Source organism: Arvicola amphibius, chromosome X (assembly GCF_903992535.2).
Source record: "Arvicola amphibius chromosome X, mArvAmp1.2, whole genome shotgun sequence".
Classification (NCBI taxonomy): Eukaryota; Metazoa; Chordata; class Mammalia; order Rodentia; family Cricetidae; genus Arvicola; species Arvicola amphibius.
The window spans coordinates 21,365,611-21,487,506 of NC_052065.1; the positions used below are offsets into that span (position 1 = coordinate 21,365,611).

General features: G+C 37.0%; 1 protein-coding gene and 1 non-coding gene across 4 annotated transcripts; both read left to right on the forward strand.

Annotated features, from left to right (window-relative positions):
• Positions 1 to 2,015: 2,015 nt before the first annotated feature.
• Positions 2,016 to 119,938, forward strand: Wnk3 (WNK lysine deficient protein kinase 3). 3 transcript variants are annotated; one of them, XM_038316652.1, is made up of 23 exons: positions 2,016 to 2,670; positions 20,204 to 20,376; positions 22,145 to 22,365; positions 23,722 to 23,879; positions 32,706 to 32,794; positions 37,287 to 37,506; positions 42,023 to 42,317; positions 43,071 to 43,474; positions 80,630 to 80,694; positions 84,997 to 85,144; positions 86,395 to 86,511; positions 88,542 to 88,697; positions 88,778 to 88,829; positions 90,583 to 90,720; positions 91,073 to 92,001; positions 97,974 to 98,205; positions 98,598 to 98,728; positions 99,486 to 100,099; positions 104,662 to 104,863; positions 105,869 to 105,896; positions 110,147 to 110,158; positions 112,764 to 112,966; positions 117,993 to 119,938. In XM_038316652.1, the coding sequence occupies exons 1-23, from the start codon at positions 2,134 to 2,136 to the stop codon at positions 118,320 to 118,322; spliced, it is 5,454 nt and encodes a 1,817-aa protein (XP_038172580.1). In that variant the 5' UTR covers positions 2,016 to 2,133; the 3' UTR covers positions 118,323 to 119,938. The 3 variants fall into 3 exon arrangements, with proteins under 3 accessions (XP_038172580.1, XP_038172581.1, XP_038172582.1); XM_038316653.1 differs by lacking the exons at positions 105,869 to 105,896; positions 110,147 to 110,158 and having other exon boundaries at positions 43,071 to 43,174; positions 43,334 to 43,474; positions 104,662 to 104,870; XM_038316654.1 differs by lacking the exons at positions 105,869 to 105,896; positions 110,147 to 110,158 and having other exon boundaries at positions 43,071 to 43,171; positions 43,325 to 43,474; positions 97,974 to 98,064; positions 104,662 to 104,870.
• LOC119805686 lies at positions 34,114 to 34,220 on the forward strand. Its single transcript, XR_005283984.1, has one exon. It is a non-coding gene; the product is annotated as a U6 spliceosomal RNA (small nuclear RNA).
• Positions 119,939 to 121,896: the final 1,958 nt, after the last annotated feature.

Sequence of the window (121,896 nt, forward strand, 5' to 3'; positions counted from 1 at the left end):
TCTCAGAAGATGGAGATGTGGTAAGTTTGAGGCTAGCCTGGTCTACATAGTTTTACATAGGCAGACAGGGCTAAATAGTAAGATCCTGTCTCAGAAAAAGTGATGAATAAGTAAAGAAGGAAAATAGACATCAATTTCTATTTTTCACATGCACATGCACATGAATACTCACAGGTATGTTTCATTTGTTTAGCCATTTGAAAGTAAGTGATATACATTATTTTTAACTTTGTGTCATTCAAGGCATATAACTTAGTAGCATACTCCCAATGCATTATGTAGTAAGGAGTGATGAAGTCTGCTCCTCCCTTCCTCCCTTATTTATTTTAGACAATCTCACTATGCAGCCCAGACCAGCCTCAAACTTTAGGTACTCTATCCTAAGTACTGATATTACAAGTATACACCACTATACCTTGTATAGAGTAAACTGACTTTGATTTTTTTATATACCAGAATCTTTATAGTTGGATCATATGGTAGTTCTATTTTTAATTTTTTGAGGAACCATTGTATTAAGTTCCATAGTGGCTGGACTAATTTAAATTCCTCCATCTTCATAATTTGTTCTGTATTTTCTTTTTAACAATATATTTATTTTGTTTGGTGTGTGTGTGTGCACTACATGGGTGCAGGAGTCCAGAGAAGTCAGAGGAGATTTTGGGACCCCTGGAACTGGAATTACAGATAGTTGTGAGCTTCCATGTGGGTTCTGGGAATTGAACTGGATCCTCTGCAAGAGCAGTAAATGCTCTTAAACATTGAGCCATCTCTTCAGACTTCTGTTTCATTTTGTGTATGATAGCCACTTTTGCTTGGGTGGGATGGAATTTTGATGTTAATTTTCCTGGTGACTAGAGATAATTGAATATTTTTTCATGCATTTATTAGCCAATCTTAAAAAGAAATGAACACATTATGCCAAGTGAAATAAAACAGACATAAATACTGTATGTGTCCACTTACATGAATTATCTAGAATAAGTAAATTCAGAAATAGAGAGTAGAATGTGGATTGGGGGATAGATGTGGATAAGATTTATTTTTTGGTAGTTCTGGCAATCAAACATAGAATTTTGTAGGTGCGAAGCATACATCTGCTAGTGAGCCACATTCTCAGTCCCCTAGAAACTGCTTTTCTTCTGTTTTAGAAATTAGTTTTGCTGTTTGTCCGTGCCAGCTTGGAACTCCCAGGTTTGGGTGATTCTCCATTCTCAGCTTCCTAAGTAACTAAGACTGTAGGTGCATTCCATAGCACTCAGTTGGATAGGGCACTTTTATAATGTGTATAGATTTTTGGTTTAAGATGACGAATCATTTTGGGAATGAACTGAAGTGATAATAGGACAAGCAAGATGGCTCAGTGTATAAAGTGCTTACCATGCAGACAGCTTGAGTTTGGTTTCTAGAACTCACATGAAGGTAGAAGGAGAGAACCAACTCACACAAATGATAAAAGTTTCAACAAGTGACGATAGCACAACATTGTGACCACACACTTAAAATGGTTAAAATAGGAAATTTGATTCTACATATGTGTATGTGTATATATATATATATATATATATATATATATATATGTGTGTGGGTGTGTGTGTGTGTGTGTGTGTGTATAAAACATATATATATTACTACAATTAAAGAAACTACTATTAGATGGTTTCTAGAAGCTTACACAAAAGTCTTATAGAAATCATGTACTTTTACTTACTATGTATAGCTAAGTGAGTTCAGGATTTGGACACCTCTATTGAATTTGGTAGATTGAGCTGAGCTGAGAACTAGGTTTCTGCATGTGAGTCTTACTGAACTATATGCCAAGTGCTATATTAGTCACTGTAGCTATATTAAATAAGATAAGACATAGTCCCTGGAGTCTTAGTTGCTAAGTGGTACAGAAACAAGAATAAACTTATTAAGAAAGAAGCAATTAAAAATCAGGTCCTTGTTTTTCCCTTAATGATTTCTGTTGTAGGGTGACATTAAATTATCTTTTTTTTTCCTCCCTTAGATTGCTATGGGAATATATGACCACAAAAAAGGAAGTGTATTCTGATAATTCTGATACCTGAGATGTAAGTGGACTGACTGAAGAGTGAAACAGGAAAAAGTTCAGTGCCAACCTTAGTTATAATGGCTACTGATTCTGGGGAGCCAGCTAGCACAGAAGATTCTGAGAAACCTGATGGGGTTTCCTTTGAAAACAGGGTTGCTCAGATTGCTGCACCTCTGATTGTCGAAGCTAGAATGAAGGAAAAAACAAGCACCTTCTCTGCCACCGGGGAAACCATTGAAAGAAAGAGATTTTTCCGAAAGAGCGTTGAGATGACTGAAGATGACAAAGTTGCCGAATCTTCCCCTAGAGATGAAAGAATAAAGGCTGCAACAAACATTTCAAGAGTAGATAAGCTTCCTACCAATGTGCTAAGAGGTGGACAAGACGTTAAATATGAGCAGTGTTCAAAGGCAACCTCAGAATCCTCAAAAGATTGCATCAAGGACAAAAATGAAAAGGAAATGGAAGAAGAAGCAGAAATGAAGGCTGTAGCAACTTCCCCTAGCGGCAGATTCCTGAAATTTGATATAGAGCTGGGAAGAGGAGCATTTAAGACAGTATATAAAGGACTGGACACTGAAACGTGGGTTGAAGTTGCTTGGTGTGAACTACAGGTGGGTTTATAATTTTCTTGGCTTTATGAATTCCATGTTTAGCTGCCTTGACCGCCAGAGTAATCCATGTTGAAGAAAGTGAAGAGCCCTTCTACCGTTGTCTAGAATTTATATTCCTTTCTAATCTGTTTGGAGCCATGGCAAGCTTTTTAAAAATTATCTTTCCCTGTTTTTCCTTTTTTTTGTTGGCAATGCTGAGGATGGAATCTAGAGCCTTTTTACATCTTAGGCAAGTATTCTACCAGTGAGATATATTTCCAGTCAGTTACTTTTTTTTTCAAAGATTCATTATGTAAAGTGTTTTGCCTGCTTGTATGCCTGCAGGCCAGAAGAGGGCACTAAATCTCATTGTAGATGGTTGTGAGCCACGATGTGGTTGCTGGGAATTGAACTCAGGTCCTTTGGAAGAGCAGTCAGTGCTCTTAACTTCTGAACCATCTATCCAGCCCCAGTTACTTTTATCTTAATTTTTGCAGTGTTGGGAATAAACTCAGAGCCTTATACAAGTATTCTATTGTTGAATTATACTCTGCTTCTCTCTATCCAATTCATTCATTTGCTTATTTAGATTATGATGCTTGAACCAAATTTTGGGCCTTGTACATCCTAGGCAAATGCTCTACCTCTGAGCTATAAAAAATGCCCAGCCTTTGGAAATACAACTAATTTTCACTCTATATTTACCATTTTTCATTTGCCATTTTGAGACAAAGTCTTCGATGTAGCCCAAGCTTGCCCTAAATTCTGTATGTAGCCTAGGCTGGGCTCAAACTGATGTTCTTCCTGTCTCAACCTCTCTAGTGCTAGGATCGTAGGCATATGTCCATCATGCTTGCTTTTCTTTCCTGTTTTGAAAAAGAAAAAGTCTATGTTGTGACATTCTTTGGGAAATTTTTTTTTATTAGTTTCAGGAAATTCCCCAAATTCTCATTCATATCTCATTTTAAGAACTGAGTGTATATGTCTCATTGGTTGGTTGTTGCACTACATAATTAAGTGTATGATAGAAGTGTATTGAGTATAGTATCTACCTTTATCTTTTTCTTACAAAAAACATGAAATTCATATATTTTCCAAATAGTAAAGATTTTCTTTACTCTTTGAAAACTTCTGTTGATATTCTGTCCTCGTGCCTTTGAAATTTACAGCAATGTGAAATCACCAGAAGCTATAGAGATTAATTAGCTGAAGTTTGTTTAGTGAGGAAAAATTAAAGAAAAAATGGGGAGAACAACTAAATTACCAGATATTTTGTTCTATAATAGATTTTTTTATGTAGTACTACTGACAAATGAGGGAGAAAGCATAGAAGGTATTAAAATGAGAATAGTTTCAGGCAGATGTAGGTGAAATATAAGGAGAACAAGCCTTGGTAACCTCAGTCAACTCATGAAAAAGTTCAGTGTTCATATGGGATGCTTAAAATTAAGATTGGGACTAGGATTATGGCTCAGTTTAGTACACAGTGCTTGCCCTAACATGCATGAGCAAAGCTTTGAATTCAATCTCAGCACCACATATACCACATGCCTGTAATCCTGGTGGGGGCAGGAGGATTAGAAGTTCACAGACATCCTTGACTACATGAGACCCTTCCGCAAAACAACAGCAACAAAACCAACAATAGAAACAGAAAACAAATTACAAAATTAAGATTGAATAAAAACAGTCACTAAGTATAGGTTGCTATTGTTTAAATTCTAATGGTATCTTTGAGTGTGGGTGTCTATAAAATATTCAGATTCTACACATTATAAAGTATTATTGGTTGTCATTTGCATAGACTGGAACCTAATCTAAGTGCCTGGGGTAGGAAGTTTATTATGTTTTATTTGTGACATGGTCTGATATATTTCAGGATAACCCCAATTTCACTGTGTATCTGAGAATGATCTCAAACTTCTGAGCTTCCTGCCTCCACTTCCCAAGTGCTGAGCTTACAGGCATGTACCACCATGCCCAGTTTATTTGATTTTGGGGGACTGAACTTCTCTGCCAGCTGAGCTACATCTCTCTAGACCAGGCCTCCTTGAAATAGAACCTAGATATCTAGCAACTCCAGGTAGAGTCTGAACTAAAGATGTGACTGAAAATCAAAACAGTAAAACCACCAACAAGAAAAATAGGACCAATAGTCTATAGCAGGTTACCATGTTGAGTGAACATTCTATGTACTTTTTATTATAGTAGTGATTATAGCCAAGGTAATGTTAGAAGTAGAAGAAATACCTGAAAATCCATGTTTAAGGGTTAAGCATGATGCAAATACCTGTATTTCCATCATTTGGGAAATTGAGGCAGAAAAATACTGAGTTAAGATGCCAGATCTTGTTTCTGAAAAAAAAATTTTTGAAATATTCACTGTAGGGCTCTTAATTTTGCTCCTAAAATAGTTTTATTGTCCTTTCAGAAATGTTTCTAGATTCTGTTTGAGCCACACAAGAAAACGAATACGCTTAATTCCTATAAAGTCTCCCCAATACACACAGTGTTGTTTAGTTCTATTTCCTTTTGTTTTCATCATTCCAGCCATAGATGTTAACTGTAGACCCGGAAGCAAAGAGCTTATCTTGAATCTAGGGATGACGAGTCTTGCTTAAATATATGTTTTAGTCTCTTTGTTTAACAAATCATATAACATGATTAAATCTAAACCAAAGACAAATGCTTTGCAAAATGGCAAAGGATGATGGTGGAAGAAGACAACTCTGGTCTTGGAAATATTATTTGTTTTTAAATAGTTTTGTGAATTACTTTTAGTTATTTGTTGCATAGGCTTTTTATAAAAAGAAAAAGAAATTGGTATGTGTAGTAGGTTGAATAATGACATCTCAAAGATGTCCATGTCTTCATCCTTAGAACTTTACATTGTTAAAAGTACCTTTGTAGATGAGACTATTAGAAATGGAAATGGGGAAATTATTTTGGTTCATCTAATCACCAGTGTTTGTAAGGAGACAGGTAAGTTGGCAATCTTTTGAGGAAGATCTAAGAATCGAAGCAGAGTTTGAAGTGATGCTGTTACAGGACTTGGGTCACCAAGTCAAAGGATGCAGATAGTCTAGAAAGCTGGAAAAGGCAAGGAATTAAACAGTTGCCTAGGGTCCCCAGAAGAAACAGTGCTCTTGTCTGAATTCTAATCTAGTGTGATACACTATAGATTTCTGATTCTCATTTTCTCAAGATAATATGTCTGTGTTTTGATCCACTAAGTTTATGCTAATTTGTTAGTATAGTGATAAATTAATACAACCTAATACAATTGTCAATATTTTTTGGTTTCTCAACAAATAAACACTCCTTGCAGTGTGCCAGACTTATACTATGTGCTCTAGACACAAAAAGGGAGACTAAGCAGACACAGCCGGATTTCATAAAGCTTATAGTAGGAGTTTATAGTCAGTATATGAAGAAGCCTTGGAGATTGGAGTTAGCAAAAGATGAAAGGGTTGTTAAATATGGGTTTGTTTAAAGGAAATGAGAGGTTAGAAGTAGAAAAAAAACAGAGGTACTAGTCTTTTACTACCTCATTTTTCAAGTTACAAAGATATATTATAAACTAAAATATTGAACTTAACCAGACTATCTCAGTTTCCCCACAAAAACTCCTCTTTTCAGTTTTGTGATCATATTCACGTTTCTACACTGTGTTTACTTGCATGTTCTCCCTCCTCTTTAAGTTATTCCTTGAAAGGGTACTAACAGTTTCTCCCTTCCCCTCTTCTCTTTTTCTTTCAGAGATGAGGTCTCACTATATAGTCTTCAAAGACCAAGAACTCATTAAGTAAACCATATTAACCACAATTATAAAATCCTTTTGCTTACTAAATGCTAATATTAACAATATGCATTACCGTGGTTGGCTAGCTAAACTCTACATTTTTGGCAAGATTACCACAAAAGTGATAACTCGGTCTGTGATAGCACGGGATACATGGTGTTGCTACATATTAATGGTAGTGTAATTTTGACCTCTTGACTACAGTATTATCTGTCAGATTATTACTATAAAGTTATTCTTTGTTTTCTTTTTAGATTAGTATGTATCTTAGGAGTATGTACTTTGACACTGTAAAATACCCTCAGAACTTAAATCACTAATTTTTGGTGCTCTCTGGTGTTTACATAGGTAATCTACACTGTAATTATGGCATTCTAGGTTTTTTTTTTGTGAGATTGATCTGGAACTTGCTGGCCCAAGGTGGCCTTGAACTTTTGATCTTCCTGCCTCAAATAGCAACTTTCTATTTCCTATTTTTCTTCTATGTTTATCAATTGCTACTATCTCTTAGCTTTGTGTGGTCTTTCCTCACTATGCTGTTAAGTTTCTGAAAATTTAACAATAGAGGAATTTGTAGTTGAGGTGTTTTAGTATAGTTAGTAACAATGGGATTATATGCTTTGCATTTATCATAAAATTAAAATTTAATTGAACACTTATATAAATTCTTACTATTTTAGGAGAGATGGCTCTTGTTAAGAGCACTGGCTGTTCTTCCAGAAGTCCTGTAAAAAAGAAAAACATTCTTACTATTTTATTTAATTTTGGCAACAGTTATATGAGGTAAAGATTATTATTTCCAGATAGCAGATCTGAGGTTTAGGCACATTAAGTAACCTGGTCAAAGAGGGTATTCCATCATTTATAGTTTTATGTGCATGTGTCAAAATTATGATATTTGGGCAGTGGTGGTGCAAGCCTTTAATCTCAGCACTTGGGAGGGAGAGGCAGGAGGATCTCTTTGAATTCAAGGCCAGCCTGGTCTACAGAGGGAGTTCAGTGCTACATAAAGAAACCCTGTCTTGAAAAAAACAAAAGAAATGTAATTATATATTTTCCCCTTCCTCCAACCCCCCCATTTCCTTCCTCCCTTTCAAATTCATACCCTCTTATTTTTATTACTACACATATAAATATATTAATGTAATCTTCTAAATCCATTTGTATTGTTTATATGCGTATATATTATTATCTTTAAACTTAGCATGCCAAGTGGTGTTACCATTGTTCAGGTCTTGTTTAAGAATCCATATTGTTGAGATTTCATGGGTATAGCCTCCCTGTCATATATAGAAGACAAAATATTGTATCACCTTTCTAGTTCTCTGGCTTTTACAATCTTTTTCTGCCCCTCCGTGGTGTTCTCTGAGCCTTCAATGTAAATGTTATGTTATAGATGTAGTAACTGGGCTGGGCACCCCAAAGTCAGTTGTTCTCTGTATTTTGTAAGTTCCTCCTTTCTGTAATCATCTCCATCTGATGCAAAAATAAGTTATTTGTACTGGGCAGTGGTGGTGTACACCTTTAATCCCAGCACTCAGGAGGCAGAGGCAGGCAGATCTCTGTGAGTTCGAGGCCAGCCTGGTCTACAGAGCAAGTTCCAGAACAGCTAGGGCTATTACACAGAGAAAGCCTGCATCGAAAAACAAACAAACAAAAAGCTTATTTGATGAAGAATAAGAGCTACTCCCACTCTTAAGAAGGGCTTAGGGGTCTGAATCTCTGCCTCCTCTCTCTTACTTTTAGGTGATTTCTCACAAAATTGCCTAGGCTAGCCTCAAATTCCTGGGCTCAAGTGACTCCTATGCTATCATTCTAAGTAAATGAAACTTTAAGACCACAAGTGCTCACCACCTTATCAGGCTTCCCAGCCCTCTTTTATGTTAAGTACTTTTTTGCATGTTTTTTTCCTCTTGTTTTAAAAATTCTTTTATTGATATTTATCGAGCTCTACATTTTTCTCTGCTCCCCTCCCTGCTTCTCCCCTCCCCCTTCAATCCTCCCCCAATGTCCCCATGCTCCCAATTTACTCAAGAGATCTTGTCTTTTTCTACTTTCTACTTCCCATGTAGATTAGATCTATGTGAGTCTCTCTTAGTGTCCTCATTGTTGTCTAAATTCCCTGGAATTGTTTGTAGGCTGATTTTCTTTGCTTTATGTTTAAAACCCACCTATAAGTGAGTACATGTGATAATTGTCTTTCTGTGTCTGGGTTACCTCACTCAAAATAATGTTTTCTAGCTCCACTCATTTTCCTGCAAAATTCAAGCTATCATTTTTTTTCTGCTGTGCAGTACTCCACTGTGTAAATAGACCACATTTTCCTTATTCATTCTTCATTCGAGGGCATTTACATTGTTTCCAGGTTCTGGCTACAAACAAAGCTGCTATGAACATAGTTGAGCACATGTCCTTGTGGCACGATTGAGCATCCTTTGGATATATACCCAAAAGTGGTATTACTGGGTCTTGAGGAAGATTGTTTCCTAATTTTCTGAGAAATCACCACACTGACATCCAAAGGGATTCTACCAGCTTGCAGAAGTGTTCCCTTTACCCCACAACCTCTCCAGCATAAGTTGTCATCAGTGTTTTTGATCTTGGCCATTCTTACAGTTGTAAGATGAAATCTCAGAGTTGTTTTGATTTGCTTTTCTCTCATGACTAAGGATGTTGAACATTTCCTTAAGTGTCTTTCAGCCACTTTAGATTCCACTGTTGAGAGTTCTCTGTTTAGGCCTGTACTTCATTTTTTATTTGATTATGTGATCTTTTGGTGTCCAATTTCTTGTGTTCTTTGTATATTTTGGGGATCAGACTTCTGTCTGATGTGGAATTAGTGAAGATCTTTTCCCATTCTGTAGGCTGTCATTTTGTCTTGTTGACCATGTCCTTTGCTTTACAGAAGCCTTTCAGTTTCAGGAGGTCCCATTTATTGATTGTTTCTCTCAGTGTCTGCTGCTGGGGTTCTATTTAGGAAGTGGTCTCCTGTGCCAATGCGTTCAAGTGTACTTCCCGCTTTCTCTTCTATAAGGTTCAGTTTGATCCATTTGGACTTGAGTTTTGTGCATGGTAATAGATATGGGTCTGTTATCATTCTTCTACATGTTGATATCCAGTTATGCCAGCACCGCTTGTTAAATATGATTTCTTTTTTCCCTGTGATATTTTTTGATTCTTTGTCAAAGATCAGGTGTTTGAAGATGTGTAGATTGGTATCTGGGTCTTCTATTCAGTTTCATTGTTCTTCCTGTCTGTTCTTGTGCCAATACCAGGCTGTTTTCAGTACTGTAGCTCTGTAGTAGAGTTTGAAGTCAGGGATTGTGATGCCTCCAGAAGTTCTTTTATTGTACAGGATTGTTTTGGTCATCCTGTTTTTTTTGCTTTTCCACATGAAGTTGAGTACCATTCTTTCGATGTCTGTGAAGAATTTTCCTGGGCATTGCATTGAATCTGTTAAAAAAAACTTTTCTATTAAAGAAAAATGCAAATAATATTTTGGATGTATAAAAAATAAATATGAGGGTTTTGAGTGTAGCTCTGAGTATGGTAGTCGAGGACTTGCCTCATATATTCAAGTTTTTGGGTTTAATTTTCAACATTAAAAGGAAAAAGAAGATAAAATAGCAACACGATAGAAAATGAGGGTCTACTACTCATCTTAAATGAAACACAGAAATAATGCTTGTAAAGCTTAGGACATGCTTGAGCATAATAAGCAATAGTGGTAAAATGCTGAAGAAGTTCTTGTTCAGGAACATTCATTGAGCTGGACATAGTAGTAGTGCCTTTAATCTCATCACTTAGGAAGTCGAGACTACATAAAAGGTTTGCACAAAAACTAAAAAAAGAGCCGGGCGGTGGTGGCGCACGCCTTTAATCCCAGCACTCGGGAGGCAGAGGCAGGCGGATCTCTGTGAGTTCGAGACCAGCCTGGTCTACAAGAGCTAGTTCCAGGACAGGCTCCAAAGCCACAGAGAAACCCTGTCTCGAAAAACCAAAAAAAAAAAAAAAAAAAAAAAAGTCAACTAAAAAAAGAAATGATAGGAGATTTTGTAGATGGGTAGTATTTTGAAACCTTTGTACTATATATTCTTACCTGAATAAGTTATTTTATATAACTTTAATATCATTGTTATTTCTTTCACATCTGTAGAAATAGATCCATGTAGCCTGATCTAGTTTTGAAGATCATTGTTGATATTTACATTAAGACAGTGAGATTATAAGATCATAGTTTACCTTTCAGAAAAAAAAAAAATGTTCCTAATTTTGGATGTGACTCATGGCATATATAGTTCACTGGGATGAGGAAGGCATGGCTCTGGGTCCAGCTCTTGATTGATGCTGGAAGGCAGCTTGGGAAGCAGAGAACAGAGGAATGACTGATCCTCAGCTGGCTTTCTCTTTTTCCTCTTTTATCTGGTCTGCACTCCAGCCAATTGAATAATGTATCCACATCCAGGTTAGGTGTTAACCTGCTCAGCTAATTTTCTTTATTATTACCCTTACAGGCATATACAGAGGTGTGTTTATTGATACTAGTGTGTGTTTAATCTGATCAACCTTAAAATCAAAATTAACCATTGTAATTCCTCTCTTGTCATTTTGATACCCAAACATGTCACTTTTAAACCACAATACTTCAAATATCTCATATTTAATAATGTAAAATATGTTTAGTCCCTTGCTAAGAGTCACCAAAATCTTGACAGTTCTAATATTGTCAAAAAAAGCCCCAAAGTAGCCAGGCAATGGTGGCATATAACTTTATCCCAGCACTTGGGAGGCAGAGACAGGCAGATCTCTGAGTTCGAGCCTAGCCTGGTCTACAAAGAGAGTTCTAGGACAGGCTCCAAAGCTACAGAGAAACCGTGTCTTGAAAAGCCTCCCACAAAACAAAACAAATAAACAAAAAAACCCCAACAAAACAAACAAGCAAACCCAATGGATATAGTCTCTTTTGAGACTCAAATCAGTCTCTTAACTATGATCTGCAAAGTAAAAAAATACAAATTATATAGTTCCAGCATACAGTGTCACATGTCAAACATTCCAGTTTCTAAAAAGAATTCTGATTCTCAAAGGAATATAACAAAGAAAGATCAGACCAATGCAAGACCCAAACCTAGTAAGGCAAACACCAAACCCTGTAATTCTCTATCTGATATCCAGGGCTCATGGCTGCTTCATCTGGGTTCTAACAAGCTTGGGTAGCTCTGACTTAACTCAGTAGCTTGTAGCATTCATAGCCTGTTAGTCGGCCCTGGCATCTCCAGTCCTTATTGAAACATAGGCTTCACCTTCACAACTTCATGAACAGCCTGATCAGGAGTTTCAGGCAGAACACCTGACACTGCTATGAGTTTCCTGGCATCAGCAGCTTTCTGGAGCCAAGGCCTCCCCAACATTTCAATTTTTGTATGCCTACACAGCCAACACCGTGTAGATAATGCCAAGATCCTATTGGGACAATAGCTCCAGTAAACTCTGTGTGCCTTCAGGCTGCACCTGGGAAAGCACTTCCCTAGGTAGCTAGCTCTGCTAGAGCAGGGTGCCCTGGAGGCAGTCTTTGTTCAGTCACTCCCTCTTAAAAATATATTCCTTATGTTGAATACAATACTTATGGTGATTTATCATGTTGCTGTTAGTCTAGATCTCAGAAAAGGTTTTGTGTATATTTTTACTATTCTACATGTTAAAATTGATTAAATATTTAGCTAACATTTATAAAAAGATTATATTTCTTTTTAATGTACTGTGGAGTAGTTGAATTTTGTTTGATTTGAATTTTACATCTATTTACTATCCATATAAATTAGCAAGTATGACACTAAAACTTTATGCTTATTGTCTTTCTATGATCTAACTTTGGAACAGCAGTATTTATGGCTCATTTCCATAGACTAGATTATTTTTTAAGATAGAATCTCCCCATTACCCTCAGCTGACCTCAGAATTTAGTGTTCTTTTGCCCAAGCCTTCTCAGCACTGGGATTACTGGCATGTAGCACCATAACGAGCCTTTAGATTAGCATTTTAATGGCTTTGTGCTCTGTTAGCTATTACTACTCTCTAGTTTGCTTTTCTTGCACCAAAAACTCTTGTTATTAATGATGGGTGGTAATTATTCCATCAAATCATTACCTAGTGTCTGTGTGTCTCTGTATGATCAAAGGAGGATTACAGTAGTAGCTGAAATCTCTACTAAAGTACTTCCCTTTGAGTTTGGCGCTAGTTTACCACATTTTCTTTCCCCTGAATCAGAAGTAGAAATTTAAAGGTACTGACCCTGCCTTTTTTAGTGGACTTTTTCCTCTAGCAGTATGTCTGAGGAAGCAGCTATAAAGTTTTATAAAGTTGTTTACTCCTAGTTGTGATTACTTTTGATATTTAGAGGTGAATTATTAAGTAGAGTAATTGAGTTTGTCACAAGAAATGCTTATGTTCTACAAATTTAATCAGAAGGCTTAAAATATATTAATTGTTCTTTAGTGTGATCTGATCTTCCAGGTATGGATGCTAGCTAATTGCAGAACCATTTAGGACATATTAATCATATTAGGAAAGATAGGATAACCTAGTATCTTACTTGTTTTTGTTATTTTCTATGCTTAGCATTCCTTGCTTTTGTTAAGTCCCTTAACGGTTTTTTGATTTTTTTTTGAGGTTGGGTTTTATGTAGCCCAGGTTGGCCTTGAACTCCTGATTAACCTGTTCAGCCTCCCTGCCTCCATGATAGGTTTGCACCACCATACACAGGGTTTTTTGAACACTTTTTAAAAATTCTTTCAATTTTTTTAAATCATTATTTGTGTGTGTATGAGGGAGAGAGAGGAATTAACATACACCATAGCATGCATATGGAGGTCAGAGGACAACTTTTGGGAACTGATTCTCCTGCCATGTGTTCTAGAGATCAAAAGGTCATCAGGCTTGCACAACAAGCTCTTTTTTACACACTGAGCTGTTTCACCAACCCTGAATATTTTTATTATAGCGTAGTATGCATAAAATTCAATTTTAATTTTTTAATTTAGTGACATCAAGTATAGTCAAACTAATTTATAATTACTTACACTATCCATCTCTAGAAATTTTTTATCATCTCAGATATGAACTTTGTACCTATTAAATGATTATTCTCTATTTCTCACCCTCCCTAACTCTTGATAAACAGTTTTACTTACTGGTAGCCCTTGCTGGCCTGGAACTCACACCTATACCAAACTGGGCTCAAACTCAGATCCATTTGCCTCTGCTTCCCCTAAGTCCTGTGATTAAAAGTGTGGGCCACCACACCTTGCTTTACTATCTGTTTTGAATTTGCCCTTTTTAGGGATTTCCTAGAAGTAAAATTAGCAGTGTTTGTTCTTTTGTGTCTAGTTGTTTTTCACTTAGCATAATATTTTCAGGATTGATGTTGTCACACATACCCCGGACGAGCAATATGGTTCAAGAATGTAGAAGTTTTTGCTTTGCAAGCCTGATAAGTTATTCAATCTCCAAAGCCCACATGGAGGAAGGAGAGAACTGACCCCCTCAAAGTCGTCAGGGGAAACAGACATTTAATCTGCAATTTATAGGGAGAACTACTGGCCACTTTGCTTAGTTCTGACCCCTCAAAAATATGAGGGGAACTGCAAAACTGGTAGGCTGCTTGAGTTTTAGACTACAGATTGTTTAGATCTTTAGGTTTTGCAGTTTAGGAGCACAGGGAATAAAGATTCTTCCTTGATATCTAATAACATCTTAGTATAGAGCTAGCTCTTGGGGAAAGACTTCTTTCTGTCCTTCCATCATTCATAATATTGTCACTAGATGTTAAAGGCATCCAGTGTTCTTCTTAATAAATTAAGGATCCATAAGAGGGCAATTGAATATGAGGAGAGGTGGTCACTTTTTGACATGGATGATCAAGTAGAACTAGTACCCTAAATAGACATCTAAGGAAACGAATGTAGTGATTCTGGCAGATAACTAGATATACAAGCAAAAAGAATCATAACTGCACATGGCTTATTTTCAGTGCTAGAACCTAAAAAATTAAGACAAGGAGAAAACCCCCAAATCTCCAACCAGTCTAGATATCATGTGTCTGTAAAGGTAAAACATAATTATGTACTTACAAAGACCATAGTGTAATTATGCAATGGTTAAAAGAAGATTGATCTAGATAACCAACACATGTAGACATTGGGTGAATAAAATATCATCAAAAGTTTTAAAAGGGCTCAGTAGTTTACACAAGGCTCTGGTTTCTATCCCCAGCACTACAGGAAATACTAAGTGACGACTGTGTAGCTAAAAGGGAATAAATTTGGAGGGCAACTTAACAATGCATTACTTCTAGTTCTAGACCACTTTAATAAAGCTTAAGCGGTGAATAGTGTGGGGTTGATGTGTCTCATGAATACCTTTAATTATTTACTCTAGTGACTGGGGGCTTAGAGACATTAGGGGGAACAAATTGCTATTTTACTTTCTGTTATACAGTGTTGTCTGCCTGTATGCCTGCAGGCAAGAAGAGGGAGCAGATCTCATTACAGATTGTTGTGAACCACCACATGGTTGCTGGGAATTGAATTCAGAACCTTTGGAAGAGCAGCCTATGCTCTTAACTGCTGAGCCATCCCTTCAGCCCCCTTTTTGTTTCTTTTTAAAAGATATATTTATTTTCATTTTATGTATATGGATGTTTTGCCTGCATGTATGTCTGTGCTTGGTGTCCATGGAAACCAGAAGAGGGTGTTAGATCCACTGGAACTGAAGTTAAAAATGGTTGTTTGCTGCCTTGTGAGTGCTGGGAATTGAACCCAAGTCCAGGAAAAGTATCCGCTGAGCCACCTCTTCAACCATATATCTTACTTAAAGAGAAATATGTTTGATTTTGGGTGTCAAGAAAGTAAAATGTAAAAAATGCAGTATGTTCCCATTTATTGATGGGATGAAAAAAACTAAGTAAAAATATAGAGGTCATAAAATAAAAGAAGTAAAATTAAGTACATTATTTGCCTTATCAAATGTGGGCTGCTATTTATATATTTCCATATTCAACTGGGCATAGTCTCTCATGTCTTTAATCCCTGTACTTGGATACAGGGGCAGGTGGGTTTATGTGAGTTTGAGACCATATCTAGGGCTACATAATGAAACCAAATCTCAAAAACAAAACATAATAACACACACACACACACACACACACAGAGAGAGAGAGAGAGAGAGAGAGAGAGAGAGAGAGAGAGAGAGAGAGAGAGAGAGAGAGATTCAGTACTGTTAGAGGATGTTAAAAGAGAAAACCCGCATTTATTGCTTATTCAAAACGTAAAATAGTGATACAAAAAATTAAGAAAGCAACAAGAAAAGAGAAGTAAGAGTAGAAATGTTTGCTAAAGAAAGGAAATTAAGATTAAAATATTGGATATATTGTGAAATTATACTTAATAGTTTATAAAGATAAATTAAAAGCCCATAACTATGTTTCAGTTACACTCAGGAGGCTGAGGCAAGAGAATCATGAGTTTGAGGCTAGCCTGTGCTATATAGTAGGATCCTGCCTGAAACAATGTCAATAACAGCAACAAGAAAAGTTTTGAAATGTTAACATTGATAAGCTGTTATTGAAGATTCAGTGGTAGAGAATACCTCTTAGTTTTGGGCTCAATTCCAACAACAAAGCATTATGAATCCATGCAATTTTTAAATATTTAAAAACCTTCATGAACCAAGATAGTGCTTATTTCTGGGAAAAGGAAGAAAGTGGTAGGGTAAAGGAAGAATAATAAAAATCTTCAACTATATGAAGTTTCAATCATTTAGGAAGTATAAGGATATATAGTAAGATGTTAAGGTTCAACAAAGATGATTATTAGTACTTTATTCATTTGTTTTAAAAATGATCTCACTGTATCTCAGGCTTTCCTATGGCTCATTATTGCAGTTGAGGATGTCCTCGAACTTGTAATTTTCATACCTCACCCTCCCATGTGCTTGTATTACAGAAGTGAGCCTGGCTGTACATTAGTTTTCTAAGTTTAGTTTTTGTTCTTTTAAATAATGAAATGAGGGCTGGAGAGATGGCTCAGTGGTTAAGAACATTGCCTGCTCTTCCAAAGGTCCTGAGTTCAATTCCTGGCAACCACGTGGTGGCTCACAACCATCTGTAATGAGGTCTGGTGCCCTCTTCTGGCCTGCAGGCATACACACAGACAGAATATTGTATACATAATAAATAAATAAATAAATAAATAAATATATATTTAAATTATGAAATGATAAATTGCAGTCATATTTATAGAGTACAAAGTGGTCTTATGGTTGATCAGTGTAATATGCAATAATTAAAAAATAGTGCACAGTAATTAAATGAAGCAAAACATATCTTCAAATATTTGTAGCGATGATAATATTTGAAATTTACTTATGTCAAATTTAAGATGTGCAATATATTATTATTTTCTGTATTTACCATACTGTACATAGAAAGCCTTAACTACTCCTATCCTTTGAATACAAAATCACGAATCTTGCTCATTGTAATAGTTTTTAAAAAAATTTTAAAAACTTGTAATAGTTTTAAAAATAGTTTTAAAAAATAGTTTTAAAAAGGAAAAAAGATTCGAGGCCAGCCTGGTCTACAAGAGCTAGTTCCAGGACAGGCTCTAGAAACTACAGGGAAACCCTGTCTCAAAAAAAAAAAACAAAAAAAAAAAACAAAAAAAAAATAAAAAGGAAAAAAGAAAACTCAAACATTACACCAGGGGCTTATAGCTTCAAAGCTTTAATTCATAGTAAAATTCAGATGACAAGAAATTTCGGTGTTAAACTGGTATATCCCATTCATGAAGCCTGAGCTGGATGTGGTGGTAGGTGGCACATACCATATAATCACACCACTTGGGAAGCAGAGGTAGGGGAATTATGAGTTTCAATCCAAGTTGGACTGAATAGAAAGACTCTGTCTCAAAAAAACCAATAATGATTATAATTTCAGAGCCCCATGTACTCTTATTACTAAATCCTTATATTGTACAAGACACAGAAAAATGTAACTTAATATCATGTATGAATAAAGTTGCTAAATTCTTTAATAAAATTTTAACAAGTAGAATTCACCAGTGAATTTTAAAACAAGATGGGGAGTATAGCTTAGTGAGTATACTAGCTAAGCATGTTTGAGGCCCTAGGTTTAATATCTCCAACAATAGAAGAACAGGAGAAAAAAGGAATTTAGGAAATTTACCAATAAAACATATTGTATTAGTAGGTACTGAGAAGATATTAGGTACTCTTAATTAAAAAGCAAAACTAATGTGTGTGTATGGAAATCATTGAATTTTAAACAATTTCTTTAAAACAAAATAATTTTTTAAGCTCTAAGATGATAAAGCTGTTTTTTATGAATATCTAGTGGAAGATAGTCATAACTGTTAGTACCTTTTCTCAATATTGCTACTATTTTAGCAAAATCAATAAGGTTAGAAAATAGAGTAATACAAATATAAGAAAAAGATTAACTTACCATTTCCTGTTGAAAATAAAATATCTTCCTGAGAAATTTGAGTCTCTGATACTTCTATTAATAGAATGTCTAGAGGCATAATCCTTCCCTATACTGAGTTTTCCATAGCATTGTTTGTCTCAAGACAGCAGAGCAAAAAGCACATCAGAGTCCAACTTGTGATGCTAAAAGCAGATTAAGATTTTATGAGAAAACTATTGGCACTGGAGAGATGACTCAAGGGGTAAAGGCACTTGTTGCCAAGCCTGATGACCTGAGTTTGATCCCCAGGACCCATATAGTAGAAGGAAAGATCAGACTTCAGAGGGTTGTCCTCTGATCTCTGTGGCATGAATTCTATGGCATCCCTCACACATACAGTCAAACATAAGTAAATATATGTAAAAAGAATTTTAACACTGCCCACAAATATAGATGAAAAAATGTCCAATGTAATATTAGAATAGTAAACCTTCTGACCTCTGCATACACTGTGACTCACGCAAGTATGTACATACAAATTAAACATAGTTAAAAATGAAGATTGTTATTTGCAAAAAAACCAAAAATACCTCTAAGTAAATTTGCAGTAGGAGACCTCAACAAAGAAGGTATCTATTTAAAAATAAACCTGTGAAGCATTGGTGCATAGGCTGTAATCTTAGCTACTTGAAGACTGAGGTAGTAGGATCATGAATTTGAGGCCAACTTGGGCAAGAGAGCAAGAACCCCATTTCAAAGGGTAAAAAACAAAGCACAGATCGTGATACATGCTTGTAATCTTAGCATGGAGGTAGGAAGCTCAGTTGTTCAGTGTCATCCTGGCTACATGAGAGAGACCTTGTCTTATTACAAACAAGCAAACAAACAATACACCTCTTTTCAACGGTGATAAGCCTAAGGGTGATATCATAGGATGTTTCCAGATACTGTAGTGAATACCTTTAATCCCAGTACTCAGAGGCTGAGACAGGCAGATTTCTATGAGTTCCAGGCCAGCCTGGCTCATGTAATGAGAACATGTCCACCAAAACAAACAAACAAAACCAACCAACCAAGTTGACCCATATATATAAGTTACTTGGTGAGACATGTTCAGTTCTTTTTGTCAATGATGGGAATCACACCAAGGGCCCCATTTCATTTTTTCTATAATACCTGAGTTTTATCCCCTGAATCTCTCTTTAAATCTTTATTTTAATTGGGTTGTTGATTATTAATTAAAATTAAAGCCATAATCTGATGTCTTCAATGTACCTACTATGATAGCTAAGAATACCCACTGTGTCTGACTTGAGTTTATACAGTTTATACAGTTGTGCATGCTGTCACAGCTGCTGTGAGTTCATATATGCAGCTTCCCTGTTATCCTAGAAACACTCTTGTTGTAGTCATCCTCAACGTCTTACAATCTTTCTGGCCATCTTCTGCAATGACCCTCTTTCTTTCTTTCTTTCTTTCTTTCTTTCTTTCTTTCTTTCTTTCTTTCTTTCTTTCTTTCTTTCTTTCCTTCCTTCCTTCCTTCCTTCCTTCCTTCCTTCCTTCCTTCCTTCCTTCCTTCCTTCCTTCCTTTCTTTCTTTCTTTCTTTCAATTTTTTTGTTGTTTTTGAGACAGGGTTTCTCTGTAGCTTGGAGTCTGTCCTGGAACTCCCTCTGTAGACCAGGTTGGCCTCAAACTCACAGAGATCTGCCTGTCTCTGTCTCCTAAGTGCTGGGATTAAAGGCATGGGCCACCACCACCTGGTTTGATCCCTGATCTTTAAGAGGAGCAGGGTGTGATATAGATGTCCCATTTGAGATTTAACACTTTGTAATCTCTTGTCTGCATGTTGTTCAGTTGTAGGTGTCTGTGTTAATCACCATCTACTACTAAAAGAAATTCTTTGATGACTATTGAGATATACTAATCTATGGGTATAACAGTCACTAGAAGCTGATTTCATATTACGTTCATTTTGCATGTTCTCTTCTAGAATCTGTGAGCTGTTTAGTCACAGGTTTTTGGCTCCAGTAAGAGTTTGACCTTTTTGTTGTTGTTGGTTTTTTGTTTGTTCTTTTGAGACAGGGTTTCTCTGTGTAACAGCCCAGCTGTCTTAGAATTTGCTCTGTAGACTAGGCTGGCTACAGAGAAACCCTGTCAAAAAAAAAAAAAATCAAAAAAAAAAAGGAAAGAGAAAAGGAAAAAAAGAGAAAAGATAAACGTGCATGGAAATTTCTGTGTTATTAATTTGGAACTTGTTCTTCCACTTTAGGACCGCAAATTAACTAAAGCTGAGCAGCAACGGTTCAAAGAAGAAGCAGAGATGTTGAAAGGCCTCCAGCATCCCAATATAGTTCGATTTTATGATTCCTGGGAATCTATATTAAAAGGAAAGAAATGTATTGTGTTGGTGACTGAACTAATGACATCAGGAACCTTAAAGACGTAAGTTGACTCTGATAGTACCTGTTGAGATGGAAATCATTGTAAGAAGTCATAAAAATTATTTATAAGCTTTCTAACTTAAGTATTTGTAGAGGGGCTGGGGCTATAGTTCAGTGAAATAGCATTTACTTAGTATGTACAAGGGCTTGGTTCCATCCCTAGTAACTATAACAATAAAAAAGAACTTGTAGAATCTATTTCAGATTGATTGAAAAATCAAGATATTAATGAAGTTTGTTAGACTATGCAGTGCTGAAAAGTTAATGTTTGGGGACCTGGAGATGAAGTTCAATTGATTAAGTGCTTGCCTAGTATGCATTAAACCATGGATTCAGTCCCCTGCACCACATACAACTAGGAACATTGGCACCACCTTTAATCTTAACACTGTGTAGTGTGGTAGAGATAGGAGGATCAGGAGTTGATGGTTTTCCTGGCTGCATGATGAATTCATGACCAGCTTGAGCTACATGAGACCATGCCTCAAAAACCCAAAAAGTGGGGTAGAGAGATGTCTCATAAGTTAAGAACTCTTGTTGCTCTTGCAGAGCCTCCTAGCATCAGTGTGATGGCTTACAACCAGGGAATCTAGTGACCTCTTCTGACATCAGTGAGTGCCTGGTACACACTTAGAAAACATACATGCATGCAGGCAAGCCCTCATACACATAAAATAAATAAATCTTAAAAAACCCTTCAAAAGTTAATGTTTTAGATATAAATTTGAGTTAAAATTATTATAAATTATGATTGCATTTTAAAAGATAATGACTTGCTAAGGGTTTGGCCCAATTTATACATCTTGCAAGGAATAACTACTGCTTTTTTGTTTGTAACCAACTTTTCATTTGGTATGAACTTATTGTATAACCAGTTGTATATTTACAACTTTATTATTTAAAGTTACAATTTGATTATTATTAAATGTGAAGTATACATTTTTTTTGCTTTTTTGAGACAGGGTTTCTCTGTGGCTTTGGAGCCTCTCCTGGAATTAGCTCTTGCAGACCAGGCTGGCCTTGAACTCAAAGAGATCCAAGTGCTGGGATTAAAGGCTTGTACCACCACCGCTCAGCCATTTTTCCTAACATTTTACAGTAAAATTTTATGTAGCCATGCCCTCCAGTGAATGTATAAGCAAGTATTTACACATAAAGAAGGGTTTTCTTTTTACAATGGTGTTTTCATCCCACAACCTCATTCTAGTATGGTTCTTATTTTGAATTAAAAGTATTAGACTTTGTAGAGTATCTTTTGGCATAAGTCATACCATTTTTTTTAATGTAATGTGAGGTGAGGTGGGATGGTAAACTTAAGAAACTTAAGTGACCTGTAAAGTGACTGTAGGTCAAGTCACGGAAAGATGAGAACGAGGGTTTAAGTAGGTTTGTTTTTTTTGTTTTTTTTTTTTTTTTTTGCTACAGCAAACAATAGAATTATTCAGAGGCTGGAGAGATGGCTTATTGGTTAAGTGTACCTGCTGCTCTTACGAAGGTCAAAGTTCAGGTCCTGGTCTCCACATTGGGCAACTCAAAATTGTCTAACTTTAGGTCCTAGGTGGGCCAGTGCTCTATTCTGACCCTTACAGGCATGTACGCTTATGTGCACATTAACAAATACATAAGTAAAAACAAAAAAAAATCAACCTTAAAAATTATTCAAGGTAATGTTCATAGTAAGTAAATAAGCAGAGCAGCATACTTATCGTGATACTTATAGACTAATCTGGGAATGTTTGTTTACACATGATCTTTGTTTCTTTGAATAGGTACTTAAAACGATTTAAAGTCATGAAGCCAAAGGTCTTAAGAAGTTGGTGCAGACAAATTTTAAAAGGATTGCAGTTCTTGCACACAAGGACCCCTCCTATTATTCACCGGGATCTGAAATGTGACAACATTTTTATCACGGGACCCACTGGATCTGTGAAGATTGGTGATCTGGGACTTGCAACCTTAATGCGCACATCATTTGCTAAGAGTGTCATTGGTGACTAGTATTTTACAGTTTACTGCTGGGTGTTAGATTTGTCAGTTGTATAGGACTGGAATAAAGATGATGAGTTAGCTACAGTTTTGGGCAAAATTTTGAACACTGCCTGTTTTTTAAGGTTTTGTTTTTGTTACACACACACACACACACACACACACACACTCTTTTTTTTTAAATTCTGTAACTTGGGCAGGCCTCAAATTTATTATGTAATATATGACCTTGAACACTCCAGTCTTGGGATTTTAGGACCCAGACAGCACATTCAACCGTTAATTTGCTTTGAAATATTTGTGAATATGATTTGAAATACCAGTTATATGAAAACTGACTTATTTCCAATACCTAGTGTGTATATTTTATAGACTATAGTAAGGACTAATTTTTTAATTTATCTTTATTTTACATGTATGGGTGTTTTACCTACATGTATGTCTGCATATGCAGTGCCCACAGAGGTCTGAAGATGGTGCTGGAGCTCTCAGAGTTGGAGTTCCAGACAGTTGTTAGCCACCATGTGGATTCTAAGAACTGAACCCCAGGTCCTCTGCAAGAACAACAAGTGCTCTTAACAGCTGAACTATCTCTCCAACCTCATCTATTAAGGATTATTGAAAGATTTTGAAGACTTAAGGAAAAAAATTTACTAAATTAATTTATCCAAATTTGAATTAAAAAGACATAAATGCAAAATAAAATCAGATTTAATCTATATCTAGTTATCTTTTTATTTGGAGACAGGATCTCTTTATTATATAGTTGTTCTGGCTGACCTGGAACTTGCTATGCATAGTAGGCTGGCCTCAAATTCAGAGATCCTCCTGCCACTGTCTACTGAGTGCAGGTATCAAAGGCTTGCATCATAGTGCCTGGCCTTTTCTTTTCTTAGGACAGGATTTTATTGTAAACCAAGATGGCCTTGAAAATACCACGTAGCTGAGAATAACCTTAAAATTCTGACCTTCTTGCTTGTTTCTATACAAGTACTAGGATTACAAGTGTGAGCCACCATGCCTGTCTAAAGTTAGATTTTTTTAACATCTTAACCTTGAATTGTACTTTTAATTGTACTTCATCAGTAAAAAATGTTAAATTTGCTTTTTTTTGAGATAGAGTCTCTCTATATAGCCTTGGCTGTCCTGGAACATTCTGTAGACAAGGCTTGGCCTCAAACCTAAAGAAATCTATCTACCTCTGTCTCCCAAATGCCAGGACTAAAGGTGTGCACCACCACACCCAGCCTAACTAGATTTACTTTGAAAGAGCAGAAAGTAATAGATACTTTTTATGGGAAAGAAAATCTTGATTAATATATCTCTTTAATAAAAATATGGTTATGGTGTTATTTTGTAGGCACTCCTGAGTTTATGGCTCCAGAGATGTATGAAGAACACTATGATGAATCTGTAGATGTTTATGCTTTTGGGATGTGTATGTTGGAAATGGCTACTTCGGAGTATCCATATTCCGAGTGCCAGAATGCAGCTCAAATATACCGTAAAGTAACCAGTGTAGGTATACTTTTATTCATTTTACTTCACAGATTGCCACATTTTGTGTTAAAATTGATAAAATTGACTTAGTAGAATTTAATTATGAGACAAAGGGTGTGACTTAGTGGAAGAAAAGAGAAAAAGCCCCCTCTCAATTATGGTTTATTTTTATATAACAATGTTAGTTTAACCATTCATTTAGAAAAGGTTTATAAAGGTTTTTATTTATGTACTTGAACTCTATTAGGGTCATATAAAATGCTCTATATTATTTTGCAGATAGGGTCATATAAAATGCTCTATATTATTTTGGAGATAGGGTCATATAAAATGCTGTATATTATTTTGGAGATAGGGTCATATAAAATGCTCTATATTATTCTGGAGAAAATGTACAGGTATGCTACAATTTTAGATATTAGTTTTGGTCTTGGTTCTGGTTTTTGTTTGTTTGTTTGTTTTGTTTGTTTTTTCCTGAGACAGCGTCTCACTATGTGCCTCTGACTGTCCTGGAACTCACTACGTAGATCAGGCTGGCTGCAATGTCAAAGAGATGCTCTGCCTCTGCCTATGAGGAGCTGGGATTAAAGGCATGCTCCACTACACCTGCTTTGATTGGTCTTAATTTTTAAAGTTCGATAATAAAACTCCTTGGTCTTAGCATAGAGTAGGGAACCCTGATGGCTCCTTGGCCTTGAGAGGGAGGGAGGGGAGGTATGGGTGGAGGGGAGGGGAGGGAAGGGGGAGAAGGAGGGGAGGGAAGGGGGAGGAGGAGGGGAGGGAAGGGGGAGGAGGAGGGGAGGAGATGGAAATTTTTAAATATAAAAAAATAAACCATGAGAAAAAAAAAGAGTTTGAAGGACTTTAATACTTTAAGTGCCCAGTTAGGAAAGAGAATTCAGTATGTAGTTTGACAAGTGATACATGTGAATCTCTTCTATAAGTAATGTTTTGTGTTAGAAATTGCAAGAACTGCAATGACAATAAGTGTTTACTGCCCTACAAAAGCTTACATTTCTAGAAGGAGAATAATATCAATTAAGAAATAGCTAGCAAGACATGGCGGTGCACACCTGTAATCCCAGCACTTGGGAGTCTAAGGAAAGATGGTTGTAAGTTTGAGGCCAACCTGGGCTACAAAATGAAACCCTATTCAGAAAATAAGAAAAAAATCAGTATAAAGTAAAAGGATAGTAGTATAGAAAGGGATACAAAGTAGAATTGGAGTGTTTTGTTTGTTTAGGGTAGACTACTTCGCATATGGCTGGGTGACGAGATAGATCATGAAAGAGATTGTTAATGTTTCAGGAAGTAATAATAAGAGCATTTTTAGTCTTTTAAAATTAAGTTTTAAATAGATGACAATTATATACATTTATGGGATACAATATGATATATACAATGTAAAATCAAGGTAGTTTACCTCTAACTTCATTTCCTTATTATATTTTGTGATGAAACATTTAAAACTTACTTTTTAAGTTACTTTATAATATGCTGTGTTTTATTGACTATAGTCATTGTGCTGTGGACTATATTTGAAAGCTTTTCCCTGCTGTTTAGTTGCAACTTTTACCCATTAGGCAACAATTCCTAATTCCTTCCCAGCCTCTGATAGGAGCTCAGAAAAAGAACTGCAGTGTCTTATTTGTGTATGTCCTTTATCTAAAGAACACCAAGTACAAAAGTATTTAGTGCTTGATTTATAAATTATAATTCTATAACTGTCTTCACTTACATATAGAGAAAGGCATGAATTGCCAAGAAAATCAGGAAGAAGTTAGAGGAGAAATTATACAGGACGTTTTCTATGTATAGAATAACATTATCAGGGTTTCACTGTGTCACTGAGGCTGGTCTTGAACTCATGACTTTCTACCTTAGCCTCCCAAGTGCTGTGCATAATACGTCGTTTTTGTGATTCTGGGGATGAAATTTAGGGCCTAATGAAAACTACACAAGTGCTCTATCACTGATCCATACCCTAAGCATAACTGCAATTTTGAATGACTATTATTTTTATATTAACATACAAAAATGCCATATCACAATTTACATTTGTACCTCTCTCAAAGCTTCTTGAATTTGGATACAAATTAATTCCCAATCTTGCCAGATTTATCTAGTATATGAGTCTTTATTCTTTAAGGTAGTATGATAGGTGTAGAAGTAGATCTTAGGTTGTCTCAATTTATGGCAATTATTTTTCCAGATTTATTTGCAATTTTCTATTTAATGACTACAACAATAATTGGATAATTTTCTGAAAGCCTAAAACTTATAAACAAAAGGTATAAAATGAGCAGATTCAGGTAGATGACATGCTTACAGGAAAGTTATAAGTTGTCTGGACCTCATGTTTGTATTTTTATTTTAAAAGTGTACATATAAGGTAATAGTTACTTTTTTGACATTTTTATATGTATGTATTATTTTAGTTTGTTCTTATTCATCCTCTCACTACTCTCTCCTATTTTTCCTGTCTGCATCTTGCTGGTTTTCTATTCCCACTAATAATCCTCACTCTGCTTTTGTATCATATGTATTTCATTATCCCCCAGTCTCTCCCTCCCTTTTCATGACTCTGTTTCTCCCCATTCTCACACACAAGCATACACAACACATACACATGCACACACACAGACATTATTCAACATATGGTAGAGAACATGTATTCTGGCTTATTTTATTTAACATGATTTCCAATTTCATCCATTTTCCTGCAAGTGCTATGATTTCATTATTCTTTATAGTTGAATAAAATTCTGTTGTATGTATGTACCACACTTTTATTATATATTTATTTGTGAATAGACATCTAGACTGGTTAATTTCTTAGCTGTTGTGGATTGTATATCAATAAACACAGTTGTATGAGGGTCTCTGTGGTATGTTGACTAAAGAGTCCTTTGGATATATACCCTGGAGTGTTATAGCTCTGTTATATGGCAGTTTTATTTTCAATTTTTTGAGGAGCCTCCATACTGATTTCCATAATGGTTGCAATACATTACATTCCTACCAGCAACTGATAAGGTTTCTACTTTCCCACATACTTGCCAGCCTTAGTTTTCATTTCTTTTGTTTTGCTTAATTTTAATAAGTTCTGAGAATATCATGCAGTTATTTTGATTGTATTCACCCTCTCTACTCCAGGTCTTCTCAGATCCAGTCTTCTTTACTTTACTTTCCCATTCAACTTAGTGTCCATTCATTCATGTCTCCCTCCCTGACAAGGCCTATATGTGCTGTTCAGATTTTTTTTATTCTTTTTCTTTTCTTTTTTTCCTTTTTTCTTTCCTTTTTTTGCCAACTTATCAGAGGCTTTACGTTCAGAGAAAACTGATCCATTCTCTATGAGCTGCTAAGAATTTACAGTAGCCCTTCATTTAGGGGTGAAACCTTCTGCTTAACTCACCTCTCCATGCTGAGATCTGGTCTGGCTTAGACTTGTGCATACTGTTACAACTACTGTGAATTTATATGTGCAGCTGCCCTGCTGTGTCTAGAAGACACTGTTTCCTTGTAGTTATCCACTGCCTCTGGCTCTTTCAATCTCCTTTTTCTCAATGATTCTTGAGCCCCAGGAGAAGGAATTGTGATATAGAGGCCCCATTTAGGGCTAAATATTTCATAATCTTATTCTTAGCACCTGAGCCAGTTGTAGGTCATTTTGTTGATTATTATCTACTGCAAACAGGCTTCTCTGATTAGGGTCGAGAGATGCCTTAATCTATGGTTAATGTTTAGAAAATATTGTTTATTCTTTGTTTTTATTTCGTTATATTTTTAAATTAGCTTACAAAGGAATAAGTTCGTTTATGGCATTTTCATGCATGCTTCATTTTGGTTGATTTCTCTCCCAGTCTTCCCCCATTTCTAACTTTCCACACTGTAACTTTCTGCCCCCCATTTCCCCCTTTTACTTTCTAGCTCATGTATTTATTAGCCATTTGTATTTCTTCTTTTCTATAAGTTTTATTTGTTCATTTACAATTTCATACACATATTCTTTCACAGTTTTATACATATATTAATGTACTTTGATCTTATTCATCCCATTATTCTCTCTTATGTCCTTATACCTCAGACTAAACCCCTTCCTGCATCCCCTCCCACTTCCCTGTCTTTTTATTCTGTACTTACTGCACTTAATTTGGGTTCCTTGCCTTGAGCATGAGTGGGGTGTTACTCACTTGAGCAAGAACAACTTTCCAGTGACTACACCACTGAGGAATATGATTCCTGCATAAGCATTATACAGCAGCCATTAACTGCCTAGAGTTTCTCACAGAAGGGTTTGGCATTATGAACCCTTTCTCTGTTCATGATGAAATGTTGATGACCACAATTTTCTCTTGTTATTGTTTCATATATTTAGGTTATAATAAATGGGTGTCACCGTAGCTTTTTCTTTATATGTATGTATCAGTAAGTTTATTCTTATTTTTCCCCTTATCTCTGCCCCCTCCCATGTCTGTCTGCCCCCTTAAGTCCGTTTCCTTATTATATGTGTTCTTATTATATGTGTTTATTTTGAGACAGGGTCTCATTTTACTGTGTAGCCCTGGCTATCCTGGAGTTCAGACTAGCCTTGAACTCACAGAAATCTCCCTGCCTCTGTCTCCTAGTGCTGAGATTAGAGGCATGCACCACAGCTTCCTATTATGCATATTTGTTATTTTCTTCATTTCTCTTAAGATCTCTTACTCTTCTCTCATGATCCTCTAATTTTGTTACCTATAAACACAAACATGTAAAAACATATATACACATATGTAATTGTAAGTCTAGGTTCCACATATGAGCATGTAGTATTTGTCTTACCAAGTCTGTCTTATTTTAACATGGTGGTTTCCAATTATAGCTGTTCTCTTGAAAATGTCATTATTTTATTTTAGGAGTGCACAAAATTCCATTATGTATACGTACCACATTTTCTTTTTTCCATTCATGTGTTGGTAGACATATAGACTGACATTTGGGTACTGTGGTTATTGTGAATAGTGTGGCAATAAACACAGATGTACAGTTCCATTTGGGGTATGTTGATGTAGAGTCTTGGTGCTGGGAACCAAACTTGAGTCTTCTGAAATAGCAGCAAATGCTCTTATCTGCTGAGCTATTTCTCCAACTCCTATTTTTATTATACATGTATGTCTGTGTGTGGTTATAGGCACATAAGTGCAGGTTCTTGTGAAGGTCAGAAGAAGGAATTGTGTCCTTTGGATCTAGAGTTATAGGTAATTGTGAGCCATACCCAATGTCAGTGCTGGGAACTGAACTTGACTCCTCTGTAAGAATATACACTCTTAGCCAGGTGGTGGTGGCACACACCTTTAATCCCAGTACTGGGGAGGCAGAGGGAGATGAATCTCTAAATGAGGCCAGCCTGGTCTATAGAGTGAATTCTAGGACAGCCAGGACTACACAGAGAAACCCTGTCATGTGTGTGTGTGTGTGTGTGTGTGTGTGTGTGTGTATGTGTGTGTGTGTATGTGTGTGTGTGTGTGTGTGTGTGTGTGTGTAGTATAAACTCTTAACTTCTGACTCATCTCTCTAACCCCTTTCATGTTTTCTTGATAGCCATTCTGGCTAAGGTAAGATGGACTCTTGAAGCAGGTTTAATTTGTATTTCTCTGAGCAGTGAAAATACTGAACATTTTTATTTCAAATATTTATTGGTCACTTTAATTTTTGAGACTTATATATCTGAGTGTTTTGCCTGTCTGTACTGTATGTGTACTATATACATACCAGGTATCTGCAGAGGTGAGATGAGAGCATCAGCTCCCCTGGAACTGGTGTTGTAGATGACTGTAAGCCACGTGTGGATGATGGGAATTGAACCCATGCCCTCTGGAGAGCAGCAAGTGCTCTTAACAACAGAGCCATCTCTTCAGCCACTGTCTTTCCATTTTTGGGAATTCTCTATGCAGATCATTAGTCAATCTATTGATTTAAAGGTTTTTTTGATAGTATTTACCTTTTGCAGTTCATGTATTTTATTTATTCTGTTTCTAATGTCTAGCTGTCAAGATCTGGAGAGCTGGAAGACAGGTCTTCATACTTTCCAAATTTTTAAATAGTAATCATTCTTTTGGATGGATGAAGCAATGGATTTCAAGTACTCCACTGGAGGCTCCGAGGTGTTTAGCTCTATAGAAGAGAATAGCAGATAGATGGATGCAGAGGTTGATCTGCCTTCTGACCTAAGGCTCAGGGCTATCAGACTAGTGTTATTCTCAGTTGATGAGGTCTGCTACTTCAACTAGGAGCAGGGTTACTTTCCCTTATACATTTTTCTTAACCAAGCCTTCTGCCACCTGCAGAAGTAGCTTATTGGTTCTTTGGCTTGTTGGTCATGATCTTCCAGTTTTCCAGGACTGTCTCTTGCCCTGTGGCTGCGGTAAGTTAAATTGAGGCTTTTTGTCTTCAGGTTTTCTTCATTTTGGAGTCCTCAGTTCAGCTCAGTTTCTAGTAACTGTTTTCCCCTGCAATATAATGCCAACCCTTGCTCTCCAAGACATAGTGACAGGAATGGGAGTCTTTGCCATTTTCCTATCCACTGTCTTCCTTCAACTGGTTTTGAGACTTGGCAGTGCTGTGGACTTAACTCTAAGAGTAGGACTGCCAGTATCTTTTCTCCAGGGCCTCCTGGCTTACCTTTTGGAGACTTCCTCAGCTTCTTCTTACTTCTAGAAAGCAGCACTCCTGGAATTGTGATGAATTTGGCTTCTTTTCAGTGTGTTTCCCAACTTTCCCTCTCCACCTTTCAAGTATTTTATTATCACCTTTGTGAATTTCTGAAGTTCCTTGTTGCCTTTTCTCTTTAGAATAGTTATTTTGACTTTTCTCCTCTATATTTCCAGACCTTATCTTATACATTAGTATCTGTGTACACACAAACATACTGTTTGTTTATGGCTTCTATCCATTTTAGAAGACTTTGAACTATATTAAATTCAGAATGGTAGAAATAGAGAAGCCTTTATTTTTAAGTTATGTTTTCTGTGATTGGGTCCCAGTAAGTATCTAAAGGTGACCTTGAAATTTACCTCTCTGGTAGTGTAATTGCAGACATAGGCCATTATGTTGGGCTTCAAAGGTTTTTAAAACCATATTTATTTTGCCTGGCCTGGTAGTACATGTCTGTAGTCCCAGGTATTTGGCAATTTGAAACAGTATCTTGAAACTTGGCATATAAACGAAATCCTGCCTCAAAGGAAACAAACAGACAAACCGCTACTTTTTCTCTGAATCATAAATAGTTAATATATTTGCTTTTTTAAAACCTTTTTTCCATTTGAATTTCTAAAATGTATTTCATTTATTATTTGTGTGTGTGTGTGCATGCACGTATGCACGCACGCATGCACAAGTTCTCACAGTCATATTCTTAAGTATGGAGGAGTCAGTTCTCTCCTGACATGCTGTGGGATGGAGGCTGGAACTCAGATTAAGCCTTTTCACTGCTTCCCTCCCATTTACATTTTATTTGGTGTGTGTGTGTGTGTGTGTGTGTGTGTGTGTGTGTGTGTGTGTGTGTGCATCATGTGCCACATGATGACTGTGGGGACCAGATGCCAACATATGGGAGTCAGTTCTCTTCCTTCTACCTTTATGTGGTTTCCAGAGGTTGAAGTCAGATCAACAGGTGTGGTGGAAAGCACCTTTAACCTGCTGAGGCATCTTGCAAGTCCATTATTGAATTTTATTTTTTAAGATTATGTATGTGTTTGTGAATGTGTACTTGCATACATGTTTATGAATACCCTTGGAGGCCAGAAGTTGATATCAGATCCCCTCAGTATGGGTTCTGGGATTGGAACTTGAGTCCTCTAAAAGAGCAGGAATTGCTCTTAACCACTGAACTATCTCTCTAGCCCCTATTACGTTTTCCTAATTAGGATTATAATGTATGTATGTATATATATATATATATATATATATATATATATATATATATATATATATATATGTGTGTGTGTGTGGGGGGGGCATTCTGCTTTTTCCCCTATTGTTTCATATTAAATTGTGAGCATTCCCAATACTATTAAGTACAGTAGTATTTATAGTCTCTATGTTTGCATATGTAATATTAAGTTTACCTCAGTTATTAGTGTAGATTATTCACAATTTTCAGTTATTTATGGAGCTGTGATAAAATCCTTTTTAAAAAGTTAAACTTGGGCTGGTGAGGTGATGCAGCTGGTAAAGGCACTTTCATATTAAGCCTGACAACCTGAGTTCAATTCCTGGAAAATACATGGTGGAAGGCGATTGTCTACTCCTGCAAGTTATTCTCTGACTTCCACATGCATGCTAGATCCTGCCTCCCTACCAGTAAATAAAATGTAATTTTAAAAAGTGAAATTTGTCTGGGTATGGAAGCACAAACCTATATTATTATTCTCAGCACTTGGGAGGCAGAGGCAGGCAAATTTCTGAGTTTGTAGCCAGCCTGGTCTACATAGAACAGTGGTTCTCAACCTTTCTAATCCTTCAAGCCTTTAATACAGTTCCTCATGTTGTGGTGACCCTCAATCATTTTGTTGCTACTTCATAACTGTAATTTTGCTACTGTTATGAATTGTAGTGTAAATATCTAATATGCAACCCTGGAGGGGTCATGACACACAAGTTGAGAAACTGACAGAGAGTTCTAAACTAGTCAGTGCTATGTAGTGAAATCCTGTGTAAAACTTTTGAAATTAAATATATGTGTGTAATAATCTCATTGAATAATTGGATTTTTATGAGAAAATAAAGTTGAATATTTGCCATATTGATTTGTGCTTTTAATTGTATAACTTGTAATAAGAAACCATTTTCTTCTCCCAGGGCATAAAACCAGCCAGCTTCAATAAAGTCACAGATCCTGAAGTAAAAGAAATAATTGAAGGATGTATTCGACAAAACAAATCTGAAAGGTGGGTGGAATTATAACAAAATTACATAAATGATGGATGCATTTTTATCATGGATACTGTAATGTATGTATATCATAGCATGCCATTTGACACGTTAGATGTTGCTATTATGTGCTGAATTTGAACTGACATTTGTATTTGTTATGACAGCTTAATAGTGAGGTGATACAAATTGCTTGTTTAAGTAGTTGAGAGTAAGCAGATAGATTATTTGGTTTTATATCATTGTCCCAATAATAATAGTAAGAGTAATGGATATTTTTGCTCAAGAAGTATTCTATATTTATTTGTATCCAAATTTGTATTTTTGTATAGAGAATTGCTTTAGTATTGGCTTTCACTTCCTTTTATTTTGAGCTGTGTATAATTACTGGCTTACATTGCTAGCTTCTTTTGAACTTTTTAAAAAATTATTTTATGTGTTTGTGTTTGTGTGTCTGGGTGTATATACATATGCACCATGTGCATGCAAGTGTGTGCAAAGGCCAGAAAGGTGTCAGATTCCCTGCGTCTGGAGTCATATGCAATTGTGAGCTACTCAATGTGGGTACTGGAAACCAGACCTGGGTCCTCTAGAAGAGCAGCAAATGTCCATTACTGCTGAACCATTTCTCTTTTTCCTTTCCTTTCCTTTCCTTTCCTTTCCTTTCCTTTCCTTTCCTTTCCTTTCCTTTCCTTTCCTTTTTCCTTTCCTTTTTCCTTTCCTTTTTCCTTTCCTTTCCTTTTTTCCAGTTTTTTGAGACAGGGTTTCTCTGTGGCTTTGGAGCCTGTGAAACTAGCTCTTGTAGACCAGGCTGGCCTCGAACTCACAGAGATCCGCCTGCCTCTGCCTCCTGAGTGCTGGGATTAAAGGCTTGGGCCACCACCACCTGGCTTGTAATGATTCTTGAGCTTTAGGTGTGAATGTTGTATTATATATGTATCAGTTGGGACTCGGCTCCACAATTCTGCATTTTGATTGTTTCTGTTTTCTGTAGTGTTCTCTATCTGTTGCAAAGGAAGTTTCCTTGATGAGATGTAAAAGCTACACTTATTTGTAGGTATAAGGATAAGTGCTATGCAAGCTTCTGGTCATTGTATTGTTTTTGATGTTATTATTTGTGTTCTCAGTGGTACTTTGTGTTTAAGTAATTATGGCTTTGTATTTATTTGTACAGTCTCCTGGCTATACTCATTCTCATCTTTTTAGATGGAAAAATTTCTTTCTGTGGTTTGGTTTGTTGATTGTAAATGTTTTTAGACTGTTTATATCATGGACAGTTTTTATGTCCCTTCAACTATGGCAGAGAGTTTTGCTGGCTTAAATTGCATCATTGATGGTGCTCACTTCGGCAGCACATATACTAAAATTGGAATGATATAGAGAAGATTAGCATGGCCTCTGTGCAAGGATGACATGCAAATTTGTGAAGCATTCCATGTTTTTTTAAAAAAACAGACCAATGATGGATTTTTAGGAGTTGGAGTGCGTTGTTTTAGGCTCTTCTCGCTTTCAGAGGTTCCATTGAGAAATTGTCATTCTGATCGGTTTCCATAATATGTGACTTTCAGTTGTCTAGTGCAGCTTTAAGTATACTTTCTTTGTTATGTATAATTAGTGTTTTACCTGTGATATACTGTGGGGATTTTCCTTTTTGGTTTTGTCTGTTTGGTGTTCTGTGTTCTCATTATGTCTGAATGAGTGTGTCTTTCCTTCATTTGGGCAACTTTTCTATGATCTTGTTGAAAATCTGGTCTATGACATTCACTTGGGGGTGCTTTGCTGTTGTCTATGCTTATAATTCAAAGGTTTGGTATTCTCATGGTGCCCCACATTTCCCACATATTCCTTTCCTGTGTGTTTTCTTTTTAATTATTCATATTCTTTTCTTATTTTACCTAAATCTTCTACTCTGCCTCCCCAGTATTAGCTTTCTGTTGTTTCTGTTGCTGATATCCAGCTTTAATCCATGGTCCTATAGGATACAAAGTATTATTTTAATTTTCTTGTATCTGTCGAGACTTGCATGTTCAAGTATATTGTCACTTTTGAAAAATGTTCTGTGAGGCATTGAAAGGGTATATTCTTTTGCGTTTGGATGTAATGTTCTTAGGTGTCTGTTAGGTCCATTTGGTTTATAACAACAAACAGTTAGCTCCAGCATTTCTCTGTTTATTTTTTTTTATTTTTTATTTTATTTTTTTTTTTTGGTTTTTCGAGACAGGGTTTCTCTGTGGCTTTGGAGCCTGTCCTGGAACTAGCTCTTGTAGACCAGGCTGGTCTCGAACTCACAGAGATCCACCTGCCTCTGCCTCCCGAGTGCTGGGATTTAAGGCATGCGCCACCACCGCCCGGCCTGTTTATTTTTTGTTTGAATGGCCTGTTCATTAATGAGTGTGGGGTATTGTACCCCACTATCACTGTGTAAGGGTCAATGTGTGATTTAAGCTGTAGTAGTGTGTCTTTTACAAAAGTGTGTACCCTTGTATTGGGTTCATAAATGTTAAAAATTGCAATGTCCTCTTGATGGATTTTTTTCTTTGAGTATATAGTATCCTTTCCTATCTCTTCTGATTAGTTTTGGTTTGAAGTCTATTTTGTCAGGTATGAAAATGGCTACACCAGTTTGCTTTTTAGGTCCAATTGCTTGGAGTATATTTTTTCAAACTTTTACCCTGAGGTAATATCTGTCCTTGATGTTGAGATGTGTTTCTTGGATGCAGCAGCAGAAGGATGGATCCTGTTTTCCTATCCATTCTGGAAGTCTGTGACTTTTTTATTGGAGAATTGAGACCCTTGGTGTTGAGAAATATCAATGAGTTTGTTAATTCCTGGTTGGTTTTGAGCTTGTGTGGTCTGGGATTATTCATTTCCTATGTTTTCTTGGATGTAGTTCACCATGGCAACTCTTATAAAGGAAACATTTAATTGGGGCTGACTTACAGTTCAGAGATTTAGTCCATTATCATCATGGTGGGAAACATGGTGGTGTGTAGGCAAACATGGTCCTGGAGAGGTAGCTGAGAGATCTGGATTTTTAGGCAAAAGAAAGAGGCAATCACAGTTGGCTTGGGTTGAGCATTTTAGACCTCAAAGCCCACCACCAGTGACACACTTCCTCCAACAAGGCCATACCTACTCCAGCAAGGCCACACCTCCTAATAGTGCCATTCTGTATGACCAAGCATTCGAACATATTAATCAATGGGGGCCATTGCTATTCAAAGCACCACATTATCCATATGTCTTTTACAGTGGTGGCTCTCTACTTAGACATAATAGATATAGACAGATTAATTTTAACATGCATATATAAGTTTGAGAAGGAAAAATTACTTGCTCAGGCTTACAAAAGAATCCTTTGGGGGGAAAAAAGAATCCTTTGAAGCCATATCCTCTTGCTTCTCTTTAGAGATGGTCACTCTCCAATATTAAGCTAGGGTTATATCCTTTATGTATCCTTTATATCCTTTATAGTATAGCCTAAAATCAGAGTTCAGAACTTCAAGAAAACCATTGGAGGTGAGTATGCTTGTGCATGCTTGTAATCCTAGCATACAGGAGGCCATGACAGAAGAATTAAGATTCGGTGGCTAGCTTGAGCTATATATAGCGAGACTCTGTGTGTGTACATATATATGTATGTGTGTATACATATAGTGTATGTATGTATGTATGTATGGATAGAAAGGGGAAAACGGACATGGTAGCACACCCCTTCAATCCTAGCACTTGAGATGCTGAGGCAGGCTGATTTCTGTGTGTGTTCAAGGCCAGCCTGATATAAATAGCAAGTTCCAAGTCAAGCAAAGCCACTCAGCAAGATACTGTCTCAAATTAAAAACAAATTGAACCACATTGGCTTCACCTATGACGTTCTTCTAAAAACTGAAGTACATATTAATTAAATAATTGTCCTTTGTTTTTTAAAAAAAGTTTTTTGAAACAGAGTCTCATTCTGTATTCCAAGTTGCCTTGGAACTCACTATATAATACAGGCTGGCAAATACTGTGGTATAGGAGTGGACCATTACATACAACTTCTGAGTAGATAATTATTATTGAAGTAGTCTTATTTGTAAGAATTTGAATCTCCAGTTCACCTTATAGTTAATATATTTGGGAAATGTTCTTTCCTTTGTTGAAAATCTGTTGCTTTAGTCTGAGTGGCTCAGTTCAGTGGCTTTAGGCAAGCTAATAAATCTATGTAACAATTCTCTCTTGGACATACTTTTATGTGAGTTAGACTTTGATATCGATTAAGATGTTATTGGTTATTAATTCTTAATTAAGATCATTCTATGTGCATGCAAGTTGACATTTCTTGTGTCCCTAGTAATAAATTGATTATAAGATGTAGTTTTTATAGCAAAACAAATAATAAATGGTTTAATAGAAAATATAAATAAAGTAAGAGTCTCACTTGGATGCAATTAACTTTTACTATTTAAAGGACCATATTTTGCTTATGACTGAAATAATTGATAATAATATGTATATTTTGTTTATTAGGTTATCTATCAAGGACCTACTAAACCATGCATTCTTTGCTGAGGATACTGGATTGAGGGTGGAATTAGCAGAGGAAGATGATTGTTCAAATTCATCCCTGGCCCTAAGACTCTGGGTTGAAGATCCTAAAAAATTAAAAGGCAAACATAAAGACAATGAAGCTATTGAATTCAGTTTCAATTTAGAAACAGATACACCTGAGGAAGTAGCATATGAAATGGTAAGTAAATCTTAGTGATGCTTTCCCTACACATAACAGTATCCTGATTGATTAATGCTTGTTTTCTACTTCTCATTGTTTTCTTTTCTTCTGTGTACTTTTTCTCTTGCAGTACATTTTGTATAGGTCTGCCTGCAGAGGCATGCATTTTTACCTTCCCAGTGCAGGGATTATAGGTGTGTCCTTTTGTTGTTGTTTTTTGGTTTTTCAAGATATGTTTTCACTGTTTTGCCATGGCCATTCTAGAACGCACTTCGTAGACCAGGCTGGCCTTCAAATCACAGAGATCTGCCTGCCTCTACCTCTGGGATTAAAGGTGTGTGCAGCAATACTTTTTCGTTGGGACTTCCAGGCTACAAATAATGACCTAGAGATTTATGATTAATTATGAAGGTTTGGCCTTTAGCTTGGGCTTGTCTCAACTAGCTCATAGCTTATATTAAGCCATATTTTTAAATCTATGTTCTGCTACATGGCATTTTACCTCTCTTCCATCTTACACCTTCAGTCTCGACTCTGTGTCTGGCTGGTGACCCCCTTTTCTTCTTCCCAGAGTCCTCTCTCTGTAGTTGTCCCACCTATACCTCCTATCTAGCTGTGGCCATTCAGCTTTTTGTTACACCAGTCATAGCAATACACCTTCACACAGTGTACATATATCCCACAGAAGGTGTGTGCCACCACCACCCTGCTCAGGTGTGTGCTTTTATGCTTTGCACAAGGGCTAGGGTTTCAAACTCTGGTGCCCATGCTTGCATGTCAAATACTTTATTGATCAAGGCATCTCCTTGACTCCTGTTTTCCTTATTTATGTGGTCATGTCATTGTGAAGTAATTTTACTAACAGGAGATGTTTGATTTGCATGTTCACTATAAAGAACTGTACAACGCTGTCTTTGTTAAAATAAAATTGGAGGCTGAGGAAATAGTTCAGTTGATAAAGTACTTGTACAAACATGAGGACCTGTGTAAGGTGGTGTGGTATAGCTCTGTAACCCTAGCTCTGGGTGGATGAAGACAGTGGGATCCCTGGAGTCCACTCAGAGAACCTGTTGCACAAAATGAGGGGAAGAGCAATAGAGGAAGAATTCTGCTGTTGACCTCTGACCTTCATGTGCACATATACATCTACAAAATAAATCTTTAGTCCTTAGGAGGACTAGGTAATTTGCTATTTCTTATTTCTAGAACTTATTTTATTTAGATGTTGGGCCTCTTGGGTTGGTTCTCAAGTATTATTTTTTAGATCTACCCATTTGCCTTTTTGTGTGTGTGTGTGGAGACTGGGTCTCACGTAACCCAAGATGGCCTAGAATTCATTGTGTAGCTGATGATGACCTTGAAGTCCAGATCCTCCTTCCTTTGCCTTCCAGAGCCAAAAGAATTTCAGGTGTGTGTTACCATGTCTAGCCTTGTTTTTATTGATATGTTACTTTAAAATTCATTTACTATGAGTTGGGTTTATTGGGAGTTTGAGGGTGGGCAAAATTGCATATGTGTACTTCATCTTTTTTTTGTCATTGTTTTAGTTTGATTTTAGACAGGATTGTGCTATGTAGCTTTGACTGACCTGGTAATCACAATATAGCCCAGGTAGACCCTCAAACCTGTGACAAGCCTCCTGCTTACCCTTCCAAATGCTGGGATTACCATTCCTATTAACATTGTAATCTTTCAACTACCATGAATTTTCAAATCTGCAGACTTTAAGACAAGGTTTAAATAATAGATTGTAGGCTGGTCGTAGTGGTATATGCTTATAATCCTAGCATGGTATGCCTTGGTACTTAAAATCATGTTCACTGCTGCTTAGAGACAAAATAGAACCCTTTTCTGTTCTCATACTACTCTAATGCCTAGTAAAATGTAGCAAGTTCTCTGCTGTGAGCATACCTTCCTCTGCTTAGAATGTTAATCTCTGCTCCAAACTTCATCTGTATTTTTTCAGTAGACTATATTCCTATTTCGGGAATGTTCAAAATTATGGCACTTTTCTGTTTCCTCCAGAGTGATATTTTTAAGTTTTTATTCCAGCAGTTCATTTCTGATTCATTATATGTTAAGCTTATTTCCATCTTATATCATCAGGTAATGTGTTCATATAGGCAAAAGACTGTTTAGTTAGCTATTTTTCTCTGTTGTCAATACTCGGCATGCTTTTACTGGATTTTGAGATAGGCTTTGTAACTGGTATCACAAGATTCTTTGCCTCAGTCCCTGAAGTGTTATTCTTTTTTTTGATAATAAATATTTTTTTAATATTTATTTATTTATTATGTATACAATATTCTGTCTGTGTGTATGCCTGAATGCCAGAAGAGGGCACCAGACCCCATTACAGATGGTTGTGAGCCACCATGTGGTTGCTGGGAATTGAACTCAGGACCTTTGGAAGAGCAGGCAACTCTCTTAACCTCTGAGCTATCTCTCCAGCCCCCCAATAAATATTTTTTTTATTGAGCTCTACATTTTTCTCTGCTCCCCTCTCTGCGTCTCTCCTTCCCCTTTCAATCCTCCCCCAAGGTCCCCATGCTCCCAATTTACTCAGGAGATTTTGTCTTTTTCTACTTTCTACTTCCCATGTAGATTAGATCTATCTAAGTTTCTCTTAGTGTCCTCTTTGTTGTCTAAGTTCTCTAGGATTGTGATTTGTGGGCTGGTTTTCTTTGCTTTATGTTTAAAACTCACCTATGAGTGAGTACATGTGATAATTGTCTTTCTGTGTCTGGGTTACCTCACTCAAAATAATGTTTTCTAGCTCCATCTATTTTCCTGCAAAACTCAAGCTGTCATTATTTTTTTTCTGCTGTGTAGTACTCCATCGTGTAAATGTACCACATTTTCCTTATCCATTCTTTGGTTGAGGGGTATTTAGGTTGTTTCTAGGCTCTGACTATGACAAACTTGTGTCGGAGGTCCTTCTGTGTGTTGCTTTCATTGGTTGAATAAGGAAACTGCCTTGGCCTTTGATAGGGCAGAACTTAGGTAGGTGGAGAAGACAAAACTAAATTCTGGAAGTAAGAAAGCAGAGTCAGAGAGCCACCATGGAGTCACCAGAGTCAGACATGCTGAATCTTTCCCGGTAAGCCACATGCACGTGGTGATACACAGATTAACAAAATGGGTTACATTAAGATGTAAGAATTAGCCAATAAGAAGTTAGAGCTAATTGGCCAGGCAGTGTTTAAATGAATACAGTTTCTGTGTGATTATTTTGGGTATAAGCTAGCCAGGCAGCCGGTACAAACAAATGACCCACTCTCCCTCCAACAACAAACAAAGCTGCTATGAACATAGTTGAGCACATGTCCTTGTGGCATGATTGAGCATCCTTAGGATATATACCCAAAAGTGGTATTATTGGGTCTTGAGGAAGGTTGTTTTCTAATTTTCTGAGAAACTGCCGCACTGACATCCAAAGGGGTTGTATCAGCCTACATTCCCACCAGCAATGCAGAAGTGTTCCCTTTACCCCACAACCTCTCCAGCATAAGTTGTCATCGGTGTTTTTTATCTTGGCCATTCTTACAGGTGTAAGATGGAATCTCAGAGTTGTTTTGATTTGCATTTCTCTGATGACTAAGGAAGCTGAACATTTCCTTAAGTGTCTTTCAGCCATTTTAGATTCCTCTGTTGAGAGTTCTTTGTTTAGGTCGGTACTCCATTTTTTTTATTGGATTATGTGATCTTTTGGTGTCCAATTTCTTGTGTTCTTTGTATATTTTGGGGATCAGCCCTCTGTCTGAAGTGGGGTTAGTGAAGATCTTTTCCCATTCTGTAGGCTGTCATCATTTTGTCTTGTTGACCATGTCCTTTGCGTTACAGAAGCTTTTCAGTTTCAGGAGGTCCCATTTATTGATTGTTTCTCTCAGTGTCTGTGCTGCTGGGGTTATATTTAGGAAGTGGTCTCCTGTGCCAATGTGTTCAAGTGTACCTCCCACTTTCTCTTCTTAAGGTTCATTGTGGCTGGCTTTATGTTGAGGTCTTTGATCCATTTGGACTTGTTTTGTGCATGGTGATAGATATGGGTCTGTTATCATTCTTCTACATGTTGATATTCACTTATGCCAGCACCACTTGTTAAATATAATTTCTTTTTTCCATTTAATATTTTTTTTGCTTCTTTGTCAAAAATCAGGTGTTCGAAAATGTGTGGATTGATATCCGGGTCTTCTGTTCGTTTCCATTGGTCCTCCTGTCTGTTCTTATGCCAATACCAGGCTGTTTTCAGTACTGTAGCTCTGTAGTAGAGTTTGAAGTCAGGGATTGTGATACCTCCAGAAGTTCTTGTATTGTACAGGATTGTTTTGGCTATCATGGGTTTTTTGCTTTTCCATATGAAGTTGGCTACCATTTGAAGTGTTATTCTTGTATCAATTAAAATCTTTCACATGTACACATGTCCAATTTAGAAAAATATTGAGACAAGCTATTAATTATTAGTTAATAGAACTTTGAGTTTGTTATACAAAATATTGATTTAAGTAAAGAAACAGTTTGTTATGTTTTTTTGTAGGTCAAGTCTGGATTCTTCCATGAAAGTGATTCTAAAGCTGTTGCTAAGTCCATTAGGGACCGCGTGACACTGATAAAAAAGATAAGGGAAAAGAAGCCTGCTGGATGTTTGGAGGAATGCAGGGATTCCCAGTGCAAGTATGTGGGGAATGTATTTCCTCAGCAGCAGACTACAACTTTACCACCTGTTCCTGGTACACAGACTGTGGCTGAATGTGAAGAAACAGAAGTTGATCAACATGTTCGACAGCAAATTCTACAGGGAAAACCACAGCAGCAGTGCTCCTCTGTAAGAGGTAAGACAACTATAAAGTCCAAGAATTGTCTGATTATACTTCTTTGTTTTTAAATTGCATTTTTGTATTTTTCAGAGTATTCTGCTATCTTTAATTTTATTAATCACGCTTTAAAAACTTTTGAAATATCCAAAGTGATTTCCTTATCTCAAAATCAAAAAAAGCTGGGCTAGGAATTTGTTTCAGTTGGGAGTGCTGCCTAGCATGCAGGAAGCCCTGGGCTTGATATATAATCTGGGCATGGTGGTATTTACCAATTATCCTAGCATTTGGAAAGTAGAGGCAGGTCATCCTCAGCTAATTTAAGGCCAGACTGGAATACATAATCATCATTACAAAATAAATCTAAGAAAGTCTTTAAGTGTCTTTCCAATGTTCTAGTCACAGAAAGATTACAGTACAGCAGCTTTTCCAGCTCAGAGAAATAATAATAGCAACATTTGTAATAATCTAGCATAAGCCCATGAAAAAAATCATAACTAAAGATATGTTTTTTCTTTCTTCCTTCCTTCCTTCCTTCCTTCCTTCCTTCCTTCCTTCCTTCCTTCCTTCCTTCCTTTCTTTTTGGTTTTGCTTTTATCTTTCAGATGCTGATATTAGTTGTTTTAAAAAGTACTAATTATTAAGTATGTGTATTTTATTTGAAACTATGATTGTCATAGTAGAAAATATATTAAAGGAACATTATATCATTTGAACATTGTGTGTCATGTCTTCCCTTCTACCTTTTGCTCATTTTTTTTTTTGTTATAGGTGAAACTTCATCTGAGGCAGCAGCTGGACCAGTTCTACATTCAGATACTTCAAATCTTCCCACAGTAGCCTATTCTTCAAACCAGACAACTAACTCTCAGGTAGTGTCTAGTATCCTACAGACTGACATAAGTGTTCAAGGGCAAATCTGTTCTTACCAACTAGTAGGACATTGCCAGCAAATTTCAGGGATGAGGGAATTAATACTCTATTTTACATATTGGAGAGTTTATCTGTTTTCTTCTATTTACCAGTTGCAAGAGCAGCCAAAGCTGACTGAGTCCCCAGTTTTGCCTGTGGTACAAGGTCAGTCTTCTGTTATGCCCATATATGCCGTTGGACATGCAGTTGTTTCACAGTCTCAGTTTTCTCCATTAACTATCCAGAAGGTCTCACAGATAAAGGTAAGATGCATTTTTTGTTTGTTTGTTTTTTGAGACAGATTTTAATGTACAGCCCTGTCTGTCCTGGAACTCATGTTGTAGACCAGGCTGGCCTCAACCTCAGAGATTAACCTGCCTAAGCCTCCCGAGTGATGGGATTAAAAGTATATGCCACTACCACCTGGCAAGTAAGACACATTTTAAAAATATTTTTAATTTAAGATGTAAAATTTTAATTTCGCTTTATTTGTGTTTTCCTTACATGTAAATATGTGTATCATGTGTATTCCTGGTACTTGTAGGCCAGAAGAAGGTGTCAGATCTGAAATAGTAGGTAAAGACAGTGTGAGCTATTATGTGAATCGTAGGAGTTGAACCCATTCCTCTTTAAGAACATCTAGTATTTCTAACTGCTGAGTCAACTCTCCAGCCTCCATAACTCATAAATTAGAGGCTATTTATTAATTTAAACATGTTTCATATTGTCTATGTTTTCAGGCAGATATGAATTCTTTTTCATCAGTTAACCACTGATTAGGTAAAGGCCACTGAAACTTATGCATACTTCCTCATACCCAATACATTTCTCTTGAGGATGTACTTAATATTGTACAAGGAAAATCTAGAAATACTACATCTATAACTGGAAAAGAATAGAGAACTTAGTGAAACCAGAGGTTTACTTGGAACTCTTGTCTCTCCATTTATCTGTCTGTCTGTCTGTCTGTCTGTCTGTCTGTCTGTCTGTCTGTCTATTTATTTGTCTATTCATTTATCTATCTATTTATTTATTTAATTTTTGGGTTAGCCATTCTTTTCTTTCTATTAAAATTTTCTCAATTGGGTAGATGATGGAGAGATATCCATTTCAGTTAATTAAAGCTTTAACTATGTTTCCTAATTTTTAACATATTCATCTATATTCTTGGTTTGTTGTTAGATTTTTGTTCTCTAGAAGAAATTTTGAGTTTCAAGCATACAAAGCCAGTGTTACTCATTTCTGACAAAAAGTAAACAAGCTTTGCATGAATTCATGTATACACATAATCATCTGGTTGCCCATGTCATGAACTCTGGATATAGTTGGACTTTTTTCTGTCATCGTCCATTTTTCTTTGTTCTACTTTCCACTTCTTGCATGTACTTTCCCTCTCTGGGAGTAAGATGTTCTAAGCCCATGGTATTCTTTAGTTAGCATGTTGAACATTGGTTTCTTTTGAGAAATTGGCCCATAGGCAATTCCAGTTTATCAATAGACTTTGTTGTTACTTTTCAAGACAGGGTTTCTCTATGTAGCCATGGCTGTCCTGGAACTCATTATGTAGACTAGGTTGAACTCACAGAGATCCACCTGCCTCTGACTCCCAAGTGCTGGGATTAAACATGTGTCCCACCACTGCCTGGATCTATCAATAGACTTTTAATGACTCATACCTTCTGAGAAGGTAAGGGTAAGGTGAGATGTTATTCTTACCTTCAAAGAGCTCATAATCTTGTAGGAGAAAGAAGTTGTACACTTGAAAATTGACAGAAGCATTTAAAAATATGCTGGGCGTAAATTTGGTCTGTAGATACAGTTAGTATTTTTAAGTGATAGAATGCATATCTGCAATTGAGCTCACGTTGTGGTTTAATTAATTTCTAAGCATATCCTGCATACTGAACATATGCTTAACTTTAAGTGCATAAGTATAGGTATGTATTTAAAATATATTTAAATTTTTTTGGAAGTTTTATTTGCATATTCATAATTAATACTCAAGCGGAATCTGGAATCTCAGCACTTGGGAGGCCAGGGAGGGAGTATCAAAAGTTTAGCTCAAACCTGGGCTGCATAGCAATTCTAGGCCAGTCTGAACTACATAGCAAGACCCTGTTCATAAAATTATAAAGAAGAAAGCAAAAGTCACCTGTTAACCTGCTATCCTTCCAGCAAAAGATAACTGTTTATGTTTGAGACTGTAGTCTCTAGATTTGTCATTTTAGTGTATACATATATAAATTAGAGATACAGGGACTGGACAGATGGCTTAGTGTGAAGAGCAGGTCTTGCTCTTCTAGAAGAGACCTGAGTTTGGTTCCTAGCACCCATGTCAGGTAGATCACAACTGCCTGTAACTCCATCTCCACGGGATTAAATGTTCTCTTCTGGCCTCCATGGTTATAAATACACACTGATACACACACATATATAAAATAAGTATTAGAAAAATTATTAAGACACAAATGCATATTGTGTGCTTACTATTTTTGTAGCTTATCTATATCATTTACTGCATAAAACACACCCAAGCAACTGTCTTAGTCACTGTTCTATTGCTGTAAAGAGACATCACCACCAAGGCAACTTATAAGAGAAAGCATTTAATTGGGTCTTACTTGTAGTTTCAGAGTGTTTTTCATTATTTCATTGTGGAACATATGGCAGCAGGCAGGCATTCTCAGCTACTATAGCAGTAGCTGAGAATTTTACATTATGGTCTGCAGGCAGGAGGCAGAAAGAGAGAGAGCAAGACTGGACCCAGTATTGGCTTATGAAACCCCAGAACCCACCCCCAGTGTCACACCTTCCTCAACAAGACCACACCTCCTAATCCTTTCTTAAACAGTCTACCAACAGGGCACCAAACATTCAGATATGTGATCTAGTGGGAACTATTCTCATTCAAACCACCACAGCAACCATTTGGGTCTTTTTATGAGCAAATGGTCAAACTCTAGGAATGATTACAAACAGCCTGTATTTATTTCTGTCAACTTTCTCCTTTATTTTTAAGAGAATACTTATGTTTATTTTATTTATTGTTTTGAAAACCTTTGTATTTTTTCTTGGAGCAAGTGCCCAGTTTGTGAAAGTATCAGAATCAGTTATTCTGTCTTTACCAGGGTTTGAATGACTTATGTGGTAAGTGCAATAAATGAAAAGTCATGAGCAATATATTGCTAGGACTGTTCCTAGCTCTTTCATTAATGCAACTAGCATTTACTCATGGTGTTAGGAGTTTTGTAGAATTAGTACCTAATGCTTGTACCTAATGTTTGTAGATTACTTGGTGAAAATTTAGCATATAGAATTATTTCTTTTTTTTTTCTTTTTGTTTTTTCAAGACAAGGTTTCTCTGTAGCTTTGGTGCCTGTCCTGGAACTAACTCTCGTAGACCAGGCTGGCCTCGAACTCACAGAGATCCGCCTGCCTCTGCCTCATGAGTGCTGGGATTAAGGGCATGTGCCACCACTGTCCAGCTATAGCATTATTTCTTGAGTCTATTTTGAACAGTCCCATTAAAATGGACAGATTATCTGAATTTACAATTTGAATTCATATTTCCTTACACTAACACCAGGAACTACAGCTGGTCCTTAGAGCCAGTGGACAAACTTCAGCCCAACCCATGATTTTAGACTTGTTAGTTATTGGAGTTTCACAACTAACCCATTCTACAGTTAAGTTCTCAAACATTGCCTGTTTCATGAATAACTTTGCAGCATCAAACATTTGGTCTTCAACTTGAGTTTGGGAATAACGCATTTGTCAAACTACCATTTGCCAGACTTGTTTCTTTCCAGTTAATTATCTTCAAACTTTGTTAAATCATTCTTCTGCCCAAAATGTGAGCAGTACACAGAATACTGCTGGCAAAGCTTGTTTCCCTTCTAATTCCATTGGGAAGCATTTGGGGACCTACCAGTCATTGCAAAAAGTACAGTCAGTATCAAAACAAAGCCTTATCCAGTGGTACATCAGGAATGTATGACTCCAGGTTCTACAGTGCCACAAAGACAGATGCATTTGAATGATTCTTATTTCCAAGCCACTATTCAGCAGCAGCCTTGATTTTCACAACTTAATATGGAAGCACCACAGGAGAATGTTCACCAAGGTTGTATTCTGTAAGGGTCTGAAGCTCTTTCAAGTCAGCAGCAGCCAAAGGGTGTTTCTAAAAGTGTGATTTGGTCCTGGGAACCACATCATCTTAACCTATTCAAAACATTTATTCAGGGCCACCCACATAAGCACCACTTTTCCCACCACTGAAAGTTCCTGAGCAGCTGCCCTGCATGATACATCCCCAGAACAAATTACTTTCTTAGCTAACCTACACAGGCTTTCAACACAGCCTGATTATTCACTGCCAGCCTTGAGCATCTACTTTATGTTGTACCACAATTGGGATCACAGCATATTCCATAAAAGCTTCTTATCCAGTTATATATGAGGCTGGTGGCCCTTCTCATTCAAACCACCTCAGTATGTATGTGTGTGTTCCTAAATATATAAATATAGCCTGCTCAGTCCATATCATGTTACGTGTATGTATATGTTTTCAGGACTGACCATTAATATTAGGAAAGCTCATCTTGAGTGAAGACAGTTTCGCCCATTCTAAGATTCTGTAGTTGCCTGTGGTGGTTTGTCTAGCGTTGAAGCCTCATGATTTTTCTCCTTTGGCATGTCTGTTGTTGTTATCCTTGTTCAGCTCATGTTTAGTCATTCATATTAGTCTTTATTAGTGTAGCATCTGACATTACTTGGAGACACAATCTCATAGCAAACTCCCCGATCCTCTGGCTGTTATAGTCTTTTTGCCCCTCTTCTGCTATGACTCCTATGACTGCTATGTATAGCAGTTCTGTTGTAGATGTATTAGTTATGACTAGGATCCACAACTCTACATTTTGATTGGTAGTTGGCTAAGTTTTTAGAACCAGGCATGGTTTTCATCTGGCGCAGTAGACTTTAATTCCAACTAGAGAGTTGTTGCTTATCACCATGTCACTACTGTACCCTTAAGAATATCATATCTTGCTGGTTCTTGTAGTTCACAGGTGTTATCATAGCCAGGTAGAACTGTTGGCTGCTTCCCTCCCTAGAAGCTTGCATGGTGCCTCTACTACGAAAGCTAGTCCTCAGGAAGAAAACTTTCATATTAGTTCCAACACGGGACCTCTGTCTGTGCCTGGTATTTTCAGCAGTAGGGACTTCCACCTCTGGGGCAACTAAGAGTAGCAACAATAGCATGTAATGTTTTAGGAGTCTCTTGGACAACTCTGACCAACAATTCAAAAGTGGCTTTCTCATATCTGGTGTTGGAGTTTTTATTAGATAGTTTATGGCTCTTGCAAGGGAGCATTGTCAGTTCAAATGAGAAAATTATATACACACACTGGTATTATAGGTATTTTAAAGGTAGATCATTGACAGTATAATTCCTAATGACTTTTTAAGACATTCTTACTGGTATTTTTTTTTCTTTTTCAGAATCTTTCAAAATTAATTTTAATTTTAGTTTACAAAATATTGCTTTTTTGTTTTGTTTTTACATTGTAATAATATTTATATTTTACTACGTAAAAATTATGAACTACATTTTAAAATGTTTATCTGTTCCTCAAAAAATTCATACACATATGCAGTGTATGTTACAATGTATGTTGATAGTATTATCCCTTCATTCTTTCCTGCTTTCCACCACATCTCCCTCCCAACTTCTTGTCCTCCTTTTGTAATTATTTACTTATTTTTTAACCCATTGGGTCTAATAGGTGCTGCTCATATGTGTATGGGTGTGCAGTCATCCTCTTTCCTCCTTCCCATATTTTTCTCCGTCCTTTTTACTAATAAAGTTCCCCCTTTCTCATTTTCCCTTTCAGATCACTTGTATCCAGTTACTCCCTTCTCTTATTGCTCCTAACCTGCCCACGACACACATACAAGGCACTTCTTTTTACTTTCCTGTCTTCTGCAGTTAACTCCAGGTTATATTCTCACATCTAGGAATTGGGAGCTGGGAACCTCAAATGAGAAGAGTACATGTGATGTTTATCTTCCTGGGTCTGAGTTACCTTACTCTTTCCTAGTTTTCATCCATTTACTTCCAAACTCATGATTTCATGTTTCTTTACAATATACTTCCCCTCATCAGGTGAAGAACACTTAGGGTGTTTCTGGTTTTTTTTCTTTTGCTATTGTCAATAGAATATCAATGAACATTGCTGAGAAAGTTGTCTGTGGACTAACATTGAGTCCTTTGGGAATATGCCAAGGGGTGTATAGCTGGATCATACAGTAGATTTATTTTTAGCACTTTGAGGATTCTTCATATTGATTCCCAGAGTGATTGGACTAGTTTACAGTCCTATCAATAGCAAATAAATATTCCCTTCTTCCCACATGCTCTCTAACATTTGTTGTTGGTTGTTTTGTTGACTTTTGCTGGAACTGGAATAAGATGAAATCTCAAAGTTGTTTTGATTTGCATTTCTCTAATTGCTAGGGTCTATAAGCATCTTTTTAAAAATAATTTATTTAACTTTATTTTATGTGCATTGATATGAAGATGTTGGATCCCCTAGAACTAGAGTTAAAGACAGTTGTGAGCTGCCATATGGGTGCTGGGAATTGAACTCAAGTAGTCTGGAAGAACAATCAGTGCTCTTAACCACTGAGCCAGCTTACCAGCCCTGTTCATAAGCACTTTAAAAAATATTTCTTAGCCATTTTTATTTCTTCTTTTGATTAGGTTTCAAGCCCATTCTTTGAATAAGTCAGTTTTTTTTTTCTTTTTTTTTTGTGGTGATAGGGATTGAACACGGTGTGATAGATGCTGATTTATCACTGAGCTATCTTTCCAGCACCCGTATTCTAAAAGCTTTATAGTTATTTCCTCATATCAGTCATAGGAGTTGTTAAGAAGAGCCTCTCTGCCGGCGCAAAGAACTCCAATCAAACCAAATTAGACCAAATCAAAAATGCCCACGTTTAATAAACGCCATGATCCCGGGTGGACCAAGACAGCAGAGAGAGGAGCCCATGCAAGCCCTAGAGACCACGTGTTCCTTTTTCCAGCACCAACCTAAATAGCTTGTGGGAGTGGTCAGCACTTGACAAGCTGGGAATTGGAGTCTGGAAGTGGAGTCTAGCCCAAGGCAACTCCCAGGGGGAGGTGACTTGAGATGGAGTGTTCTGCTCCATTGAAACCCCTAGGATGAATGCCAGGGACTGGGGTGACGCTTCCAATCATCCCAGACCCCTTGGCTATATGGGTGTCAGGGGGCTGGGGTCTCACTTTCAATCAAACATCCCAGAGTCCTTGGATATAGGGGTGTCGGTTCAAGTCTGGCTACATCCTGTGGACATGGGGTGACATGGGAGAGGAAAGAGCTGGGAGTTGGTGACACTCAGCAAGAGGTGTTGCTGGAGCCGTATCCGGTTTGCTATCATTCTGGAGTCCTCAGGCAGCTGCTTTTTTGAGGAAGATAAGACAGGTGGCTAGGAGAAAAAAAATTATTATTATTATTATTGGCCATATGAAATGGGGCTAGCCATGGGATGGGACACAATAGCAGATAAAACCAGATTTTAGTTGGCAGGTGTCCTTGATCCAGAATAGTTGGTGCCAATGCTGAAGTCCCAGGAGCTGGTGTAGATGTTGGCGTTGTCTGGAGAGCTGGAGAGCACTTTGTGAGTTGATCTTGGCCCAGACAGCAGGAATGACCTGTAAAATATGCTTAAAAATGGCTGGGGTTAGTGTAGCAGAACTTTTTCCTGAAACCTGTAAGAGAACTAGAACATATTTACATCTTGGTGTCATAAAACAATTAAATGAATTAGGAACCCTGGATTTTTTTTAAGATACACCTGAAACCTGTTAGGCACACCTGTCTGTCTTTTAGCGGGAAACTTCATTAACTGTCATGGAGGAAGTAATAAGTTAACAGTACCTTAAGTTGTCAAATGCCATTAGACAGATTTGGGAGGGATAAATGAGACAGATTTTTAGCTATGCAGGCCATCCCGAATCCTGTCCTTGGTCCTTGGAGAACACCAGTCTTAGAAGCAGTGCTTGCTGTTAGCTACTGAGTTAGGGAGGCCCAAAGATTTTTCCTTTGAGGGGAAGATTTAGTCTACCTGTCTTGGCAAGATGAGAAGATCGATTCCCCGAAAGGCATCCAGGAAGCTGAAGAGGTGAATGGCTGCTTTTTTGCTATGTGGGTGGCTTTGCTAAATCCAAAGGCAAAGGCCTGGAGGTAGAAGGTCTTCTGTCTTAGAGGAGTTAAAGGGTGCTGCAGAAGCTGGCAGGTCTGTGTTAGAAGCTTTTTGTTAAAATGCTATACCCTCAGATCTGCAAAGGGACTTGAGAACTAGGTACCATTACCTGTTATTTAAACTGGCATATAAGCTAAATTTAGGTATGTATTTTATCTAATTAGTTACAGTTTATCAATGCTAGTAACTATAAGAAGATTATAAGGGATATTTTAAGAAGTCAAATAATATTAGCACATGTGGGTACTCTTACCAAAGATGGTGGACTACCACATGTGGTCACCTTTACCAAAGATGGCAGACTAGCACATGTGGGTACCCTTATCAAAGATGGTGGACTAGCACACGTGAGTATCCTTACCAAAGATGGTGGTGAGATTAAAATGGCAGCTACCCATGTGTTTTACTCTTAACATAAGCACACATGCATACAGAAACTTAAATTGAGTACATCACGAAAACACATTTACACACTCACACAGACGTACTGTGGCCACATCATTCTAACAAACAGACAAATAGGACATTTTTAGAAACCTGTGTTATTGTTATTATTCTCATTTTAATAATAATGAAGTTAATGATCAGAGAGGTTAAGTACCATCCCTTGTGCCATAAAAGATAGGAAGCATTTAAATTCAGACCACCTGGCTTTAGAGACTGTGAATACAATCATACTGCACAGCCCTTTTATTAGTTACCCTCCCTTGCCAGAATTAGAATAATGTTAGTAAGTTAACTTATGAAATTGATTTAATTAGTTAAAGGATAGAATGGAGGATCTGGGTTTTGGTTGTTTTGTTGTTGTTTTTCTCTTCTACTCTGCTTTAGAGTTATCTGGAAGTCTGACTTAAATATACAGTTAATAGAATGCTGTGTAGTTCATTGGTAAAGGGTGTGTTGTGCTGTAAGAGTTATTTTCTAGTGATGGCATATTACTATTCCAAACAGCTGCTACCTCAGCTATTACATGTTGTTATAAAATTCCCTGTTCATTAAGAACATAAATAGTAGTGAATTTCAGTGTGTACACACTGATTCGAAGCAGAAATGAGCAAAGCCGTGTCTTTGCAATGATAATTTCTTTACATAGGACCTTTCCTGGATTGAGTTATTTGAAATAAATGGGTTCATAAAGCATTTTGAGTCAGAATAGTACTCTGTGGGCAGATTACATGTGTTTTATATTTCCCTTCCATAATTAAATTATTCCCTGGCAATTTATTTGAAAATCTTCAGAGATACAGAATAGTTGAAAATATTGTATTAACACCCTTATGTCTACTACTTAAAATTTATCATTAACTGTTGTTATATATGTTCTATTACAAGCCTACTTTGATAATCAGGTTGAACTTGAAGGTTGTAGCTTGACTACTTGATACAGAATATTACTTCTTTATTTTATTGCCATTTTATTTTTCTGATGCATTTCAAAGTTAATATAATATATAACATATATTTTTATAATACTGTTTTACAAGTGTTCTTAACTAGGCCTCAGTATTTTTATTTAAATTTACATATAGTAGAAGGCAAATACCATAATTCAGTAAGTTTTTTTTAAGGAAATACATTTTTTAAAAGATTTATTTTGTATGTCTCGTGTTTTGTCTGCATGTATGCCTGCAGACCAGAAGAGGGCACCAGATCTTGCCACAGATGGTTGTGAGCCACCATGTGGTTGCTGGGAATTGAACTCAACACCTCTGGAAGAGTAGTTAGTGCTCTTAACCACTGAACCATCTCTCCAGCCCTAATGTAATAAGTTTTGACAAATGCTAAGCTACCAAAGCCATTGTCAGGGTGGAGATATGTGTGTGTGTGTGTGTGTGTGTGTGTGTGTGTGTGTGTGTGTATCTTGATAAACTTTTGTAAACATATTGATAAACTTTCTGTAAAAACCTAGACAGTGATTTAGGGTTTGTCTGCTATATAATCTCTGCTACAACTATTGAGTTTCACTGTTATTGCATGAAAGCAATCATAGATAAATTGTAAGCAAACAGGCATGTCTCTGTTCCAGTAAAACTTAGTTTGTAAAAATAGATGTTTCACCAGATTTGTCCTTTAGGTCACAGTTTGCCTACCAATATAATTCTGCTTCTATTTCTTCAGAAAATTCCCTCATACCTCTTCTTTGTAAGTCCTCTATTTACTATATCAATATCAACCACCATTGATTTTTTTTTAAGTATAGGTGAGTCTAGTCTGTTTTAGACATTCATATAAGTGGGATAATACAATATATAGTTGAGTGAGGCTTCTCTTATTGAACATATTTTTGAGATCGAGCCATTTTGTATAAAAGTAGCTTACTGTTTTACTGCAGAATAATCCTAGTTATGAAAAAACTACTTTTTAACACTGGAATGCTTTATGAAGTTTTTGGCTAGTATGAGAATTCTTTTTGTGAACATATTTTATTTGTCATGGATAACAGCTAGGGATATGGTTCCTTGGGGCATAGAATAAGTGGTTATGCTTTTATTATGGTACTTTTAAAGACATCTGCCAAGTGTGATAGCACATGCCTTTAAACACAGCACTCTGGAGACAGGAGCATGGTCTCCTTAACAAATTCCTGACCTGTGAGACTGCATAGTGAGACTCTGTTGAAGGAAAAAGGAAGGATGGGAGAGAGGGAGGGAGGGAAGAAAGGAGGGAGGGAGGGAGGAAGGAAGGCAGTGAGAAAGAGAGTTGGGAGGGGGAGGAGAGGAAAAGGGAGGGAGGAATGGAGGAACTGAGGGAGGAAGAGAGAGAGAGAGAGAGAGAGAGAGAGAGAGAGAGAGAGAGAGAGAGAGAGAAGCAGTATTTCAAAGTGCCTGCACTATTTTACACTAGCATCAGCAATGTATTGAGAGTTACTCACCTTGACCAACATGTGGGGTCTTAAAACTAATTTTTTTAAGACAAGGTCTTAAATTTGTGACATAGCTGAGACTGGCCTTGCATTTGTGATTCTCCTGCCTCAACTTTCCATGTTCTGGGATTATAGGCATGTGCCATTATGGCTAGTTTCATGTTTTTAGTTTTAGTGACTCTGGTGGATGTTAGTGACTCTCATTGTGGGTTTTTAAAACATTTATTTTAAATTTTGTGTGTGTGTGTACGTGCAAATGTGTGCAGATGACCTTGGAGGCCAGAGGCATCAAATCTGCTGGAGCTGGAGTCACGAGTGTTTATAAGCTGCCTGATGTGTGTACTGGTAACTGAACCTCAGCAGCAGCAATATATGCTCTTAACAACTGAGCAATCTCTCCAGCGCCTCATTGTACTTTTGTTTTCCTGATGTCGGTGATACTGAGCACCACATCTGTCATTCTATACTTGGTAGCACGAATTCTAATTGTTCTTAATAAAAACCCAGAGTCAGATATTGGGGGGGTGAAAGCTGAGAGATCAGAGACGCAGTGCAGCCAGCCACTAGACCTTTTACTTCTACTGAATTCTCAGACTAAATGGCCAATCCTGTCCTCAGATTGCCTTCTCAGACTGCATCCTCAGACTGACTGCTTCAGACTGTATCCTCAGACTGCACTGAGCTCCTGTCTCCTCCTGCCTTATATTTCTCTCTCTGCCCAGCCGTCTCCCTAGTGCTGGGGCTAAAGGGGTGGGGTCCCAAGTGCTGGGATCACCTTTGTGTGAGCTCTGTTTCTCTTTTAGACAGATTCAATCTCATCTTGCCCAGGGTGGCCTTGAACTAACAGAAATCCACCTGCCTCTGTTTCCCAAGTCCTGTGATTAAAGGGTGTGCCACCACTCCCTGGCCTCTAGTGGCTTAGCTCTGCACTCTGATCTTCAGGCAAGTTTTATTTGATAAAACACAAACAAAATATCACTAAAATACTTTTTTGTTAAACATCTAGTTCATTTGTCCATTTTATTTTGCTCTTTTTATTGACTTATAGGAGTTCTTTATAAAAATATTCATCATGCTACTAATCCTTTCTCTGATACATGCTTTACAATATATTCTCAAAGTGGTGACTTGCCCATTCATTTTTGTAGTGTTCTCAGTTATGAGACAAAGTATTTAATTTGAGGAGACTAGTTGATGAAAGCTAATTGTTGTGGTTATTGCTTTGTATGACCTAAGAAACCTTTGTTCCTATGTTCCAAAGATACTCTGTAATGTTTTATGAGGTTTTTTGGTGGGGTGTCTTTTGTTAATGTCTATGTACATTTTTCAGTTAATTTTTATGAATGATATGAAGTAAAGGGTGAATGTTTATTTTTTGATATCTCATTATTTATTTCAACATGGTTTATTGAAAACACATTGCCATCTCTACATTCTTAACAATTTGATTATGGCCCCCTTTCATAGGTATGAAAAAGAGTCTCCATGTGGTTTTGATTTGTATATGCCTGAAGATCACTGGTGTTGTACATCTTTTCATATATTCTTAGGGCCTTTTTATGTCTTAAATTCTTCAGAGGAATATCTACTGAAGTATTTTGCCCATTTTTAATTTTTCAATTTTATGATTTAATTGTAAGAATTATTTTTACATTTTCAATACTAGACTTTTGTCATGTATTACTTACAGTTTTCCAAGTCTGCATGTCTTTTGTCTTTACTGATGATATCTTTTGTGGCATGATTCAATTTATATTTTCTTTGATTGTTTTCTGCATTCCATGTTACACCTAAGAAGCTATTGCCTAATTCAAAATTATAAATATTTATACCTAAATTTTCTTTTAGGAGTTTTGAATTTTGGTTCTTACATACAGGTCTTTGATCTACTGTGGATTAATTTTTCTGTATACTTGGAGGTGAGGCTCAGTTCCATTCCCTGCATGTGCATATCTAGTTTTTCAAGGACCATTTACTCTAAAACTATTTTGACAGTAGCATTCTGGTCCTAGCCATCCTGTTTTATAAGCTTACATGCTTTCTGAATTATTCAAAAAAGTATAACTTCTCCTTTTTCTTTTCCAAGACATGTTTTTTTTTTTGTGTAACCACATCTCAGTCCTTTTAAATTTATTTATGATTTTTTTGATTCATTGTGATAGTAGGGATTCAATCTAGGACTCCACACATATTTTGGCTAACATTTTATCACTGAACTACATCCCCAGCCTTACTTCAAAAATAGTAGTTTGTCTGCTCAGTATGGGCAGGCATATATCATGATATACATGTGAAATTCAAAGGACATTCATATTGTGATCCTCATCTGATGGGTCTTTTCTGTTGTTCACTGTAATATAAGCCATGCTAACTGGCCCAGGATTTTCTGAAGATTCTCCTGTTTATACTTGCCATCTTGCCATAGGAGCACTAGAATTACAGTCACACTCTGCTGCCACACCCAGTTTTACGTGGGTTCTAAGGATTTGAACTCAGTTCTTCATACTTGCTTAGCAAATACATGTCCTACTGAGCCATCTTCTCAGCCCCATATTTTTATTTTTGATACTGGGGTTCACTATGTTGCCCAGGATAGTTTTGAACTCACTCTTTAACTGAATCATTAACTGAATCAGGTTTTGAACTTGTAATCCTCCTGCCTCCACTTCTTGAATCATCATTATCATCATTTATGCCCCGGCTATTCTTAAGCATGCATAGGCAGCCCATTTATGGCGGCTCTTAAAAAAATGGGCTGCCCATACTACAGGTTTAAGCATTAAGATTAAAAATCTATGGCACCATACCTAGCTTTTTATTTTATGTTGAGATAGGATTATACTTGGTTTCTCAGGCTGGCCTTTAAATTTCTTGATCTTCTGTCTCCATCTCACAAGAAGTTAGTATTATATGGAACATGTCCAGTTGAAATAATTTTCTTAATTTTTGTTTGAGATTATATATTGCTTACATATACAGAGACAGCTGATTTTTCTTATATCACTATTGCAGGCATTTATGAACTGCCTGCTGTGGGTTCTGGGAATTGAACTCAGGTCTTCTGGAAGAGCAGTACATGCTCTTTATCATTGAACCACCTCTCTAATCCACTGACAGTTATTTTAAATGGTGTCTCACACTGTAATTCTGGCTGGTCTGGAGCACTAAGTTGCCCAAACCATATTCAAATTTGTACTAATCATTGTACCTCAGCTTCCTGAGTGCTAGAATTACAGGCATAAACTACCATACTTGGCAATTGATTTCAAATATTGAAATAACCTTGTATCCTTGGCATAAAGTTATTTGGACACAGCATGACATTTTTAATAAATTACCGTATTTGATATATTAATATTTGTTGAGAATTTTTGAATCGTAAGTTCATGAGAGATAACAGTTCTGTTTTTCTATAATCTTATTAGTTTTATATCTAGAGGATCTATCAATTGCCGAGACTAAAGTATTGAAATACTCAAGTAAAGTAGATTCATGTATTTCTTAAGCCCAGTTATTTATTTAATTTGGTTTTTCGAGATAGGATTTCTCTGTATTAACAGCTCTGGCTGTCTTGGCATTTACGTTGTAGACCAGGCTTGCCTCAAACTTAGAGATCCACCTGCCTCTGTTTACTGAGTGCTGGGATTAAATGTGTATGCCACCACTGCCTGGCTGTTTATTTTTTTTCAATTAAGAAAACATTTATTGAAAACATATCAAGGGCATTGAGATGGACAGTAACAAGAATGCCACAGGAGCCTTTCCATCTATTTTGAAGCTTTCTTATCTGGTAGATTGCTTTTTTTATTTATCTTCCCTTTCATGCCTAGTAATTCTCTCTATTTTGAAGTGTAAATATTCACTTTCTTTTGATAACATCAGCATGCTGCATTTTTCCCTCATTGTTTCAACTTATCTGTTTTGTGTTTAAAGTAAATTTTATAAGAAACATGTAGTTGGTTTTTCAGTCCATGTTATTTAAATTTATTCTGCCATGTTCTTTTAATTTATGTTTATACTAATTACATTTTAATTATTGATATGTTAGTACTTAAATCTTGCATTTCAAGTATTTGATTTTTATTTTATTCAGTCTCTCATTCCTTTTTTCTCTTTCCTTGTCTGCTTGTGAATTACTTATACAAGGATTTTAAAACTTGTTTTATTTATACTGTTTTGAGTGTAATTATACCTATAATTGGGTATCTTATTGATTTCTGTGATACTGATTATATATTTGTATATATATTAAATCTTTTTTCTGTTTATTTTTGGATTATATTTTAATTACATTTCTCCCTTCCCTTTCTTTTTTTTTTTTTTTGGAGATGGTATGGACTTTATTATTTATTCTATTGACATGAAATACATTAATTATTAGATGTTAAATCAAACTTGTATTTCTAGGATAAATTCTACATAGTTACATTGTATAACCCTTTTTATGCATGGGCTAATTCAGTTTGTTAATATTTTGTTGAGGATATAATTTTTTTTTCTCCTGGTTTATTTTTTTTTTATATTTAAAAATTTCCATCTCCTTCCCTCCTCCTCCCCCCTCCCTCCTCTCCTCCTCCCCCTACCCTCCCCTCCTTCTCCCCCTTCCCTCCCCTCCCCTTCAACCATACCTCCCCTCCCTCCCTCTCAAGGCCAAGGAGCCATCAGGGTTCCCCATTCTATGCTAAGACCAGGGTCCTCCCAACACCCCCCTGGTCCAGGAAGGTGATCGACCAAGCTGAGAAGGCTCCCACAGAGCCCGTCCATGCAGAAGAATCAGAGCCCAGAGCCATTGTCCTTTGCTTCTCAGTCAGCCCCCGCTGTTGGCCACATTCAGAGAGACGGGTTTGGTCGCATGATCCATCAGTCCCATTCCAACTGGAGTTGGTGATCTCCCATTAGTTCTGTCCCACCGTCTCCATGAGTGAACGCACCCCTCTCGTTCCTGACTTTCTCCCTCATGTTCTCGCTCCTTCTGCTCCTCATCAGGACCTTGGGAGCTCAGTCCAGTGCTCCAATGTGGGGCTCAGTCACCTTCCCCATCTGTCGCCAGCTGGAGGTTCCCTCACGGTCCTGACTTTCTTTCTCATGTTCTCTCTCCTTCTGCTCCTCATCAGGACCTTGGGAGCTCAGTCCGGTGCTCCAATGTGGGGCTCTGTCATTTTCTTCATCTATCGTCAGGTGGAGGTTCTATGGTGATATGCAAGAAATTAATCAGTATGGCTATAGGAACTGGCCTTTTCAGGCTCCCTCTCCTCAGCTGCCCAAGGGACTAACTGGGGGCATCTCCCTGGAAACCTGGGAACCCCTCTAGGGTCAAGTCTCTTGACAACCCTCAGGTAGCTCTTTAAATTAGTATATATGCTTCCCTGCTCCCATATCCACCCTTCCTATATCCCAAGCACCCCATTCCTCCGAGCTCCCCCCGTTCTTCCCTACACACTTTTCTCTCCCCATCTTCCCTTGGCCCAGTCTTGCCCAACCCTCAAGTTCCCAATTTTGCCTGGCGATCGTGTCTACTTCCAATATCCAGGAGGATTACTATATCTTTTTTTGGGAGTTCACCTTCTTATTATCTTCTCAAGGATCCCAAATTTATAGGCTCGATGTCCTTTAATTATGGCTAGAAACCGAATATGAGTGAGTACATCCCATGTTCATCTTTATGGGTCTGGGTTACCTCACTCAGAATAGTGTTTTCTATTTCCATCCATTTGCCTGCAAAATTCAAGATGTCATTGTTTTTTACTGCTGAGTAGTATTCTAGCATGTATATATTCCACAGTTTCTTCATCCATTCTTCCACTGAAGGGCATCTAGGTTGTTTCCAGGATCTGGCTATTACAAATAATGCTGCTATGAACATAGATGAGCATATGCTTTTGTTGTATGATTGGGCATCTCTTGGGTAGATTCCCAATAGTGGAATTGCTGGGTCCTGGGGTAGGTTGATCCCGAATTTCCTGAGAAACCGCCACACTGCTTTCCAAAGTGGTTGCACAAGTTTGCATTCCCACCAGCAATGGATGAGTGTGCCCCTTACCCCACAACCTCTCCAGCAAAGGTTATTATTGGTGTTTTGGATTTTAGCCAATCTGACAGGTGTAAGATGATATCTCAAAGTTGTTTTGATTTGCATTTCCCTGATAGCTAGGGAGGTTGAGCATGACCTTAAGTGACTTTTGGCCATTCGAACTTCTTCTATTGAGAATTCTCTGTTCAGTTCAGCGCCCCATTTTTTAATTGGGTTAATTGGCATTTTACCGTCTAGTCTCTTGAGTTCCTTATATATTTTAGAGATCAGACCTTTGTCAGTTGCAGGGTTGGTGAAGATCTTTTCCCAGTCAGTAGGCTGCCTTTGTGTCTTAGTGACAATGTCCTTTGCTTTACAGAAGCTGCTCAACTTCAGGAGGTCCCATTTATTCAATGTTGCCCTTAAAGTCTGTGCAGCTGGGGTTATGCATAGGAAACGGTTCCCTGTGCCCATTTGTTGTAGAGTACTTCCCACTTTCTCCTCTATCAAGCTCAATGTGTTCAAATTAATATTGAGGTCTTTAATCCATTTGGACTTGAGTTTTGTGCATGGTGATAGATATGGATCTACTTTCATTCTTCTACAGGTTGACATCCAGTTATGCCAGCACCATTTGTTGAAGATGCCCTCTTTCTTCCATTGTGTACTTTTGGCTCCTTTATCAAAAATCAGGTGTTCATAGGTTTGTGGTTTAAGATCCGGGTCTTCTATACGATTCCATTGGTCAACTTCTCTGTTTTTATGCCAATACCAAGCTGTTTTCAATACTGTAGCTTTGTAATAGAGTTTGAAGTCAGGGATGGTAATGCCTCCAGAAGAACCTTTATTGTATAAGATTTTTTTGGCTATCCTGGGTTTCTTGTTTTTCCATATAAAGTTGATTATTGTCCTCTCAATCTCTGTGAAGAATTTTAATGGGACCTTGATTGGGATTGCATTGAATCTATAGATTGCTTTTGGTAGAATTGCCATTTTTACTATGTTGATCCTCCCAATCCACGAGCAGGGGAGATCCTTCCATTTTCTGGTATCCTCTTTAATTTCTTTCTTCAAAGACTTAAAGTTCTTGTCAAATAAATCCTTCACTTCCTTGGTTAGAGATACTCCCAGATATCTTATGCTATTTGTGGCTATTGTGAAAGGTGATACTTCTTTGATTTCCCTCTCTGCTTCCTTATCCTTTGTGTATAGGAGGGCGACTGATTTTTTGGAGTTGATCTTGTAACCTGCCACGTTACTGAAGGAGTTTATCAGCTGTAAGAGTTCTTTGGTGGAGTTTTTGGGGTCGCTTATGTATACTATCATATCATCTGCAAATAATGAAAGTTTAACTTCTTCCTTTCCAAATTGAATCCCCTTGATTCCCTTATGTTGTCTTATTGCTATTGCTAGAACTTCAAGCACTATATTGAAGAGATAAGGAGAGAGTGGACAGCCTTGTCGTGTTCCTGAATTTAGTGGGATAGCCTTGAGTTTCTCTCCGTTTAGTTTGATGTTAGCTGTCGGCTTGCTGTAAATAGCTTTTATTATATTTAGGAATGACCCTTGTATCCCTAATCTCTCCAAGACCTTTATCATAAAAGGGTGCTGAATTTTGTCAAATGCTTTTTCAGCATCTAATGAGATGACCATATGATTTTTTTCCTTCAGTTTATTTATATGATGGATTACATTGATAGATTTTCGTATGTTGAACCAGCCCTGCATCTCTGGGATGAAGCCTACTTGATCGTAATGGATAATTTTTCTAATGTGTTCTTGGATTCGGTTTGCCAGTATTTTATTGAGAATTTTTGCGTCAATGTTCATGAGTGAGATTGGCCTGTAATTCTCTTTCTTGGTTGAGTCTTTGTGTGGTTTAGGTATCAGGGTGACTGTAGCTTCATAGAAGGAATTTGGCAGTGACTCTTGTGTTTCTATATTATGAAATACCTTAAGGAGTATAGGTATTAGGTCTTCTTGGAAGTTCTGGTAGAATTCCGCATTGAAACCATCTGGTCCTGGGCTCTTTTTGGTAGGGAGGTTTCTGATAACAGTTTCTAATTCTTCGTGTCTAACAGGACTATTTAGAGCATTTATCTGGTCCTGGTTTAACTTTGGAATATGGTATTTATCTAAAAAACTGTCCATTTCTTTTACATTTTCCAATTTTGTGGCATACAGGCTTTTGTAGTAAGATCTAATGATTCTCTGAATTTCCTCTGTGTCTGTGGTTATGTCCCCCTTTTCATTTCTGATCTTATTAATTTGCGTGTTCTCCCTCTGCCGTTTGATTAGTTTGGCTAAGGGTTTGTCAATCTTGTTGATTTTCTCCAAGAACCAGCTTCTTGTTTCATTGATTCTTTGGATTGTTTTCTGTGTTTCTATTTTGTTGATTTCTGCCCTGAGTTTGATTATTTCCAGTCTTCTACTTCTCCTAGGTGAGTCTGCTTCTTTTTTTTCCAGAGCTTTCAGGTGTGCTGTTAAGTCACCAATGAGTGCTTTCTCCGTTTTCTTTAAGTGGGCACTTAGTGCTATGAACTTTCCTCTTAGCACTGCTTTCATTGTGTCCCATAGGTTTGAGTATGTTGTGTCTTTGTTTTCATTAAATTCAAGAAAGACTTTAATTTCTTTCTTTATTTCTTCCTTGACCCAGGTGTGGGTCAGTAGTTGACTGTTCAGTTTCCATGAGTTTGTGGGCTTTCTGGGGGTAGCATTGTTGTTGAATTCTAATTTTAATCCATGGTGATCCGATAAGACACAGGTGGTTACTAATATTTTTTTGTAACTGTGGAAGTTTGCTTTGTTACCAAGTATATGGTCAATTTTCGAAAAGGTTCCATGAGCCGCAGAGAAGAAGGTATATTCTTTCCTATTTGGGTGGAATGTTCTATAGATGTCTGTTAAGTCCATTTGGTTCATTACCTCCATTAAGTCTTTCAATTCTCTGTTAGGTTTCTGTCTGCTTGACCTGTCCATTGGTGAGAGAGGAGTGTTGAAGTCTCCAACTATTAGTGTGTGTGGTTTGATGGCTGCCTTGAGTTCTATAAGTGTTTCTTTTACATAAGTGGGAGCTTTTATATTAGGGGCATAGATATTCAGGATTGAGACTTCTTTCTGATGGATTTTTCCTGTTATGAGTATAAAGTGTCCCTTTCCATCTCTTCTGATTGATTTTAGTTTAAAGTCAATTTTGTTGGAAATTAGTATGGCCACACCCGCTTGTTTCTTAGGGCCATTTGCTTGATAAACCTTTTCCCAACCCTTTACTCTGAGTAGGTGTCTGTCTTTGTGGTTGAGGTGTGTTTCTTGTAAACAGCAAAATGTTGGATTCTGTTTTCGTATCCAGTCTCTTAGCCTGTGCCTTTTTATAGGTGAATTGAGTCCATTGATATTAAGTGATATTAATGACCAGTGGTTGTTAACTTCAGTCATTTTTAGTAGTAGAGTTTGTGTGTTTCCCTTCTTCTAGTTGTGCTGGTGAAGGGTCGCTAGAAGCCTGAGTTATTGTCGGCGTTGTTGGACTCCTTGGTTTGTGATTTTCCTTCTATTACTTTCTGCAAGGCTGGATTTGTGGCTGCGTATTGTTTAAATCTGTTTTTGTCCTGGAATATCTTGTTTTCTCCATCAATGGTGAATGCAAGCTTTGCTGGGTATAATAGTCTAGGCTTGCATCCATGTTCCCTTAGTGTCTGTAGCACATCTATCCAAGCTCTTCTGGCTTTCATGGTTTCCATTGAGAAATCAGGTGTAATTCTGATAGGTTTCCCTTTATATGTTACTTGACCTTTTTCCTTTGCAGCTCTTAATATCTGTTCTTTATTCTGTATGTTTTGTGTTTTGATTATTATATGGCGTGGGGATGCTTTCTTTTGATCCAGTCTATTTGGTGTTCTGTAGGCTTCTTGTACCTTCATAGGAACATCCTTCTTTAGGTTGGGGAAGTTTTCTTCTATAATTTTGTTGAATATGTTTTCTGGGCCTTTGAGTTGTAATTCTTCTCCTTCTTCTACCCCAATTATTCTTAGGTTTGGTCTTTTCATGGTGTCCCATATTTCCTGAATGTTTTGTGTTAAGAATTTGTTAGATTTGTTTAGTTTTTTAATCTGTGAGTTTATTTCCTCTATTGTATCTTCAGAGTCCGAGATTCTTTCTTCCATCTCTTGTATTCGGTTGGAAATACTTGTCTCTGAAGTTTCTGTTCATTTACTCAGAGTTTCCATTTCCAGTCGTCCCTCAGATTGTGTTTTCTTCAATACCTCCATTTCATTTATCAGGTCTTGTACTGTTTCCCTTACCTGCTTGATTGCTTTTTCTTGTCTTTCTTGTTTTTCTTGGGTATCTTTGAGAGATTTATTTATTTCCTCTACCTTTTTGTTTGTCATCTCCATTTCTTTATGGCAGTTTTTTACCTCCTGTTTAAGGTCCTCTATTATTTTCATAAAGTACTGTTTAAGGTCGGTTTCTTCTATATCTTCTGGGGTAGGGTATTCAATTCTTGTTGTTTCGGGATGTCTGGCTTGTGGTGATGTCATGTTGCCTTTCATGTTGTTGGAGGAGCTCCTGCATTGGCGCCTGCCCATCTCTTCCTTCAAAAGGAGCCCGGAGGCGTTTGGTGTCCTAGACCAATCTTTGCTGTGACTGAAACTGGTTGGATCTCCCCAGTGCCAGAGGAGGACCTATTCCTTGCTTCACAATCTGAAGAAGCCCGCACTCCCTTGCAGGAATCCTCAGACCTGCCTGGAGGCCAGAGTCTGACCCCTTTGGGTGGATGGCCTTAGAACAGGAGCAGGACACCTGAGAACACTAGGGAAAGCTTGGGAGACACAAGCCTGCAGAGGGAAGTGGGGGTAGGGGGTCTGTGCTCTCTTCCAGGGCAGGTTGCCCCAAGGTCCGCATTCACTCACCAGTTCAGATGGAATGTCAGGGCACAGGATCAGGGATTCCAGGCAGCCCAGGGTCGCAGCCCAGACAAAAGGGCCAAGGTGGGGGCAGGGCGGGATGGAATACCACACAGCGAACCTGGCAGCACAATCTGAAGGAGACGCACCCCTCCGCAGGAATCCTCAGACCTGCCTGGAGGCCAGAGTCTGACCCCTTTGGGTGGATGGCCTTAGAACAGGAGCAGGACACCTGAGAACACTAGGGAAAGCTTGGGAGACACAAGCCTTCAGAGGGAAGTGGGGGTAGGGGGTCTGTGCTCTCTTCCAGGGCAGGTTGCCCCAAGGTCCGCATTCACTCACCAGTTCAGATGGAATGTCAGGGCACAGGATCAGGGATTCCAGGCAGCCCCGGGTCGCAGCCCAGACAAAAGGGCTCTCCCTTCCCTTTCTACCTCCAAACTCTCACAATCTACTCCTCCCTACTCTCCTTCAAATTCATGGATTCCTCTTTCATCAATTGTTATTACATGCTTATGTGTATTATATATATACACACTCTTATTATACCCTACTGATATTGATATTTTAGTATTTCAAGTAGAACATTCAAAACTTGTGTTTATTTAAGTTCTTTTATTATTTTATTTTTTAAACTGGTGTATGTGTATGTATAAATGCATGTTTGTGCATATATGTAGTGTGTATAGAAGTTAGAGGACAACCTTTGTTATCCATTGTCACTTTGTATCTTGTTTGCGACAGACTATCTTTGTTCATGTTGCTGCATAGCTGACCCATGAGTTTCTGGGGATTCTTCCATCTCTTCCTCTTATCTTTTTTTTTTTCTGTTTTTTATCGAGACAGGGTTTCTCTGTAGCTTTGGAGCCTGTCCTAGAACTAGCTCTTGTAGACCAAGCTGGCCTGGAACTCACAGAGATCCTCCTGCCTCTGCCTACTGAGTGCTGGGATTAAAAGCATGCGCCACCACTGCCTGGCTGCTTCTTCCTATCATACTGAAGGAACACTGAGGCTACAGATGTACCCTACTGAATTCAGCTTTATATGGGTCCTGGGAAATTCTAACTCAAGTCCTCATGCTTTGCACTACAAACATTTTACCCACTGAGCCATTCTCCCTAGCCCTCACTTGTACTTTTGAAATGGAGTTCTCTCAAATATTGCTACATCGTATTAGATGCCATTATGAATTAGATCTCAACTATTAAATATGACTTAAGATACTTATGACAAGGATAATGTATTTGCCCTTAGCTTTTTGCCCATTCTGTTTTGTTCCTTCTGAAGTTACAAGCATTTCTAAAAGTACATCTTTTGTCCTTGGAGAACTTCATTTAGTCATTTTTTAATATTTCTGATAGAAGCAACTTCCTTCTCCTAGTTTTTTTCTTTTCCCCCAAGTTATCCTCCCCTCTCCCCTTCTCCCCTCCTCCTCCCCTTCTGCCTTTCTAGTTTTCTTTCAATCTTCTTTTTGGATATAGATTCCACAGTTTTGTTTCTAACTTGTAGTAAATTTTTTTAGATTTTGTTTTTGCTTTGTATTGTTTGTTGCAGAAATGTAATTTTAATGCATGTTGGGATGGATTAGGGGGTTGCCGTGTTTATGATTCCCTTAGTCTTAAGGATTTGTTGTATGTCTTTAGCCAAATTTGGGACTTTTTAGCTGCTAATGTTTTATATTTTATTTGGTTTCACATTATTATCTCTTTCCTATGCTTTGCATGGGTGATTTACATATTTACTTATTCATTCAGTCATCCATTCGTTTTTGAAGTGCTGGGAATCAAACTGGCCTTATACATGCTAGACATAGTCTCTTTCACTGAGCTATAGCCTCAGGCAATACACATCTTCATCTGTTTGATTGTAAGCATGACCTTTAATGCTCTCCAGTCTACAATATGTATTTTAAAAGACAAGTCTTATGTAACATAGGTTGGTCTTGAACTCCCTATATGGCAGAAGATGATGTTGAACTCTTGATCTCTCTAGTGCTAGCATTATACAGGTATGTACTACCATGCCCCACTTATGTGTTGCTGGGGTCAAACCCAGGGCATTGTGCATGCTAGGCAAGCACTCTTAACTGAGTTACATTCTCAGCTCCTATGCCTGTTTTGATCTCTTTTTTTTAAAAAAAAAATTTATTTATTTATTTATGTGTTTATTTATGTGTTTATTTATTTAGTATACAGCTAGCCAGAAAAGGGCGCCAGACCTCATTACAGATAGTTGTGAGCCACCATGTGGTTGCTGGGAATTGAACTCAGGACCTTTGGAAGAGCAGGCAATGCTCTTAACCACCGAGCCATCTCTCCAGCCCTTGATCTCTTTTTTAAAATGTACTTTTTAATCCTATTTTATAACCCCATTTTTAAATTCAGAGTAGAGTCAATAGTCTTCTCTTATATCTTATCATATCTTTATTCCCCCTTTTCTTTTTTTTAAAGACTTATTTATTAAGTATGTATACAGGGTTCTTCCTGCATGTATGCCTTCAGGCCAGAAGAGGGCACCAGATCTCATTACTGATGATTGTGAGCCACCATGTGGTTGCTGGGAATTGAACTCAGGACCTCTGGAAGAGCAGTCAGTGCTCTTAACCTCTGAGCCATCTCTCCAGCCCTTGATCTCTTTTGAAATTGTGCCATCCCCTCTTTTGCATGGCTTGTTCATTTCTTTTAGTTCTTTCTGTTGTTTAAACTGAGTCTATTTTTTTTAAATACTATCTCACTATTGTATACTCACTATGTAATCCAGGGCAGCTTCTAGTCTTACTGTCTCAACCTCCCAAGTTCTGAGATTATACAGGTTTGAACTACCATAAACCTGGCTAATATGTCTTAGTTTTTGTCTATTGCTGCTTAGTCTTCTGATTCTTATGTTTCAGCTCTCACTGGGTCCCTGTTGCTGCTACCAAAGAAGTAAAATAATTCTCTATACTGCTAAATGTTGCTAGGTGGAAGCAAGAGGATGCTGATGCCGTTGATAGTTTATCTCTGCTACAGCTATAAGAATATGGAAAACTTAACATGCCTGCTGCTTACTGGATTATGTTATAGTCTTCCAGTGGATGTAGACATTTTTGTTTTAGTAGATAGTTTTCTTAACTGAACTCCAAACTATTTTCCCCATGGGCATGTCTGCTGAGGATTGTTTTAATTAGATTATTGATGTGAGAAGACTCAACCCACTGTGGGAAGTACCATTCCCTAGGCAAGAGATCCTGACCTGTATAACAGTAAAGAAATTGAGTTGTGCACAAACAAGTAAGCATGTACACATCCATTTCTCTCTTCTCTTGACTGTGGTTGTGATGTGACTAGCTGCTTTAAATTCCTTGCCACCACGATGTACTGTAACCTGGAAATTCAAGTTGAAATGTAGGGCAACTACTAAATTAAAAAAAAAACCCTACTAATATAAAATATTTTACTAATATCTGATGCATCTAAAATCTAAAATCTGGCCAGTCTTGTCAGTGCTTCTTTAAACAGTATCAGCTGTCAGTGCTAAATGTTTGCAATAGCAAAAGTTATTATCTATCTTTTTCTTATAACATCAATTCACTATATGCATGCAGGTGAAAATTATAAAAGATGCCAGGTGGTGGTGGCACACACCTTTAATCCCAGCACTTGGAAGGCAGAGGCAGGCTGGTTTCTGTGAGTTTGAGGCCAGCGTGAGCTACCAAGAGAGTTTCAGGACAAGGCTCGAAAGCTACACAGAGAAACCCTGTCTCGAGAAAACCAAAAACAAAAAAATTATAAAAGACTAAACCCGTATAACAATGAACACATATATCTTCCACCAGCCATCTGGTATCTTAAAGTTAACAGAAATTGTCTTCTGAAATGAGAACAAAGTCCCCAAATAGCCAGTACTGAAGAGTGCATACTACAGTCATAAATGGTAAAGAACGTGATAGAATGGGAACTGATAGGTCCATACAGATGGAAATAAAATCTGTAAAAATTAAAACTTTGGGTTTATATACATAGCAGAAACTACTGGAAAGTTTGAAGTGATTTTTTTTTTTTTGTGGAACTCATCAGGGATGTGAATTAAGAGCCTTAAGGCTTACAGTATTATTGTTTGCAGTACCTTTTCTTGAGACTTTCTCCAAAGCATTCACTTTGTGTGTGTTTTTGTTTCATTTCAAAAGCTTGAAAGTGTTAGTTTCTTCTTGGTTTTGTTCTTCTTCTGACAGTACACAAAGGAATACCTTTGTGAATTATTGTTTTCTGAGAGGCTTCTTTTCTTTTCTTTTCTTTTCTTTTCTTTTCTTCTTTGGTTTTTTCGAGACAGGGTTTCCCTGTAGTTTCTAGAGCCTGTCCTGGAACTAGCTCTTGTAGACCAGGCTGGCCTCGAACTCAGAGATCCACCTGCCTCTGCCCCCCAAGTGCTGGGATTAAAGGCGTGCGCCACCACTGCCTGGCTTCTGAGAGGCTTTTTATCTGCCACATCTTATAAAAACTCGTGAAGACCATTCAGGGATGTTGAATATACACATGGAAGAAAGTGGTGTGAAAACAAAGCACTGCTCCGCTAGAAAAAGACTTGTTTTTACTTCCAGCCTGTGTGTTTGGGAGAATGTCATTTACAAGACCATGTAATAGACACTCGTGCGTGTGTGCATGTGTGTGTGCTGCTGTATATGTATTTGTAAGTACATATGGGTGAATGCATGTGCCCATGAGTCTGCATGTGGAAGTGAAAGGTTGAAATTAGGAGTCTTAATCATTCCCCGCCATACTTTAGAGACAGGGTCCCCCCCCCCCCCGCACCCTGAACCTGGAGTTCATCATTTTTGCAAGACTGACTAGGCAGCATACTCCAGAATCCATCTGTTTCTACCCTCTGAACTCCACCCACAGGTTACACATGAATGGCACTATTCCTGGTTTTATATGAACTGAGGATCTGAACTTGGATCCTCATGCTTGCCCAGCAAGCAAGCATTTTACCACTAAGCCACACCCCCAGATTCCACATTATACGTAGTCTTTAACTGAAACCTAATTTCTGAGATTCCATGGGTGTTTTGGTACATGTATACATTGTGCAATGTTCAGCTCAGGATAAATATATCTACTCAAACATTTACCAGAAAAAAAGGAACTTGAATGCTTTCACATTTTTCAGTACTATTTTTTGATACTTTAGCAGAAAATATGTGAAAGAATTAACGTGGTAATAAATCCTCAGCACTAACAGAGGAAAGGTGCAGAAACAACACCCAGTGCCAAGAACCATTTGCTCACTGAGGAGTGGAAACTCCACGGTGCTTCAGAACTGTTAAACACTCTACAGAGACATGCTTTATCTATCTGCAGCTCTACATGAGCATGTACATGGACTCATTATCACACAGATGTGCATAAAGCCTGTGAGACTGAGTGGTACAGTTCTGTATGTCTCAATTCAGCAAGAGTCACAGATTAAATAATATTCCCACAGTCACACAGTTCAAAGGCAGCTACCTAGGATTAAAATCCAACTACTCTTCAGAGGACCCCATAATTATTCTAAGAATTTTTATTGAGTGCTGGTGTTAATTTTTCTTATGTTTTCTTTAAAAATACTGGGATCTCTAACACACAGTCTGTGATAGCACAGAGCAGACGAAAAGGTGAGTGACTAGCTGAACACCCCACTATCTAGGCCACTGGTACCAGGACAAAATCCCAGGCCCCTCCCTCTCCTGCCTCAGCTTTACTAGATGGCCAGCAGGCAAGCCTACAAGCAGAAAGGCTGCTTCAACACACCCCCTCATCGATTGGACCCTGTAAACTATAAGTCCACTCCGCCTCCAAACCCACCCATCCCCAGTGACCTCACAGAATCTCTGACACACAGACAGCAACTGCACAGAGTGGACCAAGAGCGGCTCACTAAGACACAGACAGAAACTACAACAATCTGTCCAAGAGAGGATCCTGAGACACAAACACTGACTGCAAGGATCGGACCAAGAAGCAGAGACACTGCCAGCACCAATTGGGGAAAGAGACGGGTAGGTGCCAATGCAAGAATTCATTCAACAATCTAAAACACAATAAGGTAGCACCAGAACCTAGTGGTCATACAACAGGAAGACCTGATGATCCTAACGAAGAAGAAGAAGAAGAAGAAGAAGAAGAAGAAGAAGAAGAAGGAAGAAAACAACTTAAAATATAACTATCTGAAGATGATAGAGACCCTTAAAGAGGAAAAGAGATGTTCCCTTAAAAAAAATGGAGGAAAGGGGGCTGGAGAGATGGCTCAGCAGTTAAGAGCATTGCCTGCTCTTCCTAAGGTCCTGAGTTCAATTCCCAGCAACCACATGGTGGCTCATAACCATCTGTAATAAGATCTGGTGCCCTGCTCTGGGCTGCAGACATACACACAGACAGAATATTGTATACATAATAAATAAATAAATAAATAAATAAATATTTTAAAAATGGAGGAAAATAAAAAAATTGTAAATAAATCTCTTAAAGAAAACCAAGAAAAAACAGTCAAACAGGTGAAGGAAACAGTTCAAACAGTTCAAGACTTGAAAGCTGAAATAGAGGCAATAAAGAAAACACAACCAAGGGAATTCTGGAAATGAAAAATATGGGTAAACAAAAAAACTACAGATGCAAGCATAATCAATAGAATACAAGAGATGGAAGAAAGAATAAAAGGCATTGAAGATACAATAGAATAAAGAGATTCATTGGTCAGAGTAAATATTAAATACAACAAATCCTTAACACAGAATATCAGGAAATAGGATATACCATGAGAAGACCAAACCTAAGAATAATAGGGATAAAGAAAGGAGAAGAACTCCAGCTCAAAGGCACAGAAAATGTATTCAACAAAACCATAGAAGAAAACTTTCCCAATCTAAAAAAGGACATGCCTATGAAGGTACAAGAAGCTTACAAAACACCAAATAGACTGTACCAAAAAAGTCCCCTCACCATATAATAAAACATTAAACATAAAAAATAAAGAATATGAAGAGCTGCAAAGGAAAAAGGCCAAGTAACATATAAAGGCACACCTATTAGAATTATACCCATGGGGCTGGAGAGATGGCTCAGAGGTTAAGAGCATTGCCTGCTCTTTCTTCCAAAGGTCCTGAGTTCAATTCCCAGCACCCACATGGTGGCTCACAACCATCTATAATGAGATCTGGCACACTCTTCTGGTCTGGTGGTATACATGCGATAGAACACTGTATACATAATAAATAAGCAAATCTTTAAAAATGATTTGGATTTTAGTTAGAGTCTTTTATAGGACTTCTCTCTATTATGAATTCTGGTATCCAGTAAGCTATGAAAAATGATAAAAGACTTGCCATATATTGTACAGTTGTGTGCTTTCTCTCATATATGAATCCTCTAGTGTTTAATAATATTTAACTGTGGTTAAAGGCTTTGCCACATTCTTCTGTAAGCTCTCTCCTCCCTGTGAATTTTGTGATGTTTCCTAAGATTTGAATACTGATGAAAGGCTTTACCTTGGTTTTTGTATTTGTGGGAGTTTTCTCCTGTGTGAACTCTCTGGTGTTGAGGTTTCAGGAACAGCTAAAGGTTTTGCCACATTCTTTGCATCTGTGGGCATACTCTCTTTTGTGTATTCTTTGGTGTCTGTTGAAAGTTATGTAATTGTTAAAGGTTTTGCACATTCATTGCATCTGTAGAATTCATCACCATTATGAATTCTGTTTAATAAAGTTTGTGCTTTGTGATTAAAATGTATGTCCCAACTCTATATCCTTGAATACTTATTGTTAATATGAATAGTAAGTTTTGAGTATTAATAAGAAGTATTCCTTTACATTTGTAAAGATTCTTTGACAAATGAGTTCATTGATGTTTTCTAGAATTATGGAACCATAGTTAAAGTTGCTATAAATATTTTGTTAAATTGATAAATTTTGTTCAATATAAATATCTCTGTAATTACTTAGTGTCCATTATTTACTAAGGACTTTTCTATTATACACACACTCACACACACACACACACACACACACACACACACACACAAGATTTTCCAATATCTGTCTGGAATTTGATTAAACAATACTGGGTGTTATTGGACAGAAAAAGATGTATTTGCCAATTTCAGAAGAATGAACTTTTTATAAAAGGATTCTAATTTATGACATTTAAATGTTTGTTCTTTGTTTTTAAACATCTTACACACAGACTTTTTTGGTGGTGTAGATTAAACCTAGGACCATGTACATGCTAGGCAAGTACCCTACCACTAAGCTGTATCTCCAGCAGTGTATGAACATTTTGTATGAATGATTAATGTAATACTATATTTGAAACTATTTTATTTAATAATTGAAGTGTGAATTGGGTCCCTTTCAGATTTCTTTTCAGAGGAACAAAAGTATGTTTCAAAATCACTGAAACATGACTCACCAGAAGTAGCTAGCCTAACAAGAATATTCTCACATGTTTTCTATTCTTGACTTCTGTTGCTCTATATCCTTATAAACACTATTTACTGTCATTCTCTTAAATTCCAGCTGCTGTCATAGGTGTGTTGAAGTAATGCGAGTACGTTTACCCACTGAGCCATCTTTCTGACCTATTTTTATTTTCTGTACAAGCAAAGACAATGAATATCTTTTCATATAATTATTAAAAATCTATGAGCCTTTTTAAAAGTTTGTTTTAATATTAAACAGTTCTTTAGCTTTATCTTCTATTTGTGTGGTAGGGGTAAGTAGGGTTTTTTTTAATGTTTTATAGTCTTTTTATTGATTTTTTTTATTGAGCTCTACGTTTTTCTCTGCTCCCTTTCCTGCCTCTCCCCTCCCCTTCAACCCTCCCCCAAGGTCTACCTGCTCCCAATTTACTCAGGAGATCTCTTTTTCTACTTCCCATGTAGAAGATCTGTGTATGGCTCTCTTAGGGTCCTCATTGTTGTCTAAGTTCTCTGGGATTGTGATTTGTAGGCTGGTTTTCTTTACTTTATGTTTAAAAACCATGTATGAGAGAGTAAATGTGACAGTTGTCTTTCTGTGTCTGGGCTACCTCACTCAAAATGATGTTTTCTAGCCATCCATTTTCCTGCAAATTTCGAGATGTCATTATTTTTTTTCTGCTGTGTAGTACACCATTGTGAAAATGTACCACATTTTCCTTATCCATTCTTCAGTCAAGGGGCATTTAGGTTGTTTCCAGGTTATAGCTATGACAAACAATGTTGCTATGAACAGTTTACTAAATATATTTTGTGCTTTTGTGTTGAACTTCTTCTATACCTATTATTCTTAGATTTGGCCTTTTCATGGTGTCTCATGTTTCCTGGATATTTTGGGTTAAGCTTTTGTTAGATTTAATGTTTTCTTTAACTGATGAGTCTAATTTCCTCTATTGTATCTTCAGCGCTTGAGATTTTCTCTTCCCTCTCTTGTATTCTGCTGTTCTTGCTTGTGTTTGTGGTTCCTGATTGTTTTCTCATGATTTCTGTTTCTATAATTCCCTCAGGTTGTGTTTTCTTTATTGGTTCTATTTCAGTTTTCAAGTCTTGAATAGTTTCTTTCATATGTTTGATTGCTTTTTTTAAATTTTCTTTAAGGGATTTGCTGATATCCAATTTTTTTGTTTGTCTCTTCCTCCATTTCTTTGGCAGAATTTCTCATTTCCTCTTTAAGAGTTTCAAATATTCTCCTGACTTTTTTTGGTCAGTTTCTTCTTCATCATCTATATTTGGTTGTTCAAGTCTTGCTGTTGTAGGGTCTTTAGGTTTTACTGATGTTGTGTTGCTCTTTGTGGTGTTGCATGTGTTCTTACCTTTTCTACTCATCTTTTCCTCTAATAGGTGTGGTTGGGGCTGTCTTAGGTTCTGTTGATTAATCTTCTAGGTGCCAGTGAATCCAAAGCTCAGATGGTTCATTGTGGTACAGTCAGTGCCATAGTTCTAGTTACCCTGTTGGTTACTCCGTGTTCCTGGAGATAGCTTAGCACTCCTGTGCTTTGCTCTGCTCCCTTGGAGTTTGCTGTCTGAAGCCTACTTTGACCTAGGTTACAGGCTTTGACCTGCTTCTGTAAATCCTTGTCTGGATCCCCTCCTGCAGAAGTCCCTGGCATGGAGTTAGTCCTGCACAGGTCTCTGGCATTGGTCTACTCCCTTGGAGTTCCCAGGCTCAGGTGTGCCCATACCTGCAGAGGACTTGGCTCAGGCTTACTCCCTCAGGGGTCCCAGACTCACTCTCAGACCAGCTGAGGTTTCAGGTTCCTGCCTATTCCCTTTGATGTCCCAGACCAATTCTGGGACCCACAGAGGTTCTGGCTCAGTCCTCCTCCCTCTGAGGTCCCAGACTCACTGGGGTAAGTAGGTTTTAAAAAAAAGAGTTCTCTACCAGTGGTCTGCTTCCCCCTTGACAGTGTTGAAAACTAGAGGTCAGATGCTCGCTCGCTCTTTCTTTCTCTCTCTCTCCCTCCCTCCCTCCCTCTGTGTGTGTATGTGTTTACATGTGTATGTTTAAGAATGTCTGTGAAATCTAACTGATGTGGAATTCTTTTCAGTATATCATATTCAAGGAGTCAGATTATTTGAGTATTTGTGAGATTAAGCTCTATTATGGGGTTCAAATGGGGCCTTTCAGGCTTTTTAACCCTATTTATCCCTTTGTAGTTTATTACTTATTTATGGGAAGATTGTTAAAAATTTTATAAATATCTCTTCATCAATCCCTTTTTTAGTATAAAAACTTTAATTACATTTATTTTTGGGGGGGTGAGGGGTACACACCACAGTGGACAGCTGTGGAAGTCAGAGGATAGCTTATGAGTGTGCTGGTTCTCTTCCCTCTACCATGTGAGTTGTAGGGATTGAATTTAGTTCATTAGGCCTGGTAGCACATGGCTTTTTGCTGAGCTATTTTCCCATCCTTTTAGTTTTTCATTAGCATGTTTTATATATATATATGATTCTCATTTGGACGTTTTCATATGTGTGTATAATGTATTTATACACACTGCTCCGCAATCCACAACCCTTTTTTATCCCACTTTCATTCTTGATAGTACAAAGAGTGCAATGGCCTTGGTTGTTAGGAAGAAAGAATTCTGCAATACTTCAGTTATTATTTCTTACATTTTTCTACCCCTTCTTCTACAGTGTTCTCTGAGCCTTGAAGTGGGTAATACAAGTGTATGATTTTGGGCTCAGCTTTCAGTAGTCAGTCATTGTGAACATTCTCTCCAGTTATAGGTCTTTGTAGTAACTACCACCCACTGCAAAAACCAGCCTGTCTGACTGAAACTGACTACGGCAATGATTTGTGGGTATAAACAGAAATATTTAGATGGCAATTCGACAGGTACATCATGTCCAATTAGCAAAACAACAGCAGTAACTTCCCCACTATGTGACTTTCCCATCCATGGGCCTCTGAATAGGTTTCAAGTACCAAATGTGATTTTCTTCTTGTGGTGTGGTCCTCAAATCCTATCAGACAGCTGTTGGTTACACACCATAATAAACATGCCACTCTTACACCATTTGCCATGTCTTTCATGGCGATTTATCACTGTGGCATACAAGTTCAAAATGAAGCATATTCTACAACGTGAAACTATTAATGACAGTTCTCTTCCAGCAGCTGCATAGTTCCTTGCAGCTCTATGGAAGATAACCAGCACAGAGGGAACTTCCAGTTCAGTTATACCTTGCTTTCTCTACCAGAGTATGTGGCATCTTCAGCTGCTCATCTGTAATTCCAGAGCTTTGTATTGAAGACAGAATCCCTAGAACAAGCTACCTAGCTAGACTAGCCAAATCTACAAGTTCTGGGTTCAGTTTGAGACCCTGACTCAATGTAAGGAAGATCGATGCCATCAACCTTAGGCTTCCACACTTAACACCTACATGTGTGCCTACACAGGTCAACATGCATATACAAACATACCACATTCATATAATTACAATTTCAACTGTTATTGAGATAATGTATTTATTGGCAAGTTCTCCAACCTTGATTCAATTTACAAACACATATTGCCTTTATTTTGGTCTCTTTTGTTTCCTTTAACCTAGACTAGTTCCTTAAGCCTTCATCTTTCATTCCTTTGATCTTTCTTAAGAATAAACACTTATTATTTTGTAGACTATCCTTTGATTTGATTCTGTCTAAATCATCCTGTTCAGGTTAAATTTTTTTGATCAGAAATTTCATGTAAGTGTGGTTGGTTGTATTATTCTTTCTACATCATATTGATTTGCTGGAACATCAGTGGATTAAATTTGAACATGTGATTAATATGGGGTTTCCTAAAATCTTGCTGCTGTAAAGTTACCACTTTTGCCTTTGTAATTAAAAAGGACACATTTTGAAACCATGTAATTACATTGTTATTCATTTAACTTTTACTAGTATTAGCATCGCTTTATGATTTCTCCACATCTCTTTTTTATTCATTAATTACCTTTTGCAGTTAGAAATGCCTTTTCCTTATTTGTTTGTTGTTCATATCAGTGTGAACTCATTCATTGAATAGACTATACTCTTATTACTCATTTTGACACCAAATTGTTCAAGATTTAGGCATTGTTGGTCCTTTGATTTACTTTTATGATATTACCCTATCACTCTGAGTTTTTTTATAAAGTTCATCTTTTAAGTCCAGTGTTGGAAATAGCAATTTCTCCAAAGTATCTCTATCATTCCTAACTTATAATAGAAACTAAGATATGAGCAATTTTACTGGTTTGTTTCTGGAAGCCACTGTTAAAGAGCCTTATATCTACATTTTATGTGTACATATGACTGTATATAGCATAGATGTATATATTGTATATATATTTGTATAGAAAGTTTGTCCAAGTATGTTATAAATGAACAGGACTAAGGTGGGATTGAAAATGGGCTGGGGAAGTAGAAGAATGTAAGTGGAGTCATAGTGTATGGAAGAACTCAACTCATGGAAAGGAGCTCCAGTCTAGTGTAGCTTAAAGAAGAGATGCGAAACTAGAGAGCCAGGAAAGAACCCGTTCACTGAGGAATTTATTTACCCTCTGAAGGAACTCAGTCTTTTAGAACATGAAAAGTCATCATTGGAAGTTTACTTGGGAAAAGAACAATTATTTTTGTTAGATTTACATTTTAATATTATTTTTCTGTTGCTAATGGCAATTCATAAAGAATAGATCCCATAAATGTTTAGAATTGTTTTTAGTGGGATTGATGCTTGCCTTCTTTATTTTTTCCATTCAAAAATTTACACTTCCTCCCCTCCTCCCATTCCCTTCCCACTCCCCCACTCACTTTCCTCCCTCCCCCTCCCTGCTTGAGAGAGAGCAGGGAACCCTGCCCTATGGGACGTCCAAGGCCCTCCGCTTTACATACAGGTCTAGGAAGCTGTGAGTCCAAATAGACTAGGGTCCCAAAAAGCCAGTACAAGCAGTAAAAAACAAATCTCAGTGCCTTTATCAATGGCTTCTCAGTCAGCCCTAATCAGAGAGTCCTATTTGATCCCATGCTCGTTCAGTCTGGTCCAGCTGGATTTGGTGAGCTACCATTAGAAGAGGCACACTGTCTCAGTGGGTAGACCACCCCCTTGCGGTCCTGACTCCTTGCTCATCTTCTCCCTCCTTCTGCCCTTCAACTGGACCTTGGGAGCTCAGTCCTTTGCTCTGATGAGGGTCTCTGTCTCTATCTCCATCCATCGCTGGATGAAGATTCTATGGTGATATTTGAGATAATCATTAGTGTGATAGTGGGGCAAGGACAGTTCAGGCACCCTCTCCTCTGCTGCCCAAAGACCTAGCGGGGCACATCCCCGTGGACACCTGGGATCCCCTCTAGAGCCCAGTCTCTTGCCAATCCTAAAATGACTCCCTTAATGTAGATATCTTCTTCCCTGCTCCTATATCTGCCCTTCCTCCATCTCCACCCTCCCTTTCCCACAAGCTCTCCCCAGACTTTCCCTTCTCCCTTCCCTCTCCCCCTCTCCCCTTCCCCCAGCCCCACCCTCACCCCTAACCCCACCCCCATGCTCCCAACTTTTGCCTGGCAATCTTGTTTGCTTCCAATTTCCAGGAGGATCTATATATGTTTTTCTTTAGGTTCACCTTGTTATTTGGCTTCTCTAGGCTTGTGAACTATAGGCTTAATGTCCTTTGTTTATGGCTAGAATCCACTAATGAGTGAGTACATACCACTTTTTGGGTCTGGGTTACCTCACTCAGGATAGTGTTTTCTATTTCCATCCATTTGCATGCAAAATTCAAGATGCCATTATTTTTTACCGCTGAGTAGTACTCTGATGTGTATATATTCCACACTTTCTTTATCCATTCTTTCATTGAGGGGCATCTAGGTTGTTTCCAGGTTCTGGCTATTACAAATAATGCTGCTATGAACATAGCTGAACAAATGCTTTTGTAGTATGATTGGGCATATCTTGGGTATATTCCCAAGAGTGGTATTGCTGGATCCTGAGGTCGGTTGATTCCCAATTTCCTGAGAAACATTTTATTCATTGATTTATTTTCTTATGGAATTGCAGTAACTCAGGATTCATCTGTTATCTGTGATAGATAATAAAACAAGAATTAAAAGTATTAAGTGGTATTTATTTATTATTTTTTAAGACAAGATCTCACTATATAGCTTTGGCTGGCCTGAAACTCATTTTTTCTTTTTTTCTGTTATTATTTATTATTATTATTATTATTATATTATTATTATTACAGATTTTCACCTCCTCCCATTTCCCCATTCCCCCATTCCCCCTCCTCCTCTCTCTCCAGTCCAAAGAGCAGTCAGGGTTCCCTGCCCTGTGGGAAGTCCAAGGTCCTCCCGCCTCCATCCCTGTCTAGGAAGTTGAGGATCCAAACAGATTAGGTTCCCACACAGCCAGTATATGGAGTAGAGTCATAACCCAGTACCTTTGTCCTTGGCTTCTCAGTCGGCCCTCCATGTCAGCCACATTCAGAGAGTCCGGTTTGATCACATGCTCCATCAGTCCCAGTCCAGCTGGCCTTGGTGAGTTCCCATTAGATCGGCCCCACCTTCACAGTGGATGGGCGCACCCCTTGCTATACACCAGGCTGATCTCCAACTCAGAGAGTTCCACCTTTGGAGTGCTGAGATTAAAAGGAGTACATCACCACATGTTCCAAAACACTGTTAGCTTTTAATGACAAAGCCTTGAGTAAGAGATACTTGATGTATTAATGTCAGTATTAGGATTGATATAGGCATTTGATAATAAAGACATTTTGCATTATTTACAAAGTTAAAAAATGAAATATAACAATGAGGTTTTTTGAAGTAGCAAATTATGTCTTAGCATAAACTTTGCTGTTGCCATAATAGGTGTTATTACTGCTCCCTTTACAGCCTGTGTCCCAACCAGTAGGAGCTGAACAACAAGCAGCTCTTCAAAATCCAGATTTTGTTCGAAGGTAAGTATCATCATCTTCATACCTAGAAATCAGTGGTAGCATGCGAACATATATCCTTGTATGCTTAAAGTCCCTTGAATAAAGTAATCTTTTATTCTTGTATTTGTATAGGATTGATAAGATTGTGATGAATCTTATTTCTTAAGTATTTAGTGATCATATAAATTGTTAAATTATTGACCATATTTTATATTGCTTATAGTATTCTTATCTACAAAGTAAATGTAAAATTATGTAAATTAAGATTTCAGCTAATCTCACAAAATAAACCATAGCAAGATAAATAATTGAATTATTGGTAGTTTTAAGATAATCTTTTCTATATATTATTCAAATTGGGTAATTTCTATTATTTTTTTTAATTTATTGATTCTTTTCTATGCCCGGTATAGTCTACCATTTTTTTCCTATTCAGTGAAGTTTTATTTCTGTGATTCTATGTTTAGTCCTATAATTTCCATTTGACTCATTTTTAATCTTCTATTTCTCATTGACTTTATTTTTCTCATTTGCTTCAAATGTAGTTGCAGTTGCCTGTTGAAGTTTTGTTTTGTTTTTATTCTTTTCATTACTGGGTCCTTCCACATGCTACATGAGCACATTAGCACTCAGTCTTTTGCTGAAGTTGGCTTTCCTTTCCATTTTTTTATTTCTTTTTCCTTTGCATTGGGGACTAAACCCAGGGCTTTGTGCACACTAAACAAGTGCTCTATCACTGAGCTGCACTCTAGTCCACTGAATCATCTTATGACTTGTCTGACAATTTCAATATATGATTTATCTTAGAAGTTTATGTCTGTTGATTGTCTTTCTGCATTCAAGTTATGATTTTCCTGGGTATTTGTTTTTTAATTTGTTTCGGTTTTGGTAAGACTAGAATTTGATTTTTATTTCTATATTTTAGGCATTATGTTAGGATAGTATAGATTCTAATTAAATCTTCTGTTTTCTTAAACATTCCCTGTGTTTAGGTGCATGTGTTCTGGCTCACTCTTTAACAGGCTGTGGTTCCAATGAAAATTTAGTTTTAGAGTCCTTGTACTATTCTGGTCTTCTTTGTTCACCTGACACCATTGGGTCCTACCATGTTAGCAAAGGGTAGAGTTTTCCTCTTGGAAATCTAGTCCATATTCTGTTGATGAGGCTCTTCCCAGTACTCCTAGGAAAGAAGGAATCTATCTTTGGCTAATGGGCTAGAGTCAGGAGACATTAGGTTTGAGTTTCTTTTGTGGATGTACTGTGGATATATGAGACTGAGATTGATAGCCTTTTGTCACTGGATAGGTAATTAGGAGGTGTCAAGCTGCTGTTGTTTGTTTTTCAAGTCTTTAGGGTTCTTATATAGTCTTTTATTTTTTCAGTCTTGGTTAGCTCCTGTAATTGTCTAGTTTATTATTTCTAGAACTTTTAAAGTTGTACTTGGAGGAAATGAGCAAGAAAAGTTGAGTTTCTGTCATCTTGTTCCAAAAGCTATATTTTAGATTTATTTTGTTAGGCTTATGAGTGTTCTGCATGTATGTATTTGCCCCACATGTGTACCTGTTGCCCATAAGGGTCAGAAGAAGGCATTGAACTCAGTGGAACTAGAATTAAAGACAGTTGTGAACTGTGGCTTCACATGTGGGGGCTGGGAATTGATCCCAGGTCCTCTGCAAGAGCCAGTAAGTGTTATTTTACCATTGAACCAGCACTCCAGTTTTAAACTAGTGTTTTAAGGAAACTTTTGATTGTGTAAAGTATTACTTCATGAGCTAAAATCGTATCTTTTTTATCCTCTAATGATTATTACCTATTGCTGCCACTTCTCTATATTTTAAGAACTCCAGGAGAAATTTGTATTGGAAGGGCTTGCTTGGGATGAAACCCAGACCTTGTATATGCTACACAAGCACTGTACCTCTGAGTTATGTCCTTTGCCCCATGAGCATTTGTGTAGTCTTATACTACTTGTACTTATGTGTATTATTATTATTATTATTATTATTATTATTGTTGTTGTTGTTGTTGTTGTTGTTGTTGTTGTTGTTGTTGTTGTTGTTGTTTTTCGAGACAGCGTTTCTCTGTAGCTTTGGAGCCTCTCCTGGAACTAGCTCTTGTAGACCAGGCTGGCCTCGAACTCACAGAGATCCACCTGCCTCTGCCTCGAGTGCTGGGATTAAAGGCGTGCATCACCACTGCCCAGCTATGTGTATTATTTTACATGAAGACATAGAAGGAATTTTTTTGTTTTTATCTCTTTGTGTATGTGTCTACAGAGATGGTTCATGAGGAGATTTTAGAAGGATTCACCAAAAAATAATTTAAAAGATATGTTTGGAGGAAAAGAAAGGTCTATTGGTACTTACTAATTTCAAATGTATCATTAGAAATTTTTATATTTAGTAATTCACTTCAAATTATTGAAGAAAAAGCTAAAATGTATTTTATTTGATCACAAAAGCTTGCCCTTTCATATTTTCCATTCTTTTTTTATTTTTGAGATTAGAATATAATTATATGATTTCTCCCTTCTTTCCTCCATCCAAAACCTCCCATATACCCCTCCATGTCCTCTTTCAAGTCTATGACCTTTTTTATTTTTGTTATTTTTTAAAGATTTATTTATTTATTATGTAAAGTGTTCTGCCTGCATGAATACCTGCACCCCAGAAGAGGTATGCATCTCACTATAGATGGTAGTAAGCCACCATGTCGTTGCTGGGAATTGAACTCAGGACCTCTGGAAGAACAGTCAGTGCTTTTAACCGCTGAGCCATTTCTCCAGCTCCATTGTGACCTTTTTTAAAAAAACTTGTTATTACATGTATTTATATATGTGTATATACATATATATTTCTAAATGCAACCTGCTCAGACTATATAATGTTACGTGTATGTATGTTTTCATTTGGTATTAAATATTCAATTGATGTGCTTGCTCTTCTCTGAAGACTGTTTTTCCCACTCTCTACATTTGTTAGATACCTTTAGTTCTTTAACTGGGGTTGAGGCGTTCTTAGCATTCGTTGTCCCCCACTTCCCCCCACCTCAGTCCATCTTGGCATATCTATTGTTCAGTTCATGTTTAGGCAGTCATATTGGTAGACTGTATGTGTGTAGCTTCTGACATTACTGGGAGACACAATCTCACTGCAAACTCCCTGATCCTCTGGCTCTTGTAATCTTTTCTTCCCCTATTCTACAATGTTCCTTGGGCCTTAGGTGTCAGAGTGTTCTATAGATATATCAGTTGGGATTGGGCTCCATAACTTTTTATTTAATTGGTTGTGGTTTTCTATAGTAAGCTCTGTTGATGAGGAGTGAAGACTATACTTACCTGTGGGTATAGGGACAACTGTTTATGATTGCTGTGAATGATTATGATAGGTTAGTGGTTGTAGTTTCTCTTCTAAAATTCATGACTTCATTAGTACTGTCTTTTATACTTTTTTTCTGATTTGAATTTATAAAATAGCTATAATCACAGTTAATCATGTTGAACCACTTTTATATCATTCATTTTCATTGATTGTTTTACCCCCTGCATTATTCCTATCTCCTACACTTAGTTTGCTTATTCTTTGTTGAGGTCTATCCCTTTTTTGGAGTGAGAATGTGTGTATTCATTTTAGAAGCTTTATTTGAATACATTAATAAAGTAATCTCTAAACAAACAAGAAAAATTTAGAAGCGTTATTTGAATATACTAATAAAATATCTAAACAAGTGAGAAAAAAATTAATCAAGTGTATCTCCTAAATTATAAAAAAGGAACACCCCTTAATGAAAGGTTTTATAGTGGCCTATGACTACCATTGTCTTTCTTTTGTTCTTATTCCTTTGATTAAAATGTGTAACAAGTATATATGCTATCTCATTTTTTGTAACTTTCAAAAACAGCTTTATTGAAATATAATTTGTGGGACTGGAGAGATGGTTCAGCAGTTAAGAGTAGTGGCTGCTCTTTCAATTGCCAGCACCTTTTTGGTGGCTAACAATAGTTCCAGAGGATCAGATACCCTCTTCTAGCCTCTGTAGGCACTGTGTGCATGTGGTGTACAGATATACATCCAGGCTTACCACCCACACACATAAAATAAAAATAAATAAATGTTTAAGAAAAGCACTCAATTTATCATACAATTCACCTGTTTAACTTGTATAATTCAGTGGTTTTATGTATATTCACAGAGTTATACAATCATAACTTATAAAGACATTACATTGGTTGATTTTCCTTAAATGTATAATTTTATAATCTTAAATTTTCTTTAGATTTTTATGATCATTATTGGAATGAGTTACTTTTTTTTAAATCACTAGCTTGAATCAAGATGTGACAGCTATGAAAGAAAACACTAATAACTCTGATAACCCAAATGGAAATGGCAAACAGGATCGGATCAAACAGAGAAGAGCCTCCTGTCCCCGACCAGAGAAGGGGACTAAATTTCAGCTTATTGTCCTTCAGGTCAGTGTGTATACTTTAGAGTCTTGGAGACCCAGGGAGGAACAGTGCTGTAAATGCAGTGAAGTAAATGCAGAATATTGTGAAACCTTCTGTAAATTCCATTCAAAATTTCTGATGAGAGCATTACATTGTAGTTATTAAACTTAGAAATTGTAGGTTAAATAAAAGGAAGAACTTAAAATCCATATAACCATGAATCAGAGCTTATTCCTTCTATATTTTTAGTTTGTTTTCGTCTTTTTTCTGTGTATGTGCAGTGTTTTACATTTTAACATTGTAATAGTTTGAGTAATTAGCAGAGACATTAATATTAGCAAAAATATATTGAATTATTATGTGGTAGGTGTCCCAGATATTATGTACTTAGTATTATCATGACCCTCCAGAAGCCTTATATGATAAATATTATACCCATCTTCACAAATATAGATGCTCACACCAGAGAAGTAATTTGCATAAAATCATTCAACTACGAAATTCTGGAGTCAGATCTGCAGCCAGATCAGAATTTAAAGCCTGTATCTCTAACCAATATGATATTATGTTTCAATAGGATTGTAAAACTTACATACAGTTTTATATCACTTCTTTTTGAAAGCTCAATCTATTATGTACGTTTCAGATGCCAGAAAATAATTTGAATAATATATTTTAAATGTCTGCAATATATAGTCCCTTATACAGAGATATAATTTAATCATCCTTTTTCATATTCTTCCTTTAGGTTGCTGAATATGTTGTATGTGAGCTTATCTAGTTACTCCTTATAAAATATTTTTTTTTTGTTTTTTTCCTGTTTTTTGTTTTGTTTTGTTTTGGTGGGATTTTTAAAACAGGATTTCTCTGTATCTTTGGGGCCTGTCCTGGAACTTGCTCTGTAGACCAGGCTGACCTCGAAGTCACAGAGATCCACCTGTCTTTGCCTCCCAAGTGCTGGGATTAAAGGCATGCATCACCACTGCCTGTGAAATGTTTTGATTTTATTTTCATGTTTATTGTTTTTAGACAGAGTCTGATAATAGTTTAGGCTTACTTCAAACTTACTATATAGTCAAGGATAATTTTGAATTTCTAATCCTGCTTTCACTTCCTAAGTACTGAGATTACAGATGTGGTACTACCATGATTGGTTTATGTGGTGCTAGGGATGGAACTCAGGGCTTTGTGCATGCTAGGCAAGGACTCTTCCAACTGTGTTCCATCCCCAGCTAAGACAGCTTTTCTTAAACTGGTTAAATGTGTGTACTTAGGTATCAGTCTCTGGAGACAACATGGTGGAGTGTCAACTAGAAACACACAACAACAAGATGGTCACTTTCAAGTTCGATGTCGATGGTGATGCACCTGAAGATATTGCAGACTATATGGTCAGTATAGTAAGACAGTACTATTTTTCCCCTTAGTGGAATTATTCTCTCTCCTTTTTCTCACCCCACTTGGTTTTCCCTCTGTTTTCTCTCCACTCATTCATTTACACCCATCTCATGATAGAATGTGTATAGTTTTTTTTCTTTTCTCTTTTTTATTTTATTTTTTTAAATTTTTTTGTAGTTTTTTTCTAATTTGCACAGAGAAAAGTGATTATCAGAGATAAATTACTGAATTTCCTCTGGTTTTACTGTAGTTATCTGAGGAAATATGAGGTTTTGTGGATTTTTTGTTTTGTTGGTTTTTAGGTCACTGTGTTTTAATCTCTGGTTATATGTTTAAATAATATTATAAGCTTTAAATGATAATCTCATTGCATAGGCCCCTGATTAAATCAGAATCAGGCCACCTAGATAATTTTAATGTATCTAACATTCTGCACAAAAGTATTCAAATTATGTTTTTCGGTACATTTAGTTTTATTTTTTAATGTGTGAGTGCATTGTTGTGTGTGGTATATGTATATGTTTGTATGGGTATGTACATAAGTACAGAGGACATTGGGTGACCTTAACTGCTGTCCACTTTATTTATTTATGATAAGTGTGAGTGTAGTGTTTATGAATATCATATATGTGCAAGTATGTTTTTGGGTACATTCACCCATACCTACTCAGAAATGTGAGGCAAAAAAGGTGTAAAACATTATTGTGTTCATTTTGTGTTTTACTGACTCTGGAGCTCATTAATTCAGCTAGACTTGCTAACCAGTGAGTTTTAGAAATCTTCCTGTCTCCATCACCCCTAAACCTGTCCTCGGCACAGGGATTACAGATGCACACTACCAGTCCTGACTTTTTTTTCTCTTTTTTTAATAAGATTTATTTATTTAATTTATTTATTAGGTATACAACATTACTTCCATGTACACCTGCACACCAGAAGGGGGCACCAGACCTCAGTACAGATGGCTGTGAGCCACCATGTGGTTGCTGGGAATTGAACTCAGGACTTCTGGAAGAGCAGTCGGTGCTCTTAACTGTTGAGCCATCTCACCAGCCCCCCAATCCTGACTTTTTTATGGATACTAGAGAATCAAACTCAAGTTCCCATTCTTACACATAAGGCACTTTACCAACTGAGTCATATACCCTGACCCACATTTACTTTTTTAATAGATTTGAATAATTAGGTTTAGAATAGTGCTTTTCTTTTATGTCTTTAATCCCAGCATTTGAAGGCAGAAGCAGGCTGATAGCTGTGAGTTTGAGGTTAGCCTGATCTTCATAATGAATTCTAGGACAGCCATGATTATGTCAAAAGAGCCTGTCTTCCAAACAGAACAAAACAAAAAATGCCCAAATAAAGCAATGTGTGGGACAAAAATAAAATATTATTGGGTTTTTTTGTTGCCTATCTACTACTAGGTGTGGGTCCTACCCTTAAGTGTGGTTGATATACCCAGTGAGACTGTTGGAGAAAACTAATCTTTCCTTTGTAAGTGGATGTCAATTGGAAATAGCTTCTTGGTTGTCATATGGGCTTGTGTCCACTTCCCCCCTCAGTGCTGCGACACCATCTGTCTTGGAACTGTGCATGCCCTGTGCATGCTGCCACCATCTCTGTTAGTTCTTATGTGTGTCAGTCCTGTTGTCTGTAAGACACTGTTTCCTTGGTGTCATCCATCCCTTATGGGTCTTATCTTTCTGCTTCCTGAGCCCTGATGAAAGGGACTTGATGAAGATATCTTTTTAGGACTTAGTGTTTCAAGGTCTCACATTCTCTGCACATTGTTCAGTTGAAATTGCAGCCAATTTATAAATTCAAGATATTTCAAAGTATAGTGACTTTTTCTGACAAATATCAGTGATCTCAGAATAATTGAATGCATTATGAAACTTTTTATAACTGGTCTTAATTATTTTTGTGGCACATTGTTGTGTTCCTTTGGAATTTACCATTAAAATACTATAATTTTGAAGAAAATGAATATATTCTCATAAATACATTGGCTTTTACTTGATGGCAGGTTGAAGATAACTTTGTGCTGGAAAATGAGAAAGAAAAATTTGTAGAAGAATTGAGGGCTATTGTAGGTCAAGCCCAGGAAATCCTTCATGTCCACTCAGCTGCAGAAAAATCTATTGGTGTTGACTCTGTTGCCTTGGAATCCATTAGTAACCAAGTAAGAGCACTTTTCAGTAAGAAGGCCATTTGGGGACTTTGTCAGGAATATCATCATTTACCTGTTCATTTTTATTTTAGACAGGATCATCTGAACAAGTACTGATAAATTCTGCATCCACTCAAACCAGCAGTAAGTATATTTAATAAAATTTACCATTTGGCTTTTGCAAAAAGGCGTTTTGGTGTCTTGATATACTTTCAAAGATAAAGATATTAACCAATAAATTAATTTGATGATAAATTGTTTTTCCACACTTGAAAGGAATTTATAGCCCCTAAATTTTAAAAAATTATTGATTCTTTATCTGAGTAATTTACTTCTGAGTTGTTACATGGTATGTTACCAGAAAATGAAGTCACAATGCTGAAGACTTTGACAGCTTATTTGAATCTTAACTGCTAATTTGTTTACTTTGACATGAGATGGACAAAAGTATCTTAACTAAAATCTGTGTTCTAAGTTTGCCTCATATTTTAATAGTCATTCAGAACTTGACTATTTCACTGATGATAATACTTCTACCAGCTCTGGTCACTGATAACTTTGTAAATCAGACACCAGATAAACTTCCAGAAACTAAAATTGGGGTTCTTCTGTTTTCTTTTCTGACAACTTTATCTCTTCATTCTTCTTAGCCCTGGTCATGGGTATATTAAGAGTGTCTGGGAGGGGGAGATGAACCATAGCATCATGAAGACATCTGAAGGAATTTACCAACATGAAGAAACAAAAGGTGGTGTGGGAATAATGGAAGCAGATACCATTATCCTGAAATTTAGTTAAACTGTATTAGGATGCCAGAGTACATCTGTATCTTACTTTGTTGGTTAGCAGAAATCTGAGCAAGTGTCTGACTGACAACGTAAGGAAAAGTTCCAAAGAAAATTTCTTGAGAAAGTTACAGATGTAGGGATTTGTCTTACTTTACTTTTATATTGTCATAAGCTAGATTTACTTCTTTTTTTCTGGTGTATAGTTCTCTAAATTTTAATGCTTGTATACCACCATGATATTGTAGAAGGAAGCGGCGGGGCTGCGTCCCGCCACCCGGCCGCTGGCTAGCTTTACACCCGAAATAATTACACAGAAACTGTATTCTTTTAAATACTGCCTGGCCCATTATCTGTAGCCTCTTATTGGTTAATTCTCACATCTTCCTTTAACCCATATTTATTAATCCGTGTAGCACCACGAGGTGTGGCTTACCAGGAGAGATCTTAACCTGCGTCCATCTCAGAGAGAGGAGAATCATGGTGACTGCCTGAAGCGTCTCCCCTCTCTTTCCCAGAATTCTGTTCTTTCTACTCCACCTACCTAATTTTCCATCTCTTAAAGGGCCAAGGCAGTTTTCTTTATTAATTAACCAATGAAAGTAACATAGACAGATAACTCTCCTCCATCATGATATCACTTAGGCACAACCATAATCAGGTTGCAGAACAACAACTGTAGATTTGAATGGAGAAACTATGACCCAGTTATTTAAATGCAGTGCTTTGCTTCTGGTTACTACTAATATATATATATCTTATATTTAGTTCTGTAGACTGTTTGTCAAGGTTGGGATGTTACTCTTACGGCTTATAATTATCCTTTTGTACTGTTGAAAGTGGAAATGCAACACAAGCTAATTTTTAACTTGATTTCTTTCTTTTTTTTTTTTTTTGGTTTTTCGAGACAGGGTTTCCCTGTAGTTTCTAGAGCCTGTCCTGGAGCTAGCTCTTGTAGACCAGGCTGGCCTCGAACTCAGAGATCCGCCTGCCTCTGCCTCCCGAGTGCTGGGATTAAAGGCGTGCGCCACCACCGCCCGGCGATTTCTTTATTTAATATGAACACACTGACATTTCCTTCGTGTATAATTTGTTAATACTTCTTTCTCCAGATGAATCAGTTCCTCAGTCATCCCCAGTTGGTCGGTGGCGGTTTTGTATCAACCAAACTATAAAACATCGTGAGGCACAGTCTCCTCCTTCTCTTCAGCCTTCTGTGGCTACAGTTCCTGGGTTACATCCATTTCCTAGTAAGCTTTATTGTCTGCTAGATTTCTATGGACTTGAATGATATGATTACAAATTACAGACTGTATCATTAATTTGTTTTCAGGAGTATTTTATGATTATGACAGTTTTCATGAGCATTTTAGAAGACATTAATATTGCTATATAACAGGCCATTTTATTCAGTTTTTGTGGAAAAAAAAAACCCAAGAAGTCATTTCTTCTTGACTGTTGAATTCTGTGATGTTTTAGGTCTCATTACAAATGTACTTTTAAATAGGTCCTAATTTGTCCCTTGCTTTTCTTGTCCCTTTTGAGTTTTGTGTTTGTACTTTTTATTCATCAAAACTTAGCTATTCTTTTGTTTTGTCCCAGGTTCAAGAAATACAAGTAATCAGGAAATATCACAGGACACATTGTTCACTATAGAGAATAATCCAGGCCAGCATGTAATTTTCACCTCTAAATCAGAACACAAGGATGTGGTTGATGGTAATATTTCTGAATGTGCTAGTGGAGAAACTGAGCAGCCAACTATTCTCTATGAAGTGGAAGATGACAGACAGATAAGGGCACCAGCTACTGATCATTCCAATGATTCTGCTACTTTGGTATGTCCAGTTTCAGTTGAATGTGAGGCACTCACCAGCCAAGCAGGCATGTTCATACCTACCCATCCATGTCAGCAAGCTGCTGTTCTGGCTGATGTGCTTATGGCCCATCCTGGTGAATCGGTTCAGATTGGTGATAATGTTGTTCTAACTTCAGCATTTGTATCTTCTGATCAAAAGCCTCAACCAACTATAGATAGAGAGTTCATTTCCCAAGAAGTAGAAACCACAGTGAACACTGAAACAAGTTCTCCTAAGGCAGTCCTTGCCACTCAGACTCCTGGCTTTGAACCAGCTACACATCTTCCTGCTACTGTCCTGGAATCAGATGGGGAACGACCTCCAAAAATGGAGTTTGCAGACAACCGAATTAAAACGCTGGATGAAAAATTAAGAAACCTGCTCTATCAGGAGCACAGCATTTCTAGCATTTATCCTGAGAGTCAGAAGGATACTCAAAGCATAGACTCTCCATTTTCTTCCTCTGCTGAAGATATACTATCCTATTCAATGCCAGAAATCATAGCTGTCAGTCACTGTGGGATTCAAGATAGTCCCACACAATCTCCAAATTTCCAACAGACAGGCTCTAAGATTCCGTCCAATGCAGCTGCAAGTCAGCCTGCTAATATATCAGTGTTCAAAAGAGACTTGAATGTGATAACTTCTGTGCCCAGCGAGTTATGTTTACATGTGAGTATTTTTCTAATTCTTATTCTTTGCTTATGGAATTTAAAGAAATGCCCTCTCTCCTAAAATGTTCCAAAGTTTAAGATTGTGGCTTAGGCTGGAGCTACTCAAATCTTCTTAGAAGTGGCAGATTTGCCTTGAGTTTATTTAAGAAAGCCTTCTGGTGAGTTGGCTTGAAATTTGCAAACACTGTGTATAATTTTAGATTATTTTGAGGATAAGAGTAATATACTTTTTGATTTTAGTTTGAGAGGAAACTTTAAAAACAAAACAAAAATTTACAAAGAGAAAACTGTTCTCCATTCCCTTATAACAATTTTATAGTATTAATTTGATATTTTGATGAGTTTAACTTATTTTTTAAAAGCAAAAATCATCCATAATCCCACAACTTTTTTTCTCAACCTCTAAAAGGACTAGAAATATAGATCGGTGATAGAGTGCTTGCCCCAGTACCTTAAACAGTACAACATTTAATTAAGCATGGTAACCCATACCATAATCTTAGCACCAAGAAGGTGGAGGTGGTAGGATCAGAAGTTCAAAATCATCTTCAGTTAATACTAAGTTTGAGGCAAGCCTTGACTACATGACACCTTGTTGCAAAAGAACAAATAGAATATAAGCAGAGCTCATAGATCCTGGCCATTCCCTGCTGAACTATAAGTTACTGATAAATTGTAGAAGAGAGGACAGTCATTGTCTTAAGTTGTGTAATCATGGTGAACCCACCAGGCTCCAGTGAAAAGTCCCAAACATACAGTCACACAGATGGTCCTGGTTAAACTCAGTGGATCACAAAATAAATGTAAAGACATGAATACGGCAAAGGAACTTGTTGGGAGGAGAGGAGTTGATAGGGATGGGAGAGAAATGAGTAAGTGGGGTGGAATAATCAGAATTCATTAGTAACATGTATGAAAGTATTTATAAGTTCAATTAGAAAAATAAAAATAAATTTAGAAAAACAGGAGAAGGAGCAGGAAGAAAAAGAGTTTTCCCCAGAAAAATTGAGATGGAAAGATTACAAGTTTTCCAGATTTTCGATTCCCTGAATTTTAGAATACTTGTAAATACCAGATGGAGTATCTTGGGGCTGGTACCCAAATCTAAATACAGAATTCATTTTTGTTTCTTATATATTTATATACAGAGACTGTAGACAATTTTATATAGTTTATTAATGCACTTTTATTTTAATTGCAACTCATTAAATGAGGTTTGTCAGATGTGGAATTTTCCACTACTAGCAGGATCATGTTGGTACTCAGAAAGTTTCAGATTTTGGATTTTAGATTTTTGTTGAGATTGCCCACCTATATAATATAGGAACTTTAATATCCCCATTTTTATTCTTTTCATGTCTTTTTTTAAATTTTTTCAGTATTGGCTATTAAGTTCAGGGATCAAATACATACCATGCAAGTGCTATACCACTGAGCCATACCCCTAGCCCTATTTCCCTTTTCTACCTGTTCAGTCACAGAGGCAATCATTAGTAATTTTGCTGCTTGTCCTTCTTGACTTTTCTTAAGCCTACATAGATCTATTTGCATGCATATCACATATGTTCTTCAAAATAATATTGTGCTAAAAGCACATAATTACTGTGTCAGCGAACTGAAATTTTTCATTTTACCATGTCATGAATATCTTTGTAAATGATTACCACTGTAATTTTTGTCATCATTGCTATCCAAATAATATATACTTGTGTGCAAAATAAAATCTATCACATCCCAAATCTGTAAACATAACTGTTGGCATTTCCAGATATGATTTTAATTAATGTATAAATATTTATACCAACATAATTCTGCATATGTATTATGCCTTTTATAAACATAAATGCATGTAATATTTATATACATATATTCCTTTGTGTATATATGCTGTTTTGCATTTTTCAAATTTTTGTAAAGTAGTTTAAGTTATAGAATTAATATAAGCACAAAAGAATTTCAGACAAATAGTAAAATCTAAACAACTTAACATTTCCTAAGCAAGTTTCTTATTGTAGTTTCTTTGGTCATTATCATTAATAACTTGTAAATAATACATGTATTTGTTCCTCTCTTGATTTAGTAATTTTGTGTTTTTTCTTTTTAAGACTGTGTTTCACTATGTAGCTTGAAGCTGCTATGGAACCCATTACCTTGCCATTCAACAGAATGGACCCCTTATAACTCTGCTACCTCTTAAAGGTTCTGCCTGTTTCTGCCTCTCAAAGCCTCACAATGGGGATTAAGTTTTAACATTATTTTGATGAGGACATTTAGCATATAGCAAATTCCTCTTTGGATTCTTCATTGTTTAGCATATAGAAATGCAACTGACTGGTTTTTGTTTTCGTTTTTGTTTTTGATTCAAGGCATCCACTCTGCAGTCCAGGCTAGCTTGGCTTCAAACTCATAGTAATCTTCCTATCTCAATCTCTTTGTATCTTAACCTTTATAGTGCTTGGATTATAGATGTGAGCCACTCATCCAAACAATAACTGACTTTCATATGTTAAGATTGTGTACTTGAACTTTTCTGAGTTTATTTATTGGCCTAATAGCTTTTGGTAGGTTCTTTTGGATTTTATTTTTCTCTTTTTTATGGATGTATTTGCATGTATATGTGCATATGTGCATGTGTGAGTGCACATGGAGGCCAGAGGTTGACAGTAGATGTCCTTAATCTCTCTTCACCATATTTTGTTGTGGCAGGATCACTGATGGACTGGTGTAGCTAGACATTTTTCTCAGAGGATCTGAACTCATTTCCTCATGCTTTCATAGCAATTGCTAAATTCATCCACTGAGCCATCTCCCTATCCCTGAACTTTTTTTCCTTTGAGACAGGATCTCATTATGTAGACCAGGCTGGCCAAAAACTCACAGATATCCACCTGCCTATGTTTCCTGAGTGCTGGAATTAAAAGTGTGCACCACCATGCCCGGCTTTGGGTTTTCTATGTATAAAATTTTGTCATGTGTGAATGAAGATAATTTTATTTGTTCATTTCTTATTTTTCTCATCTGTTAACTTTTCATGTCATGCTTTCCTCTCTTTTTCCCTTTGCTTTTTTTGTTGTTGTTGTTTTTTCGAGACAGGGTTTCCCTGTAGTTTCTAGAGCCTGTCCTGGAACTAGCTCTTGTAGACCAGGCTGGCCTCGAACTCAGAGATCCGCCTGCCTCTGCCTCCAGAGTGCTGGGATTAAAGGCGTGCGCCACCACTGCCCAGCCCTCCCCTTTGTAATGAGATAATTTCTCCATTTTTAAGATGATTATATTGTCCTATTTAGTCATTTTGCATCAAGGATTGCATATTTGGGTTTCTAATAGCTGTAATCCATTCTTTGTTTTTTAAATATTTATATTTAATTTTATGTTTATATATGTATGCCCGATGTGTATGTATATGAGCCATGTGTGTGCAGGAGCCCACAGCAGTCAGAAGAGGAGCTTGATCCCCTAAAACTAGAGTTACAGATAGCTGTCAGCCACTACATAGGTTCTGGGAACCATAGCTGGTTGCCCTTAACCACTGAGTCCTCTTTCTAGCACAGAGTTTAGTATTTTCTTTCAGTGTTAGTGTTCTTTAAGTTTTGTTAATTCTTAGTTCTGTGTTTATTTTTTTCAATTTCTCCCATAAGATTCTGTGTCCATCTGTACATACGTGCTATTATCTAATTACTGTATCTTTAATTGTGAGAAAAACATCAAACAAACTTTTTGTGCTGTACATTTTAACTTGTTTTTAAAGCTTCCTGGAGGGTAACTGCTGTAGCTAGTCTATAAAGGCAACTAGACTGTTAGATATTGTCTTTGCCCCTCACTGACTTTTCTCTTGGCCAAAATATTTCTTCTTTGTATTCTTATTATGGGAGTAGGTGTTCTGGTGTTTTTTGCTTGGTGTAGAGAGAAGGGAATGACTGTTCTTTCTTTTTTTACCACAACCAGTATAATTTTCCATTCAAATTGTCTATTGAACAGTAAGTCAAAACCTCTTTTTATGAACGTCACATTCTAATATTTAACAGTCTTTCAATAACATAATTTAAGGGTTATGATAAATTAGATTATCCATTTTTAGTGATCAGGGAAAGACATATATAATATATAGTAGTGACATTTGCAGGTAGATATTTGTTCAAGGAATCAAAAGAAGGCCAGTTAAGTACAAAGATGTTTTAAAATATAATACAGTGAAAAGACAGATGGGAGAAAGATTGGGTGGAATTTTGTAAGCATCCTTTTTGTTGACCAGATTTCTTTGTTCCTGCTCATATCTAGCACTTGAGTATGTAGTCTTTTTGAGACAGTTCATACATATAGTACAGTCTTCCTTTCTTCTTTCTTTCATAAATTCTTATGTCTAGATCTGGAGTTTTATTGTTGCTTTTGTTTTGTCTGAGTATTTCACTTTACAAGGGAAACTAAAATTTGTAGTAAATATGCCATCTTGTTCTATTCACTACATATTTATAATTTGTGTCTAAATGAGTGCTTATTATAAATGATAAATACATATCGCATTTATAATTTCAGTGGTATCAGTGTAGCACTTTTGAAATATAGTATTTTTATAATTTTTTTCTCTCCTAGTTTAAATAATATTGCTAACCCAATATAGGACTTCAGATACTTGCTTACTGATTGTTCAAAATTTTACCTTTTTTTGAGGTAACCTCTCATGTATCCTAGGCTGGCCTCCTACTTACTACATAACTACGAATGATCTACCTCTACCTTTTGAGTGCTATGATTACAGATGTATATGTACATGAATGCCTTGTGTGGTTCTGGTAATCAAACCTGGGGCACTGTGCTTGCTAGGCAAGCCCCCCTCTATAAACTGGACATCTCTAGTCCAAAATTTTCTTTCCCTTTTGATAACTTCTAATTTAAGTATTAATAGTGCTTATTGTCATGTAGGAAGGCTGTCTTCCTTTAGATTAATGCTACATCCCTCCCTATATACTTTTTATATTCACTTTTAATACTCTGTTATTAGTGACCACTTTTTTTCTTTTTCTTTTTCTTGACAGGGTTTCTCTGTGTCAGCCCTGGCTATCCTGGAACTCTGTAGATCAGGCTGACCTAGAACTCACAGAAATCTGCCAGCCTCTGCCTCCCAGTTCAGGGATTAAAGGCTTGTGCCACCACCGCTGAGCGTTAGTGATTATTTTTACATCCCAAAGGATCTATGGTTCTATGCACTAAGTTTTTGTATGAAGCACTCATTTAGACACAACAAGCAATCATGGATGTTTGGGGGAGAGTAGGAGGACAAGAAGATGATGGTTTTATAGTAAACATGATCTGATATTTAAAATTCTTAGAGCATGAATTCACAGTAATTTTTCATTTCTTTGTAAATTTCTATGAGATCATATAAACTAAGAAACTTTCCTCATATTTCCTATTTCTTTATTACTTAAACAGCTTTAAATAGGTTGTTTTTCTATTGTATCATATATCAAACATAATTATCTCTTAAATAATAGGGGAATAAGCTAATATTTCACTTAATAGCATTTATAAACAGGCATGGTACGCACACCTGAAATCCTACCCCTTGGGAGGTAAAGACACTAGGAGCCGGAGTTCAAGGACAGCCTGAATTACATGATACCTTGAGTCAAATAAACCAAAAAACTAGTACTTTTAGTCATTTGGCATATATAAAAAATAACTTAATAAACAAAAAAAATAACTTATTTTCAATTTTAGTTTTCAATTTGATATAATGACAACAAATATTTTGGCCTGGAAAATTAATAGTGTCTTTTATTTAATCTAAAGACATAATATTTCCAAAGAAATATCAAAGTTTCGGTTTCAGTCTCGTATGCACTGTTACTGAAACAGTCCTTAGTTTTATGGTTAATTATTAATCCATATAAGAAAACTTTTATACCCCAAAACTTAACTTACCTTACCTAAATTATTACCACTTGGTTTTTCTTTGATTTTTGTCTCCATTAGGAGATGCCCTCAGATGCTTCACTTCCAGGGGATCCAGAGGCCTATCCTGCTGCTGTGTCAAGCGATGGAACCATTCATCTGCAGACAGGAGGTGGATATTTTGGCCTAAGCTTTACTTGTCCTAGTCTCAAAAATCCTATTAGCAGGAAATCCTGGACTCGAAAATTAAAAAGCTGGGCATACAGGCTACGGCAGTCAACCAGCTTTTTCAAGAGATCAAAAGTCCGTCAAGGTAGTGTGCTTACAGTCAGGGACATAGACTAGGTAACATCATTTTTCATCTACTTTTTTTTTGTCGTCCATATTTGAATCTTGCCATTTTTTCCCATGTAGCTCATATATGTTAAATATCCCATTAGTGTTGTGGCCATTTTATTTTTTCCTTTTGTAACTAATTTGGTTTTTCAGTTATTCATTTCATATAGATACTAAGTATCGGGATAAATCTTGCAATGTCTGATTTAGAGTTAGGGACTTAAACAATGTTGCTTATACATTAACACTTTTTAATTATCTAGCAAGGATTAAACTTTTTCTGCTTTTCTTCATTTTTGGTAATGTAAACAAATTAGTCTTAAAAATGATTTTTCTTTTTTTCTGCTTATAATTTGACAAACCTTACAGTGGAAACAGAAGATAAAAGATCAGCAATTGCTTCTGATCCCATTCCTCTGCCACGGGAGTTCTCAGCTGACACTAGAGCTTTGAGTAGATGCAAAGCAATGAGTGGATCATTTCAGCGGGGCCGCTTCCAGGTTTGTGTCTTTGGTTGTCTCTTTATCATTGCTTTATGAAAGAAAACAGATAGAGCTTCATGGGAGAGTTTGCCCAACATCTGTGACACCCAAGGTTCTATTCCCAACACTATAAAAAAGTGAAACCATTTGAAATTGATCTACAAATCATCCTTACTTGAACTGTAAATCATCTCATACCTAATTTTTATCTTGGTCATATCTTTTTACTTTACAACGCTATCATTATAGATGAATCTGAAAATTATAAGGATGTTAGTAGTTACAAAAGAGCACAGAAATAGATAATCATTTCTATCAATTTAATTTCCTCTTTAGATTTAATATTTTTATTAATTTGTATGTATCTGTGTGACATGCCATGTGAGGTGCCTACAGAGTCAAGAAGAGTGTATCAGATCCCTGGGAGCTGAAATACAGATAATTGTAAGCTACCACGTAAATGATGGAAACCAAACTCAGGTCCTCTGTTGGAACAGTAGATATTCTTGCCTGCTGAGCTGACTCTCCTGCCTCAATCTAATGTCCTTTAGAATCTCAGCAAATTTCATAGTGGAATTTTATTTGGGTAACATGAAGCCATTCTATCCAAAGGCCCCAACTGAAAGACTATGACAGTATAAGTTTTGATATTACCAAATATTACATATGTCAAGTTGGCCCTTCTTGACTGTGCTGTGTTTTGACAATGAATTTCTTCATGAGGTTTACCCTTTGATTAAGTAGAACCAGACAAGTTTACCTTTTTCTGTCTCAGGTGATTACAGTTCCTCAGCAGAAGTCTGTGAAAATGATGTCTTTTGGAAAAGAACACAGACCTCCATTCAAGAAAACAGCAGTCCAGTCCAGTGAACAAGCAGCAGCCTTTGCTGAAACTGCAGTATCTCAGTTGATCGAAGTGGAACCTACCATGCCCACTCCTAAAGCGTCAGATTCTTCACGAAAGTTACGAACTCTCTATGAAACTTTTAAAGAAGATAAAAGAGAGCCTGAACAAGGTGACATCTTCTTATCTTTCAGCACAGCTTGTGAAACCAGTGTGTCTTCAGTGACTACAGAAAAGAACTTGGAAGAAACTTCAACTACAGGAATTAGTGTGCATTCTGGGTCTGAACTGTTAGATAAAGAAAAAGAGGAATTGACTCATGGGAAACAGCCATATGAATTTTCAGCCCCTCTTGCTGGTAATGGAAAGTCAGTGGCAAAATCTGGTTCAAAGAGTGATCAGTATTTACCACTCAGTAAAGAGCAAGCCTATGTTCAAACACAGAGTTCACTCTTCTATTCTCCATCTTCCCCAATGAGCAGTGATGATGAATCAGAAATTGAGGACGAGGACTTGAAAGTAGAGCTTCAAAGATTACGAGAAAAGTAAGGATGCTTTCTTTTCTGTAACAAATCCAATTGTTTACGAGTTTATAGAACTTAATCTTTGCTCTGTAGCTAATTGGGTATTGGTGGTATTTTAATGATTGAAACTTCTGTGATTAAAAACTATTAAATTTATTTATGTACATAATTATCCATAAAATGTTTATGGAATGCTAAAGTTATTGCATATAAAATAATTTTATCTTGGTTTTAAAATTGTTTTATATGTTTGGGTGTTTTGCCTGCATGTTCGTTTGTGCGGCCTTTGTATGCAGTGCCCATGGAAACCAGAAGAGGTTGTTGGAGATCCCACTAGGACTGGAGTTAATAAGCAGTTGCCAGCTGCTATGTGGTTGCTGGGAATTGAACTCAGGTCTTCTGGAAGAGTATCCAGAACTCTTAACTGCGAGCCATCTCTCCAGCTCTTTTTTTCATATGGGTGCTTTTTGAGACAGGATTTCGCTATGCAGTTCTGCCTGGCCTGTAATATACTATGGAGCTAATCCGTGTTGACCACAAGCTTGTGGTAATCCCCGTTTCTGCGTCCTTCATGCTGGTATTACAGGCACATGCCAAGATGAATACATACTTTTTTCAATCTTTGTTCTTTAGTACTCTTGGAATACGAATATACAACTATTCTTACCTTTTATTAGTAGATAGCTAATTTATATAGTCAAAGAGAATCGTTCATCTTTAGAAAAATACAAGATCCTTCTAAGATCAAGCTTATTATTTAGTGAATGAGGTCATAAAGTTTTACTAATGATACTATAGCAATATGTTTTATCATGTAGAATGCTTTTTTAAAATGTTGTTTTGTTTGGTATTTGGTTTCATATATCAGCCTAATCTTAAACTTGCTAAGTTTAACTGGGAATGATCTTGAACTCCTGACCCTGTTGCCTGAACCTCCCAAGGGCTGGAATTACAGGCATGTGCCATCGTAACAATAACAAAATTACTACCACCAACAAAAAAAATTTACCACCTCTACAAAATTTATGGTCTACTTTGAAAAGTGCCATGCAAGCCTGGCAGGCAGAGTTTAAACCACCAAATCCACAGTGGAAGAAGAGACCCAACTGCTGAAAATTTTCCTCTGACCACCACAAACCTATATATCATACACCTATATACATAATAATAATTCTTATAGCAAAAGATTAATTGTTTTGTTTTGTTTTTCGAAACAGGGCTTCTCTAGCTTTGGAGCCTGTCCTGGAACTAGCTCTTGTAGACCAGGCTGGCCTCGAACTCACAGAGATCTGCCTGCCTCTGCCTCCTGAGTGCTGGGATTAAAGGTGTGCGCCACCACTGCCCAGCCTATAACAAAAGATTAAAAGTTAACTAAAATACACATGTATATATGTTTGATATTACATTGCATATATTTCATTTTTTCTATATATTCAGTACTTGGTAGTTTATGTATACAGATATTTTATAGTATAATACTTATTTTTAAAGTGCTTTAATATTTGTGATGTTAGTATTCTATTTCTGTTTTATGGAGTATTATTGTTTGAAATATGGTCTTGCCATTTAGCTCAGGCTGGCCTCAAATTTGCAAACTTTGAACTGCCTCAGCCTTTTGATTATAAGAATTTAATAAATTTTTTAAATCATTTTGAAAAGACTGTTGGCTTTTATAGCTGCCTATGTTGGTTATGAGTACTTGATTTTGGTTATGAAACATAGATTCTCAAAATAGGTCTTTTTTTCTAGGATTTGAGAGATGACTCAGTAGTTAAGAGTACTTCCTGTTCTTCAGTTCCTAGAGTTGCAGTTACAGGTAGTTGTGAGTCACCTCTAGGAGTTCTGATAACCTACATATTTGTGCCATATATTCATACAAACACACACATAAATTAAATTAAAACAAAATCTTTTTTTAAAAAAAAATCAGCCCCAAATAGGACCAGGTGTGGTATTGCATGCATTAATTCCAGCACTTGGGGTGCAGAGGCAGGTGGATCTCTTTAAGTTGAGACTAGCCTGTTCTACATAGCAAGTTCCATGCCATTGACAGCTCTGGTGCAGACCTAGTAGCAAGACACTTAGCTCTGAAAGTGCTAGAGTTCTTACATAAGGCCAGGAAGTTGGGATTCTTAGTCCTTGAGCAGCTGGCATTACAATGGATAGGCAGCCCTAGGTATCAGGATTCCTCAGGCCCTGGCAATGGCCAGTCTGAAACCCTCCATGCTTAAGTTTTGACAGCTGTCTGGAATTCTTCCAATGACCAGGACCAGCAGTTACTTTTCTCTGGGTTTTTGTTGCCTTCAATCCTTTTTTCACCCACAACTCTCTTTCCTTTCAACTTCCACCATCCCTTTAGTTCCTGCCTGGCCCCTCTCTCAAACTATTGAGCTACCTCTTCTTCACCAGTCAAGCAGTTGAACCTTACTGATTTTGAAGCTCCGCCTGCTGACAACCAAACTCTCTCTTCTTCAGCTGTCAAGTAGACAGCTGCATTGCCGCTTTCATAGTTTAGGCCTGCAGACTGTTCAACTCTCATTGCCTCTATTGTCTCTGCTGTTTTCTTTGTGTTTACCAGCCCTGCCTATACTACTGAAAGTAGGCAAGACAAGACCACCCAGGAGAAGCAGCTTTATATTGGACCTAATGTTAAACCAGAAAAGCCAGCACAAGACCCACTTATAAAGCCAAAGAAATGTTTGGACCAATCACAGTGTATCTTTCACAGCACTATCCCTTTAGCCACAGCCACAGTAGTCCCTCTGGTAGGCCACCAAAAGTTTCATCTGCCTCTGGCCTTGCAGGAGAGGATGAAAATGTTTGCAGAGTTTTCTAGAGTTTTGCAAGGCTTTTGATACCAAAAAGTTGAGGACATGCTGGAACAGTCCTAGTTAAGGCTGAACCCCTAGGAACTAAAACAATCAGCTGAGTCCATTGTGTAGCTTTCTCAAGGCATGTGTGGGGTGTTCAAAACTGCTGGTGTTAGCATAAGAATTGTCCAGTTGGCTGACTGACAGTCTTTGTACTCAAAGCAACCAGGGCAGCAAGGAAGAGTCCAAAAGCTACTAGTTAGGGAGTCAAATTGCATAGTCGCCTAATAACTGGGTTTTTTTTAAATAGGAAAATGAACATCAGAAGGAGTACTTAGAATAGGAATGTAAATTTATCAATAACACTAATAGTAGCTACTTTAACAGATTTTAATAGAGTTTAAAAGCCTGCCCAGTGGCTAAGGGAATGAGTGCCCGTTCTCCTCTTCTGTCTTACTACCCCTGGATTACATCCCCAGCCCATTAGTGTTCTTTGTTATGGATTGTTCATAGTATTTTACCAGACAATTGGTAGATACTATAGACAATAAGAGTATGCTGAGATTATTTTGCCCAAATTAGTTTGAATAATCTATAGATGTGGGGGTTTGTATTTTAAAAGTTAAATTTTAAAAATAAAGACCAGTCCTGGTGACACACACTTGTAATCCCAGTACTCAGAAGGCAGAAGGCAATTCTCTTTGTGTTCAAGGTCAGTCTGGTCTATATAGTGAGTTCCAGGCTAACAAGGTTACATAGTGAGAACCTGTCTCAAAAGAAGTGATACATAAAATAATGTTCAAATAACGTAATGAGAAAGCAAACCAAAAGACCCCTTGTACTTCGCTCACTATGAACTGTTTGGGATATATCTTGCTGGATCTTTTTCTCTGCATATCTTTTTTTGTCCTTTATAAAAATAAAGTAAAAAACAATCATGCTATTCTATATTTTTTTACTTTAAGATGTTGTCTATAAATGTTCATGTCTGTGTAATTCTACCTTTAAAAATATCACTGCATGCAATTCCAATGTATGAGTGTATCCAAGTTTATTTGATCCTTTCTTGAGAGATATTTCAGTGTTCTCCATCTTTAATTATATAAATGATGCTTATCTTTTTACACACAGAGATTTCTGTGGAATACAATTAAAAGGTCTGTATTTTTTGTTTGTGTTTTTCAAGTCAGGGTGTCTGTGTAACAGTCCTAGCTGCCCTGGAATTCGCTCTGTAGACCAGGCTAGCCTCAAACTCCCAGAGGTCTACTTGCCTCTGCCTCCCAAGTGCTGGGATTAGAGGTGTGCACCACTACCACACAGCAAAAGGTTTGTATTCTTGAAGATTACAGATAATTGCTAAGATTGTATTCGATGTCAGGCTTGGTGGCTCATGCCTGTAATCCCAGCTCCTGGAAGGTAGAGGCTAATGTGTTGAATTCCAGGCTAGCCAATATTACATAGTGATGTCTTGTATCAAAAAAAGATGAGCTAGGGGGTGGTGGAGGTGGTACATGCCTTTAATCCCAGGATTTAGGAGGCAGAGGCAAGTGGATCTTTGTGAGTTCAAGGCTAACCTGGTCTATAGAGTGAGTTCTAGGACAGCCAGAGATATACAGAGAAACCCTGTCTCAAAAAAACCAAAAAATACTCTGCATTCCATCATTTTTTAATATTAATGTTTTGTTAAGTTTTATTTATACCATTACAAAGTTCCTGAGTTTGTTTTTATGGCACCAAAGTTATTCAAATATTTTCTACATAATTTTTATTCAGACACATTCAGGAGGTGGTCAGTCTTAAAACACAGCAGAATAAAGAGCTTCAGGAGCTCTATGAACGCCTTCGAGCAACTAAAGATAGCAAAGTGCAATCTTCAGAGATTCCTTCATCGCCTGCTTCACCACGTCGGCCAAGATCTTTCAAAAGTAAACTCCGAAGCCGTCCTCAATCTTTGACACATTCAGACAATGTCGTTGTAAAAGGTAAACCAATCATAAACATAATCATTTTAGTTGTTGTAAAAGATAAACCAATCATAAGCATAATTGGTTTTTTTTGGGTTTTTTTAAAGCATAATTGTTTTTAAAAACTAATCAGATCTCGACATAGTGTAGCATGCCTGTAGTTGAAACACTCAGGAGACTGCGGCAAGATGATGATGACTTCAAGTTTTGTCTGGAGCGAACAGAAGAAACTGTCTCAAAAAAAAATAAAATCTGATCAAAGAACAGCAAAATTAGAAAAACAGTGATAGTACAAGTTGCTTTTTATTAGGCTGAAATAATTTAATATTGTACACATTGATCTAAAATACTCCTATGTTTTTGGTATTAAATGTTCTTTAGTGAAATAATTAGTATAATTGATGGAATTTGGAGAATAACTAAGTTTGTTTGTTTATGTTTATATTTGGAAAACAAACAGGTGGAACTTCAGTATCTACCCCTAAATAGTTTCCAAAATGCTCCAGTTAGTTAGAAATGCTATTTTTATATTGAGAGTTGGTATAGAAGTTTGTTGATCATGCAGGTAAACTTTGAAATACTTCCATGTTGATCTGAAGCAAGAGGTCTTTATATATTACTTTTTAAAGACACACACACACACACACACACACACAGAGAGAGAGAGAGAGAGAGAGAGAGAGAGAGAGAGAGAGAGAGAGAGAGAGAGAGAGAGAGAGAGAGAGAGAGCACGAGCGAACATGTGTAAGCCATAAAAGAGCATTGGATCTCCTGGAGTTCGAGTTACAGGCAATTGTGAGCCACCTGACATGGGTGCTGGGAACTGAACTCTGGTCTTCTGTAACATCACCAAGCACTCTCAACCACTAAACAATCTCTCCAGAACCTTTATATATCATTATTAAGAATATTAGAAAAATCCATTTCTTTTTTATTTTTTTAATTTATTTTTATGTGCATCGGTATTTGCGTACGTGTATGTCTGTGTGAGGATGTCAGAATCCCTGGAACTGGAGTTACAGACAGTTGTGAGCTGCCTTGTGGGTGCCAGGTGTTGAACCCGGGTCCTCTGGTAGAGCAGCCAGTACTCTTAACTGCTGAGCCATCTCTCCGGGCCCCCCAAAATCCATTTCTTTTTTAAAGATTTATTTATTTATATTTTATGTGTATGGATGTTTGCCTGCATATATGTATATGTACTACACTATGTGCCTGGTACCCATGGAGGTCAGAGGACAATGTCAAATCTTCTGAAACTGGAGTTAAGGATAGTTGTGAACCATCATGAGGGTGCTAGGAAGCAAGCTCAGGTCCTCCAAAAGATCAACAAAGTGTTCTCATTTGTGAGGCTATCTCTTCAGCCCCTAAAATGTTATTTCTTTAACTTTGGGAAACTAGTCTATATCTATTTAACAAATAAAGAAATTACTCCTCAGGTTGGACATCTTTGGTTCCAGATACATAATGAAGGTCATTGTGCCACATAACTTGTGCTTCTATTTTTATTGTATACTATTCAGAATAGTGAAGAAGTAGAACTAGCCTAGATGTCCATCAACAGATAAATGGATAAAGAAAATGTGGAGCACCATTCAGTGGAATTTTATTCAGGTATAAAGAAAATTGAAATGATGGAAAACTAGTCATGTACGGTAGTATATACCTATAGCCCCAGCACAGGGAGATTGAAGCAGGAAGTTGGTTGGGTTTGAGGCCAGCCTACATTGAGCTATAGGATGAACCTGATAAAAATAGAATTGAAGGGTAGATTAGGATTGAAAACAGCTTTGGAGATTCAGTATCAGAAGTCATAACCTTTAGTCTGATGTTATGGCATTTATAGTTAGGCTTCATTTTGTTCCAAAATGCTGTGCTTGTTTACACACTTGTTTTGTTCATTTGTTTAGAGATGAATTCTTTCTCTAATTCCCAGCCTTGTCAGGGCTCAAATTATCCCTCAACCTCGGCCTCTGAAGTTGCTAGGACTATAGGAGAGGCACTCTATGATATTCTTTTTCTTATTCTGTGTCATGCTGAAGATTGAGCCACAGGACTTGCACACTCGAGGCAAGTGCTCTATCAGTAAGCTTAACCCCTAGTTTATCCAAATGTTTTTTCCTGTGCCCAAACATGACCTTCATTTGAATTTCAATTATATAAAGTGGATTTTAGGAGTTTCTACCTGTTGTTAAACTTTTCAATTCTATAAATTTTTTTTTTGTTTTTTGACACAGGGTTTCTCTGTGTATCCCTGGCTATCCTGGAACTCCTGGAACTTGCTCTGTAGACCAGGCTGGCCTTGAACTCACAGAGACCTGCCTGCCTCTGCCTCCTGAATGCTGGGATTAATAGTGAAGCCACCACTGCCTGGCTTCAATTCTATAAACTGTGTGTCATGTATTTTGGAAGTCTGCTGCATGTGCTTGTGATTCTTTTACCTTTTGATATTAGTATATATTTCTGATATGAATATAGGCAATCAGCTTTCTTTAGTTTACATGTTGCACCACTCCATTCTTTTAATGTATTTTTTAAAATTTTTATTATATTTTTTGTGTGTCTCTATATATGTGCTTGTGTGTGCCTGCGTATGTGCCACAGTTTGCATCTGGATGTCAGAAGACAAGTTATGGGAGTTGGCTCTGGAAGTCAAGTTGTCAGGTTTGGCAGCAATTGCCTTCACCCACTGATCCATCTTCCCTGCCCTTTTATACTTTTAATCTGAACAATATTTATTACGGACATCATTATACAGTTAGATCATGTTTTTTGTCTACTCTGTCAGCCTTTGTCTTTTATGGGGTTATTTAAACCATTCCAATATAATTATGAACTAAGAATCATTTCTACTTTTTAATTTTGCTATTTGTTTTTCATATCTAGTGACCTTTTTGTTCTTCTTTGTTTTCTGCTTGCCTTTCTTTGTGTTAAACTTGCATTCTTAAAAGATTGATTTCAGGGGGGTGTGCGTATGACTTACTCTTCTGAGGTACAGTCCCTCGCTAAGCCTTGGGTTCTTGTTTTCTTAGGTAGGCTGGAAGTTAGCAATCCTCCCTAACATCTAGAATCACAGGTGTTTGGATAGATGACTTGTTAACTTGGGTGCTGGGTTATGAACTCCAGTCTTCATGATTGTGCAGTAAATGCTGAGCCATGTTTCCAAACCCTAAATAGATATTTTTTATAATGTTTAAGTCCTCTTGTTGTTTCCTTTATTATATTTTTTTAGTTATTTTCCTGTAGTGGCCATGGGGATTGCAATTAGCTTCTTAGTTCAAGAATAACACTATCTTAATTTCAATGGTATATATATTTTCTTCTGTGTATGTGCCTTCCTTTCTTTGTACACATTACACTTTTACATATGATAAGCATATCAACAAATTTGTGTAATTATTGCTTTTTGTAGTCATCTTTGCAATCAGATGAGAGAATAAGATAGATATATGCACAAAGTACACTTATACAGAATATTATATTTACTAATGCAGTTTTTTGTTTCTTCACATATATTTTTACTGCATTGCCAACTTTTTTTCATTATAAAGGACTTCATCCTTTAATTTTTACAAGGCAACTATGTTAGCAATTCATTTAAGACTTTTCTAAGAATTTTTTCCATAGTTTCAATTTATAGGATTTGTTTTACAAAGCAGGTTATAGAAAAATGCTTTGGATTCAAAGACTATTAAAAGGACCAATTATAATTCAAGTTATAATTGCCTTTCTCTTTGCCTCAAAACAAAACATAAAAAACATGTTTATGTTTTGCTTGAGCAATCAAAAGGAAATATTTTAGATTTCTAATTTATGTATATCACTGCTTTGACAGCCTCCAGCTTCTAGAAACAGCTGTAACTCTTTATATTTTGTCTTTTGGCCCAGAAATAAGTGCCCTTACTTGTTTATAACAGAAAACAATTATAACCAGAATTCTAAATTAATTAGCTATTTAAAGTTCATCCGTTATAAAAATAGATAAATGCTTTTCTGCTATGAAGTTGATTTTAAAATGCATGAAATTGACATAAAATATTTTATCCTGTGTTTATTAATGAATTAATGAATAATATTATGATTTAAAGATCCTCAAAATATAATATGAAAAAATCATTTTTTTTGTAAATGATTTCCTATCATCTGGACTCAAAGTTTTAAGGATTTTGGGAAATAATCTAAAACAATAGAATTCATTCTTAATAAGAACAGAAATCAAAATCATGATGTACACTTATACCACCCACTCTATAGCTCAGGGAATGTTACAGAAGAGGGGCTGGAAAAAGAGACAAAAGATAGGGTAAAAGGCTATAAAACACTATTCCCTAGACTTTCTACAACCGTTGTAATCGTTAGCTCATGAAAGTGTAGTTATTTTCACTGGGACCATCCAAGACCAGCCCTATCAACAGTCAAGGAAGAGGTCCTCATGGGGCCCTATCCTTTACCTCTGAACTATCTATTGATATCATTTCTAAGAGAGGGTGACTCAAACCTTTAGTTATGTACTACCAGGTTCCAAGAGATTGCTCCAAACCTCTGTTCACACAAATATTCTCCATTAATCTTGCTGAGTCACAAAACAAATAAACATAAATGTGAGATATTTGTAAAGTTTTTTGAAATTTTAAATTAAAAAATCTTATATTCAAGAAAGATCTTACTCTATAAATGATTGGTTAAATGGAAATTTAAATTATGGGGTATTCAGTCAGCAAGAATAACTAGTTATCAGGGGTTAGAGAAATGGTTCAGCAGTTAAGGGAACTTTTGCTCTTACAAGGACCCACGTTCAGTTGCCAGCGCCCATGTTAGGTGGTTTATGACTGCCTGTAACTCCAACTCCTCAGGCTCCTGCACTCATACAGACACACATGTACACATAATTTAAAATAATAAAAATATACCTTGAAAAATAGTCATCAAAATGAGCACTGAAAATATACGTCTTTTTTAGTGTTTCCACGAATTAACCATGTTCCCATCTTTTAAAAAAATATTTATTTATTTTATTATGTATACAATATTCTGTCTGCATGTACGCCTGTAGTCCAGAAGAGGGCATCAGACCTCATTACAGATGGTTGTGAGCTACCATGTGGTTGTTGGGAATTGAACTCAGGACCTTTGGAAGAGCAGGCAATGCTCTTAACCACTGAGCCACATTCCCATCTTTAATACCTTTGCACAACAAAAGTTTTGTTTTTGATTCCACACATCATTAATGAACTCAAGTACATTTACTCACCACTTGAAAGGGGCACAGTGAGTAGAGGACAAGTTAGTTAGGAAAGAAAAATTACTTAGTCACCAATGCCTGGGAGGAAATTTATCTTAACTCCCTGTAAGTTTTAAGTTCCTTTTATCCTTAAGCAGGAGGGAAAAGGGAGGTGTGATAGGAAAAGATTGATAGCTAAAGATTTCAAAGCTCTTCTCTATTATTTTGGAATGAAAAGTGGAACATTTAGTGGCTGTTATGCAGAACCACAAGGTCCAGTCCAGAAGCACTTTTTGTCTTTGAAATTCTTAGTTACTCTTACCTTAGTGTCTTCAACCTTGATTTTTTTTTGGTTTTTTTTTTTGTTTTTTTGTTTTTTTTTAACTTCTTTTTTTGTTGTTTTTATTTTTTTTTCTCCTTCCCTCCTCCTCCCCCCTCCCTCCCCTCCTCCTCCCCCTTCCCTCCCCTCCTTCTCCCCCTTCCCTCCCCTCCCCTCCACCCATACCTCCCCTCCCTCCCTCTCAAGGCCAAGGAGCCATCAGGGTTCCCCACTCTATGCTACGACCAAGGTCCTCCCAACTCCCCCCAGGTCCAGGAAGGTGATCGACCAAGCTGAGAAGGCTCCCACAGAGCCCGTCCATGCAGAAGAATCAGAGCCCAGAGCCATTGTCCTTTGCTTCTCAGTCAGCCCCCGCTGTTGGCCACATTCAGAGAGATGGGTTTGGTCGCATGATCCATCAGTCCCATTCCAACTGGAGTTGGTGATCTCCCATTAGTTCTGTCCCACCGTCTCCATGAGTGAACGCACCCCTCTTGTTCCTGACTTTCTCCCTCATGTTCTCGCTCCTTCTGCTCCTCATCAGGACCTTGGGAGCTCAGTCCAGTGCTCCAATGTGGGGCTCAGTCACCTTCCCCATCTGTCGCCAGATGGAGGTTCAACCTTGAAAGGGCAGGGGAGCTGTTGGGTTTTTTTTGTTTTTTTTTTTTTTTTTTGGCAAATCAACCTTGTGCTACCAGTCTGGCACAGGCACTCCTTAAAGAAGTAACAGAAATCTAACCCAAAGGCTAAGGTAAAAAGATGACATAAAAATATGAATGCTTCTCAATGTTGATTGTTTTATTTTTCTCAGAATGCAAATGTCCTTTTCACTGTGGAATCATTTTTCCACATGAGAACATATGATCTAGAGAAAAGTCAGTATTGCATAATAACTGAACAGTTATTTGTGCTATCACAGGATGTCCAATTTTTTATTAAGTATTGTTTGGGTAATATGAAATAATTCATAGTTTGCTCACTAAAACAATAACAAAATATGAATATTATTGAACTTTGCAGATCCAAGGGTAAAGCTAGTTCTTTCAACAAAAGTGGGCTTCATGTTCCTAAAAAGGAAGTTAGGCAGCTATTAATCTGTATAGTCCATATATCTAAGGTATCATCTGTAGAGAAACTAGTAATATTTGGTCAACTGTGACTTTTAAAAATACTTCTAAGTTCAACTAATACCTAATATGCTAAAGAGTTTATTTCAGTTTTCCCTCAATTATAGCATTAGGTTTCTGAAATAAGAAAGGGTAAAATCAAAACAGAGATTTAATAGTTTTGTCTTTAGAACTTAATAACATTTACTTTTTTGTTCATTTTTTATTTCATACATGGAACCAACTTTATAACCCTTTGAAATCTTAAAACTGATTTAGTTGGTCCTCCAAAAATGTCATACAGTTTGATCGTCTTTAACTCTACTACATACACACACTTTTTAAAAAAAAAAAAGATTTATTTATTTATTAAGTATACAGTGTTCTGCCTGCATGCATGCCTTCAGACTAGAAGGTGGCACCATTACAGATGGTTGCTGGTAATTGAACACAGAACCTTTGGAAAAGTAGGCAGTGCTCTTAACTGCTGAGCCTTCTCTCTAGCCCCATATCCACACTTCTTATAAGACACTCTTCCTTTTTCTTCATAGGTTAAAATTCACCTTCAGGAAACTGGTATTCATTTCTCTAAATTATCTCTACCTACATGTATAGCATATTATCTGCCATTATGAAAAATAGGCAATCTCCTTCATTAATTTGCAGTATAGTGTTATCTGAGTGGATCCCCTTCCTTTTTGAAAGTATGGTCTTCTTGCTTGATAGTTTTTCAGCATTTTGAGTCTATTTCATTGTCTTCTTGCCATATATTTGCTTGTTTGCTTTTATTTCTTAATTTTGATTTGTAAATTTATTTTTATTTTATTTTATGTATATGGGTGTTTTGTCTGCACGTATGTTTGTATATCATATGGCTGCCTGGTGCCTGCGGAGGCCAGAAGAAGGCACAAGATTCCCCTGAAACTGGAGTTATAGACAGTGTGAGTCATCATGTAGGTACTTCGAATCAAACCCAGGTCCAGTGCTGTTCACCACTGAGCCATCTCTTGGGTCAGGAAATGGCTCAGCAGGCAAAGTAACTTGCCCCTAAGCCAATAACCTGAGTTTGATTCCTTGGAATCCACATAGTAGAAGCAGATAACTCACTTTTGCAGGTTGACCTGTGACCTACACACACATACACAACACCTATACAACACACAGACACACACACACTTACATGTTAAAAAAAAAGGAACGTTATCTAATTATCATTTGTAATTCCTTTACCTGGTTTTTCCTGTTTTGTTTTGTTTTTTTTCTTGTAGATGCTCTGTGTGTGGAGAGTAATACAGTGTCACGCCAACAATCTTCAGCTAGTAAAAAGGGGATGTTCACAGATGATTTACACAAGTTGGTGGATGATTGGACAAAGGAAGCAGTAGGAAATTTTCCTAGTAAGCCAAGTTTAAACCAACTCAAACAGAGCCAACAAAAATTAGAGACAGAAAATTGGAACAAAGTATATGAAGTAAGTCTCTTATCCTCTGTCCTCTTTATAAAAATTAAAAGCTATAAAAATTGATTTTGGCCCATGATTAGTTAGTGCTCTAAAATGGTATGGAATCTGGTATGAGACTTTGATCCTTATATAGATTTATTGTGTCGTTGAGCAAATTATCTTTTAGACCATGAGTTACCAAATTTTTATGAAGAAATTAATTAGTAAACATTTTAGACTTTCCAAGCCACAGGGTTCCAAGAATCAACTTGATTGTAATGCAAAAATCAGTCTAAGAAAATATGTAAACAAATGGTTGTGCCTCTGTTCTATTACCTCTTGATTTATGGAATGTTCCTTCCTTGAAGTCCCTCCCTTTCATAGGAGTTCTTATTTTTCCTTAACAAATCAGTTTACTGTGCTTAGAAAACAAGCAAACATGACTTATAAAAAGAGGTGGTGGGCCAAAATATGCTGGCTCTAGTTTTGCACTATTCTCTCTCTAAAAATACAAAATATCCAAAATGAATTCATCTGGAGAGAGGTACAAGAAGAATTAAGTGTTGAGAAAAAGATGTTCTGTGCTACACATCAATGTTCTTTAAACCCAATAAGGTATCTGAACTCTCTTTGTTTAATTTATAAAATTAATTTTAAGGCCATAGAAGGTGAAATATTATAAGATCTGTTGAGTTTATAGAAAAGATGCCAATTATTATACATGGCCATAGAAGATAAGATGTACATATATATAAGTGATATGTGGGAGTTCTGTGTGTATTCTAAAGTGGGAAGAAGATAGATTATCCAACAGAATTATAGAATAATATGATTTAGACAAACATGTTAGGCATATGTTTATGAATAAATAAGTATGAAAATCACTGAACAATATGCTGGATGGTAGAATTACCTTGTGCTTTTTTGTGTCCAAATATTTAAAATAAGTAATTTTTTTCAAAGTAAGCAAACCTGTTAAAATGTTAAGTGTTGGATTTCAGCCCCTGTATTAGAGGATATCTCTGAGTATATTATTCTTGTGTGTATACTTGATAATAGATATAGTCATTGAACATAGTTAAAATAGTTTTATTGAGCTAAGATTGTAGCTTAGTGTTAGAGCACTTGCCTCACAAGAAAAAGCCCTGGATTTGGTACCATACTCTGTGAAAAAAGGTAGAAAATGACCACACTTCTTTAAGCAAAACATGATGATGCACATCTGTTGTCCCGGCGCTCAGGAGACTGAGACAAGAGTATCCTTAATTGGTGCCTGAGATACATCCTAAAAAAGTACATCTATTGTTAATGTTAAGTGAAACTTTCAAATTTTGGCTTCCTTAAGTAGTGAACAATGTATCTGCTTGGGAGATGTATGTTGATGCTCAGATACTATCATTACTTATAAAATCTAAGACCCTTCAGAGGCATTTCAAGACATAGATGCATGGGTTCTGCCAGTGAGAGACTCTGATTGCTGTATGAAGGAAGGTTTTGTTGATTAGCTGGATGGTGATTTATTGATTATAAAGGAGGGTGTTTGCAAGAAAAGTAAGGAGAAAATTATATGTAAATAAAAGTGAGAAAAATCTTTTAACAGATTTGGGTTCCAATGTTAGCTAGTCATTTACTAGTTCTATGACTTTATATCTTTTTGCCTCAGAGTTCTTGCATTTCAAATGTGGATAATCCTTGCAGGATTGTTGCAAAGATTAAATAACACCAATAAAGTTATACCACCACAGGGGTTACTTATATGTGGTAACTATTTTTGTATTTTAGATTTGGTTGGTTATATATTTGTATAGAGGGGTCAAGTAATACTTTTGCTTGGAACTGTCCTGTAGACCTACTTAGACATTTTTCTTTGCATGATCATGTATCAAGTACTTTATTGTGTACCAAGTGCTCTGCTAGACACAAGTTTAGTGAGTAAAAGCAAATAAGCCATAAATCAGTATTAAAGTACAATTATAAGAATTACAAAGAAAGGTATATGGGGATATTGTTAAATAAGGGAAATTTGATCTTCTAAAAAGTGGTCAGTGAGGGCTAGCCAGATGGTCCAGTGGGTAAAGGCACTTGTCAGCAAGCCTGACTACCTGAGTTCAGTTCCCAGAACCCACATGGTAGAAAGAGCAAACTGACCCCCACAAGTTGCCCTCTGACCGCCACATACAATTATAAGTAGTTAAGGTAAGCTTCCTTTACCAAGTGAAAATTGACTGAGATCTAGAGAGTAGGAGTTAACTTAGTTCCTGCCTAAGCATATATAAAAGCCTGATGTGAAGAAAAAGATGTGAAAAGACTGAAAGTAATTCAGTCTGGCTGAAACAAAGAAAGCAAAGAGTAATGAACATACTCGAAAGAGTAGATGGCTTCTCAGATGTGGTAGTGATAAGGAATGCTGTGGTTTTTTTTTTTTAAGAAGAATGGATAGTTATGATGCCCCAGGTTTTTAATAGGAGCACATTTGAATTATCATTTCTTTTGAGATGAGCACTGACTGAAGCAAGAAGACAGACTTTGGTAGGATCAGAGTCAACGTTTTCTGACAAGTCAGGAGTTACTCATACTAGTCTAGTTGATGAAAAGTTGAGTTGAACAGGAGTGAACAGACTCCAAAGAACGTTTAAGAAACAATAGACAAGATTTAGCACTTGAATGACTGTATAACTTGGTTGTAGTGGCTGCTGATCACTGAAATGGCATACATAGACAGATAATGGGTTTTGGTAGGGGAAGATTGCCTATTTGTTTGGGCATTTGAATCAGAGATATCTGAGGAATATTCAAGAATAGATTTGACAGGAGGGAAGGGGGAGGAGGAGGGGAGGAGATGGAAATTTTTAAATATAAAAAATAAACCATGAAAAAAAAGAATAGATTTGTAGCCAGGTGGTGGTGGCACTCGCCTTTAATCCCAGCACTTGGGAGGGAGGCAGAGGCAGGTAGATCTCTGTGAGTTCAAGGCCAGCCTGGTCTACAAGAGCTAGTTCCAGGACAGGCTCCAAAGCTACAGAGAAACCCTGTCTTGAAAAACCAAAAAATAAAAAAAAAGAATAGACCTATAACCTCTATAATACAGTCTTTAGAAAAACATAACCACTGTTTTTAGGACAAACTACTCATTACATAACTTAACCAATGGAAAAAAGTATGAATTTATTTTTTTTTTTTTTTTTTTCCTCATGGTTTATTTTTTTTTATATTTAAAAATTTCCATCTCCTTCCTCCTCCTCCCCCCTCCCATCCCATACTTCTCCCCTTTCTCTCCCCTCCTTCTCACCCCTGTCCCTCTCCTCCCCTCCACCCATACCTCCCCTCCCTCCCCTCTCAAGGCCAAGGAGCCAAATTGGGAACTTGAGGGTTTGGGCAAGACTGGGCCAAAAGTATGAATTTTAAAATACCACTTTCAAATCCCACCACCCAGAAATGGTCATCTCGTTCTGTAAATGTAGAGCTCAGATAATTTTCTATATGAATACATAGATGTGCACAAATAAGTTTATTCAAGTGTGATCATACTATATTGCTGTTTTGAATCAAAAGCACTAAATTTAATTTTTACTTTAACAGAAAGAAAATACTGATAAGAAGAGATTGGTGAACTTTAAATAAAATATTTTGTGCAAAAAAGAAAAAAATATTTTGTGCAACTCAATTATAATTTTGCCATCATTTTTCAGGTCAAACTAAAAACTTTTATCCTAACTTATATTGAAAGTTTCTAACAAATTTTAAATCAAAGTTTAGTTCTAGCTTGGTAATTCAGTGTAGAACTAAGAATTTGAGGGCTGCTACTAGAATTATTTACATTTATTGGAATATCCCTATGTGTATTATGAATATATTATAATCTCTATACATGTGTTTAATCACAACATAATGTTAAGAGTAGCCAGCCAAGAAGGAATATATCTTTCAGTACTGCCCAAAGCACAATTGTCTGTTTTCAGTTTAAATTTAGAAGAATTGGTTGTGGGGGGGGGCGCTGGGAAGATAGCTTAACTAGTAAACTACTTACTGTGCAAGTACGAGGACCTGAGCCTATATGAAAAAGCTGGGTTTGTGATACATGTATAACTCCCAGCCCTGGGAGGCAGAGTCAGGTGAATTGTTGGGGATTGCTAGCTAGCCAGTCTTGCCTACTTAGTGAGCTTTAGGCCTATGAGAGAGTCTTTCTCAGAAAACAAGTTATCCTGAGGAACTATACCCAAAGTGGACCTCTTGCCTCCATATGCACATACGCCTACATGTATGTACTCACACAAAAATAAAAGTAAACGTATAAGCATATAACAGCAGGGCTAGAGAGATGATTCAGTGGTTAATAACACTGGCTGCTCTTTCAGAAAACAGATTTGATTCCCCATACCCACATGCCTGCTCACTTGTCTGTTAACTCCAGTTCCAGGGGATCCAATGACCTCTTCTTCCACCTATACATATGCAAACAAAAAACCCATTACATGCAAAATAAAATAAAAATAACAGAAGTGTCAGATTTCAAGACAGTTAGAAGGGAACAAGAAGGAGAGTTTTTATTGAACATCTGCTGAATGTCAGGTCCCCTTGTTACACTAACTGTATTCCTCTGTGTCCAGAGAATCATGTAGGTAAGATGGGCTATTTTCATCCATGCCTGCAGTGTGAAAGCACATTAATAGATGGGAAAAAAATGAAGTAAAAGCAAAAGAATAGTACTATCATAAGTAAAGTAGGGTCTAAAGTGTGAACAGGGACGTGAATATGAGCCTTAGAGTTATTTGAAACAGTGTTGAAGTCCCTGCCTCACTGTAACTTGTTTGGTGGTTTTGGGCTACTTACCAATTTTAGTTTCTGTTTCCTCATCTGAAAATGCCTATACTGCAAGGCAGGGCAGTAGTTAAAAAATGAGCTGAGGTAAAGAATGTTACCACTGCATAACTCATACAAAGGTGCTCTACTCAGTATAATAGTGGAAGTAGTGAGTCTTAAAAATGGGAATAGACTGATAAACAATATGCCAAATAAACTGATCTTTTGTTTTTATGTTTGTTTTGTTTTTTTGTAGAGTACTCCATCTACTATGGGCTACACATCAACATGGATATCTTCTCTCTCCCAAATTCGTGGAGCTGTCCCAACTTCTTTACCACAAGGACTCCCACTCCCTTCATTTCCTGGGCCATTATCATCGTATGGAATGCCCCATGTTTGTCAGTATAATGCTGTAGGGGCGACGGGGTATCCAGTACAGTGGGTAGGAATTTCGGGAACAGCACAGCAGTCTGTAGTGGTTCCTGCCCAATCTGGGGGACTCTTCCAGCCCGGGATGAATTTGCAGGCATTTCCAGCTTCACCAATGCAGAATCCGGCATCAATCCCTCCTGGTCCTAAATGAATCCCAATAGATGCTGAAACAAGGGGAGAGGACTTTCATCAAAACACCTATGATACTAAACTTTCTTCTTGAGTTCTGCCATATTTTCTCTCATTTGAGCCCACTTTCAACTGTGTTTTTTGTTGTTCCAATGTGATATTTGGTACACCTCATCATTCTGTAGTAATGTGCGCTTTGCACATAGAATACTGCACACAGAAATGTTTTTCACTTCAAATCCTATCCTCTTTGATACTGATTTTTAAAAAATACTGTTCAGAATGCTTTAATAAGCTCAGTTTGAGTGTTACCATTTCCAGGACACTTTCATGTGTTGCTGAGAAGCTCTAGCCCCACTTTTTTATGCTGCTACCAGCAGTTGTATAATACTTTTCTTTAAAGTGTGTAAAAAACTGTGTAGATTGGTTCTCCCCAAATGTGGATGAGGTAAGACTCTCTAATCGCCAGTCTTGTGGGATTTGTCACAACTGTCTGGGTTTACTTTTCACAGAAGGCAGTAAGTAACTGGCTGCAGGAATGTTTTGATGTATAACTTTAGTATACTTTTGTCAAGCAGTACAGAACATGAGTGTTTTTAATGTGATTTTCTTCCCGTCATCACAGCAGTAGGAGTGAGGGGTTGTTTTAGGTGAGGCGGAGGGAAGGAAAGAAAAAAACAGAACTGTAACAGTTCCTTGAACCTACAGCTACTAGAGCTGCTTTTGGGTTCCAGTAATAACCCAAAGCAGCCATCTTTTCTCATGTGCACACTGCTTTGGTTTTGAGCATCTGAGAGGCACTGACTTGGCTTGCATTCTTTTTGCTAGGTATTGCAAGCTGATGTGAATCTCATTTGGGGTAATCCTCTGTAATCCTAAACAAGGAGATTCAGGTTAACACTTTTGTCAATCCATTCTTCTAAAGTGAAATGTACTTGACACATTAGGGTTTGTAGCTTTTGAGACTTTTACATAAAACACTGGCTTTACAGGGTTCTAAGAAATGTAGGATACACACCATCCTGCAGTGAAATAGTACACCCTAGGATGATATTATTTAAATTGCCTTTAACCTTTTTTGATGACAGTTTTTTGGTTGTTATAATTTCTTACTAGTATCTATAGTCTTAGACCATTTTTAGATGTTAGATGTGTTTGTCAGCCTCTTGAAAATTTGAGAGAATTCACTGTCAAGTTGCACTTTACTGGGTTTTATCCAGTTTTAGGAGGAAAGGAGGCAGTGTCAAAATGTATGCCTTTGGTTTTTTAGGAAGGTTAACTTCAGTAATCTTAAAGGCTAGTCACAGGGTTACCTAATATTCAGTCTGTGAACCCAAATAGAATTTTTACATGCTATATTATCAGCTACTAAGTACACATGTTCAAGTGACTTAACATTCACTGAAGCTTTGAAAGTCGTTTCTAATACGTTTTTCTATTTAAGAATTCTCTTGGTAACCATTCCAAATTGTGTTCAGTGTTTCTGTTAACAGATTTTCCTCCATATTCCTCTAAAATCTTACCCCCATGGGCTTGCGGGAAGCTAGAAGAACTTTTCTTTTTATTTCATACAGTACACTTTGTGACAGTCAATACACTTTTTAAGAAGTTGTCTTATATTACTTACCTAAAGGTCACACCCACCATCACATTTTTGTCACTGTTACTGGGGGCATTCTGTGGATTGCTATTGGTAAGAGCCACAGCTCCTTTTCTAAGACATCCTGTTTTGAATGAGTCCAGATAATATGCCCCGATTCCTGAAATCCTTATATAGTATTGCTTTGCAAGTTGAAGTGATTTTTAGGATGTTAATGTAGTGCAGTTGCTTGCATTGCAGTGTTTTCCATGTGTACAAAACTATGCTCCTAAAATCCATAGTTCCTTAAAACTGTGTGTTTCATATAAGTTGGTTTTGTATAATTATATTGAGATAAACAACCTATAAGGTGAAATACTACAGGTTTTAAGATGGGATCTTCCTCTAGTTGCAATCATTTTAAAACCATGTGCCCCAGATGAAAAAAACTCCACGGGTTACCTGTACAATCCCATTTATTAGTGGCTGCTCTACATAGTATGTTCTGTGTTTTGTTAACCATCTCAGTTTTACATATAATTCATCATATTGTTTGCCTGCAGATGTTTGCAGTGCCTTGTAATATTTTAGAATCTTTTCAGGTTTTGCTGGAAAGAAAAGTCATCTTCTAAAGTTTGAAGATGGGGAATAGTGTACTGCTGTCTCCATGCTGACTGCAGTATCTGGGTTAACATATATGTTTACATATACATATGTATATGTAATGTGTAGAAGTTAAAGCATACAGAAAAAGGGTAGTGTGCAGAATGAAGAAAACAATGTTATTCACTTTGCTTGTGGGGTTTTCTTCTACTTTTTTCTTATTTTTTGTTTAATTCGGATTATAGTCACTTTGATTGTAAATATCGGCTAGTTTTCTAGAGGGGGATTTGAATATTTCTTAATTTTGCTAAGTAGAATAGTGCTGTTTCCGTCCTTGCCTGAAGTACCTTTTCTCTCCCATAAATAATGAATCAGATAATACTCAGAAGTTCTCTTTAACAAAGAGCCTAGTACATAAAACATGCCTTCTGTTCTTTTCTAGAAAGCACGCAAACCTTTTCATTTTCTTTCTTGTAATTAATGTAAAGGTTGTGCTTAACCACTGTCTTGTGAAGTTTTTCTTGGGAGATAGTCTGTATGTCCAGCCGCTCTGTTTACTTCTCCAATGTGCACATCTGATGAGCAGCATTGTGTCTCATGTATGGCAACATAAGCACTCCACCATGAAGCACTGCTGTTGTGTCTGTGAAGTTGGGTGTAACATCCTAAGACTGTGAGACCATTACTGGTATATTCAGTGCAGATAAACCCTTCATATACCTGGAGCAGTCTTGAATCTAAAGTAATTTGCTGTAAGTTAACAAATAATCCTGCAGTTTTTCATCTCTTCCTTGCTTCATATCAAGCATACGTTCTAATAGTTTGACAGGAAAACTTAACTGTGAAAGTTTAAAAGGCACTTCCGCTGTGATTTTGGGTTGAGTGTAGAGTGTTTTTCTAAAGTATAATGGAATGTTTGTCATCTGAAGACCCCAGATTTAATTGCAGTCCAGTTACTTTTGTTTATCTACCTCGTTTTTCAGTACTGTTTTAGGTGCACAAGTTAAATGTTGCCTGTGAAACTTGCTCTTTTGCTTTGATTCTTTATGTTGTTTAGATTCTCAATTCTGGCTTGCCTTTTCGCTCCTAGCACTCACCATGCATGTGAGATGAGAGGAACCATCATTCTGCCACCAGTCTGTGTGTTAAGTGATTGAGAGCCATATCCCTAAGTGTTAAAAAGTTAGGGACTTGGGGATGGAAAGCCAAAGAGAGAAATCAAATGGTGGCAATATAAAACTTAGTGGTGGGAGGTTGTTAGTTTTCAAATAAACAAATGTTTCAAATGTATTGAAGTGAGATAGTCCCAGTGCCTGAGGATGCTTTCTCATCTCTGTTTTTTTTAAAGGGCTATGGGTTTGAAATTGCTTTAACTACCACAGTGAAATACTTGACCTCCTATGCAGTGACCCAT

Bases quoted from the DNA above. Each gene is read 5' to 3' on its own strand.
- Wnk3 (XM_038316652.1), top strand. From the start codon at position 2,134: ATGGCTACTGATTCTGGGGAGCCAGCTAGCACAGAAGATTCTGAGAAA. The intron at 80,695-84,996 runs GTAAGTATCATC...TTAAATCACTAG, and splicing joins AATCCAGATTTTGTTCGAAG to CTTGAATCAAGATGTGACAG. The intron at 92,002-97,973 runs GTGAGTATTTTT...TGTCTCCATTAG, and splicing joins CCAGCGAGTTATGTTTACAT to GAGATGCCCTCAGATGCTTC.